The 144,179-nt window shown below is 33.6% G+C and overlaps 3 protein-coding genes across 11 annotated transcripts; 2 read left to right on the top strand and 1 right to left on the bottom strand.

The window, feature by feature from the left end:
- Positions 1–35,983: 35,983 nt before the first annotated feature.
- Positions 35,984–42,421, top strand: LOC143257029 (sodium-dependent glucose transporter 1A-like). Of its 3 annotated transcripts, none has more exons than XM_076515106.1 (5): positions 35,984–36,140; positions 36,855–36,955; positions 37,441–37,567; positions 38,586–38,744; positions 40,668–42,421. In XM_076515106.1, exons 2-5 carry the CDS (start codon positions 36,893–36,895, stop codon positions 41,798–41,800), a joined length of 1,482 nt encoding a protein of 493 aa, XP_076371221.1. In that variant the 5' UTR covers positions 35,984–36,140; positions 36,855–36,892; the 3' UTR covers positions 41,801–42,421. The 3 variants fall into 3 exon arrangements, with proteins under 3 accessions (XP_076371221.1, XP_076371222.1, XP_076371220.1); XM_076515107.1 differs by lacking the exon at positions 35,984–36,140 and adding an exon at positions 36,219–36,513; XM_076515105.1 differs by lacking the exon at positions 35,984–36,140 and adding an exon at positions 36,594–36,618.
- A 10,568-nt stretch (positions 42,422–52,989) lies between these two features.
- Positions 52,990–119,887, bottom strand: LOC143257025 (uncharacterized). Of its 7 annotated transcripts, none has more exons than XM_076515094.1 (14): positions 119,471–119,887; positions 116,969–117,075; positions 93,864–93,958; positions 82,380–82,494; positions 80,884–80,979; positions 79,942–79,996; positions 77,034–77,212; positions 73,244–74,045; positions 72,863–72,958; positions 71,587–71,852; positions 66,958–67,501; positions 62,440–63,345; positions 59,634–59,853; positions 52,990–57,403 (listed from the first exon to the last, which is right to left on the bottom strand). In XM_076515094.1, the coding sequence occupies exons 1-14, from the start codon at positions 119,493–119,495 to the stop codon at positions 54,934–54,936; spliced, it is 5,976 nt and encodes a 1,991-aa protein (XP_076371209.1). In that variant the 5' UTR covers positions 119,496–119,887; the 3' UTR covers positions 52,990–54,933. The 7 variants fall into 7 exon arrangements, with proteins under 7 accessions (XP_076371209.1, XP_076371211.1, XP_076371210.1 ...); XM_076515096.1 differs by having other exon boundaries at positions 71,587–71,834; XM_076515095.1 differs by lacking the exon at positions 119,471–119,887 and adding an exon at positions 117,668–117,703.
- A 301-nt stretch (positions 119,888–120,188) lies between these two features.
- LOC143257028 (microtubule-associated protein 1 light chain 3 alpha-like) lies at positions 120,189–140,962 on the top strand. Its single transcript, XM_076515104.1, has 4 exons — positions 120,189–120,413; positions 133,573–133,628; positions 137,700–137,806; positions 139,059–140,962. Exons 1-4 carry the CDS (start codon positions 120,374–120,376, stop codon positions 139,234–139,236), a joined length of 381 nt encoding a protein of 126 aa, XP_076371219.1. The 5' UTR covers positions 120,189–120,373; the 3' UTR covers positions 139,237–140,962.
- Positions 140,963–144,179: the final 3,217 nt, after the last annotated feature.

Below are 144,179 nucleotides of genomic sequence, written 5' to 3'. Positions count from 1 at the left end.
AACCTAATTTACTATAAAGTACAGCATTCCGCCCTATCTCTGTGGCTGTAATTTATACTATACTACAAATGAGTTGATTTCACTGGTATATATAGTTTACACGATTCAATAGAAAATATTAAATTTCATTACGAATTTCAAGCTTCTTACTTTATCTTTAGTTATAATAATATTATTTTAGATCATTATGAATCTAAACCTGTGCTACCATATTCTAGTAGCACCCACTATTTCTGTTTTTATAAATATTTGTAGTTATTTTTTATGCATTTATTTTAATTTGTACATGATCCAGTTTAGGAGACATTAAATGGGTCACCTGTGAAAGATCCGATGTATAAGTTTGCACAGTGTTAAAACTTCATCGTGTATCTGTCCTGTCAATCGCAGAGATCTTAGTGCTTCAAGCTCAAAACTTTTACTGCTAAACCACGGGGGCGTTGTGTGGTATGATACATTTGTTGTCGATACAGTTATATTTGCCAATTAGTCGTAAGAGTTCATTCACACATAAATTGAATAGTAGGTGAACAGTTAATTAGATATTTTTTTCTTTCCGGAACCAAAGAACATAAATGTATGTGGTGGAAAATATTACATATTCCAATATATATGTGTTAATTTTCCTTTCCAGCTTTATAATATATTACAAAATTGAAAAGTGTTTCAAGTATAATAACCACAGAATATCTACTTTCTGGTAAATCTTCTCATTACACTAGCAAATTATCTTCGGTTATTTAGGTAATGGCAGCAACGCGTGGTTCGGGTACTCCTTGGTCTCCTTGTGGCACAACGACATATTTGAGTACTTGTAACGCTCGAAACCGTGTTTCGATTCTCGTGGTGGGCAGAGCACAGATAGCCCATTATGCAGCTTTGTGCTTACCTTTTTTTTGTTTTTTATGTAAAATAATGATGTTTATATAGTTGTAGCGCAACTGCGTATGACATTTAAGTTTTTTATATAGTCTACATTCTTTTGATGAAGTATTAGCATGTTTTTTGGCTTGACGTAGTCGAATTTAATTATTTCTGTTGACACTTTGCAACTGGAATTTCTAAGCCGTATTGCTACTGTAGGCTTGAATTTTTACAGTAGATGTGTGTGATTTGCTGGCGATAAATTTCAACAATAAACAAACGGTAATACAGCCCACTTGTTTTAAAATAATATATGATAACAAATAATTGATATAGTTAATTTTTTATTGTTGTACAGAATTATCTAAATTATTAACGTAATTTAACAATTAATGACTACTATATGTGTAGATAGTGCAGTACTTTACTATAATAAAACATATATATTTACACTGATTTAAATCTAGCTCTACATGCAATGTTACAATAGAATGATAATTTGTTGACATTTCTTTGGCTGTTTGTGGATTTTGTGTGAACAGTGTCATGTATTATAATTTATTCTGGACGAGTCTCTGATTTATTACGTTATGTATTGCGATTTCATATCGCCGGAAATTTTAATTTACAAGTTAACTGAATGTCGATATGTATCAAATTTATTATATTTGCCAACAATATTGATACACACATTTTTCTTTCTTAAAACAAACATATTTTAATATATAAACAACAACACAATTTATCATAACGGTTATTACAAATAATTTATACACAAAAATTTTACAAACTTGCAATCAATACCGAGTCTTGTATTTGATATGGAACTGAATATTTAATCAAAGGTTTACGAAGAGCAAATTACTTTGAATACACTTAACGGGTAACGAGCTATCCCTTCACACGTGAGTTTTTTTTTAATGAAAATATCCAATGTTTTGAAGAAATACTAACGTTCCACGTAAATTCACTTAAGTAAATGGTTTGTAGTGTTCATAAGCTATAAACGTTCCTGATCAGATGTCTGTAGTTTTCCGATTAATAAGTATTTATTGTAGTTATAGCTTTCGAGGTTTATTGTATAATAATTGTAGGAAACCAACAATTTAAACTGTCTCTCCACGTTGTGCTAGTTATCTTTTATAAACTTCAAGGCGAGGCTCTCGAAAATTCAGTTGGCGACAATGTAAAACATATTTTGTTGATTCTTACACTAAAAACTCTTTTACAAATTTAGAGAATAGGCGGGACTTTTACAATACTTATTTAACACTATAAACACTTTAAACTAAAATTATTAATAAATAAACTTAGAAAAGGGAAAATATATTAAAGCCAGGCTTTAGCACTCATGTACTTTCTGTTAAACTCACTTAAAGTTATTGCCTCCACAACATCCCAAGGCAAGCCATTCGATAGGCTAACCTTAGCTGAAGATGACTTACCCTGCCCAAATTTATATTTATCTCCTTGGCTTGTTGTTATTAATGTTTACAGATTTTTGAGGGGTATGCCCCAGATCCCTGTAATATTAACATGCTTTGTATGTTTATCGTGCTTTGTACAATATGTATTGCCTTTTGATTTCGCAAATTATAACCCCCTTTTTAGTAATATACATTATCCAACGTTAAAGGATAAATACTCTAATATCTTTTTTTACGTCACAGTTTGACATTAATTAGACGATACAGCCAACCAATGATGTAAAGGAATAAAGATCAGAAGGTGATGCAGTCGACTAATCTTTGTTTGGCTAAGAGGCCTGGAAGGATTCGACACACGCTGAACCTTTACCAACTGGTCAAAGGAATCGAGTTTATTTGTTGGATTCAAGTGCGTTTTCTTAGTTCGCCTATACTTGATTTTCATCGTGACTAGTTAGGCAGAATTTAATTTTGAGGAAACAGTTTTTTCCTTTTGCAATACTTCAGTTTGTTACATGCAGATTGGTTTTCACTCCGTACAATTAACATTTTCAAAATTGTTAAAAATATCAAGTTGTGGCTAAAATATTTTGTAAAATAAAATGTTATTTGTATTTAACAAAAAAGAAAGTCAAGATAAGTATTTACCATTATGAACAGTTCATTCAAACAATACGAATTATTAACAACAAACACTGATTGTTACCTAAATAGCAGCAACTAACCATGGTGTCCCACGCTAGTACAGCAGTAAGTCTCCGGATTTACAACGCTAAAATCATCGGTTCGATTCCCCTCCGTGGGCTCAGCAGATAGCCCGATGTGGCTTTGCTATAAGAAAAACACACACTAACCATGGTAGCTAATGTAATTACATCGTACTTTATACAAGCTAACTCGTTAACAAAGCAGACGAACATAACTACTCAATTCTAAGTAACGTTACTGTTGCTTTCTTATTTTCAAACTAGGACAACAAATAATTATTGGGAAGTTAAGTATTTATAGCTTTCTTTCCTACCGATTACAAATCATTAATTTTATATAAATATAGAAAATTTAAACTACTAAGATTTTCTTCAGTATTAGAGTAAATCACAGTAAAAAATAATTCCAATACATGGTATTCTCTGGAAAAAAAGTGTATTCAAGAAATTGTAGCGAACACACAAAAAAGTTCTGAAACATCTGTTAGTAACAATCTTAGTTTCTGACTAGCAACGTTTTATCTTAAATAGAATGTGATTTGTAGCTAACATGTAACATCTATCATTGCAGTATATGGTATGATGTTAGTAAGTTGAATATTACTCTAAAATTTGTAGGCAGTTGCTGCTAGTGTTGCATAAACAAACACAATGTGTGATTTATGATCCACTGTTGGCCAGTCATGTATTTATCCAAATTCATGGTCTTTAAGGCCTATTGCAAATTAATTAAATTTTAACCTACAAGTGTAATATTAATTGATTTATTAAACTAGATAACAAACCGATTTACTTACTAGTGAAAAGTCAGATGATCTAGTACAATCTGATGGTGCCTATTTCAAAAATGTTGTCACAATTTGTCCATCATCTCTAGATTTTGAGTCATTGTAATATCTCTTTTTATCAAGATCATGCGACATTCGAAATAAAATAAGTATAATAATTTTAGGCTGTGAAAGTAAGTCTACTTGGACAGAGTAATTGGTAAAAAGCATACATTTTTGGTGACTTCAAATGTTAACTGTATTGTGGTGGTGTAAAATTTCAAATATTTTTTTTATATGCTATTTGTTCTCCATATAGTTGCTACAAAATTCATCACTTTTGCTTCATTACCACGCTGTCCTGCTCCATTAGGAAATCACGAAACTCTCACGTGTTCAGTTTGCTGGAACATTTTAGAAGCCCCTCAGCTGAATATAAAAAGGGCAAGGTCAATCGTCTGTACATCTCAGTTGCCTCTCTCTAACTCATTTGGTCACTTTGTGCATAATCAACACAAAAATCTTATATTTTTCCTCTCATCATACCCATCATATGGGCCATTTTCAACAAAATGTGACACTTAAGACTAAATGATGTCTATGCTTTTTTCTGTCTTCACTGGGAGAAAACTTAATATTTTAGTAGACATATTAAAAAAACTGATTTATTTCCTCAAGGAGAAAAATTGTTTAAAGTTCTTTGGTCATATCAAAGAGAACACTGGATTTAAATGTGGCACAAATGCCCATACCGTTGCCTGGAAAAAGTGGAGACTACAATAAAAATGTTGTACAATCTCATAAATGACATAAATGGTGGAAGTGTATTTTATATGACTATTAGAAAAATTATTTCAGGTTCTGAAAAAGGATTAATAATTCTAATTTAGCTTATATTAGATAATTTATCCAAGAAAGCTATATGGCCCAAATTTCTGAAATGAGTGTGTCTCTACCGTTACCATGAAAAATGTTGCCCAAAGAATGTTCACCAACATCCACAGAGATGGCAGAACTTTAGCTCATATGAAAGACTAGGACGTAGGGATCAGCCATATTTACTCTAAAATCAAACATGACTTAGAAGTGGACAATAATCTGTCAGTAAGTTGCTAAATTAAAGTTGTCTCATAAATACAATGTCTTTACTGTTACTGCAAAAAAATACCTGTAAACATATAGAATCATTGTAACATATATATATATAAAACGAGAATTTGTTAGTACCTCAATCAGAAGAAAAATGTAGGTGCCTTATGACAAAAGGTTATTTAAATATATCTTTAATGGTGTCTTTACCGTTACTTTTGTGAGGTAATGGTAAAGATGAGATGGTAACGGTATAGACATGTTAAGGTTTGAAGTTAAATATTAAATTAATTCTCCCAAACTTAAATGTTTATGATTCTTATGAATATCATATCAATTTCAATAATGGGTAACCTTGATTTATTATTCTTAATTATAGTTAATATTGCATGGACAGGCCTGTCTTTGTATTCCTAAATAGAGGTTTCTAAATCAGGTATCAGGATGTTACTCCGTCATCTTAGTTTCCTCAACAGCTATTGACATGTCTTTTGGTCGGGTGGGGGAAATGTTTGAGTCTGGTGGGAAAAAATCCCAACAGCTCCCTTTATCCTTTCTTCCATTTCTCTAAATCCATTTAAAGTTTTGTAAGCTTCATAAATAGCTTGTCTCTTTTCATCTACTGAAAAATACTTCAATCCACTCATAAGCTGAGGTGAAATAGGTCTTTAATTCATTATTCACCAACAAATAATGTGTACATGGTGAACAAAGTGAAAATTCTGCTGTGTTTTCTATTCCAGTGATGCAAGATACCTAAATCAAAAGCAGAAATGATGAGAGCTGTGCGGGCTAGAAGGAAGGAAGATAGTGGAGCACATGCTGCTTATCTAGCAAAAGAGAGAGAGAGAGGTAAATTAAAATTGTTGATTAGTCCTTTGTATGGTTTCACTGAAATTGAAAAATCATAACGCTTCTTTGCCTGATTATACAATATGATCACATAGTAAGTTTGATTTAAACTGTTTTGAAACAAATCTGTTAGCCAAGATTGCTCAATACCCTATCATTAAAACTGGTACCATCAACCATTGTATAGTGGGACCTCATTAATTCACACTAGGAGGGGTCCACACACCATTTTAGGTGAAGCATATTTTACAGTTTTATGCCCTACAAATTGTTTAAAAAGATGTAGTGTAATTAGTCAAAACATGTCAAATTTTATTCCTCGTGTGAGTGTGGCATCTTTGTTTGCGCACTGATATCCGGATGTAGATTTCTTGTATGAGTGAATACTCGTATATAAAACACACTAAGTTAACAAATTTCAAGCATATATAAGCCATTTTATGTGTATTTGATTGCTTACAAACTTTATTTTTGCTTGAATATTTCAATCATACAAGTAGTCGACAATCAGGGGCTGCATGCTGGCAAAGATAGTGGCTTTCATGGAACAATTTACTTGTAAAGTTTTGACATCAGAAGCAAAAACCATAAGAAGAAATCCCATAAATTATTTAAGCGTAAATTAATGAGGTCTCTCTGTACTTGTGTTCGTTATAGCCATAAGGCTTGGATTGAGTCGGCAAGTTTGATATAGTGTACATGTATAATCGTTATTTTGTCATCAGTGTTAAAGGCATTTCAAACATTATATTTCAGGTATCAGCAATGGAAGGCTCAAGGGAAAATAAAAACTATACATAGTCTCAATAAAAGAGAACAGCGGGCTCAAAGGCATATATGGAAACTGGAGAAAAGAAGAGAATGGGCAGCTGTGCAAGTAGAACCAGAGCCTCAACCAGATTTTCAAATCTCTGATCTAACACCTCCTAAAAGTCCTCAAAGTCATGAGCGTCTTCCATCTCATCAAAAAGTAGTGGGAAGAAAGAAGCTATGAAGAGAAGCAAAGCGTGCTTACAGAAAAATCAGGAGCCAGGAAGAAACAATTAAGAATTTGAGGAAAGAATTAAAAAAATGAAAAGAAGAAACAAGAAATTATTACAACAGCAAACAAATATACCTGAGGGTAACACAGGTCTGAACACCAGTGGCACAATCCACCATCAGCAATAAAATCATGATTAATGGTCAGATCTGGCAGCATGAAGGATATTCAAAAGCAGCTGACATTTGGCTTTGCACTCTCAGATGAAATAAACCTCAAGGACAATGCAATGGCTAGAAAAAAAAGAAGAGGTCATTTCGAGATGTGGTTAAAGGACAGTTTCTAAAGAAATATAGATTGATGAGGAAAGCTGAAACAGACCTGGCTATCTCAAGGAGACAAATAAAGAATAAACAGAATGAGATCAACAGAACACTGAGAATGGATGAGGATGGAATGCTCAACAAGATTCCAACAGCAGTGTCAAAACTAGTGAATGACTTTTATCACAGGGACGATGTTAGCAGACCTGCTTCTGGGAAGAAAGAAACTATAACTCCGATAAAAAGAGAAGAGACTGAAAAATACCTATGTGACACATCAAAGAACTTGATGAAATTTCTGGCTGAAAATCCGCAGGTTTCTATTTCTTATACTTCCTTTACAAGACTTCGTCCCTTTTATGTTGTTTCTCCAAATGTAAATAATAGGGACACTACAGGATGCAAACTGGATACAAATTGTGAATTGCTTGCTTCAAAGCTTAATCGGCTTGGGGTTATAAAGAGCAGAAATGTCAGTGATATTATCAACTCTGTTGTTTGTTTAAGAACAAATATGTCTTGTATGTATTTAACGTGTAACAAATACAGTGGTAGTATGAGTAACATATACGTCACTGGTACAGATATTGAATCATTCAGAGAGCCCATCGAATACTACCAGTGGCAAAGTAAATCTGAAACATGCACTAGTACCAAAGGTGAGGTCATTTCAGTAAACATAAACACTAAAAATTGTTAAAAGATTCAGTTAAGAATGTTTGTAACCTGTTTGAATCTCAATTACGAGAGCTGTTGCTACACCACTACAGGATATATCATCAGAAGCATGAGATTAGAAAGTTTTAAAATGGATTAGGAAGTGATTAATGTGTATTAAAGATTGACTTTAGCCAAAATTATGAATGTTTGTTTGTTTTGAGTATCGCGCAAAGCTACTCGAGGGCTGTCTGCACCAGCCGTCCCTAATTTAGCAGTGTAAGACTAGGGGATGGCAGCTATTCATCACCTCCCACTGCCAACTCTTGGGCTGTTCTTTTACCAACGAATAGTGGGATTTACCGTTACATTATAACGCACCCACAGCTGAAAGAGCGAGCATGTTTGGCGTGACGGTATTTTAACCCGCGACCCTTGGATTACGAGTCGAGTGCCTTAACCACCTGGTCATGCCGGGCCAATTATATAATTATGAATGTAAGCTGGATACCGAAATTATTTTGGAGCATCAAAGCTTTAGTTAGCATTACACACATGCCATGCAACTTTCCGCAGTTCAGTTGTGGGTATATTTATAAAGTGTTACTGTACTCACGTGAAAGTGGCCATGGTAAAGGGCCAGCTGACGGTATTGGAGCGGCCCTTAAAAATTCAGCTGACCAGATGGTTGCACATGGAGGAGATATCAGGACTATTGATGACTTGTTTGAAAAATTACAGGGGTATATCAATGTAACAATGGATAAGATATCAGATGTAGCACTGGCAGACATTGAGCCACATTTGAATATGGTGCCATCAAAATGTATAAAGGTACCATGAAAGTACATCAAATTTTAGGCAGTTGGCCAGGTTCTCTGCATCATCATCGAATATTGTCATGTTATTGCAAGGGATCAGGTCATAAATGTGATTGTCATTCCCCAAATACAGAATCCATGCCCACAATGATAATCTGACGGTGCAGCAAATAAATATTTTTGAAAGAAGATTAGCTGAAAGCTATGATGTAGAAATTCTTGATCTTGAGGCCTTCTCACCCGGTGAAAAAAAGGAGTACCTTCTATGGAAGGTTTGGAAAACACAGGCTAGCCTCAAACCAGTTCTTGAGACACACAAATATTATGTTGTGTTATTCACCAGGGGTGTGAAAAAATCATTTTACATTGGTCGCTTAATCGATTTAGAAAGCATGAAATTTAAATTCCTTGAACAGATTGGTGTTCGTTCCCAGTCCATCTTCTGTTGTTTTTTTTGTTTAAATTTTTGTTTTAACTTGTATTATGCAGGTCATTCTGTTGTTGCTGGGACGATTTTCTTTTCCGTATGGTTGCTTAAGACCTGCTATTCATGGACCAGTATTAATTCTTGTTTACAATTAGATATTGTTCACAAGTTGATTTAATAAAATTGTTGTTTTAATTTGTATAATGCCAACCATTCTAATTTTTTTGTCTTACATTTTCTGATATTTTCTAATGTTTTTAACATTGCTTGTTGGTTTCTTCTTCACCATACTTGATTTCTGTTTAAGTAAAAAGTATTCATAATATTTCTGATGCTTTCAGTTGTATTTCTTCGATACTTGGATAATATGGACTTGATACAAACTTTTTAAAACTCATCTACCCCGGTATCTACCTACAAACTTGATATCAGTTCATCAATTCTAACGTGTATTCTGTTCCAGATTACATCATAATGTATAAATGCATTCGTAGACATACATTATGCAAACACTTTCCTTCATTTCCTACTAACGGTAGAGACATGTCTTTCCTGTTACCACAGTAATGGTAATGACAGATATGTAAACCCTAATTTTCAATTATTGTAAAAAATTAGGATTTTCTAGTGTTGCATCTTCACAGCATTTAACAAATTATAGAATATAGTAAGATAAACCTATTATTGGCAAAAATTAAAAGGAAAATAATCATTATATCTTTACCTTTAGTGGCTTGTTTTGTTGAAAAATGTTATATATAACCTTATTCTGAAAACTTTATTTTAAAATCCTTTAACCTCTAGTTGTTGTTATTTTTTAGTTTGTTTTGAATTTCGCGCAAAGCTACACGAGAGCTATCTGCACTAGCCGTCTCTAATTTAGCAATGCAAGACTAGAGGGAAGGCAGTTAGTCATCACCATCCACTGCCAACTCTTTCACCAACGAATAGTGGGATTGACCGTAACATTATAATGTCCCCACGGTTGAAAGGGCGAGCATTTTGGTGCGACCAGGATTCAAACCCTCGACCCTCAGATTATGAGTCGAACGCCTTAACCCACCTGGCCATGCCGGGCCGTAAAGAGCAAAAGCATGCAAATTGTATAATGTTAAATGCAATTTCCAGTAAATAAATAATGTTATTAAAAATAAAGATATATAATGTTTTTAACAAATCTACCATAACTAAAAATAACAAGAAATGATAAGTAATTTTCAACACTTTTAGAACCAGCATCGTCAAATTAATCAGTAGCAGATAATTTTTTATTGTTGCCTAGTATTATTGGTGAATTATATTTTAACCTACAAAATATTTTAGCTACATTACTATAGGAAGGTATGGGAATCCCAACGTTTCAAATGCGTTTTCACTTAAATGAAAATACACTGCTGGCCAAAATCTTAAGGCTAGTGAATATAAAGAAAAAATATGCATTTTGCGTTGTTAGACTCAGCTACTTATTTGAGTAGAGCTTCGAAAGATGAAAATAAGAAAAGGGAAAATAAAAATAAAAACATTTTTGCATTTAATAGGGAAAATGTGAACACTATGAAATTAGACTCAATACTAGCTGGTTAAAAGTTTAAGATCATACTGAAACGAAGCGTTAATCGGTAAACACGTAACAAAATTTAGTCATTTGTGTTCAAGCATCAGCGTTGTCAACATCTCCCACTGACATCTCCTGTGTTACATTGGGTAAAAACATGTCAAAGGCTAAAGGTTGACAGAGTTTGAACGTGGCAGAATTGTCGAGCTGCAAAAGCAAGGTCTCTCTCAACGTGCTATCACTGGTGAGATTAGGCGTTGTAAAACTGCTGTGTAAAATTTCTTAAAAGACCCTGAGGGATACGGAACGAGAATTTCAAGTGGTCGGCCTATGAAAATTTTGCCAGTGTTGAAAAGGAGGATTCGACGGGTTGTCCAGCAAGACACCAATCGATTGTCGAACCAGGTTAAGGCCCTTACGGATGCAGAATGCAGCTCAAGAACAATAAGACGGCATCTATGAGAGAAAGGCTTTAAAATCCGTAAATGTCTTCAAAGACCACACCACGAAACAACTCAGTTAAACTTTACTGAGAAGTACCAAACATGGGATATAGAAAAGTGGACAAAGGCTTAGTTCTCTGATGAGAAAAAATTGAACCTGGATGGTCCAGATGGCTTCCAACGATACTGGCACGATAAGGATGTCCCACCAGAGACATTTTCTACATGACACAGTGGAGAAGGTTCCATCATGATCTAGGGTGCTTTCTCCTTCCATGGAACAATAGAGCTTCAGTTTATACAGGGGCATCAAACAAAAGCTGACTACACTGGCATGTTGGAGAGAGCATTCTTATTGACTGAAGGTCCTCGCTTGTGTGAAAATGACTGGATCTTTCAGCAGGACAACGCTGCAATCCACAATGCCCGCAGGACAAAGACCTTTTTATGGCGAATAACGTGATTATTTTGGACTATCCAGCGTGTTCGCACTAACTGAACCCCATTGAAAATGTTTGAGGATAGATAACAAGGAAAGTTATAGAAATGGACGTCAATTCCAAACAGTGCATGATATTCGTGAAGCCATCTTCATCACTTATTCGCAATGACGGCTGTGCAACTCATTACTGAGACCTCTTGTTTACCATTTTCTACTCTATTTAGGACTTCTTTTTGGTATGGTCTTAAACGTCTGACCAGCTGCTATTTAAGCTAATTTCATAGTGTGCACATTTTCCCTATTAAATGCTAAAAAGGTTTTAATTTTATTTTCCCTTTTCTTATTTTCATTTTTCGACGCTCTACTCACATAAGTGGTTGAGTCTAACAATGAAAAATGCATATTTTTTTCTTTATGTTCATTGGCCTTAAGAGTTTGGCCAGCAGTGTTTTATTGACTCATCAGTATACCTGTCATTTTAATATGTCAAATGCATATATCTGTATGTAGAGATACATTTTTATCGTATTAGCCTTTCTGACGCATAAGTTTTAAGTAATAAATGTGAATATATTTTTTAAACTTTTGACCAATAAAAAACACTAGTGTAAAATTTTAAAAGTTCCAAAACGGAAAATTTTTAATTTTATTAGATTTTTTTTAATATCAGAGAAATAAGTTAATAGTAACAAAATTGGCCTGGCATAGCCAATTAGTTAAGGCACTTGACTCATAATCCGAGGGTCACGAGTTTGAATCCCCGCCACACCAAACATGGCCTTTCAGTCTTGTGGGCGTTATAATGTAGCGATCCATCTCACTATTTAAAATAGTAGCCCAAGAGTTGGCAGTGGGTGGATATGACTAGCTGCCTTCCCTCTTATCTTACACTGCCAAATTAGGGATAGCTAGCGCAGATAGCCCTCGGGTAACTTTGCGCGAAATTCAAACCAAACCATTAACAGAATTATCCAATATTGAAAACAGTGGTGATTACCCCTACGAGATGGAGAAAGTAAAGACATTACTGCTTATGCAGTGTGGATTTGGTGTATCTGGACATTCCAAAAGCATTTGACATAAAGTACCTCATCAAAACGTCTGTTAATCAATGGTTTCTGTAGGCGTGGAGGGATAGATTAATTCATTGGGTATAAAAGTGGCTTCACTGAAAAACGCAGATGATTGTTACAAAGAAATATACAAAGATTCAGTCAACTTGGAATCATCTCTAGGCTCAGTGTTAGGACCTTTAGCGATCCTCTTCTGGTGTGACAACTCTTCCCACCTACGTTACTTTCGACTAGCTCGATTGTTGATATATAACACAAACGGAAATTCACCTAATCTGGAAAAGGGATTTTAAGGTAGTACTGCTCGCTTTCAGCTGCCTCCACTTGCTAGCCTACAGGTGGAAAGGGGAATGAATTGTGTAAGTCTCCCTCTGCCAGTACAGAGTCTTTCCTGTACCAGGACTCTTGTAGTGCCTCTCGGTGGCAACACACAGTAACTGGATACCTCATGGCCCCAGGCTTTGCAAGGGATATGGAGCATCTTGAGCCACAGAGGTGCGATGTGCATGGCCCATTGGTGTGTGGACACACTCTGACATCCACCATTCAAGACCCAACAATGGGTTAAATAGTTCTGCTGCCTTGTGGATTAGGATTTTTATCTAAAGACTAAAAAGACTGGCCCTGACAGAAAGAAGGAGGAATGTCTGTCTTCCAGGCAGATGAAAAGTCTTCTAGACAACCAACTGCTCAACATGAGTCCTGGAGAGGACACTCCAGCTGCTGATGCTGCTACCAGCAGACACAACACGGTAGATGGCAGTCATTATTTTTAAGGGCGTCCATATCGGCGTAAGGATACCCGCCAGGGGTCGTTTACGACGGTGGATGTGCTATCTAACACCATTTGTCAGTCGCCGCCCGCCTAACTTAGGCAGGCCCTGGACAACAGGCACTGACCCGTCGCTGTCTACCTGCCTCATTGGGCATATGGGATTTAGAGGCAGTGCCCCAACAAGTGGACAGTAACTTGTCGTCTACAGATACAATAAACTCGACAATTAGTACCCATGCGTGTGCTGGCTAGCGCTACGGTGTGCATGTGCCTGGACAGATGGCCCAAATAGTCAACAGGAAAAGAGTGGATAGGAGTAAGAGGAGGAAAAGAGGTCCTAGGAAGAAGAGGTCTTGGAAACGAGCTGGAAAGAGACGACTCATTGAAAAGAGTGAAAGATTGAGAAGGAAGCATCTCATGGTTGCATACTGCAACATCAGAGAAATAAAAGGAAGCAAACTTATCTTGGAGAAGGTAATTGGGGCATTAGACTTAATACTTTTGCAGGAGACCAAGCTTCAAGACAATGCTGAATTCGATTTGGAAGGATGGACTTTGGGTAAACTATTAGGTAATAGTGGACTAGCCATTACTAGCAGGATAGATAGCACTATCAGAGTGGAACATCTGGATGACCAACAACACAACACCCACAACAATAAGATCCAGTTAGTGAGAGTTTCCGACCCAACGCTACCCAGCCCACTCATTATGGCCAACCTTTATATAGCCTGTGACAGTGCACCCAGTACTAAAGAGTTGGAATTCCTTCAGGACCTGAGTTTCAATTATAGCCCATTTCTTATTCTGGGAGACTTCACGCCAAACCAGCTAGGATTCCACGGATTGCAACAGGATGGCCTAGGACTGTTTGAGGCTCTTGCTGAGTTAAATCTTTGCATCCTCAACACTGGAAAACCTACAAGGCTTGTAAAAAGATATAGGGATTCTGACACAGTGATTGACCTGGCTCTGATAAATGAAGATGCCAGGGATTTGGCCGTTTGGAGAAGAATCTACCGAGTTGGGAGTGATCACTTCCTGTGTAAAGTACGCTTCTTTTACCAGCTCCATCATGTCACTCCTTCAAGGAAGAAGGCCTTTTACATTCAGAGAGACAAAACCAGGGTTTGGGCTACTATCAAGTACAGGATCAAGAGAATGAAACCTCCAAGGACCATAATCACACACAAAAATGCTCTAAACTGGTGGAATGCTGACGCGGATGCAGCCTGGAAAGAAAAGAACAGAAAGGAAAGATTGTCTGAGCATTAAAGGGGCACTACTAACTCGGAAGTCTTCACCAAGCTACCTCAGTGTTCAAGAGAACTACAGCTATAACCATCAGAGCACAATGAGATAGGTTAAGTGATAAGTTCAACCTCAACACCAGGGAGTATTGGAAGTTCCATAACAAGCTGAAAGCTCAGAGGCCTTTTGGAAGAACTACTTTGTACAGCGACTTTGTACAAGTACTACTCACCGATGAGGACCAAAGAAAAGCCTTTCTTGCTATATTTTTCAATCAAAGTAGTCACAATGACCAGGATCATATGACAGTGGTCACGAATCAAATTGAAGAGATGGTTACGGTGAGTGAGCCCATGCAGTACCTCAACATAGAAAGTGTGATGGATGCCATTAGGACCAGCAAGGAAAGAGCATCCAGACCAGATGGCATCACTATCAAGAATGTTAAAGACCTGCCAAGAGAGATGATCCAGAGCTTAGCAAAGTTTTATGAACGGAGCTCGAAGTCAGGAGTCATCCCAGAAGTCTATACAGATGCTTTCATAAGTGCTGTGCCAAAGCCAGAAAAAGACCTAAAAAACCTCAAGGGATATATTACTGTGATATAGAACTTTATTGGAAAGACCCTTGAGAGAGTTGTTGTTTGCTACATCATCAAAAAGGCTGAGCACCTGCTTCCTGATGCTCTTGGAGGATACAGACCTCAACCTTAAACTTGGATCAATGCTGCCAGCTTCACAGCAGAAACGTGATTTGGTTTTGAACAGAAGGAGAATACTCAAACAGTTGCCCTTCATCTTGAAGATGCATACAATAGGGCGCGACTTCCTTTCCTCGCTGACAAGATGTTGCACGTGGGTCTCCCAACCTTGTGAATCAGATGGATTATGTCAGCTCTCAGCCAGCGCCATGTGATCACAAAACATGGTGAATGGACGTCAGACTGGTAAACCATAAGCATTGGCCTCCCACAGATTTCACCTCTCTCACCTGTCCGTTTTAATATTTACACCGTTGATCTAGCAATGCCAGACAGACCTGATATCAGAATCAAAACCTTTGCTGATGACATTTTGGTTCGTACCAGTGAGACATCTATAGAAATGATCACAAGTAGAATTCAGCCCAGGCTGGACCACATAAGAGACTGGTGTAAAGATAATGGCATGCTGATTAATCCAGAGAAGACCAAAGCACTGTTATTTACTCTCAGTAACCGTGCTGACACATCAGATATTACCATTCCAACCTTCAAAGGCACAGAAATTACACAGGAGGGCTCATTGTACTATTGGGGCATTGTATTTGACAGGCAACTGAACTTCTCCAAGCATGTGGATGAGCTCATTGTCAGGGCCACAAAAGGAATGGATACCCTTTGCGCTGCACCAGGCAGACATTCTGAGGAATGTCACTTGAACATACTGTACAGAAGCCTTGTGCTTTCAGTGGTTGATTATGCACTGTCCCTGGCACAACTCAGCGACAACCGACTTGGAAGGCTGAAAAGGCTACAGAAAGCATGTCTCAGGATCATCACAGGTTTCACCAAATCAACTCCAGTCTCAGTACTCCATCATCTCACTGGATTCCCAAATATCAAGGACAGGCAAACATCACAAAGAGCCATACTGTTTGCCAAGACTTGGAAAGATCCAAGGCATGGACTTCACATCCTTACAAAGAAATACTCTTTTACTGCTGAACCATCCAACTAACAAAGACATTATCTACGCCACACATGACTTAAAGTAGCACCTAGGCCTCATCTAAGGAGGAAGTTGTAGCTTAAAGTAGCTGCACTGGCTTGCAAGAATATCTGCAATTCATATTCCCTTTCCAACCAACCTCCATGGCTTTGGTCTGCAGAAAAAGAATGACCGTGCTAACCTGCAGTGATTGTCATGTTCAACAGCGATTGTAGAGAGTGGCTTCAAGGTACAGCAGAAGCGCCACGCCAGGAGATGTTCCAGGAACTTGGCCAGAAGGGAAATCTCATCACTGCAACAGACGGCTCGTTCACACCAGAGATCATGAGAGCAGGTTGGGGATTTGCTGTGTTTCTGGATGGCACACCCATAATTGAGAAGTCTGGAGCATGTACCCTGTACACAAGTAGCACCAGGATGAAACTTGAGGCTGTCAAGCAAGCTCTTGAATGGCTTGTTCAAGAATCCCCTGATGTCACTACAGTTGTGTTTGCTACCGACTCCATGCCAGTGTTGCAGAGAATCCAGAGTAGCTGGCTACCTGGTGGGTGGAGAGAGGCTGCACCTTATCTCTGTAATAAATCTCCCACCTTTGTGTATGTCTCAGGCCACGCTGGTGTCACGTACAATGAATAGACTGACAAACTTGCAGCAGTAGTAGAACCAACAGACCAGATGTCACTCTTTCCTCAAAACATAACAGTCTTGTGCCAGCAATCAGCACGTCAGAGCATCGGAGAGTCTCTCACACACTCAGAAGAGGGAGATAGAATTCGTAGCCTCAGACCCCTTTTGGCATCTCTCGTGACAGCCACAACAAAGGCCCGGACAGATGTCACAGAAATCAGTTGATCACCGGCAACATTAGCAGAAATACACTCGGCCTTCTGTTGACTAGAAGGGTCAAGGCAGAAAGAATTTGTGACCCACTGGACACCCCCTCTGGGATAACCACTGGCCAACACAAATAACCCAACCTTCGTCTAATTCGGCTGTTAAATATTTATAAACCACATTTCATAAATGTCACCTGTTTATAATATTTTACATAATTCTGACACAAAGCAATGAACAATAAACACCTTGTACATTCGATATCGTATGCCTATGGTGTTGTATTGCTTGTACAGTTTATATGTCCAGGGCAGTGGTGTTTGAAGCATCTTTTCTAACAAGTTTTATATTTTCAGGATAATAACGAAAATTCCAGCACCAGTAGATAACTTGTGTACACAATAAAGGTCATGAACTATCATGTTGGTGTCAGCCGTTGCCAAATGACTAATTTCACTGTTTCTTTAGTATTTATCAAAAAACATTAGCTTGTGATAACAGCGATAAACAGCAAGTCTTGAAACATGCTTATGGAGTTAAACACAAAGGATTAACTAAGGTGAAGCTTAATTCTAATTACGAAAATCTGTCCTACAGAACAGAGTGAAAACAAATCCAGCAGTAGTGCACTTTCTGTCAGTTCTTGGTCATCTAGTTCAGTTTGCTTCCTCTTCTTTGTCGGTATTTGGGTGTAAAGACCCGGGAGGACCAGGTTCTTTTGACTTCTTCCTTTGTGTTGATATATGGCTTCTCATAACTGTATTTATAAATACAACATAAGGGCCAGAGTAACCCACACTTACTCCAGCCCCTCTCAGGGTAATGTCCATGTATTATCTACGTATAAACTTGTGTAAAGATACTACTTCTCAAAGTTCCATAATCCTTTACACTTTCAACAGTTATAGGCTCAAATCAAGAACATTTACATAAATACCCTACAATGTTTTTTAATTGAGTCTAAAAATAATGTGGGTTTTAGTTTAGTAATTTGGTGGCCTGTTTTTATTTCTTATATATATACATATATTTACTAGGGAAATGTGCTTAGAACTATCTTCATCATGTATATGGCTCGGCATGGCCAAGCGTCTTAAGACGTGCGACTCGTAATCTGAGGGTCGCGGGTTCGCATTCCCGTCGCGCCAAACATGCTCGCCCTATCAGCCGTGTGGGCGTTATAAGTGACGGTCAATCCCACTATTCGTTGGTAAAAGAGTAGCCCAAGAGTTGGCGGTGGGTGGTGATGACTAGCTACCTTCCCTCTAGTCTTACACTGCTAAATTAGGGACGGCTAGCACAGATAGCTCTCGAGTAGCTTTGTGCGAAATTCAAAAAACAACAACAACAATCGTCATGTATGCCGTATTTGTCTGGTTTATATAATAAATCATTTTCTCTCCAATTTTTATCGAAATAATTTAGTGTACTATGTAGCAGTCTATCTGCTACCATTTCTATGTTTCAGTATTTGTGTATAAAATCAGAGGACGTAGTTCTAGGAATTCCATGCGCTGTTGTGAATAATGTGTTTTGTATTGTTTGTGATTTGGTTTGTACTAGTTTTTTGTTACGTTTATCCATGCTGGGGCTGTATAGTCAATTTCAGGCTGGATATATGTTTTGTAAATGTTTAATATGCTGTCGGCTGTTGCTCCACTGTTTTTACCAGATAGACTCCTTGCTTAGTTTATTCTTCACTATATTATTTAAGTGGTTTATCCATGTTAATTTTGAGTAAAATGTTAATTTTAGAAATTTGACGGGTGTAACAGTCTGAACAAGTGTTCCGTTCATATATAACTCAAGTTGTTCTTTTTTGTATTTGGTTAATTTTGTGAAAACCATTAGTTGGATTTTTATTATGTTTATTTTAATTCTATATGTTTGGCAGTATTCGCTTATTCTATTTAATTACGATTGTGTATTTGTAGCTGCTATTGATGGTGTGGGGACACTTTTCCGGACTGTAACATCATTAACGAACTATGACGAGTATCCATGAGTTGGATCGTTCAGAGGCATATTGTTAACAGACATGATGAAGAGGATAGGGCTAATTTCTCCTCCCTGAGGGACACCTGTCTCTGGAGTAAATAACTCTGAGAAGGCTCCCTCAACATTTATTCTGGATTTTCTATTTTCTAAAAAGTTTGAGAGCCAGAGGTAGCCCCATTTTTGTCATTCGGAACCGGAGACCGTTGTGCCGTACAGTATCGAAAGCTTTCTCAATATCAAGAAAGCATATGACAGCGCATTCTTTATTATTAAAGCTATCTACTACTGATTTAGTTAGTCTTTTTAAGTGAACCGTTGTTTGTCTGAATTTTCGGACTTCATTCTGTACTTCAAGTAATTTTGATGTTATCTCCAGGAATGAATTTTGCCTATGCAGCTGATTAGACGGTAGCTATTTGGTTTATTGGCTGACTTTCATTTTTTATAGAACATTAATATGTTTGCATGCTTCCAAGAAATTGGGATACATCCAGATATTAGTGATAGGTTGAATCTTTCATACCACTGTGAAAGCGCTAGTTCTCGTCTAGTTCAGTGATTATTGTTTGTTTGTTTTTTAATTTCGCGCAAAGCTACACGAAGGATATCTACGCTAGCCGTCATTAATTTAGCAGCGTACGACTAGAGGGAAGGCATCTAGTCATCGCCACACACCGCCAATTCTTAGGTTACTCTTTTACAAATGAATACTAAGATTGACTGTAACATTGTAACGCCCCCACGGCTGAAAGGGCGAGCACGTTTGGTGTAGTGGAGATTCGAGCCCGCGACTCTCAGGTTGTGAATCGAGCACTCTAACCACTTGGCGATGCTGGACCTGTATGGTCAAGAAAATCATTAGGTAGTTATTTTATTTCAAGTTACTTTTGTTATTTTGCAAGTAGGTAATAAGTAACTCTCAAAGGTTTGTTGGAATCCCATGTCTGAAGTTAAGAATGAAAAGTAGTTTAGATACCACAATCATAATGGGTGTCTTGTAATTTTTTCTCCCTCCCATTTGGGTCAATGGTAGGTTTATAAACGTAAAAAAAAAATTCTGGATTTGATTGCCTTCAGGATTTTGTTAAAGCACGAAGCTATGCAATGGGCTACCTGTGCTGTGTCAACTGCGGATATCGAAACCCAATTCTTAGAGCAATAAAACTTCAATTTTACTTCTGAGCCACTGAAGGACGAAAATCTTTACTCGGCTAATTAATACTTTTGCAACAGTAACAATAATGATAGAGATGTCACCTACAGTAACAAATGGCTGTACTTGATAGGAGGGGATTATATCAAAAGTTCATAATGATAAGTAGTTGTGAAGGCCACAGATCCTGTCTGTGTAAACTTATCGCTCAAATTACAATTTCTTGTATGAAAGATAATCAATAAATACTTAATTCGCTCAGTTAATTAAAAATATTTATTTCAAATATGTTCCTTAATTTCTGAATTATTGCACACTTGGCAACTGATTCTTCATGGAGGGATCAAATAACTCTAAAATAAAGTAAAATAAAAAAGGAAAAATAAATGAATTTCGTTAAAAGTTACTCGAGTGCTATTTATACTAACTATTTTTAATTTGAAAGTGATGGAGAAGAGGAAAGATAACTAGCTAAAACCACCCAACCCTAAAGCTTGAGCTACTTTACTCCAACAGTTGGATTGACTGTAACATTATAACTCCCACATAGCTGCCCCCGCTAGTACAGCGGTATGTCTCCGGATTTACAACGCTAAAATCAGGGGTTCGATTCCCTCGGTGGGCTGAGCAGATAGCCCTATGTGGCTTTGCTATGAGAAAAACACACAAACCCACATAGCTGAAAGGGCGAGTATCTTCGGTAGTGAAATTCGAAGCCATGACCTACTTATTGCAAGATGAGCAAGCACCCTAATCACCAAGCCATGTGAGGCTAATCTTGGAGCACATATTATTTAGTTATATCCTCTTTCTCCTTTTTTCGTGTAATTCTACAAATTATAGATGTTACAACAAATTAAAACTTTATTAGTCAATCTAGGCATAATACAAGATCCTTTAACATAGATATTTAAACAGGGCAAAATTAGAATAGAAAAATATATATATATAAAAACAAAACTTAAATTACATTAAAGAAAAATGTACATATTCTAGTGGCAAATGTGATAGATTTACTATTATATATTTATTTTAATATCGATGTTCGTTTCAGTTAAATATATATTTAACTAAATGCATGTAACTTATACTATCAAATCTGTATTGTCAAATTCCCGCCTGTTTACTGAAGTTTAGAAAATTCTCGAGTGTAAGAACCAACAATGTACCATTTGTGTATGTAAATACCAGTATTGTTGTCCAAGCTAAAATTTCTAGAATCTCACCTAACGATTATAAAACATAACAAACAGAACAAGCCAACAGACAATATATATTATTGGTTTGCCACAGTAGGTATGTTATAATTCTCGAAAGCTGTAACTGCGATTAGCGCTTATTAATCAAGAACTTTGGATACTTGACCAGGAACGTTTATAGATTTTGAACATTGCAAACCAGATTAACATCGGACTTTAAAATTTTTACGAAGACATTATATACCTTCAGTTGTGCGAAACTTACGTGTAATCAGCGAAGAGCTAGTTAGCTCTCTTTTGAGTAAATTGTATCAATATCAACTCGAAATTAATTCACTCATCGTGAATCTTCGCTAGGATATCAAGGAAGTTCCAGATCAGATAGAAGACTCAATATTGTTTGTAAAACTTTTGTATATAGACCATTATTTGTAATAACCATTGTTAGAAGTTGTATTACTTTCCAGTGAGGTGGTTATTTCACCTACTCATTAATATTTCAATTTTATGCTATTTAAATATTTTGTACTACTATTACTTAAAAAAAAGTTAAAACTGTTTACTCACAGATATAGTGTGAGCCTCTCCACTACTTTTACTTAACCTTGTATGAAAAATTCAATAATTTCAAACAGTTAACATCCTATAAATAAGTTTTAATATTCTCATCAAATCCGTAATTTTTATGTATATGTGACTTGATAATTGTGTTCTTTGTGCAATTGATACGTTTGTGTTATTCAACCCTGATAAAAACATGAATATTCTACATGTTTATGGGGCAATAAACTGTGGGCTAGTAACGTGCTGCCATCTATGGGCCTTTACACTAATATAAGCTTTCTTATGAAGTATCACAAAATAAGCAATCACTGACAGAATTCAGTTACAAGTCTACTGAGTCATAATTAACATTTGTGCTGTTACTACAGTATATCTTAATACACACTCAAATATAACACAATTCCCTCACTGTATGTGGATTACTTAATGTCCTTCAGATGTACTAGGGACGCCTAGTGGCAAGTGCCATGCAGTATTCTTCAGCTCCTTAGCTCTAAAAGCAAGAATTGCAAAACTTTCATCAGTTTTCAATCTCCTGGACGCCATCTTCAATTATACAAACTATTAATATACTAGTTGTAGTATTTACTAACATCAACCATTCTAATTATATTAATGAATCTCCTATTGTCTGATATCTCTTACAGTGGCTTTCTGCTGAATAGCTTGGGAAGTAACAGTTGCAAAACCCTTTCTCTCACGTTATTTTTATGTCAACAATCTGTTCTCGCTACAGATAACCACGTGGCGATCATATAATGTATTTTGCATTTCCATCTGATAATTCAGAAAGCAGGTGTTAGGTTTCTTTTCCAACTATGTTTTAAAACTCCTCTCTGTCATTTTCAGTAGATAAACTGTTGTACGGGACATTACATGTACTAACTTCAGCTATCCTAGTTTTATGTGAATCACATAATGTATTGCATACTTTGTATGAAGAACATCACTTGAGAGTATGGAAAACAACAATCCCATCAATGATCCTTGACTGGTGTAATGGATCAAGTTGTGTTGAAGCACAATATTAATTCCTGCCCAGCTAGAGTCATGAGATTTTCATACTATTGACACATAGCAAAGTCATACCCAATCTTCACTTTTGCTCTATTTGTATCTTAATGAAGTACCTCTTCAATCACATGGCAGCTTTTTCGAGTTGCTAGTGTATAAACTTGTGCATATCAAATACTGGACACCTGCACCTTTCTTGAGGACACTGTGGGATATCAATTCTAGAAGGTCATACATCACATCTACAGAAAGCAAGATTTCTCTGCTGGGCATTACCATATTCAACAAATCTTCCGTTGATTTCCATTCAGTTGCATCCATGTATGTATGATTAGTGTTTGTCCCAGTCAGTTTGTTCAAAATTAATAAACTTAGCAACCATATGTTTGGTAGCCTGTAGGACTCTTTCTACTATACATTAAGATCGGGAGTTATAAGGTGAAATGTACATTTTCAGCACATCCAAAACTTGGTTGTTAACGTTTGCCCCATACAACATATGAATCACTGTAGTTGCTCCAAACTGGACTATTCAGTGCTCTGCCAATGTATCAGCCATGAGATGTGCGGACGTATCGACCAATGAATAAGGTTCATCCCACTTCGTGGAGTGCTTGATGACTGTGAGTATACAAAGATGACCTAAACATGTTACAAAAGTTGACAACTTATATCTATCTAATTTAATGGAAACTATTGCAATATTTTACACATTTACGAATATTAAAGTGTAGCAGGCCAATTAATTATTTTTGGGTACTACTAAATACCGTCATGAATCGTCAAGGAATGACAATAAAAAGCAAATAACCCAATAGTCCGACATCCTTGTTGCTGTTATTATATAAAAATTATAAATTATATATTCCTATCTGCTGTAATTCCAATAGTTTGTGATTCTCTTCAAAATCAGAAGATCCACACTGATACACAAAATTGATATAAAGCCAATAAGTAAAAAAGTGTATTTTAAACACAAAATCAATTAAATAACAAAGGTTTAATAATTATACTCATTTTTTATGGCTAGTAAGTGTAGCTACATTTCTTGGACAACATGGAAGATCATCATATTTGACACTGTGGTCTTCCCATTAAGGACTTAGACTCAGAACGTTGGATTCGTGATGATACGTTCATCTACAGACTCCTTGGAGAAGAAGACATATGCGCCACCCCCACCATGCACAGAAGTAAAAGAAGTTGACAGGAATAACTGTCGACACCAAAATATAATTATAGACGTGTTGAATAAACACAGCACAGAGTACATAACACCATAAAATATTCACTGACAAGTCCATTAAGGACCTACAAGTCGAACAAACGTGGCACAACACGAGTCAGAAATGCCATCTGGTTTACACAGATGCACTCAGCTGAATGCAAGAGCGGCTTCAAAATGTATAAAAAACACTCGAATATATTTACTTATACTCGAGAGTAATTATGACAGAGAGAAATACGATTATATTAAATATCACATTTCCCTGTTACATTATTAATAAAATTTTTTGTTTTATTTCTACTTTGTATAACTGACGTAGACAACTCTTAGCTTTATTTGACTCAGAGAAAAACATCATGATATGCACCAAATTATACACAATATTTAATGAAATATTATATTCAACTAAATACAGTTTCAAATCGACTGTCTTAGCTCAAAGTAACGTTTGAGAACATGCTAAACACTTTACACCTGTTAATGCTATTCATACACCCTTAGTCTTAGCATTACTATTTAACAAAGGAATATTAGCTATCATTCCTACACAACACACCTTACATAATGATTTAGTCGCTCTAGGTTTATCCCTCAGTAACACTGCCTTTAAATACTACCCAACGTTTACATTTATTATTATGGAATTTCTTAATGTCATGATGCACACGATTTAAATCAACTGTTCCTTCACCTCAAATTGTCACATTTCTTTACAGTTTTACTTTAGTGCAAAAAGCAGAACAATTCTGTTATAGCTTGTGGTTTAAAGGAAGACGCAAACAACCCACTATAATTAACTGGTTAAATGGTTGGTAAGTAAGACATATACAAGATTCCCAATTCCCATTATTTAGAATCAGAAGGGGTGAACCATAAAACGTATATTGAGTGACTTCAAAAGAATTACAAGCAGTTACATTATTGTTGTTTAATTTTTATGCTATAGTAAAGTGGAAGGAACAGACATTAGTCAAAATTGTAAAAGACTTGCTCACTTACCTTATCGATATGGATTCGTTGTTGTATCAACGATTCATAAATACCATAATGGATGAAGATGTGTCAGTTATGCTAAAGTAATATGGGGGGGATACATATTTAAAGGAATTTGCCCAGTTGACGATGGAACTTGAATCAATTACAGTTCCAGATAGACAATTCACCATCTAGGAATTATGAAAGTATCAGATCAAATAGCATAGAAACATCAACTCCCTGTGATAAAGATCCGGAGTAACAGAAACAATTAATTAGCTCAAGGCATTACTTGGCACTGGCACATGTGCCTGTGCTACTGTTCTCTTGAACATTGTCTCGAATTCCCAGTTGGCATCTTGAAAAATCACACACACAAAAATTGCTATCATACAGAAACACTAAAATTCTCGAGCATTTGAAATTTGTATGTTTCAGACTTGGTGACATTTACCACTTATTAGCGCTTAAATATAAGGTTAAAATGCGGGAAACTTTCGTTTTGATGAAATTGTGCACACGGGCTTTAACTGAATTTCGTTATTGTTTTCTTTTTTCAAAATAATTTCCAATTACTTTTTAAATGTTTAAGTCGGTCACTCTAAAGAATCTTATAAAACTCGCGCTTCGCACTCAGAAATATTGACATGATTATAAAACTGGAACGTATTCATTTGTTGGTTTGTGAAATCGAACGTCGAAATGTCTGTTTGTTTTCCGAATGAATTTGTTTTTATTTTTCACTTACTTTTGTAATCTTAAATTTATATTGATTTTATGATAAAACAGTGAACCAGTTGTGGATCATTCATAAACTGTGAAAAAAATGGGGGGGGGGGTACAAAAATTTAATCATGTGGTTCAAAAATCATTTTGTAATAATAGAATATATGAAACTTTAAGTTTTGTTTTCTGTGTCACAAAAATATGGTATAGATCCACTGTAAATGGACAACATAGAGAAAGATAAATTAGTTCCATCAACTCCAAATAAATTAAACAGGCTAGAGATGTCGTTTTCAAGAAAAGTGGTCAACAAGAGACAAATACGAGCCGTGGATTATTAAAACTGACCCAACTACAGCTAAATGCAAATTTTTATGTCACATTCACTGTCAATACGACCCGAAATGGCCAGGTGATTAGAGCGCAATCCAAAGGTCACGGTTTGAATCCCCGTCACACCAAACATGCTCGCTCTTTTAACTGTGGAGGCGTTATATTGTCAGTCAATTCCACTCTTCGTTGGCAAAAGTGTAAAACAAGAATTGGTGGTGAGTAATGATGACTAGCTAGCTGCCTTTCCTTTAGTTTTACATTGCTAAATAAGGAAAGGCTAACGCAGATAGTACTCGCGTAGCTTTGAACGAAATTCAAATCAAACCATTAGTTTTTAAAACTAATTGAATATTTGCATAAATAGCCTAAATAAAGCTGTCAAAGCAGAAGTGTTTGTATGTTGGCATATTTGTGCATGAAAATGAGGAAGTGGATCTCGATACTCTGTATGCTGTAGTTAATACTGAATTTTGTACTACTTGTAATTTGCTTATTTGATGTGGAGCTACATTTACCTATGCCGGACACTCATGTTGTGTTACTGAACGAATGTATATTTTGTATATCTTAATTACGTTCTTGGGTGAGGTTTCGTTATTATTACCTTGCAAAATCCGTACGTATTTCGAGCGTTGCCAGACTTTAGCTTGAATATTAATTATTTGATTAGCCCAAATTAATTTAGGATCGTAGGTTAGTCCTAAGAATTTGGCTGATGTTGTGGTCTGGAGTATTCTTCCATTCATATACAGTTTTGGTGGATCTGTTTTTAAATATTATTAATTTTGCAAAGGTTACTAACTAATTTTTGGGACATTAATTTTGATACGATATTTTTGAAAATATTCTTCAATACTGTTTAATGGCGGTTTCATATTGGTAGCTGCATTTTTCCAAATCGCAGCGACATCTGCAAATTGTAATGAATCTCCATGATTTGGATCGTTTAAGGGCATATTGCTGATATAAATTATGAATTGGATAGAGCTAACTATTCCTTCTTTGGAGAAAAAGACTCCGAGAAAGTATTAAATGCCTTCTCGACATCGAGAAAGCATGCGACAGTGTATTCTTTCTTATTTAAAACTGTTATTGATTCTGTGAGCCTAACTAAATGATCTGTTATTTATCTGAACTTACGGAATCCATTTTGGATTTCGGGTAATACAACTGGTCTGGCTTCTTCTCCACAGTGGCTGTTCGCTTTATTGGCTGGCTTCCTTTTTTTGTTAAACATTAAGATGATGGTTTGCTTCCAAGAAACGGGGTTGTATCCAGATTCTAAAGACAAATTAAATGGTACGGTTAGATGTTCGAATAGTCTCTGAGAGCTCCGCTTGAGGAAATTAGATGAATACTATTTTCTCATTGAGTTTCATGTTTTATTATTGCAGTAGCTTGCGTAACTTTTAATATTATTTTTTTTTAATCTGATTTGTTTGACTATTGTTTGTAAAGCCACTTGTTGGTTTAGTATTCAGGTTAACTGGAAATTGTGATGTATAAATACTGATATTTTCTGTTATGTAATTATTAAAGGTGTGACAATACGACATGATACTCATATTGTATGGTGAAATCGCAATATGATTGTATAGATTCATCATCTAATATCATTTATACGTATCTACATGATATATGGCAGACTTTCAGTAAACATTATAACTCCTCTGAACAGAAAAACACAGAATTTCTAATAAACTAGTTTTGTTAAAACTTGATTCAATAAAGGAAAAAGAGTATTGAGTACTACACGTTGTCTTCATTTCTTTTATCAAAAACATGTAAACTAATATAACATATTAACAAAACAGACATATATTAACTTTATTTATTTTACTACACTTGTCAGCTACCATTTAGTTGATCAAACCTGTTAATTTGAAAAATCACTGTAAAGTGTGAAGTACTTATAAATCACAATGTTAGTAATGTAGATAATAAATTACAAACAAAACTGTTACACTTGAAACAAATCGTCAATAAACTTGTATATCTAGATGCGTATCATATCGACTACTATGATGAGATACAAACCCCTAATATTTATCAATTATGTTATGAAAATGGGTGTTTATATTAGGTTCATGATGTGTATGAAAGATATTTTAGGTTGTTTTTGTTGGGTTTTTTTTAATATTTCACCTTTGTCTTTGTTAGTATATGCTATAGTGCTATGTGTTTCTAGTGACGGCTATATGCGTGCAGAGTTATCCGCATTTGTAAATCTTTTTTACAAATATATCCAGAATTATTTTGAGCCTATTTTTTTCATTTAGTTTTAAGCAGTATTGGTCCCAGTTTTGTTGCTTAAGTTATTTTACCGCTTTTCTGACTTTTGTTTCTAAATATGTTTATTTGGGTTTTAATCGTTGGGTCCGTGTTGAACAGTATTCGTAGGTTTCGTCTTTCTTTTTTATATCTTATAAGTTCTGACTTTAGATGTCATGTGTTAGCGGAAAATAAATGTTTTTGTTTTGGTATAGAATATTGTGCGTCTTTGGTACAGCAGGCAATCAGTGATTTTTTGACAGTATTCATTAATTTTTTAAACACTCGCGGCATAGTGGTTTATTTCATTTAGGAATGATATGTATTCAGTTCCAGTTTGCTTTATTATAATTTGATTTTGCGGTTTGTTTTGATTTATTAATGGAAGACCGAGATTGAAGACTCAGCAAATAGGAGGATGATAACTGTCCAAGTCGTTACCAACTTTAAAGATAATTAATTTTTTTATCCATTTTATAGGAATATAAAGGCCTGATATATCACAGGCGTTATGAGCATATGATATGAATATTTAATAATACATGTTTCCTGGTAGGGCAGTTAGGTTACGGACTTACAACGCTACGCTCCGGGGTTTGATTCCCCGCGGTGGACACAGGAAGTAGTAGAATGTAGTTTTGCTCGCAAATAAATAAACACAGTCCTATTCAGCTGATTACAGACATGTTCTAAAAACATGGTGTACCGAAAAATAAAAACGCATGTTAACAAGCACCCCCCAGTGGCACAGGGCTAGAAACCAGGTTCGATACCTGTGGTGGACAGAACACAGATAGTCCATTGTGAAGCTTTGTGACTAACTTCAAATAGAAAACAACACATAATTATTACATGCGTTTGTTTGTTTACATTTGAAAAAAATTGTAGTTTCTATTGAAATCACCAATGAAAATAGAATTAATCTTATGCGAGTAAAGAACGTTTAGTAGTTTAATATCAAGTACTTCTGATGGTGAGTAGTAGATACCAGCTACGGTTACATACGTGCTATTATCTATAACAGTAGTGCTACATTCATTTGTGCTACTGATTTCTGTTTCTTTTCTGACAGTGATGATTTCATAAAATTAATATGCCCCTGTTAGGGTCATATTCATTTAACTTAATTTAGCAGTGTAAGACTAGAAGGAAGGCAGCTAGGCATTACCCCACAATCTCAAACTCTTGGAGTAGACTTTTACCAACGAACAGTGGGATTGACTCTACTGAAAGTACTATCATGTTCGGTGTGACTGTGATTCAAAACCGTCACCTTCAGATTACGAGTCGAGCGCCTAACCACCTGGCTGTGCCAGGTCCACTAACGAAATCAATGAATATATTTCTGAAAACATTTATTAATATGTCTCGTGATTCTTTCGTTTCTGCATTTGTGGTTGGTTCTTTGTTTTCCTGTGTATGTATTTTGAACTTGTTTATATATCGGAATGCTTGCTGACTGCTGTTAGGTTTTGTTAGATTGTCCGTGATTGATTTTTTTCTACCATTGGGTTTTGTTATCTTGCCCATGATTGTTTTCTACTATTGAATCTTAAGGTATTTTCACCTGCACTTGTGCTGTTTGTGAAGGTAGTTACGGTGGTTCTATTAGTGTAGATAGTATTGGTGGTTTTCTTTGTTGTTGTGTTGTGGTCATGTAATTTTCTTTCGGTGCCGTTTGATTTTTGAATTCATAAATACGTGATTTGATGTTATATTTATCACAGCCTTCATAATTGGCTGGTTGGTTAAGGCTACAGTACAGCATTTTGAGTTAGGATTTCATCTAGTGCACTGTGTAATGTGATGGTCATCTCTACATCCCACACATCTTGGGGTTGCTTGACAGGGACCGAGATGTGGCCGAATCTCTGGCGCTAGTAAAACTGTGATAATATTATAGCTGATATTTTTGTTGGTTCAACTTGAAATCATCATTATCACACTACAATACCGTTGTTGATTAAAACTGTTGGGTCATGTGTGGTGATTATGCCTAAGGCTAATTGGTTTGTTTGTTATTTTAGAAATGTATCTCTTATGTTATGTTAGGACTTCTTGTATTTGTATTTGTGTAAGGGTTTTGTTGTTTTCTTTTAATTTCGCGCAAAGCTACGCGAGGGCTATCTGCTAATATAGCAATGTAAGACTAGAGGGAAGGCAGCTAGTCATCATCACCCACCGCCAACTCTTGGGCTACTCTTTTACCAACGAATAATGGGATTGACCGTCACATTATAACGCCCCCACGGCTGAAAGGACGCGACGGGGATGCGAACCCGCGACCCTCAGATTACGAGTTGCACGTCTTATCCCACTTAGCCATGCCGGGCCCTTGTGTAACGAACTCCCTAAATCACAAATGATTTGGGTTGACGGTTGAAAGTTAATTTTTGCCTTTTTAAAAGCGTTTGATGGCCAGTCTTGGAGAAGTCTATTAAGATAAGCCAGGACTTGTTCTCAAATAAAGACTCCACCTCTGGGCAGACGTTTTCTATTCTTATAATATTCGCGTTTGATTAAAAGATATTCATTTCAACTGCTAGGTGTGGTTGGTTGAACGTACCAGGCACTACCTTTAATATCATTGAATGTTTTGGTGGTGTTAATTTTGATATAACCTGTAAATTTATGTTTGTTTGTGTTTTGATAGTGGTTCTTCTTTATTGGCATGACGAGTGTGAAATCGTCTGTATTTTGTTTTTCTTCTTCTCTGTGTGTTTCAACATGCAAGGTGTTTCTTGTTTGATTAACTCATCCTTTATCGAACTGACAGACATGTTTTACATATTGTCTGACACGCGATACGTCGGTATCACTGTCGACAAACATATGGTTTCAAATTTACTTTCGTTAGTTTCGATAGTAGGTTAATTTAATATCATACATGTTGTTTTGTAGTTTTCCTTAATTCTGGTTCTTGATTCGCCAAGGAAACAAGGACTTTTATAGGGTATTCATCACTCAATTCTAATTTTCTTACTGTTGTAGTTTCTAAATCGCTTGCCCTTAATTTGTTTTTTAGTAATTCAGTAGAGCGCTTCAATGCATCCGAACAACAGAACTATGAAAGACATCATAATTTTAAAAATTACAATTAAAAAGTTAGCACAGAAAATCATATTTAAAAGTTGTGATGGTTTCAAACGAGATTCAGAACTCGTGCACTTTCGAATAGTTCACTATTGTTCATCAGAAAAAAATTAACTTTTATCTAAAGAGGCAGAAAGGATACAGACATGCTTCCGTATGCTGCATATTTCTAAGTATTATATTTCAAAATATATTTCAGAAAAGATAGAACATATTACTACGGTGTAGACATTTCTTAAATACAAGTGATACAATCTTAAAATATTTATAATTGTACATATGTTGTCACTTAAAAACAAATTGTACATGAAAGTGAGCTACAATAAATAACAGACACGTGTATTCCAATATATTCTCAACATGTGCAGTAAAAGTATAGATAACGTGTGAACTATGTATCGTTGCTTGTTTGTTTGTTTTTTGGAATTTCGCACAAAGCTACTCGAGGGCTATCTGTGCTAGCCGTCCCTAATTTAGCAGTGTAAGACTAGAGGGAAGGCAGCTAGTCATCATCACCCACCGCCAACTCTTGGGCTACTCTTTTACCAACGAATAGTGGGATTGACCGTCACATTATACGCCCCCACGGCTGGGAGGGCGAGCATGTTTAGCGCGACTCGGGCGCGAACCCGCGCCCCTCGGATTACGAGTCGCACGCCTTACGCGCTTGGCCAATGTATCGTTGCAAACTTATTGTTACATCTCTTGTGGTCGATGTAGTTTTACTGTTTAATACATATATTCCTGGTGTTGCTTTCCATAATTCGGCTAATTCGTTGAAAAGTAAACAACAACAAAAAAAAGTGGTTGGAAGAAAAAACAACTTCTCAATAAATGGAGATTTGGTGAACTGCGGTATCAGGTTTTGTAATGGATTACAGTTAGCACTAAAATATATTTACTTAAACAGTGCTTATTAAACCTTAAAATGCATTATTGTAATGAGAACTTTAAACAGCGAGAAAGAGAGCAAGCACCCTATCCAATAATCAAACAAATTATAGTGTATGTAATAATACTAAACTCAAGATTATTTACACTAGTCTTTAACTAAAACACATTCAATAAATGTATTCAGGTAAAACATAGTAACTGCTTAATTCTGCTTAAATAATAACAATTTCAATTCGAGAAAGAAAAGATTTAAGTCTATATGTATAATTCGTGTTCAAAATATACATTAATGATATATTATATTTTGAACAAAACATACATTATTGATATATTATATGGACACTTAATTTGATACTCTTTTCAAAAAAGAATAACTTATCAATTACACGGGCTATGGATTTGAACCTCATAAAAGTTTATTTGGTTTTAATAACAGATTTCTCGTAATTGAGCTACGTAGGTGTTGATAATAATATTTTTTTATCACGTAAGGAGTTTTTACAAATCGAGAAGAAGAAAAAGTGTGAGATCAAATTCAACGCAAATATAACAGAATATGTTTTTCATTGACGTAATCTCTTGTTGCCATAACGATGAATGAATAATACTGTATGTTTTCTTATAGCCAAGCCACATCGGCCTATCTGCTGAGCCCACCGAGGAGAACCGAACCCCTGATTGTAGGGTTGTAAATCCGAAGACATACCGTTGTACTAGTAAGGGGCGAATAATATTGAAATGAAAAATAATGTCAAAGTACATGCACAAACAAATACTATCTAGAAATAACACATTATATGGCCTGTTAACCGTATATATATTAATGGTGTTTCTCGTGAATTTTAGAATGATGAGATTCCCACGTCATGATTGGTTTAGAGAAGTCTACAGCCAGGTTTTATTAACATGTTAAGCATAACAAAATGTGATCTGATTTCAATAAAAATTATTTATGTACAAGCGTTTGCTTGTTAGGTTGGAATTAAGCACAAAGCTATGCAATAGATTATCGGTGCTCTGCCCACCGCAGGTATTGAAACCCCGTTTCTAGAGGTGTTAGTCCGTAGACATATCTTTGTGTCGCTGGGGGGATGTAAAACTGGAAAATGTTTACGTAAAGGGGAAAAAATGGATATCATTTTCGGATTCAGTGTACAAAAATTACCGTAAAGGTTTCATAAGTTATAATTCCTGCTATTACTTGTATTTTATTCACTTAAATAAACTTATAATTTTGAAAAGTTGATTAAAAGTAATTCTGCTTAACATTTCCAAGAGTTACTGAATGTATCATTTTGATATTGGTGTTAATAATATGTATAAGTGTATTTACTAGTGATAACGTTAAATCTAAAGTAAACCATGACACAACTGTTCAGTTATGAAATAAGGGGAAGTGAGATAAGACGGTCTCCTTCGACAAAACGACCATGTGAGCTTATGTTGACAGGTGTGATCGAAGCGCGACTTCAAATTTTTTATTTCCAGTGGGCTATCTTCAATCTGTCAATCGCAGGGAATCGAATCTGGGATTCTTGCATTGTAAGTTCGTAAAGTTACCACTGACCCACCCGGTGAAAAACTAACAATGAGGACAGCCGAACATGCTATAAAATTTCAAGTTCACTGATTGTTTTATAATATGCGATTGTTTTACGACGATTAGCTTAGAATAATACGGTCCCTCGTCTTACATCTCGCTAATAACGCATATTTCCACCATAAATTTTGGCCACAACGTACATTATTATACTAATTAGTACTGACGTTTAGTCGTACCATTGTCTTAGAAAATGCGCACAGCGTAGGTCCTTCTCGATCTGTACTGTAGTATCTCATCATTATTTAAAAGATTTAAGTACAATTGCAATATACCACATCCAGGGCCGGATTAAGGGCTTTATTGGCCCTAGGCTTTTCAACTTATAGAGGTCCCCTCGAGACAGAACCTCTACGTGCAATACATTTATAGTCATAGTTTGAGACTCCCTAATTAGTGTGAGGTTCTGGGTTTCAGCTTGGTAAACCCAAGCCTTAATCCGGGGTTGACCGCATCTACCGTATTTTTCTTTGTATAAGTCGCTGTTTGTATGTTTTTCCAAACACATTTTATATGTGACGTTTTTTAAAGGTACGATTTATTTATGATTTTGTCTATGTTGCAGTGATTGTCCATATTAATTTCTTGAGTCATCACCATTTTCATAACAGAAATAAAGTACAAAATAACATTCGCTGTTTATTACAATAAAAATTATATTTAAACAGGTAAGAGACAAAACAACCATATTTTAAAATGTTTAGCTTTTTCAACTTTCAAATTAATTTGCGAATATCGCATTCAAATATAAGGTAAAGCTGATAATCAAATTATATCTTCACCTACAAGTGGGGGCCTGGCATGGCCTAGCGCCTTAAGGCGTGCGCTTCGTAATCTAAGGGTCGCGGGTTCGCGCCCGAGTCGCGCTAAACATGCTCGCCCTCCCAGCCGTGGGGGCGTTATAATGTGACGGTCAATCCCACTATTCGTTGGTAAAAGAGTAGCCCAAGAGTTGGCGGTGGGTGGTGATGACTAGCTGCCTTCCCTCTAGTCTTACACTGCTAAATTAGGGACGGCTAGCACAGATAGCCCTCGATTAGCTTTGTGCGAAATTCCAAAACAAACCTACAAGTGATGAAATGAAGACGTCGAAAAAAAGTCAAAATTTTACAATGATATAACATTTTCAAAATGTATGAACATAATAGACAATGCTACTCTAAGTTTCATGTAAATTATTTTATAGTACTTTTTACTATTTTTTTAAGAAACATCATCCAAGTTTGCTTCAACTCGAAAAACTAATGATTTTTGTATCGAATAAGTAACAAAGTTCATGACTCACATAAGTAATAAACAAATTCAGAAATGTAAATTTGTAGAACTTTTAATGACGCAGTTGAATAAAGGAACCATTTTTCTTTTTTCATGTTAAGAATTAATTAAACGAAATGTCATACATTATTCACGGGTACTTAATTTAGGTTATTGTGAAGTGAAATAAGAAGGACTCGAAACCTTATAGAAATTATATACACTTTACCATTATAAGAGGCCTGACTGATAAACCTTGAGCAAGATGAAACTGCAGTACACAGTAGACTCAGTAGAGAGTACAGCCGATCAAAGAGTGAATTGAGTCTCTACATCTCAGATTCTCCTTTCAGTTTCACCTTTGCTGAAAAATAAAAGAAATATATATACATGTTTCTTTCTCTTTTCGTTTACAAATGATGATTTTTTGTTGATATATAACTACATATTCTCTACATTTCAAAAATTATCCAAATATTATAAACAAAATATCTGTGTTTGCTAGTCATACAGCGTTTAAACCTCATTCTTGTTCTGGCATTGAAAGTAACTACAGTAATTTATTTTTGAAATTAAATGTCCCAGGGTAAAACACCACTGCTTAATACCATATTATAACGATTACAAATATAAACAGTGTTAAATGATCAATCTTGTGTAAAATGACATTATTAAAACATAATTTATTGTGCGCATGTCTTATTTGGTGCATATAACGCACTTATAAAATTAAATAAGTGAATCGACGAATGTCACTGTGGCGATTTTTGATTAAATCATTTAAAAATACATCTATTTTGAAACATAATTTTAGATAGAAAACACACCTGAGCTCGTTATGTAAGTATATATTGTTAAAGCATAAATATTTAATTTAAAATATTTGGTGTTTTTAAAATGGAAGAACTACTACTAACGAGGATGGCGCCTAGAAGTAGAACTAGCAGTACATGATGTTCGAGACCTAGATTGAGAGTGATAACATTAAACAATGTGGAACGCTCTTAGTGATAGAAGCTAAGAGAATGACCGCTGATATGCTCTTTCAGAAAGGCTTTTTTTCGCGAAATTGTTTATCAAGTTATTGATAGACATGACGTTCCTACTTTATTTAACACTAGACTGTACTAGTGGAGTTATAGTTGTCTCCACTTTACTTTCATCAGACGTATACTTACAACTTTTAAAGTTCTTAGACATTCTCTTCCAATATGTAGGGGATACACATACTTATTCCACGTTTTTTTTAAAAAAAGTTGCCTAATTTCTAATCTTCCTCTATCTTATGACGTGTAGGCACAGCCATATATGGAAGACGGTTGTGCTTTTAATTTTAGGGTTTTATATAGCCCATATGTATAAATTTAATTTTAAGCCTTCCTATCTATACATTTATACTTTGTGACTAGTAATACATTTACTTGATGACTGATTTCATTAGTTCAAAGATTTATATCTTGACATATACAAGCATATATATGGAAGATTTGAACTGTTAAGTTTGTAGTACTATATCCTTGTAAGTGTTATATATGTTTTTATTTATTGTTGTAGATAATAATATTGAACACCAGTTGAAGTCAGAAACAACCATGAGGGCTTCAAAACTCAAAATATTTAAAACTGCAAACCTTTACTTTGCATTTGTGACCTTGGTAAGCTTGTGTTTCTTACTTATAGAATTGTTTTTTCCTTTAATATACCCTTTTTGTTTTATAAGTTAAATGTAGGTGAAATATCTGTTGCCATTATGTGATTTATATTAAAAAACCTAAAAATCTTGCAAACTTTTAATGTTACTATGAATGGAATTTTGTATAATCTTTCTACAAAATAAGAAAGTACAGGTTTTAAAGAGTTCAAGATTTAGGTAGAAATATACAAATATGAAAATATTTTATCAGTGAAATTGGGTATATTGCTATTAAATAAAATGTGATTTGTTTATAAACTTTTATAGTTCTTATACCAGTGTGTTTTCTTTAAAGAGTTATATTTTTTATGGGTGTGTTCATTACAGGCAGTTGCTAAGAGGTTGGAACAAGTTTCTATACTGTCATACATTTAATAATAATAATATGCAAAGAAAAGAAAAATTTAGAAAAGTAATTATCCCATTTCTTTGGTCTATTTCTCTAAGGGTATGGCTGTAGCTATAACAGGCCCAACCCTTCTAGACTTAGAACGGGCCGTGAATACGGATACAGAACACATTTCATACATCATTGTAGGACGGGGCATTGGCTACTTGATTGGATCCATTGTAGGTAAGTTTCTAATGCACAAACTGAAATTATATGTAATTCTTAAATTCCCCAATTCTCATGTTCATTGAGCTTTCTTTTTCGTATTTTGCTGAAGTACATTAGCTGTGAAAAAACTACAAAAAAAAAAACAGTGATAACTAAATCCATGAATTTTCTTTGCAATAGTGTTGAGGACAAATAGCAAAACCCATTCTAGAAGCTAAAAAAAGTCCTTAAAGGTTATGGAAATCTTTGTTTTTATTAAGTTTAAAATAAATGAAATTTATTAAAGCAACCCATGTTTTAGTTAAAGAATTATATATAATGCTCACAAAAGCTTACCTGATGAAAAATATGTTATTTAGTTCAGATGTCTATTAGTTAAAACAAAATGTTGACATTTTACTGTGTTGTATATGTAATATAAGGTTGATTTTTTGTACATTTTTAAACTGATCACTTCTTGCATTCCTTTAAATACTTCATATTTTTATCTTAATAGAAGTGAGTGTAAAAAAAAAAGTAGAGTATTAGGCCAGATATAAAATTAAATACACAACAGTGCAAAATTATAGCCTAAATGAGGGAACTAGTTTCTGATGTGTATGTATACAATATCTATAGCAAAAATTGTATAATCTATCAGGTGAATTTGCTTAAACAACTACCCATTGTCTTGACATGTTTCATGAAATTGCAGAGAAAGATGGAATGCTTTACTTACACACCATGAAAAATTGAACTTTTTAGCTAATTTATTTTGTTTCACAAAATTGTAACAACCAAAAAATCTTTCATCCTAATTACTAAAGGTTGAGTTGGAAACAAATTTCAACAAACTCCACTTTCTATAACTTGATCATCTTAATTTTGTTACTCCACCAGATGTTGTGGATAAATACAAAATTTATAATAATGAATCATGTTAAACCATGAGATCTTTTACCTGAAACTGTTATTTGCCTGTTTCAGCTGACAGTATTGATCCCAGTTGTGTAACTATTTTGTTACAGCATTTTCAGCTTGTGTCTATTTACAGGAGGAATACTTTTTGATCATTTCAACAGACAACTGCTGTTCCTCATTAACATTCTGATCTTGGGTATTACAACGACAGCTGCTCCCTGGTGTAGAGATTTGGGTTCACTTATTGTGACAATGACTGTTGGAGGACTAACCTTAGGGGCTATAGACACTGGTACGTGTTGTTGATGGTTCTTCATGTAAAGTTTAGAGACTGAGTTTTAATTTTCTATAATGATTAGCACTATATGGAATGAGTTCTTCAATTAACAATTGCTCCAGGTCTTTGTGATGTTTATCGTTTCACCAGTGAAGTATAAACACCATTTCAACTCATTATATAATTACTGTAGTCCATATTGATTTATATAAGGCATATTAATACTAAAAATAAATGACCTTATAACACCAACATATTTAATTAAACATTCAACATTTCACTTTACAGTTTGTTTGTTTTTTAGAAGCATTCCCTAACACACAAGCCAGAACTGAGGGTACAGTTTGAAGCTATGTACTGTCAGTTTTGTGTTTTACTGAATACTTCTGAAAAAGCATTAAAGCAAAACATTGAATGTCTAATTGAATAAAGACACCATTTTAGCTACTAAAAGGAAATCCAATGGGAGAAAACAGAAATTGGTAACAATGAACCAACACTAAAAGTAAGGTATAAAAGAAGCAGTATATGTAAAAACACTCTTGAGGAAAGTGCAGTTTGAATTTTGACCACAGTAGGATACACATCAGTTCATATTTGAGGAAAAAAAGGGCTCTGTTTTAGAATTGTGTCTTAGTTCTACATGTATTTATTGTGCTATATGGATTTAGTTATCTCCAACTTACGAAAGATATCTTTTTATTTCTCCATTTTAACTAAAAATACTCTTTCCGAGCATGTTCAACTTTTGTTTTCTATAGGTCCTTGTTAGAGTTAAGTTTCCTGTAACTTATGAAGTATTTTCTATAATTATGTGTATATGTAAGTAACGTAGGATTTTCTGTCCGTATATTCTTCATTTTATCACTTGTGTACATAATTATTCAGTTTTTTGTGCTATACTGTACCATCTGGTAAATTTTTTTTTGTTTCTGACATAGTTCATTGCTACATGTTATGTAGTGCTTTATGTTGTGTTAAAGGTAACATTTGTAATCATAATGTATCTTCTAATAAAATCTTCATAACCTAGGATTAACTATTGTGTTTAGTATACATACATTGTGGAGTTAGCTCCCGTGTGTTTAGTATACGTACGTTGTGGAGTTAGCTCCCGTGTGTTTAGTATATGTACGTTGTGGAGTTAGCTCCCGTGTGTTTAGTATACTTATGTTGTGGAGTTAGCCCTAAGTTTTGTTTCTTATTTCTTCTCACAGTTACAACATGACAATCAGAATTTAATAGAATATGATGTTAGTCCTTTTCACCAGTGAAGCCTGGACACTGGTGTGTAATGTTAAGTAATTATCTTTTTGCTGTATTATAATGGCTACAGGTATGAAGATATACAAACAAAAGTTTTTGTAACACAGATATCCCCTCTCCAAACTTTTTATATCATCTGTGACTGAGTACCTCCTGTTTTGTTTTCAAATAATATCTAATTTCTATGTACTATTTTGTATGTATTGCAAATTAATTGGAGTTGATAAAAATAGTAGTTTACAAACAGACTGAACAAGCTGTAATTTACATGCCATTTTAAATTTCAGTCGGTGAGCACAAAGGTGGAACGGTAATGTTATTTACACAAAATGTAGCTGCTGAGAGAATAATATTTTTTAAAGAAGGAATAAAACTACTTAGAAAATTTGTAATGAGTGTCAATCAGTATTAGATTTGTGGCTATCTTGAAATTGAGCCAATGAGATCAAGGTCCAGGGGGGGAAAGTATATAATTACCATTTCCTAGTTTAAACTGACCACACTACACTAATAATAATGTGTAGTAGTTAGTGCTGTGGGGAGGAGTGCCTGAAATTCTTTCAGACTTATAGACCTCCATATTTTTAAAATGGCTGTGATTGTATTGATAATGATATAATGTACTTTGATAATGACATTTAAGGTATTTACTTTTAATATTTTTTTTCCTAGGAGGAAATTGTTGGTGTCTTCATCTTTGGGGCAAAGAAAGTGGACCATACTTTCAGGCTCTTCATTTTACATTTGGTGTTGGGACCCTTATAGCTCCAATACTAGCAGAACCATTTCTCATGCCAGCAAATGAAACTAATGGAACTTCAGAAGCTATAAACCTAACTGACCCTTCACTGTTTTGGAAGCTTCAAACAAATTTAACAGAAAAAAATAACACAGAATTAGAACAAAACACATATTTTGAAGGCCACAATGGATTTCAGATTTTTGGCATTGAATATGCCTTTGCTATAATTGGAGCTTTCACCTTTGTAGTTTTTATTTTATTTTTTATTGCCTTTGTGATCAAGAAGTCAGATGTAACTGACCAGATGGAGAAAGAGGAAGGTTCCCAATCTGTGGGATTACAATTTACTCTAATGGTACTTGCTGTTTCAGTTGTTTTCATGATTTGTTATGCTGGGTTGGAAGTCACATATGGACAGATGATTGCTACTTTTGCTGTTGTTGGACCACTGAAATTATCCAAGTCGAAAGGCTCTTTTTTAACTTCTGTGTATTGGGGAAGTTATACTTTTGCACGTGGTATGGCAGTTTTTGTATCTATGAAGCTCAGTAGTTTAGTTATGTTGGTCATAGATATTTGTATTACCCTTGGAGCCACATCTCTTCTTGTGATATTTTCAGCCTCTTCTGAAGAAGTTCTTTGGCTTGGTTCAGGGCTTCTTGGAATTGGCTTGGCATCGATGTACCCCAGTATGATCTCATGGGTTGAGAGATATATTGTTATGACTAATAAAGTAACATCTACTTTCATTGTAACCACCTCGCTCGGCGAGATGATTGCACCTCTGGTAGTTGGTCACTACATTGAACATACACCCATGTTTCTCATGCACATGATGCTTGGTGGCATAATCTGTGCTTTTCTAGCATGTTTTATTATCTGGCAGTTTATGAACCAACAGAAAAGTAAGTATGATACTGAAAAAAGAAATACTGAGACAGAAGAAAGTAGTTACTTAGAAGCTTTTCCAACAGGGTCAGATGAAGTAACGATTCCAGATGATGACGATAAATCTGAAGAATATAAACTAGCAGAAGACAATAAGAATCAGCTATTTGTTTAAACAAATATTTTTGAACGAGTTTCATATTTGTGTATAGTTTCTGGAAAACTATTTTTCCCCAGAATCTTAATCAGTGAAAATATTGGTATTTAAAGTGAGAGGTAAAATAAGTTACTTTTTCCTTTTATTTATAAGTTTCTGTGTCATTATCTTAGAAAATATTAATTTTGTTTCTGGAGTACTTTGGTAGGTCCAGGTTTAACATCTTTCTTCTGATTATAAGTTATTTAAAATGGTTTTTTCAAACATGAAAATAAAATGAAAATGTTAGAGTGAGTGGTTTAATAAATAGTCAAGTTTCTCTGAGAATGCAAGATTGACAAAATACTTCTGTTACCTAAAGAATGTGTGGTTTAACAGAGGTTTGTTTTCCAATGAGAATATTTCTTCAAGATTTAAAATAGTTGTTGATTTTGGGAATGTTTGTGTAATAATGAATAATAAGCAGATTTTTCACTGTAATTTAATGCTGATTTGATGTTATTGAACTAAATAGATGAAATTATGTTACTTATTCCTATTGTGGTAATTAATGCACAAGACATAATTGTTGTGCTGTTTTCATCATCTAATATGTGAAATATTTTAAAAAATAGTACAATAAAAAATGTCTGACACTTATGCCAGCATTTGGTTCTTTTATTTAAAAACTACAGAAGTGTTTTAGTTATACATCAAAAACTAAATATTTGAGAAAGCAAGCAAATATTTTTCACAGTAATATCGTAATTGGCTCAGAATCATATTCCCTGGTGATCAGTCTACTGATGTCTAATACTGATGACTTTCTGTCCATGTATAAAGAGGAGGCTATTAATAAAACTGAAAGAGAGGAAATATAAGTAAAATGTCTTTTCAGGAATCAGGGTTGTGGTTTAAACTTTGACTGAGTGGTTTGTATCATTGTAGGTGCTGAAAAATGAAGAGTTTCTTTAAAATTATCATACGTGTACAAGGCATGTTATAAGGGTTTTGCTTGAATGAATATACTGATCAAATTTAGGGTCTGAAATAACTGACATTGCAAGAAGCTAGCAGACGGTACTGGTATACGCTAGAAGAAATCAATTTAATAGCACTCCATAAATCAACCTTGATATAAACAGTGTTTAACACATTATATTAAGATTTGTTGTCATGCCACAGCCCAAAAAACGGAATTGTCAGTAGAGCAGAGAGTTTACATAAAAGCTTTACGTCATGCTGGTTGGACTTTCTGACAAATTGCTGCAGACTTGAAATGCCTCTCAAAGTAACAGAAAGGTGTCCAGGTTTATAGTATCAAGAAGACTGAATGCTGAAGTATTTAGTTGTGTAATAATCAAAAAACCTGTACTTTGATCTCCATGTATTGTCAAGAGACTTAAATTTGCTAAAAAGTACAAAAGCTGAATTGTTGATGATTGGATAGATGAGTCAAAGTTTGAAACATTTAACTTAAAGCATAAATTGTACATCAGAAAAAAATGTGAAAGATACCTCGATGCATAGTACCTATCATGAAGCACAAGGGAGGCAGTGTGATGGTTTAGGGGTGGAATAATGGACCAGTCTAAGTACCATCAGATACTGATCTATCATGGTATACCTGGTGCTTTGCATATTGTTGGTAAAGAATCACTATTTAAAAGATTATGACCCCAAACATTTGTTTAAAGTTATTGGGATACTTTAGAAAGTTTAACTATGCTGAAGTTTTCACACCAGTGACTGACCCTCCCAAGAAAGGCCAAGCCAAGAAGGTGAAGTTAGAACAACCACAGCATATGACATTCCAAATGTTTTAGAGCATGTGGGAAAGCTCACAAATCTTTAGAATACCAGACTTGAACAAACTGTTCATTGTGTCCATCAGGAGTTGAATCTTTACTTCTGCAAGAACATGTAGATGAATTGTCTCCCATAATACACATCAGTAGAAAGCTGCTGAGTAAAGAGAACTATTCTATGACAGAACAAGAGTGTCTTGTCATAATATTTACCATCTAAAAATTTTAGGACTATCTTAGTGGGAAGTTCATTATTCAGGTGGATCATTAACCTCTTTCATACATCCTGAGATGTAAAATCGACAGTGCGAGGATTATGAGATGGCATTATATCTTCAGATCTACCAGTTCTGCGTTGAAACTATCAAGGGGACTGTAAGAGTGGATGCAGATTGTGTAAGGAGACTTTATGCATGACTGAAAACAGTTTTTGTATATAGTATAAAAAACATTTTTCATGAACAATACTCTGTTAGATATACACAACTATTTCCATTTACGTTAAATGCGAGAGTTATGGTTTAGAAAATTGTATAGTACGAGTGCTGAATATAGTTATTTTTAGAAGCGATAATTTACCGTAAGTTTTCCGAATTATGTAGTTCACTAGTTATGAACTGGTGATTGTTAGGTAGTAACATGGTACAATAATATAAAAACTGTGAGTGTGTTTTCTTATGGCAAAGCCACATCAGGATATCTGCTGAGTCCACCGAGGGGAATCGAGACCCTGATTTTAGCGTTGTAAATCCGTAGACTTATCGCTGTACCAGAGGGAGACTACCAAACAACCGACACCCTTATATTAGTAACAGCACACTGCTTGAGTGTATGACCGATTAGAACACTAAGATCCTTTTCTTTGATGTCACTGCCTAGGATAATTTTACTTTTTGTTAATCAGAATTCGCTAGCTGGGTTGGTCAGGAAGGAGATAAAAACTATATATCCAAAATTGCGCGTTATATGCAGAGCAAAATACACGGTTTTAAATTTTGAAACTGACAAATGCAACCAACAAGCCTAATTTTTGCGATAAGACCACATACACATAGGTACATAAAATTATTATTTTTATTGATTAGTCCATTATGAACTTCAAATAAAAGGTGTTTAAACATACATATTTTCAAAATTATTCCTATTAATGAATTCATCCTTTACGGATTTCATGTTAAAACTGTGTCAAAAAACATTGGCTTACATATATATAAATATTACTAGTACTAAAATAAAAGGACGAAAAACAATTGTTAAATTATTTATGAAAATTATATAATTTAACAAAAACTAATTTGTCTCTACGTCCAAAATGCATCTGACTTAACTTACTTCACCAGTCTGGAAGTAACTTTTTAATCACTACATTACTAGTAAAAAGTACGCAGAAAAATTAAAGCTATCGAGAACAAAAACACGAGTACATTGTATAAGAGCTTTTTCACTGTCAGGAAGTAGAAAACAGTGCAGTCTTTCTGACACAAATTTTCAACTCTTTTGATTGTATAAAGCAGTGGTGCACAAAGTCCGGCCCGCGGACCAAATCCGGCCTGCGACGAGTAGCCCGCGATGTCCAACGGGAAAGTCATACATAGAGAGTTCGCGCCTGCGCGAAGATTAAGCGCTATAGAATAATATACATTACATTAGATACTGGATGGTTCCATATTTGTGTCGAGCAATAACGAAAATTAATAAGCAAATCTCGTTAATTCCTAAGCATTTAATCATTGGCGCAATGACGTAATATTTCCGTAATTATTAAATCTCACACATTCCAATTGTTCTTCGAGATTTACATACGAGCCCTATTTTGATATTATTTCCTAACAAAAATGGCAGCTAATCGTAAAAGAAAAGTTGACGACCAAAACCGGCAGTTTTATGATGATTGGACTGCGCAATACTGATTTGTTCAACAACAGAAGAACGTGATTTATCTGCTGTGTCATTCGACAATAGCAGTGACGAAGGTATCCAATATAAAGCGTCATTATGAGTCGAAGCATAAAGATTTCCACAACGCTGTCGGTGATGAACGAACAGCTCGAATTGAATCTCTGCGGCGGTCGCTGAATCACCAGCAGAACGTTTTCTCAAAGCAGGCAGCAGATTTAGGTGCAGCATGTGAGGTGAGTTACGATATTTTGTTGATGATAGCGAAATCTGGCCGACTGTTCACTGATGGTGATTTTGTCCAGAAATGTATGATTACTGCATCAGAAAAGTTGTGTCCAGAAGCAGTTTGCAAGCTACAGACGGTGGCTTTGAATCGTATGACAGTTCAATGAAGAATTTCACACCTCTCAGCAGACGTGACAAGACAGCTTACAAATAAAGCAACCATCTTTATCTACTTCTCTTTAGCAGCAGGCGAGTCGACTGACATCAGTTCAACAGCACAGCTATTAGATTTTGTTTGTGGTGTGTCGTCATCATTTGATATCACAGAGGAACTAATTGGCATGGGTTCCATGAAGGGTCAGACAACTGGGTCTGCTCTATTCGAGGAGACAGTACAACTGTGTAGTAGTGTTTCATTGGATTTCACGAAACTGGTAAGTGTGACAACTGATGGAGCACCAGCCATGACCGGAGAAAGAAGCGGGCTGGTAGCACTGTTGATGAAGCATCGAAAAAATCAGAACAGACAGTTGGTGAAGTTGCACTGTATTATTCACCAACAAAACCTGTGCAGTAAAGAACATGGTTTTCAAGCACTAATGGCATTAGTAACGAAAACCATTAATTTCATCAAATCAGGAGAGCTCAATCACCGTTAGTTTCGAAGTCTTCTCGAAGAAATTGATTCAGACTACAGTGACCTTGTGTATCACTGTGAAGTACGCTGGCTGAGTCGAGGGAAGATGCTCAAAAGATTCTGGGAGTTGATTGATGAGGTGATAGAATTCCACAGAAGCAAGAACAAAGACACAGAAGTGATCTCCATGACTGATCCAGCATGGCAAGCTGATTTGACCTTTCTGGTCGATATGACACATCACTTGAATGATCTGAATTTGAAATTGCAAGGCAAAAATCAGCTTGTCTGTCAGCTTGCAAATCACGTCTCAGCTTTCAGGACAAAGTTGTAGTTGTTCCGACAGTAAGCAGCATCAGGCAATTTCGTGCACTTTCCCACTTTTCAGTCACAACTACAGAAGAATCAGGACATTGACACACAAGTTTATGTTGGGAAGCTAGATACCTTGATTCAATCCTTCAACTCACGGTTTCATGACTTTGACCAATGCAGATTGTTCATGAAACTTTTTGCTAATCCGTTCAGTGTGTCAGTGGATGACTTCTCAGCAGAATATCAGCTCGAACTTACTGATCTCCAGGCATCTGATGAACTGAATGCTATTTACCGAGAAAACAGTTTGCTTGACTTCTACAAAACGTTGTCTGATACATTTGCTAATCTGAAAGAGAATGCACTTGTCTACACCAGATTGTTTGGCAGCACGTACTGCTGCGAACAGGCTTTCTCGCATATAAAACTGAAGAAAAACAACACTCGCAATCAGCCGACTGATGATCTTCTGGAAGCAGTCTTGCGTCTTTCAAAGTCAAACATCAAGCCGGACATTTCTAAGCTCGTAAATGACATGCAGCACCATCCATCGCAACGACGTATCATAACACTTTTTAGAATAATGTGCAAATTCTTTGATGTAATCATTATTTATGTGTTGTTAAATGTGATGTCCATCTTTTGTGAAACAACTGTGGGACGATTTTAATCTTCACTTTTTGTGGCCCCCAACGGTTACGAGAAGTCTGTTTGTGGCCCCTGACTCAAAAAGTTTGTGCAACACTGGTATAAAGGAAAAATATATTTGATAATGATAAACGTTTATTCTCTATACGTTTTAATATAAAAAAAACTAAGATGTTTGACCCGGCGGTTCGGGATGCTCGACTCGTAATCTGAAGTTCACGGGTTCGAATCACCGTCATACCAAAAAATGGTCGCCTTTCAGGCATGGGAGAGTTGTTTAAAGAGATAACCCAATATCTGATGGTGGGAGATTATGACTAGCTGCTTTCCCCATAGTCTTACGCTGCTAAATTATGGACGGCTAGCGCAGATAACCCTCCCCTTTGCGCGAAATTCAACAAAAGAAAAGATGTGTTCAAATATCAAGATAATATTTATTAATTAAAACTTATTCAACACTTAAAACTTTTAAACATTAACTCTATAAATGTAGTAACAGTAGGGCTATTTTTAGTGTAAGTTAAGCATTAGGCGTAATACATAAACGTAGTGTAAGTTTCAGCTGAAACAGGATTAGGCAAATTTTATTTTGCTTTTAGCTAAAAATCACTGCCATAAAACTTTTGAATTAAACTATGTTGTTGTTATATCACCGAAGTTATCAAAATATAAAGAACAAAAACTTTCTAACAAATCAACATGAATTATGAGCATTCAACATAAACACTACAGTTGACTTAAGATCAATCAGGTGATAGTTTTGTTACCATGCGACTCTGTACATTGTTGAGCTTTGCCAACAAATTGGCGTAAAAGCGATTCTCGACAGTGACAAAGTTAATAAGCATGGTTAGTGATTATTACGAGGGCTGTTCAAAAAATACGCGAACTGACGTCATAAAACAAAATGTACTTTATTTAGAAGTTACAGGTCTGGGACCCCTTCAAAGTACTCTCCTCCCCAACGCACACACTTATCCCAACGGTGTTTCCACTTGTTGAAACAGTCTTGGTACGCTTCTTTTGTAATGTTCTCCAGCTCCTTCGTCGCATTTGCCTTAATCTCGGGAATCGTCTCAAATCTTCTTCCTTTCAAGAGTCTTTTGAGTTTGGAGAACAAGAAAAAAATTGCAAAGAGCAAGGTCAGGTAAGTAGAGGGGGGGGGAAGAACAGTGATCGAGTGTTTGGCCAAAAACTCACGAGTTCTGAGGCACAAATTTCGCAGCAACGCGGTGCATCTTCAATTTTTCGGTCAAAATCTCGTAATAAGATCCAAATGATATCCCACACTCTTCAGCAAGCTCCCTGACAGTCAGACGTCGATTTGCCCGCACCAGGGTGTTGATTTTGTCAACGTGTGGGTCGTCAGTTGACGTGGAAGGACGTCCAGGACGCTCAACACCTTCAATGGACTGTCGACCATCCTTAAAACGTTCATGCCACTTGAAACATGCCGTACGCTTCATAGCAACATCACCGTAAGCCGTGTTAAGCAGAGCAAAAGTTTCAGTCGCAGATTTTCCAAGTTTAACACAAAATTTCACAGCAAGTCGTTGCTCCTTTAGGGCATTCATTCTGAAATCCGCCAAACGAAAAAGTCGCACTTCACTTAAAACCGCGTAGCTTATACACAAATGAAGATATCTGCAATCGGGAAATGGTGATTTCCCAATTCTGCGATCTGTGCGAACCTAGCAACACCAAGCGGATTCCCTTGAAACCAACTGGAGCCGCGCAACTCAAACAGTCCGCGTATTTTTTTAACAGACCTCGTATAAAGCCTACTGGATTAACTAATTCGCTGACTTGTAGTGTTTAAAATTGACTATTTCAATAATAAATTGACAAAATACAATTTATAAGCATGATGAAAATTATTTTATGTAGAGAATGCTGAAGAACACAGACCATGTTCTCTGCCAGAAATATGTCATTGTAATTATAAATCGTTTCCTGCCAGTTTACTAATGTACAAACACTAAACATTAGATATTTTGTGATCCTTTATATATCTCGTGGTTTGTTTTTCTCATAATTTTTATATGCTGATAACATATTGTGATGAGAGAAGAAAGACGGATTGTCATTTTATCACTTAACAATTACGAGAAAACGTTTAGGCATATGTAAATAATTCTGTAAACTTTGTAGGCGAAACCAAAACATTTTTTTTTTTTTTTTTTGCAGTCGACGTTAACCATGTATTATATCCAATGAACAAAGTATTTTACAGATGTTTTTGGTGTTTTGAACTAGGCACAAAGCTAAACAATGGGCTATCTGTGCTCTAGCCATCACGGGTATCGAAACCCGGTTTTTAGCATTGTAAATCCGCAGACATACCGCTGAGCCATTGGGGGCATTTTTTCTTAGTTTTTTTTTTTGCAGTTAAACACAAACCTTAACAATCAATTACTTATGCTGTGCCCACTACAGATAGCAAAACCCATTTTGTCAGCGTTCTAAGTCTTCAGACTTATCGCAGAGCCTAGGGGTCTGTTTCCTCTACTCATAAAACATAAGCATTATGGTTTTAGTGTGTGTGTTGTTACAGCAAAACTATATTGGATTATTTGCTGTGTTCATCGAGGGGAATCTAAACACTTGATTTTAGTATTGTAAATCCACAAACTTACTTCTCTCCCAGTGTTTTAGTACTTATCAACTTTATAAAAATGTGCTAAATATCTTATTCTCCCAAAATATGTACTTCTTATATACAAAGTTTATAAAATTTTCTAAGTTCCAATTTTTGAGTACACTAACTCTGTTGAGATCATGTGCAAAATTCAGTCTGATGGATTACTGCTGTTTTGTAGCTTGATTGGTCACGGAAAATATTTGCTGTGCCATTTCATTAAAACAAAATAAAGGCATTTTTACATCTGCTGACAACGCAAATTTAATCTTAAATCACCCCTCAGTAACACAACGACATATGTGTGTGTTTTCGTATAGCAAAGCCACATGAGGCTATCTGCTGAGTCCACCGAGGGTAATCGAACCCATGATTTTAGCGTTGTAAATCTGCAGGCTTACAACTTTAGAAACTTTGTGCTTAACTAAAGGCAAAAGAAATCATTCATCTTAATTTTTAATTTAAAGTGTATCAGTTATATATTAATTTTGATTTTACAACCTGGGAGATGTGTAATACAATTTTACGTGGAGTATGGAACAGACAACACTTCGCGGTTTTCGACAAATGTTTAATTATTTACTTCGCTAGTTCTCACAATAAGCATTCCATCCAGCCAAATCTACAAATCTTTTGTAATGAGGCGGTAGTTTACGTAGGTGTTGTTCGTCTAAACGAGGAATACAATTAAAACAAAAAAAGGTTCCTAGAAAACGCGGTTTACGATTAGACAGTCTAGTCTAAGAACAACATATTATGGAGATAATAATGCATGAGATTCCAGACAGGCAATAAATATAATTCTTATTTTATCACAAGTTACAGCTCTTCAGAACGACATTTGTATTACTTGTGCAATCTTTCTGAAGTATAGAAGTTTAACGGTAATGGATGTTTTAGTATTTGACTCAACATTGGGTCTTCTATCTTAATACTTACACTAAAGTAAGTAACCTAAAAATAATATATAGTCTTTGTTAGTAGTTTTATACTACAAATACATATGAAAAGTTCATATAAATACAAAAACTGGTCTTTATTAGCAAATGAGATTTCAGTGCCATTACGTATTTCCACCTTACTGTTTATATGAAGTATTTACTGTTTTACATTATCTACATTGGTCGCATAAGAAACCAATACGTTCTGGATCGTTTGTTTGTTTTTGAATCTCGCGCAAAGCTACCCGTGGACTATCTGCGATAGCCATACCTAATTTAGCAGTATAGGACTAGATGGAAGGCAGCTAGTCATCATCACCCATCGCCAACTCTTTTACCAACGAATAGTGGGATTGACCGTCACATTATAACGCATCCACGACTGAAAGAGCGATCATGTTTCGTGGGACGAGGATTAGAACCCGCGACCCTCGAATTACGAATCGAGTGCCTTAACTACCTGGCCATGCTGGGTTCCGTTCTGGACCGCAAAAAATAAATTATATTCAAAGTTTGCTGTACTATATTTTAGATTTTATATATTAATACCTCAGATTTTTCGTACATTACATGATTGTAACTTAAATTGATCACTCTTTATCCATGCTATTATGGATACTTTTCGAGCCACAATGGACGAATGTGTGACAAGAAACATAAGTAATTTTTACCCACTGGTTTTTCAATATTTCGTCGGCTTCCGTGTCGGCTTCTCTCGATCATCGGATTGAGGTTGAGCGCCCTAAGATTGACGATGGATGGTATTGACCAGTTGCCTTCCTTCTAGTTTGTCGGTGTTAATTAGGGACGTCTCGCGAATATAATCCTGATGAAGATTTGTGCTGCCTTTAAAACAAATCAAACTCTCAGTCTTCCAACAGAACGAGTTTTCGTACTAAGATAATGTGAAGAAAATCCATAGTTAACCTGCTTTTTTAACAACTTAGGCCTATTGATTTTTCCAATATATTACTGGTTTTCGACGTTCATACCATAATTTAACACATTGTTTTGTCTTCTCATCTTATGATTATATAAATCACTAAGGGTAACACCACCAATACTAATTCTAAAAACTGGGTTTCTCCTAAAAACAAACTACTTTTATCGAGTTCCTGAGATTTTCTTTTTCAATTAAAATATTTTGAACAAATAACTTGAATGACTGTTTGTGTAAAACTTGGTAGAAGAGAAAAGATGGCATTTTAAAATTAATGTCGGAATCAAGTTTCAATTTAACAGTAGCCCAAGAGTTGGCGGTGGGTGGTGATGACTAGCTGCCTTCCCTCTAGTCTTACACTGCTAAATTAGGGACGGCTAGCACAGATAGCCCTGGAGTAGCTTTGTGCGAAATTCCCAAACAAACAAAAATTCAATTTAACGTATTTCTTTATTGTAGAAAGTATACTTTTTTTTTTAAAAAAATTACTTTTACAGACAATTAACATGCTAACCTTAGAGATAAGAGGCTGATGGAGCATATGCATGTATGTTTTATCTTATAGCAAAGCCACATTGGGATATCTGCCGAGTCCACCGAGGAGAATCGAACCCTGATTTTAGCATTGTACTTCCGTAGACTTACCGCTGTACCAGCGGGAGTCTATGCATGTATCTGTTCACAAACTTTGGAACAGTTATAGAAGAACGAAGATTTCTATTCTGTTATTTTAACTTAAATAATCAGTAGAGATTTGATATTCACCTGTGTTTTCACACCAAACATTAATAAAATTATTTCAATTCATTGGCGCTTAGTGGTATCTGGATTTATTTTTTTTGTGAGAGAAATGTTAAACGTTTGGTTAATGAATTTTGTTTACTGGAAATTGCTAATATTAATATATCTAAAGTCTAAATTTCTATGGTTTTATTTACTTTACTTCTTCATTAACCTCTCTCTTCCGTAGTTATTACACTTGATGTACGAACACTGATACATGCTATGTCATCAACAGTTCACACATTTTCTAGAAATTATAATCAACTTGGTTCCAATTCTAAAGATTTTACTTAAATAGCACCATTGTTTCAATTAAATTATTCGTCCTGTTTGTGTCAGGTTATTCTACCTCAAAGAGTTTCATTAAAACTTAATAAACCAGTTAACCCGAATAAAATTCTATGCAACAGTTTTATTGAATTTCATAACAACAAAAGAACCAATATAGCATCATAACGTACAATAGTGCACGAAAACGGTGACAAACGTTTTACAAGAAAACATACTGACAAAAATTATATACTTTTGGCTTTGCATTGTCATGTCAAGTAACCAAATTTCTTTTTAAAAGCAATTGTCCTACAAAATACTGTTTACACTGCTGAGATGTTTCGATTAAAATTAAGTACTCAAAATTGAATAAAAAAGTTACAAAGTGGAAACATTTTTAAAATGTAGTCTTCATGCACCTGATTTTTTATCCAGAAAAATTACGTTGATAACATCTTAGTGAAAGACACTAAATTAGATTTTACTGAGAAAAATCAATGACACTGTGTTTTAGTTCTTTCAACTTCCTACCTGCAAGTTTGTTTTATACTTTTTTTCCCCCTTACTAATTATATAAAATATTTAAGTAATATTATAGCTTTAAAGACACACTTTGTTTCTCAACCAGTCATTTACACAGTGTATGGAGTGTATAGGTTACAAACAATATATACAATGCTAATGCTTCTAAATAGAAAGAAGAATTTATAAGAAAAAGGCAAGCCTTATGAATGTGTTTTGAGCTAGGTCTTAATATAAAATCCAGTGCAATTTAATATTTATCACTTAAAAGGAAGATCTCACACAAAAATTTTTAAAGTCTATTTTCACTTATCATTGCTCTACCAAATCCCTAATTAATAGATTTTCCTCCATTATTACTTTGTATTTTTTTTTTTTGAAAATTTCAGATCTGATAATAATATAAAAATGCAGAAATATTTGTAGGGACTGAAAAACAAGTTAAGATTTAAAATATATTTAAGTTCAAGTTTCGTTGTTCTTTTATTTTTTAAGGTTTGGCCAGCTCTATCACAAATTCTGCCACACTAAAACCTTTTTTTCTTGTAGTTAAAGTTATCTATGAAAAATTTTACATAGGCAGTAGAACAAGATTGCCTATGGATTAAAATATACACTTTCTACAAGAATTACATTTCTCCTGAGACTCCGGAAAATCAGCATAGGCAATTTCATTAAAAACAGTTGAGCGTTTATCCTGAGCAGCACCATGAAGAAAACTGACTCCCTGGTGGCAACCAAAAGAACATAAATATACCAGGTCGGTTTTTTTTAAGATCACAAAAAAAAAGAGATATGTGATAAAATACTGACATAAATTTGAATAAAAAACTCAACTAGTTGGCACCAACAAATTATTCAGGCAGCTGTAACCTGAACTTCATGTGTGTAAAATACAAATATAACAAGCCTTTAATAACAGACAAAGCTATACTTCATTAATGAATAAAATAATAACAAGATAAAAAAAGATACCACAAATGGTACTATGAGCAGTTTAACTGCCAAAATATAGATTAATTCACAATTTAATATCTTTTGAAATATCCACAAAGATATAATAATAAAATGGAGATACGTTTTCTCAGTTCTTTGTTTTTTTTTCCTGTTTTTCTATGATGAGTGTTTTTTTTTTTTTTTACTTTTACTAACACCATTTGAGCAATGAAACCACAACGATTTCACTAGGTATTTAAGAAACTTAAAAAACACTAACAGAGTATCTCATAAATGCATTCTATGGTACTCGAGTATCAGTTAATTCAGGTAAAGAACTACTGAAGTTCACAAAACTGGTCACTCAATTTCATGCTTTGGCTTGCTTAAACCATTAGGTGAAGCTCCTTTTTATTCCTGTTTAACACACACCATTTATTATAATCATTGATGCTTTTTACTGCAGTACTGAACCATTGTGTTCACTTAACTGCAATATAGTCAGCTTTTTTAACTTAGAAATATCTTCACCTTATTATTTCTGACCTACAATGACATCTCTAGTTGGTAATAACTTTGGTTCAAAAGATATTTATACAACTTATATTAATCACTTAGGCCCAAGAAAGCTTGGTGTGGGCAGCACATTGTTGTGGGTGTTCATCTGACAGCCAAAGGTTTCAGCTGCATAAGACTGCTGCTGGAAGTTGTGGAACTGCACTGTATAACCTGGATCAGCAGTTGTTCGACTGTAATTTATGGAGGGTGGGAGAGGTTGACAGGTGTTGGAACCTAGTCCTGCATGAGAAACTGAATATGGCTTGTCAGGAAACCCTCCTTCTACTGTCATTCCAGGTATTGCTCTTCCACCAGGATATCGTGTAAGCTGTGGATGACAGTGGATAGCATGAGGAACCATCTGTCCCTGATACAATTGTGCCTCTACATAAGGCATATGGTCAGAAGCTGACCTCTGTAACATTGGACCATTGGCCATTCCCACATGTTGGATACTATGCATACCAGTCACTGGACCCATATCTGGTCTTATGTGTGGGCCTGGTTGTGTAGGGTCATTCACTGGAACCATCCCAGGGAAATATTGAAGGTTCTGGGTAGGAACCTTACTCTCTAAATTAGTCAAAGGTGTTGCTAATCTGTGAAGAAACTCCATACTTGGTGGACATTCTGACCCACGAGTTGAAGGAATTTGTGGTCTTGTTGGAAGATACTGAATTGTATTGGGTGCAGTGGCTTTAACCTGAACATTGGCACCATTGACAGATTGTACTGGCATTTCTGGGAGGTAGGGAATTATTCCAGGTCTGATATGCAGGCCTGAGGAATTTATTGTTTGGTGACATGTCACTCGTTGTCCTGTAGAAGGATGTAGCATGTGAGGGCTAGGTCCTGATGATCCCATAAACATTGAAGGTGCTGGAGAAGCTGAGCTGTGTACAATTGGGGGACCTGTTGTGATGGATGAACTAAATGTTTGCTGTCCAGGCATCACTGATGGATTGGGTTGCATTGATGCAGTTGTTATATTCTGAATGTTTACCTGCTGTATGGCCATTGTAGCATTCACATATGTATTATTTATAGTCTGAGGACATACTCCCATACTGTGGGCCATTTGAGGGCTCTGTAGATGTTGTTGAGATCCTGTGTGCTGGTCCACAGTTTGGTGGAGACCTTGCATGGATGTGTTGAAGTTTACTTTTTGGCCCTGGTTGGCATTCCCTGATAAGGAACTGGTTTTCATACTGGATGTATTCATATTTGCCAGCATCTGAGAGTCCACAGATCTTGTAGAATCACAATGATTGGAGGGTGAAGGTTCAAAATGAGTTAGTCTATGTGAGGCCAAAGGTTGAGAGGCAGGTTGTATAGGAAGATCATTATTTCTTCCTGGTGCATTTGATGCAGATACTAAGCTTGGTTTGCTGGTTGGAGGACTATCAAAAGGAAGTGTCATTTTCTGTAAGGACTGGAGGTGTGTTGAACCTGCAGGAATAGACATGTCTGGATGGTTGTAAAGTTGAGAATCTAAAAGTTGAATTGGAGATTCAGCAGGAAAGTTTGGTAGTGTCTGTACTCCTTCACCAAACCTTGGTTCAGGATCAACAGTCTGAAGCTCTAGTTTCCCTTTAGTATCAGTAAATATAGCTTCAAATCTGGTCCCAGACCGAGCACCAGTGTTACCACAAGTACGCATCCCAAACCTAACTCCAGTATCAATAGTAGGAGTTCCAAGGGGGGCAGTAGGAACTCCAAACCTAGCAGCAGGACTGACAGTAGGAACACCAAATCTAGCTTCAGGGTTAGAAGTAGGAGCTGTAAACCTAATTTCTGGATTAGCAGTAGGGGCTCCAAACCTAATTTCTGGATTAGCAGTAGGGGCTCCAAACCTAGCTTCTGGATTAGCAGTAGGGGCTCCAAATCTAGCTTCTGGATTAACAGTAGGAGCTCCAAATCTAGCTTCTGGATTAACAGTACGAGCTCCAAATCTAGCTTCTGAATTAACAGTAGGAGCTCCAAATCTAGCTTCTGGATTAACAGTAGGAGCTCCAAATCTAGCTTCTGGATTAACAGTAGGAGCTCCAAATCTAGCTTCTGGATTAACAGTAGGAGCTCCAAATCTAGCTTCTGGATTAACAGTAGGAGCTCCAAATCTAGCTTCTGGATTAACAGTAGGAGCTCCAAATCTAGCTTCTGAATTACCACTAGGCACACTAAACCTATTCTTTGTTCCAGCTGTTGGAAACTTTTGCAAAACACTCATATTATTAACTGACGTGGTCATCCCTAGAGGTGGAGCTACTTGTCCCACAAACTTATCTGCTGATGCAATCCCTGCTAGACGAGCCATTTGCTCCAAACTGGACTCCTGAGGCCCTGAGAATCTTGGCAAGTTTTGTGGTATCAGCCTACTGTCATGGAATCCACCATTGTTGGATAATCCTCCATTTTGTGAGGAATGTGTGTGAGGTCCACTACAAGCAGTAGAAGTGCAACCTGAACCAACAGGAGGACCTATGCTTGGCATATAACTCACATCTGTATTACCAGGTGGTAGTCTAAAATTAATAAAACATCTTACTTCAAACTGAGCCTTAAGAAAACAAAACAAAGAGCAATAAACATTAATTGTTCAAATGAATTTTCAAATCTAGGATTTCTTAAAAAATATTTCTGCATATATATTTTAGAGAATATTAATACTGATACAGTGAAGTAAAGTGAAACAAATTCAAGAGGTAGGACTACATTAAAAACAGAAAATTAAAACTTCTAATTAATTACATTAGTTTGTTATAACCAAAAACAAGACAAAGCAAAAATAAAAACCACACTAATTTGAAAGATCCCATGGTACAAGCTTTTATGTGGGATATAAAATGTACCCTAGGTTTTGAAGGTGACAGCATAAATAGGACACGCATTGCAGTGGGGATACACTGTTTATCAGTCTTCTCTATTTGTCAGTCTCACATAAAGAAATACAATAAAAAAAACTAAAATGGGTATAGAAATTAGGAGAGTGAGTGCTCAAGCCCAAAACATCTCACATCTATATCACTCTTCACTACCTACAGACAGTTGTGAGAAGATGACTGCTCTCCAAAGTAAAGAAAAATTAATTGAAGAATAAAAATAAAGTACTGCCATTTGGGGGTGAGTAAGTTAAATAATCTTATCTCTTGAAGTTAACATTTCAGCCCCCGTAATGGTGGAAAAGCACTAATTGATTTATACTAGCATAAAGGGGCTCATCCAGTTATATAAATTAACTAGTATAACTCCCAACTGTCACCCATTTAGTCTACTGTAACTATTATGCTCTAAAGAAGCATTTATATGCAGTAAGATGTACATCTGCATAAAGTAGTGCCAAGTTGTTAAATGACCTTACTCACAACTGAAAATAGTTATTAGAAATTTTTAATAAAATTTCTTTATTAAATCCATAAGCTATTAATTTTTGTACCAGTATTTCAACATTACTGATAACATATTACAATTATTACAAATTTTACAATATCTGAATAATTGCAAATAATTTACACACACACTAGGTTTATTACAAACAGTTATTACACCCAAAGGAAGACATCCTCATACATTTCTTTAAATAACTCTTACTTTCTTCCACCATAATCTTCCTACCTTTTTTTTTTTCCTATGCTGTAACAACACCTTGATTATAGATGTGGTCAAGTAAGATAGTTTAAATTTACAAATGTTAAGCAACATCTATAAGTAATACCACAACTGTCATTTTAAACAATAATTTTAAAATAACTTCACAATTACAAACCTAGAATTAAATATTACCTGTCATATTAACAGTGACCAACAAAATTTGTGAAAAAAGAATAACTAAGATTTATAGTAGAATATTAACATTGTTCATCAACTACACTGCTGAATATCATACAGTTTTATGCTTGAAGATGTTAAATAAATCCTTAAATTGTTGAACTGATCATTGTGAACATGAGAAAGTACAGGTAAAATACTCCATAAGCAATACTGAAAGTAAAGTAACTACTGATTTACCCTCTTTTACAGAACAGTTTTGTTTTCTCATTGCTTTATCCTGCAAAACATGACACTATTTAGGACACCTTAAAAGAAATTTGCAACAATTGTACCCTAAAGTAAGTATGGACTGGAAAGTACAAGTTTATAAATCCTATACTTTCTTGACTAGTGTTCCCTCTAATCTGCGTGGACACACAACAACCAATCAAGTGATACTCCCTTCATTGTTCCAGCCACGCAAATCATCAGAAATGGAGAAGAGTCTCAGCATGTTGACTGCCCAAAGCCCAAATAACTAACTGGTAGCACTGTAAAGTTGTCTAATGATCCTCAATAGGCCTAAAGCCCAAGTAACTAACTGGCAGCATTGCAAAACAGCATAATGATTCTCAATATGCCTAAAGTCCAAGTAACTAAATAGTAATACCCTCCTTAAAAGAAACTCATTGCACATCTGCTCATTGCCTTGGTATTGGTGCATATTTTATACTATACATGCATTGAAAACATTAGAGGAAACATTGCTTTTGACTTTTTTGACTTAACATTTAGTAAAACAGTTGTTTTCATTCTAATTTATTCAAATGGACAACTGCAGATGTACAACCAACAAACTACTAGAATAAATTATGTATCTTGTTTCTTTTCTTTTTCATATAGTCACTTTAATCATATGGTCTAAATACATGGGAATACTGAAATAAAAACAGCTTTTGCACACTTATACAATTTGAGCATTACAGTTGCTACAAGTCTACTCACCCTGAAGGAGATACTGTGCTCGGATCTCCAAGATTAATATTAGGTTGTTTCTGGATAGTTAATTCTTGTCCTTCAAAAGCTATTTGTTGTGGGGAGGGAACAGGCATTAGGTTTGGCTCCTTGACCAGCATATTGGAGAGAGATGAAGCCATCTTACAATGGTTTGATGTGATTGGAGGTGTGTGGGTTAGGGGTCCACTGGGACTTGGAAAAGTTCCACCTTCATAGTAAAAATAAAACAAATTATCTTGTCTTATTTGTTAAAACTATCCTTAAGGAAACTTGGCATAAGATACAGTCGTTTAATTTTATTTATTTAGGCTATCAGTATGGTGATTCAGCATGAAATGCAATGACTCATCTGTATCCATTTTATACATTGAAACTTAATTTTGAGTTAGTTTGATCAGATTTTTAAAAATATGTTTTGATTAACAGTTAAGTACACAGATCATAATTGAAATATATAATACAATTAACACTCCTACGAAAAGTGGGGCCTAATAGGCCCCAGAGCAACTTGAAAGGTTATTAATATTAGGCTAATAATTTTGTATTTAAATGAAATTGCCATTTAAATCCATTAATGAATGGATTAACGAGATTCCCACTGTCCCTATCTACTATCTAGCGAAACCACAGCCAGGGGAAATGGCTTGGAGAAATCAGGACTAGAAACGTCTTTTCGTAGGAGTGTTAATAAACTGAACACAAGTAAATAATGCCATTAATGAAGTCACAAAAACTGAAACCTATAAAGATTATAATGTAATGTAAAGAATCATTAAGTTGAGTATACCCTAACTAATAAACATTCTGGCATAAACTCAGTAATACTTTATAAGCTTAGTTATTTTAGCAGAAAATTTAGCTTTGTCCAAAATTCATAAACTAAACTAAAATATTCATAAGTATAATACTACCAATAAACAATAATAATAATTAAATAAAACTATTTTACATATTATAATAAATACTATTGACAACATAAAGTTTTGAAAAAAACTAAAGTATGTTATTACATAAAAGAAATGCTGGTTTTGTACAATCTAGTTGTATATACTAGAAGTGTTGTCAAAAGTTTGTAGCCTGATCTAAACAACCTGAAATGTATGATTTTTTCTCTCATAAATCCTATGTTTGAATCTTTTTTAATGAGTAAACAACACATAATATAATGAGCTTATTTTATGTGTTGTAGATTCTTGAAAGAAAGAAGTGAGCAGCATTAAACATCACAGACAATATTGAATATTATGCTGATCAATTATTTTGTTAAAAAGAAAATGCCACTGCAAGAAACTCACCAGGACATGGAAGTAACATAAAGAATGGATACTCCAGAAAATTCAACAATATAAAAGTGGTGTGCAGGTCTTGAGATTGGTAACAATCATGTGAAGGTAATCTGAGGTCAGGTTAGCTTTTGACACTGACTACAATAGAAATTACACACGAAGTTCCTGATTTGGTTACACACAATAGAGGAATTACCATTAGAAAGTTAGCAGAGGAAGTGGGAAGTATTTTTGAGTGACAATTTGGGCATGAGTAAGATTAGTACCACAAGTTCCAAAAGTATTGTAACCTGAGTACAAACTGATCTGAGTTTTTAAAGCCAACACCTACTCCACAGATCAACAGCTTCGTAGCAATGGATGAAATAATGGTTCACTACTTTGAACTGAAGACAACAAAAATGGAAAATCTGCAATCAAAACAGCCAAGTTCATTCATCCCAAAGAGTTTTAAGTCACAACCCTATGTTGGGGATGTCACGGCATCAATTGTTTGGAATGCCAAGAGCATTTTACAAATTGATTAATTGGAAGGAGGTTATTATGCATCTTAACCAACAATTTAAACCAAGAAATCAAAGAAATAAGAAAATTACCTTTTCATCAGGACACAAATCACATGTTGCTTTGAATGATATCCATAATTCTGGCTTTGAATTACTCAGTAAACCTTGTATTCACCAAATTTAGAGCCAAATAACTTTTTTCTCTCCTTTAACCTTAACATCTCTCTCTGAAAGATCAAGAAATTCCAAGTGATGATTATCTTACACATACTGTCCAGTCATGGATTCAGGACCAATCAGGGACTTTCTGTTGTTCTTTCAGAAAGTCCCTAGAGCAATGTTGGTACAAACATTTAGACTCAGAAGCAGATTATGTTGAAAACTGATGCATAGTAGAATCAGTGTCCCTTTTCTTTATACATGTTGTTTGTATACGGTTGCTGGTTTACATATCTTGCTATTAGTATGCTACAATACACTTAAGTTGCATGACACTTTTTTTTTAATTCTTAAAATAAGCTACATATGATCTGGTTTTCATTCCATCACTGTTAAGACTGTCTAGTTTTTGGTAAAGTCCAATGAATTTTCAAGTAATTTAATGCAGTTTTGCTGAAAATATAAGCTCAATGATGGGCTTTAGTGGTTTTATATATATATATATATATAAAAATAAATAAATAGATTTCTCTGTTAAATGCTCATTAACTGTTAATAGGTGATTGAATCAGCACTATAAAACAACGACATGAATATTGCAGACAAACTAGACCATAACAGTAATGCGATACATATAGAAAAATATTTTAGTTAATTTTACACTGATAATATTTGAGTAGAATGTTTGACCTATTCCTTTTTAGTTTAAAACAATGTTATTTCTTGCTAATTACCTAAAACTTCAAAATTTCAGATTTCTAAAAACCATTTGAAGTTGATAACTTTTGTAATGTTCCAACATTATAAGGTTATAATTCAAAATTTCAGAACCCAAACACTTACCTGAACCACTGTTCAGAGACATGGTTTTTGATGGTGGAGAGATCAAAGTGTCATTAGTAAGTGTTCTGGTGGTAGTGGTGTCTTGAAGAAGTTGCTGAGTTTGTTTTCCAGTAGAAGACATCCTTCTTTTCCCAGAACTTCCCAAACCTGGGGCATTTATAGTGTTAGGAATGGATATGGTACTGGATGGTATGCTTGTGGGATTACAGTTTAGATTAATGAGATTAGACATAGCTGCTAGGCTACCATTCGGTGGGGTGACAGAGGAAGAAGTAGTAGTAGTAGTAATAGAGTTCAATAATGTGCCACATCTTGGGCTAGGATGGGAAAAGTTCGGGCCTGGCATAGTGGAATAAGTATGTTGGCAAGAAGGGTCAACAGGAGAGGTAAATCTTGTTGATGAAGAGCTAGGAGGCAAAGATCCTCTAGAGCCTTGAAGATGAGAAAGATTCATATGTTGATCTGAATTTGAATTAGTCACTCCTTGTTGAAGGACAAAGTGACCACCTTGCTGTGGTTTCTTCTGATCTTCGCAGGGATAATGGTGAGGATGAAAATCTGCCTGGGCAGTTTGAGGTCCAAAAGGCACATTCTGGTGAGAAAGAAATGAGGGTCTCACACTAGAAGACAGAGAAACCATAGCCCTATCAGAAGTCGGATGAGTACAAGGATGATCTCTCATTCCACACCCTCGAGGTAGACATGGTGCGTCCGTTGATGATGACAGCCTTTCAGGCAAACGGAATCCATTCTGTCCAACTGACATTGTGCCCCCTGGAGGAGCCAAAGACTGATACTGAGTTTGGTCAGGGAACAAAAGTTGCTGCATCTTCCTAATGGTAGCAAGCTGTTCTTCTCGATGCTGACGTTGTTGAGGAGTAAGATTCTCATTTGGAATCTTAACACCTTTACAGAAACAAGTCAATTTAAAAAATTACATTCAAATTCATGTGTCCTTAACAAGTAAAGTATTCAGTTAAATACAGATATAATAATACCTCCAGCCACATATACTTAGCTGTTTACATAACATTACAAAACTAAAGTTCAGAATATTTGTGTAAAAAATTAAAAAACATTAAAATAAAAATTGAAGCATACAATTTAAAATCTTCATTCTGTAATCATCAGAATAGTTTTTAAATAGTCTACAGTAAATTTTTGCTACACAGAAACTTGCTATGCAGAAATCCATGATAATGAAACTTAAAAATTAAGTTAAAAGTCACTTTTCACAAAATTCTATATGTCAAGCTTATAAATTTTAAATATTACTAACCAATAAATGTATGCAATCCATGGTGAGAAGTTTTTGTTTTGCTATAAAATTTTAATTTTATCCTTGCTTTATCCAATTAGTTTTTTAATCTTATTACCTCACTTCCATGGTTACTGCTGTAAATAGTCAATAATACTGTCCGTATAGTGTAATGTTGTACTTTCTATGTAAATTATAATATTGTTTTGATGTAGTATTTTATGTTACGCCTAATTATTATTATGGCAAATGTACAATTTAGAACTTAAATCTTTTGATGAATAGAAACATGTTTGTTTTTATCCAAAATACCATGAGGCTTAAGAACACTTAATAAGTGAGTCTATCTTGAAAGTATGTATAAGTAATGATAGGAAGTCCCATCGGTACAACTAGTAGCCATCCCTAATGATTGGTGTATAGTTGACTACAACTGGAGTTACAATACCTATGCATTTTAGCAGAAAAATAACTTATTCTTGAGATCTCACATTTTCCTTGTTGATTAAATCATATTTGACAAATCTAAATGCAAAAGTGCAAGGAGTTAAGAAACAAACAATCACAAACTTCTGTCATATCATAACAGGATAGCCAAACATCAAATTCTGCATGATGTTCCATTCAGCATGCCACATGGTCTGTTGTTTGTCTTTTTATGTATTTCATAGAACTTCATTCTGCTTTACTTTGGTCCAGAATGCAGGATTCTTTTATGGGTGCCAACATAACATGCTGTGTAGATCTCGCTTGTGACTACTTCACTCTTATTCAACATTGGAACTACAGTAACAGTATGTTGAGATGACTGAAAAAACATTAAGTATTAGTGATAATAGGTGTGTAGAAAGAGACTATAAATCAGTTACCTTATATATATTAAAGTGATTTAAGTCAGGTGAAAACTTGGCCAAACTGAAATCATCAAGACTTCCTACATCTAAAGTGGGAACAGTTCCCAAGTTGCTACACCTTTAAGTGCAAGTAGTTTGCATTGGCATTTAAAGAGTGAACAAAGTGTGAGCTCTGAAATTTCACTTTTAGTGGTAGTAAAAAGTGGTTTGCAAGACTCAAAAGGTATTGTGGTTTGATAAATACTAAAATGAGTGGTGAAACTGCCAGTACTGACAGAGGGACAGTTAAAAATTATCCTAAAATGGTAGATGAAATAAACAAAGAGGGTGAGTAATTACTGTAATAAGTGTTTAATGTTGATGAGACAAGATTTTATTGAAAGTCAATGCCAAACAGAACAGTTATTTCTATGGAATAAAAGTTATTGCCAGGTTCTAAGGCTGCCAAATGTTGATAAAGGCTTATTTTAGGAGATAACACAGAGCAATTTCAAGCCCTTATTGTCTGTCATTTCAAAAAAAAAAAATTCCATGCTATGAAGCCCAACCTATCTGTTAGTTGGCATTCAAACAAGAAGACTTGGGTGACTACAAAATTTTCACGAGGAATGTTAACTGTTTCTTCCTGTTGTGGAACAGTACTGCACTAAAAAGGTGTTGCTTATCTCAGACAATGCCTCAGGCTACCCAGCAATCTGTTTGATAATGTGAGGGTAGAGTACCTCCCTAAAAATATTCCAGAATTGCCCCAGCCCATGAAACAAGGTGTGATAAACATCTTTAGAGCATATTATCCAAGATAAATGTTTTGCCAATACATAAAAAAACTGGTGGAGATAAGAAGCCACAGTTTCAGGAAGACCATAACATCAAGGAGAACATTTCCAAGTCACGGTAGAAAGTACAAGCATCAACAATGAACAGTGTGTAAAGGAATCTATGGTCCAAGTGCTTCAACAATTTAGCTGGTTTTGCCTCGCATGCAAATGATGTTCACTTCGAGAATATCCTAGAAAAGGATGTATCATAGTTAGAGTTTCATGGAGAAAACTTCAGGAATGAGAAACTGATGCACCTGGAAAAAAAAGAGATGTGGAAGAAGAGAAGGAGGAATTTCCACCTACCCAACATCAGTTGAATAAAAATCAAGTGTCTGAAACATTTTTTACATTTTGAAGCAGGTTTGATATTTACTGCTATAAAGAGCTGTATAAAGAGAGAGAAATTCAAGTTATCTCTGGTTGCATTTCTTAGACAAAGTCCAACCAGTAGCAAAAACAAAAAAGACAAAAGAGTTCTGTCACTGATAACATTGCTTTCAGCTGAATCTACTGCCCTTTACTCTCCCTCCCAGTAACTCCTCCCTCCACACACATACACATCTCCCTGTAAAACTACCCCATGCAGCAATAAGCAGTCACTGGTAACTGTTGAAAATATTATGTAACATTATATTTCTTTGACTTATTTTTAGTAACATTAATATTTCATCACAATATTATAAAATTTATATTAAAAATGTGTTTAAAACAGGTTTTCTATATTCGTTAGTATTTTTGCTGTTTGTTGGGGCCTACATTTTTTTTTTGTAAAAAAACAACTCCAATTATACAATGTGAGTCTATGAAAAAATGAATTTCTCTATGGACAGCTTTCAAGAACACATCTATCCTACATATTGAAGGATGGATATAATTAAAAATGTTGACTGTCCAAGCATTTTAATTAACTGTTTTCATACACAACACAAACCCTCTGAACTCAAGTGATATAAACACATATTTTGATACATTTAACAAAAATTGCCATCAGAGAAAAATACAACACATCTCTTTTGATATATTTGATGCAAACCTCCAGATATATGATATAACATATATAATAAATTTGATAACATACATCTAATTATCTGATGATACAGCACAAAAAACTGATCCAGGTTGGAAAAAAACACAAAAGTAGTAATATGTTAATATATGGTGCTAATGTATAATATAGCATAAATCTGTTGTCATATTATGATAATTTGTCACTCCATACAAAAATCTGTAGTTATCTAATGACTTGTGTATCCAAAGATTGGTGTGACAGTAAAAATCTAGTATCCTTTAGTGGACTAATTTTTAAATTGGTGAGAGAAACAAAGAAAAATGTACACATTTCTAATGCTACAATTTATATGACCAATCACCTGTACACCTGCAGTGTTTTATTGTTGACATCCTTTACTGACAAGTGATATAAATCAAATAGATATACTTGGGTTGATGAGTAGAATAACTGTTAGTAATACACCAGTTGTGTGGGTTCCTCTGAAATACAAAATTTTAATCTCGGGTCAAGTCGAAACACTGAGATGCTACACATAGAGTGAACGAAAAGAATAGACAACAATGTGATACTAACCAACTAATGAAGGTTCGTCACTGTTCATGGCTATACTACTTGGATTTATAGTGTGTTGGTGAGGCATGCAGCAGCCGGGATGTGATCCTCCTGTCTTATAGCATGGAATTCCTGGTCTCATCAATGGATTCTGAAATTGTTGGGTGGGTAAATCACAATCACACTGGGATCGCCCCCATTGTGTTCCTTGCCAAACATCTGTAGATCGACACTGACTTCCCCATACAGATTCCCTGCTAGATCCTAAACAGGTACCTGATCCATGAACATCACATGGTCCATTCCTAGGACAACTTCCAGGTTGTAAGCAAGAATTATTACCTTGGGGTGTACATGAACTAGAGCATAAATTATGATTGTGGGAAAGGCATGATCCAGAACATGGCACAGACTCAGAGGAAAAGTGGGAAACAAATGAAGAGGTTCTAACTATCTTATCTGTGTATCCAATCTTATTCTGCCTGCTTTGTTTCATCTGGGCTAGAGTGTTCAACCATGTTGCTGGATTTTGTCTATAAAACTGTTGAGTTTTCACTGGATGCATCTGGACATTAAAGAAAACTAATGTCTTAAAACTGAAATGTTTTTACAAGCTAAAGGATTAATTTTATATATTTTACAATTATTTAATTTTATATAGTCTTGTTACCCTAGTTACAATATATTCATCAGAAAATTGGAATGCATTGGTATGACAATAATTTATGATCAAAACACTAAAAACAATCACAGTGCATTATGACAGCAATATAAATTGTGCTAAAATTCAGATAAATACACTGATAAAATATTGGATAATGTGCCTTGCTGTGATAAATAAATAAATAACTCACCTTTCTTTATTTTTCTATGTTTTTGATACACATGACTATCAAATTTTTTATATTACTTAGCTCATTTCTAGTTTATGTTAGTTACTATTCCTTAATACAACTAATCTGTGAAAACATCTGTCATACAACTGCAAGTATTTTTAAACCTTCTTTTAACCTTCTTGCTTTACATAGATCAAAGTATGCAATTCATGACCTTTAAGAGTTACCTTCAATTTTTAACTACTTTATTATTATATGTGAATAAACTTGGCGTAATAATGTAGTTAATAAATCAACTTTTAATACAAGTTTTTAAGTTCTTAATTTCATTAGAAAATGTTCCAAAAACATCTTCTATTTCCTGTGGTATGTGAATTGTGACAGCTGTTCTCTAAGTCTTCTCCATTCTGTAAATTATTTATTACCCTTCTCTGAAATATGGAATATAATATAGATATTACAAAGGGAAATTCTAATTTTCACAATATTTAATCTTATTTATTTATACAGTCGCACTAGAAAATCAGACCCACTTGCCATATACTCTCTTGCACAAATTGCTAATAGTTCTCTCTGATGTTTTATATTATATTACTTATAACCAACGTTGGTTATAATACTTATAAAGTATTAATCTATTAAATGACATATGTTTTCAGCAAAGACGATTATCTATTTCGTCTTTAGTGAAACAGAATGTTTTCTCATGGTGTTTAGACTGAGAAGCTTGGGGAATTACCCATTTCTCGGCATCAAAAACGTTATTTTTTTTCCATAAAATAATTCTCATATTACCCTGTGTTTTCCAGGCCAAAGACTATGTTGCTCATAGGCCTGAACCTAAACCTAAAGGAAATACTAGACAGTAATCAAAACCCCTCTATACGACCAAGAATGAAATGTAAAAGTTACTTAGTATTAAATAACAAATAAATAAACAAGGTAATCATAACTAATCACAAAATTTATTGGCATTTCTGCAGTAGGCTAAGGTAAACCAGTCAATGTTCTAATTTTCCAGTTTTCCATCAAATAATGACATTTTACACACTTCAAATTATCTTCATATTTGAGGCAACTGACATTTTTTATATATTTAGGCAACATTATAAAAACATGTGAAAAGTAAAATTGCAGAACACCACCCAGTAATGGCAGCCATTTGCAAAATATTGCAAGTTTCTTTTGGTTCCATTCAGGCTATTCTGTTCAAGTGTTGTGTAATGATTTAAAACACAGATCTGTTCTCGATAGGAGTTCTCTGTAACAGTTCCGTTGAATCAAATTTTTTTTAATACAGCCGATATTATGACTTCTACAAAAAAAAAAAAAAAGGCACTCTTTGAATAGTCTTAGAATAATGTTATTACTGGTAATAATAGATATTCCAGTGGTAATATAAGGTATACACTTTCAAAGATAGATATAGTGAGCACAAAAAAGATGTGGGCAAGAGGATTTATGTACCATAAGTCACTAAATAATCCACAAAATATCTTGTTAAGATTGGAGGAAGCACTATGACCTTATTCTTATGTTTATCTCTTTTTTCAAAACTTAGCTAATCAAAATAGAGTTGCATCTTTGACACGTGTGCCTTCAACCCTAGGAAATATGGTATTTTAAGCCTCTTACGAAATATACTCTTGAAAACAAGAAACACAAAAGGGATACTTTTGTTATTTTAAAGAGAAATATATGTAATAACGTTACAAGCTCAGAGTATGTGACATTACATGTGCTAAGGCACTGATTGTCAGACCAAAATGACAATAAAAGTTGTATACTTTGAAAACGGAGGAAAACATCGGATTTTTCGCCAAAACGCATGCGTGTCCAATAAATTTGTTTGAGAGATCTGCATGTTCTGCAAGTGCAACATGTGCAAAATCCCTATAAAAGTGACGGGTTCTCGGTTTCCATAGCTCAGTGTTAAGCCACTTACAGCGCTATACAGTTATGCCAAGACTGACTGAAGCACAACGCAACAATGCCATTGGTCACTTGGAAGCAGGCGAATCTTGATCAGATGTTGCCAGAGCTGTGAATGTCCACCCAAGCACCAACACAAGGCTATGGAATCGTCACCAACAACATGGATCAACTCGTGACAGTCCACGATCTGGCAGACCTCGTGTGACCACGCCCGCACAAGATTGCAACATCCGGTTACATCACCTTCGGGATAAGACCACCACTGCGACGTCTACTGCTTCAACCATACCAGGGCTGCGTAGGATTTCCGATCAGACCGTACTCAACAGTTTACGATATTCTTAGGCCCCATGTGCAACCCATCATGGTGAGCGTCAACGACGTTTTTCAACATGACAACGCCCGTCCTCACACAGCCCGACTCACCACTGTCTTCTTGAGACACCACAACATCAATGTTCTTCCCTGGCCATCCAGATCACCAGATTTAAATCCTATCGAACATCTTTGGGACGAGTTGGACAGACATCTGCGACAACGACAACCTCAACTGCAGACTCTACCTCAGTTTGCAGCAGCTTTGCAGGCTGAGTGGACAGCCATTCCACAGGATGTGATTCGTCTTCTCATCGCTTCCATGGGCAGAAGATGCCAAGCAGTTATTGATGCTCACGGGGGGCATACTCGTTATTGATGTTGAGTGATGTTAAACTTCACCTAGTGAGCGTGGACTTCGCCTTTGCAGACTTTGGATGTTCAGCAGTGACTGTGCAAAGTTTCACACATGTCATACAGAACTACCCGGAATAAACTTAACAATTTGTCTCATATTTTGCCTTTTGAGTTTCTTTTTTTGAAGAGTACAGTTGAAAAGCCAGTAAAATTATCATAGTTACAAGACATTGATTTTTTTGTACATGCTATTTTTCTGTGTCATTCCAGTCATTATTTATGCAAATTAAAACTATTTCAAAAAAAAAAAAAAAAGGTTTAAATTTCATGGGCAGAAGGCAGCCAAAAAAAATCCAAAAAAACAAAAGGTCAAAAGTATTACATTTATTGTTTATGTATATTCTTTATTTATTATTACAAAAGCAGCTAAAACATAAGAATTAGAGACTTATTAAGTTAAGTAAGATAATGAAAAAATTGTAAAAATAAAAATTAATCATAAGCTACTCTCGAGCAGCTGGTCTGTTATGACATTCAGTACTGTAACATGAGCTAAGTGTTTACTTAATGATGTACAATTTGTCAGAGTCCAAAGGATATTAAACAATAAAATTAAGTATAAGCAGGTGAAAACTGTTAGAAGCTTTAAACTATTTAGGATAAACAATTGTCAAAGCAGCCAAGTCCATGTAGAATTATAGTAGAGAAAATAACAGATAAAATATAAAGTTTTAATGATAAAAAATTTGATATTCATTTAGGAGATTTTAGAGATACACAAATGGAATTTGAAAATTCCAGAATTCAGATGAAGTATTCCTGCTATTAATATGAATATAACATTGCATTTGGAATAGTGAACACACTGACACCATATGTTTATGGACAGATATTTCACAAAAATATTTAATTACAAAATCTGACTTTTTGTGTGGAAAAAGACTTTTAATGTTTACTGAAAAATTGTCAAATTTTGTGATGACACAAAAAAGACATTAAAGTTATAGTATGGAAATTGTAATGGTTATTTTTTAGTTATAAGGTCAGTGACATTTACCAATCCAGTAAGAAAAAGTTAATGTGATCAAAATGACAAGTAAACAAAATTAAATAATTATAATGGAAAGACATAACAAAATGGCTGGATAGCCAAATGAGTAAGTACTGGCACATTTTATCTTTTATTAGATCAAATGCATTCATCTACCTCTAAGAAACGTTTTGTTCCTGGTTGACTACAGTGAAATGCTATCATGGATGGAAATTGACCAGACAGAACAGCATCAGCAGCTTTATTAGCTCGGTTTGTAGAAAAAACGAAGATATGACTCTGTTGCTGCAGGTATTGTGTTTCCAAACCATCCGAGGACTTGCTGAGCATGTTGTTTGACAACGATTGGATGGATGTTGATGATTGTGGAGCACTGATTGTTAAATCAACCATACTTGATGTTCCTGAAACATGGGAGACATCTGAAAAATATCCAAGAGTAGAAAACTATATATTTTATTTTAACCTACTAATAAAAATAAAAGCTATAAAATAGTAATACCATGTGAAGAATATACAAAGGAAGAACTTAGACAATGTTAAATGGTCTTAATTATACTTGCACTGAAAACATTTTTGGCCAATATTTGTATTTTGCATACTTTAAAATAAAACAGGAAAATACACATAGTTCTAGTTTAAAAGAAGTTATAAGGTTATTTACAGTAGAATGTACAAGGCATTCCTTCAAAATGTTGAACATATCTATAATTAGTTTGAATAAAAAACTGCACATATACAAGGCACAGACCAGCTCATGAAATACATTGCTAAGATGTTAAAACTTTTTTTTCTCTTTACAAAACTAACCTACCTCTAGGTGTTTCTCACATGAAGATAAAAGCACATTCTCTTTTTAACTTACAACTTCAAAATAATATCTAAATATGAAATATGAGGGATGCTCAGAAGCAAAGAGAATATTATTTCCAATACAGTAACCATATCAGATTACTACCAACAAACATACACTAATGATATTGTGAATATGAGTGACCAGTCACCTTTCAACAGTCTTTGTAAAGAATAATAATAATTAGAGGTGTGACACTACAAATCCATTTGCAAAGAGATGCTTTCACTAACTCTGGATGTACTGGTGCTGTAACCATCTTAATGTGCTGACCACATAACTGTCTGGATGTATGTACTATGCAAGTGTCTGGCAATACTGATGATGTGACAGTCTGGATGTAAAGATCATGCATGACTCTCCTTTATAGGACCAAACAGACATACTAACACCAGTGTCACTCACTCAATGTCAGTGGTTTTGCTGTGTTACATGATACTAGTTACAGAAAAAAATATGATGCTGCTGCTAACAGCACACTGATATGGAACTAAAACATTCACTGACTGTAATTTATTCAGTGTATGGGAAAGAGAGAGCCCCATTCCTACTGAATATCCCTCAGTAAAGAACACATGCCTTGTAAACTATTGCCAGATGGAGCTGGTGGTGCATTTTCTTTGTTACTGCTGCCTGATACATCACTTCGATTGTCTGGTATTGCAGGAAGATTTGCTAAAGTATCAGGAAATATCAAAACATAAATAACTTGAAGTAACTTAGATAAATCTAGATTCAACAACAAAAGTGAAAATAAACAAAACAAAATTATACATTACATAGCTGAAAAAATATTTAAAACAGAAGTCAGTACAAATTTAAAAAAATTCTCTTAATAGAAAAAAAAAGTTTAAAAAGCTAATACAAGAAAATATTAAAGGATTAAACACACTATAAAGGTAAAACATGTGACATCACTACTCTGCATGTCATCAAAGTCCATTAAGTATTAAAACTCACAATCTTGAGAATTCTCATGGCTCGGAGTTGTGCTTCCAGGATTACTGCAGCTCGGAACAATGCTTTCTGGTTTGGAAGCTGAGGTTTCACGGACTGTGTCAGAACAGCTGTCGGATACAGTACTAGGACAAAGAGTAGTATCTGTGGCACCACTAACAGTGTCACATCCACTTTTATTGTTACACAAAATACTAGTGGATGAACTAGTCATGTTAGTAGACTGAAAATCTAAAGTTGTAGTAGCACTAATTAGTGAATTACTGTCACAGTCATTTAATTTCAAGTCACTTTCTATTTTATGCACGTTTGTTTCTGGCAGAAAGTCTTCAAAATCACTCTTGATACCATTTTGTAATGATTTTACAATACCATTCACATCCTTATGACATTCTAACCCATCCACTATTGCTAAAGCACTGCTGTCACTATGACAACCAACATTCTTTTCCAACATATTTCCCACGTCTTTTGTCTCGCACTTTAATATCTCCTGGTGATTAAGTTCTGTTTTCTTTATAGATTTTAAATCTTTTTCTGCATTTTCCAAGACCTTTTGATATCCTGTTATGGTCTTTGTTTCTGAGGTTAATAAATCTTCAGGAACTTTCTCTAAATCTCCTTGTAGGTTCTCCTGATATTCTATGTATTTCTTGGCTTCTGCTGCTGCTTCTATTTCTAAGACCTCCTGTCCTGCTTTTCTAGTCTTCTCCCAAACTTTTAAGTCTTTCTTAATCTCTGCTAATTCTCTCTCTAAAATATCTTGATACTGTGCTTCTGTTATTTTTTCTTTGGCTTGTAAGTCCTAAAAAGTACAAAGAAATAGTACAAGTTTAATTGAAGTAGATTAACAAGGGAGAAATGATGAATGTTTACACTTAAAGCAGTTACAGAATCAAATAATTTGGGTACACTGACTTTTTTTTTAATAACATTACAATGTAAATTACTTTATCATTATTTTAATATCATAGATTTCAGTTGTATTTTGGGTGAAACTTTGTAATTTTCTTCAGCTAATTTGCCTTATTTTAAATAAAAATTAGTTAGTAAAAGGGTTATAAAAAACCTAAAAAAACTGAGTAGATTATCCACTATCTTTATATAATTTAAAAATCACCAATAGCATCTGATTAACTTAGTAAATACTGTTGCTTATTTTATAAACCACTAAGACTATACAATGTCTTAAAACAAAAACTTATGATGCAATGACTGATCAACTGACTACTCCACTGTTAGTGATATCTTTAGCTACAACCATATCGCCACTTCTAGTTTAGTATCAGTCTGAGATCAGATTACCTGAAGATAAATATATTTATAGTGATTACATTACAAACAATACAACCTTTGTATACAGTAAAATGACACTACATAGCTTTTCTTTCATATCTATCCAACATATATAAAGGCAAGCGTGTGTCACGTCACACTTGATTTTGAGGGTGCAAAGGGGCTGTTAGGGAGACTGGGTGCTATAAAATCTTGAAAGTTTAGTAAATGTTGGCATGATAAACCTAAAGTAAAGTGGGATCACCTAGCCTACAGTCAAGTACATAAAATTTATCATGTAATTAGGTTGGTTGGTTGTTTAATGTTTATTGCCACAAAGAAACTAGGCTATCTGTGCCAAACAACTGGTAAAATAGTAAAACTGTTAAAATACGTAAAAAAGAAATCATGTTAAAACTAAGTCCATTTTCAAATTGAAAAGGTCATAGGCCCTTAAAAATTTAAAAATACAACTGAGGGGTACAGTGTCATCATTGCCAATGACACTGTCCAATGTCTAGGTTGAACCCATGGTGAAATGTTGTCTAAAATGGTGCTGTTGCTCGCAGTCATAATGACAGCATGACAGTAAAATGTGGGCTACTGTGACTTGAGTTTCACACAGACCACACATTGGTGCATCAGTCCCAGATAAAAGAAAATGATGAGTTAAAAAAATGATAACCAATGCATAGCCTCGCCAGGACAACTTCCTCCTTCAACCCTTACATAAACAAGATGGTCAAAGAGCAATAGAAGGTTTGATCTGGAATACAGACATAGCTGTGATAGCACCAGAGCAGACAGATTCAGCTGTGATGTCAGCATGCTTGTTCCCATGAATACCTATGTGGCCTGGTATCCAGAAAAATTGAATAGAAATAGATGACAGAAAGAAATGGGCCAGTTGATTTTGAATATCGATGAGAAAAGGGTGAGAACTGACACGAAGCAATTCCAGGGCCAGCAGAGAGCTAAGCAAGTTGGTATAAATAGTACAGTTCGTGTACTGTATAGGTCCTATATGATCCAGGGCAAGAGAAATTGCATACAATTCAGCAGTGAAAACTGAAACTGTAAAAATTCTGTGTGCAACCACCAAACCACAAAAAACTATGGCAGATTCCAGAGTTCCTGATTTCAAATCATCCATAAAAATGGGAATGGAAGAATGGTTCAAAAGATGTTTGGCTAATACAAAGTGGTACTTCCAATCGGGAGTATCTGTCTTCTTCAGATGACTCAAAGAAAGGTCGCATTTTGGAGTAGTAATAAGCCATGGTGGAATGGGCTGACCAGTGGATACAGCAATGCAAGGGCAGACCCAATTCATCCAACTGCAGCTGAATACAAAGGCCAAAAGGAATAATTGCAGGCCATCTATTCTGAAAAAGCATGGCTCAATGAAGAAGGAAAATATAACTCCGGGTGGGATGTTATGGTAAGGATTGAAGTTTTGAAGCATACAGTAAAGACAGCTGCAAATGGCAAAGGTACAAAGGAGATTCATGAGACTTAGTGTACAAACTCTGTACTGGAGAAGTGCAGAAGGTTCCAGTGTAAAGCCAAAGCCCCTGATGATGAACAGGGTCCAACATCTTCAAAGGTCAAGGTCCTTACAGAGCCATAGATCAGAGACCCATAGTCCAGTTTCAATTGAATGAGAGCACGATAAATGTTTACCATAGAACATCGATCCACTCCCCAAGAAGTGGAAGAGAGGTCAGAAGATGTTTAGTGCCCTTGTACACTTGACATGTAATTGCTTGATGTGTGGAATAAAGATCAACCCCAAGAACTTTACCTCAGAGATCATGGGAAACACAACTTCTCTTAGACAAAGCTCAGGATCGGGATGAATACCCTGTTGGCAGCAGAAGTGGATGCAAACAGTTTAAGAGTGAGAAAAGGTAAAACTATTTGTTGTGGTCCACTTCATTAAATGATTGAGGGCAGTCTGTAGCTGCCACTCAATAAACCTTATGTTTGATGACTAACACGAGATGCGAAAGTTATCAATAAAGAGCCCGTTGGCAAGAAATCAACAAATATTTTTCCAGCTTTGCTGTCTACACATTTTATTTTATACTTTCAGTACACACACTGACATAAACATCAGGTTATACTTTTGTTGTTAAGCAACATGACGTAAAAGTAATTATTGGAATGTAATGTTACCTAAAAGCACTGGCATTTTTACATGTTAATTGTTAATTTAATTGGTTTCTACCAATAATTGTTCTATGAATTAGCCACAAGGTCATTTAATAAATGATCTCAAATTTGACTGGCTCACACAGGAGTTTATAATAATTTTGCACAATTTATTTATTTAATTTAGCTGTGAAATACAAGATTACAGTACACTATGAGGAGGGAGTGGGAGTACTTGCCCCATCATTTTTGACAGGCAATGCACAGGTAGATAACACAACTCTCAGCAACTCAAAGAATATTAATTTTGTTTTATGGCCTGATTCTTAAATTAAATAAGGTAGTGACAGACAATTATTTCTACATTTATTTCAGTCCTGATGAGTGGAAATAGTTGGTAGTGAAGGTAAATGTAAAGGTCTCGCTCCTGTGGATTTGTAGTTTTCCGAAACTGTCTCAGGAAAGTCTGCCACTCAGCCAAAGTCACACAAACACACTCCCACTCTTTACGGCTTGTCTTCTTTTCCCGGTATAAACGTAAATCTATAGAAATAAGTAATAATGACAGCTTTATAGTACCATGCATATAAGATATAACATCTTCTTAAAGATAATTTGCAAAGATGAAAGTTGCTAAAAATTCTAAAACAAATAAGTCAAATTTTGCTTACAAGTTACATCAAAGAGTAATCAAAGAAATTAAACTGTTCTTTAGGAACTAAAAATGTTTTTTAACCTACTAGACCACCTAAATAGAAAGGAGAAATTGTTTATATCTTTCAGAAAACTCAAAAATTAATTAAGCTCACACAACATAATTTTATACATATATACACTGCTGGCCAAAATTTTAAGGCCAATGAACATAAAGAAAAAATATGCATTTTACATTGTTAGACTCAACCACTTATTTAAGTAGAGCTTTGAGAGATGAAAATAAGAAAAGGAAAAATAAAAATAAGAAAACTTTTTTAGCATTTAATAGGGAAAATGTGAACACCATAAAATTAGCCTAAATACTAGCTGGTCAAAAGTTTAAGACCATACTGAAACGTTAATCAGTAATCATGTAACAAAATTTAATCATTTGTGTTCAAGCATTAGCATTGTCAACATCTCCCAATGACTTTTCCTGTGTTAAACATTGAGTAAAAACATGGCAAAGGCTAAAAAGTTGAGAGTTTGAATGTGGCAGAACTATCAAGCTGCAAAAGCAAGGTCTCTCTCAACATGCCATCGCTGGTGAGATTGGGCATAGTAAAACTGCTGTTGCAAATTTCTTAAAAGACCCTGAGGGATACAGAACGAGAATTTCAAGTGGTTGGCCCATGAAAATTTCGCCAGCGTTGAGCAGGAGGATTTGATGGGTTGACCAACAAGACACCAGCCAATCGACGAACCAAATTAAGGCCTTTATGGATGCAGAATGCAGCTCAAGAACAATAAGACGGCACCTACGAGAGAAATGCTTTAAAAACCATAAACATCTTCAAAGGCCACACCTCCTTCCACACCACGAAACAGCTCGGTTAAACTTTGCTGAAAAGCACCAAACATGGGACTAGAAAAGTGGACAAAAATTTTGTTCTCTGATGAGAAAAAATTTAACCTGGACGTTCTAGATGGCTTCCAACGTTACTGGCACGATAAGAATATCCCACCAGAGACATTTTCTACACGACACAGTGGAGTAGGTTCCATCATGATCTGGGGTGTTTACTCCTTCCATGGAACAATGGAGCTTAAGGTTATACAGGGGCATCAAACAGAAGCTGGCTACATTGACATGTTGGAGACAGCATCTTTATTGACTGTAGGCCTTCGCTTGTGTGGAAATGACTGGATCTTTCAGCAGGACAACACTGCAATCCACAATGCCTGCAGGACAAAGGACTTTTTCATGGCAAATAACGTGATTCTTTTAGTCAATTTCAAACAGTGCATGATCTTTGTGAAGCCATCTTCACTACTTGGAATAACATTCCAGCCAGCCTTCTGCAAACGCATATATCGACCATGCCAAAGCAAATGTTTGAAGTTATTTGCAATGACGGCTGTGCAACTCACTACTGAGACCTCTTGTTGGGCATTTCCTACCCTGTTTAGGACTTCTTTTTGGTATGGTCTTAAACTTTTGACCAGCTGGTATTTAGGCTAATTTCATAGTGCTCACATTTTCCCTATTAAATGCTAAAAAAAGGTTTTATTTTTAATTTTTATTTTCATCTTTCAAAGCTCTACTCAAATAATTGGTTGAGACTAACAATGCAAAATGCATATTTTTCTTTATGTTCATTGGCCTCAAGATTTTGGCCAGCAGTGTATATCACATTATGAAACAAGTTATGAGAAAGAAGAATGTAAGCTTATTCTCTAGTCTTTTTTCCTTAATACCAATTAAAGTATTTACAAAACAAATTCTTATAATGCTGAATGCAATTTAAAAACAAATCTTTTTTTCTTATAACAAGAAATTCTGATAATTATTTTCATCAAATTAGTTACCTTCATTTCAAAAGTTATATCTTAGTTTGGACTGTGATTTAAAAAAACACTTCTATTCAAATTACCTTGTATTTATTTTGTTTATATTGCAAGAAATACTTTTTATATTTGAATGTGAAAAATTATTATTTAGAGATCAGCAATATCAATTAATTTGAGAATGTTTAATTTTGATAATTATTAAACTGATTCCAATTTCATGAAAATACAAACTTAACATTATTATTAAATATTGTGAATCTATTCTGTAAAACATTATTAATTATGTTAGTCTTTTGTAAGTCATAAACCATACAGTAGTAATTTGATAATAATGATAATTTCAATGAACTAATTGACTGTTAATGTGGTTTGTGTCTATTATGAGTTTTATTATCATAAACACTGCCATCTTCAGATTTAAATATGAACTTACAAATCCTATAATTTAATCTTTTAAGTGTGATTTTCTTTAATTGAACAATTATTAAACAGACCTTCTCAAATTATATATGTATAAAACAGTGAGTTTTCTGAATTTCACAGAAACTTTCTCAAACACTGTAAATTTTAATGACAGATATCATGGAAAAGTAAAATTGTGGAGGATGTTGGTGGTGTTTAAGTTAAAATACAAATTCAAAAAAAGAATGATAGTGCATTTTTTGTTTGTTTAGGTTTGTATTATTTCACAACAAACAATTTTTTTTTCTATTTTTTCAAACTTTGGGTTCTATGTAAACCTGTTACTTATTTTTAAGTTTTCTCTCTTTGGAAGAAGCACTTACCTCCTAGGTACCAGTAAGAATTGTTGAAAGCATCATGGCCAGCACAAATTCCTCTCTGAAACAAAAAAATTATTTTAAAAAAATGTTCTGAGAATGAATTCAGAAAAAATAAAGTTTTCTAGAAAATTTAGAGGTGCAATATTTTATTTAACTGTTTCCAAGAATGCACAACCATTATTATAGCATATTATAAAAGTTCTTTTCTTAATGACTGTATCTACATAATAACTACTTTGTTTTAGGCTTATTTTAAGTTAACTGACGTTTAAGTCATCAAAATGTTAAACTCATCAACTTGTTCTCCTACAGCATAAGAAATGCTGATGAAAAGTTCTGTTCTGATAAAAGCTTAAAGTTAATTTAATCTATGTCTTAATGAAATTACATGTGATTATAGTCAAATTCATAGTCAAGTCTGTTTAGGGTATAAATCATAGCCTAACACACCAGATTATAACTTAAGCTCAAATTATGTCCATCTTTACACCCTGAAGTCAGTAAAACAATATTAGAATAAAAGTGCTCTTAAGCCCAAAATCACATTGAGACACAAAGCACTGGCTATTAAAATCAGCCATCACACTCAGATTAAGCCACATAAGTTATTTCTAACTGAGTGCATTATTATAATCATATGTATGAACTAATACTTAGTAAACACATTAATTACAAATGTAAAAAAATTATATTCAACCAGCCAGCAAGATGTTCAACAACAAAGCACTGCTTTCTATGTGTTGAGATCAAGAATATGTTCAACATAATTAGAAAGTATACCTTATTTTCAGTTTAATGAAAGAAGTAATATATATCCACATCTATTAGATTACTGTTATTCACCTTACCATACAGTGTTCTTGATCTAAATGCTGTAAAAATGAGATACCCATGGAATACTTAACATAATACATCAATAAACAAATAATAATCTTCAAGTCTTACCAGTTCATCAGCATCATAGTTGTCTTGTAAGTATTCTGCAAGCTCTTCATTCTTTTCTTGGTACACATGGTCAACCAGCCACATCAAAATTGTTAGCTAGAGCATAGCAAAATACATATAACAAATAAAGTTAGTGAGTATAATAATCCACCTTTCACCTAATTTGTACATTACATAATACAAAATGTAAATCTTAAGAAATGTATGTATTTTCATACAACAGAAAACAATAGCAAACAACTGTTAGTCCAGCTAAAGTGTAACTATTCTTAATAGTCCAACATTGTTTAATTGTCTGCTTTCATAAAAAACAGTCATCACAGTGACAATTTTTTTGGGGAGGGAGCTTCTGGAAGATAAAAAAACAACAATTTAAATTTTGTAACTATTTCCCAACAAAACATTATGGTATAATGTAGAATTTAATTGTTTTAAGAAGTTCAGATGGGCAAGGTGGTGAACAGGAGTTATTTATGCTTTATCATACACAAAGAGATAACTACCTTATTTGCCCATAAGACTAAAAACAGAAAAATTTATTCACACACAAACACTTTAATAACAACTGAAAAAATATACTCAAACAACCGTTACTAAACATCTTTTAGATATGCGTTTTTAAAATAAACAATAATTAAATTTGATTAGAACACCAGTAGAGGTGGATGATAAGGATAGCAATAACTTTTATGTAAAATAAATAAAGTTTTGGCCTCCTTAGATCATCATCTGGTTGACAGTAACTTTTGAAAAAGGTACTGTTATTGATTAAGTGTCACGGGGAAGACAGAAATAGTTTGTATAAGAATATAAGTTAAAGAATGTGTTTTTCTTTATACGTTATACTAAGGTCATATTCATTAGACTATTTGTAAATTTGAAATGTGTTACTCATCAAAATGAAAGAATTTAAATTTGAGATGATGTGTTCTATTTTAAAACATTTCAGTTTACCCCTAACTGATATTTTCTTTTGGAACCTTTTCTTTGTTGTTCCAATAATTAAAGTTGATATTAGAAGCCAGTAAACAAATATTTTTAAACATTATCACCAGCCTTATTGTAATCTTAATATCACACAAAATATTAGTTAATAGCTCATACCTTGCTGTATTAAATATCAAGATAATTTGTATATTTTATCTAAAAAATAATAAAACTTAGACATAAAAAACAATGCATCTTCTACAGATAAAAAAACAAGCAATAAATATTTAAACTAAAAATAACTATCCATTAAATAAAATTATACATTAAAATACCTACTCTCTTTTAACCCTTAAATAGCAGCCATCATCAACTCATATTGCTACCTACAACACCCCTGCTACTTAATGGTTAAAGAAGTAAAAATAAAATTATTATAACTGCAATATTTGGGACGTTAAACAATGCATCCACAATAGAGCAGGAAATATACTGCCTTTAATAAGAGGTAAAAATATACTGTCTTTAATAAGACAATCTACAAAAAACTTTATTCAAACATTAAATACCCTCTCTTCTGCAGACAACTTCAGCCAGCTTCCTGTATCACTATTCCTAAATTGTACTGGGCCCACTTTGCTCTGACAGAGTAAGTTTCTAAGAGAGTCTTCAAAATTCTTGATTCTGTTAGAAAATAAAAAGGAATTGAAAATTTCTAATACTACTGTAGTTTTAACAAGATAATAAGCTATTTACAAAATCACCTCATAATTTATATTTTAGTCATACAAGTGATATAATAGTTACACTCATTTATGTTGTTTGGTTATTACCAAATCCAGTGAATTTTTATTAAAACAAAATGTATTGCTGTTATACTGTTAGACCAAATTTGTATTGTTGATTTATTTCATTAAAAACATTGTTGTTGTTTTTTCATTGCAAAGAATATAGTCCTGTATTTAAAATAGGATACTGTTCTAGTTATATTAAACATTTCAATATACAAGTAAAATTTCATTTCATTCTAGACTTATAGCAAGCAGTATTAATTCAATATCATAGAATAAAAAATATTAGTTCATTTAAACATGTTACTTTAGTAATGAGAATGATATTTTTTATAATAGAGGTTCAAATGTATTTGTAGCTAAAACTAACGGATTATTCACTGACTTAAAAGTATCATTTGTCTAGCTATACAGAAGATATTATTCACTGTAGAATGTATATTAAATTAAATTGTAAAGATGTGTTATTCACTTGGTTACCCAAATGCTAATGTTTGGAAATACAGAATTCAATGTTGGTTTATTTACACAGAGTACATGTAGTTGTTCTAGTAACACAAGATGTTAAATGTATTAACTACAAATGATATCATACTCTCATTAATTACCAATATAAACATCAACTAAACATGATTAAAGATTTATAGATTAGCTATGCAAGGCATTCAAAACTCAAGGGATCATGAAGTCCAAAAAGAAAGGTGGAGAGACCATGAGAGTATGAATAGGAAATATCAAGTTAATGAGATATTGAGCAGGCAGAATTGAAACTTGGATTCATGAACATTCCATCCTTGAAAGGCAATCTTGGAGATCAACAGAGTGTGAGGTAACCACTACACAAGAATTCTCTAATCATCCATGTTGTGATAGTTATCAATATTCAGTGTGTGTAGATGACCAGCTAAAGATGTGTCTTTCTGTGTGCAGAAAGAGTACCACCTCCAGATCAAAGAGGGTACAAACTAATAAATCATTCCACTATCTGAAGAATGAAGATGGATAAATAAAGACTTGTGTAAACATCATTTACAATTCCCACAAATGTAATTTACAATTACAAGTCATTCATTAACTTTGACAAAGGAACTTTCATAAAATTCTTAAGGGTTCCACACAGAAAGGAGGAATATCCACGTGACAAAAGAGTAAGCCTGCTACCTGAATAAAATACTGAATCAGCAGATTGGATTAGTGCTGATGTACCCAAGACTAGCTAATATCAGGAACTGATTTTGACAATCTGCATTTGTGCATTCCACAAGTATAAATGTCTATAAGGTCGTGGCATGCATCAAGTTTCAAAACTTGTTTTTGAGTAAACCATGCATTTACCATGCTACAAAAAGGAAGCAGGAAGGATGATCACCAATATTTCTTTTCACTTCTTTATGACTAACCTTATTTCAGGGTAAATTGCACTCTCTCCATCATGAAGGTGCTGAATGTTCTGAATATTTTCAGAAATAAACAAACTCACTGATCCAATCTTATTGAAAATTAGACTGGAAGAACATTGGGGTATTCTTTAGATCAGATAAGTATTGACATTTGGTACAGAGATCAGTCCCATGCTTACAAAAGAAACAGTAAAGATCTAAGGTCTGTCTCCAACCTCCTATTGGCTGTGTCACCACAATCAGAAAAAGAGCAAAATCTGTGAGATAACATGAAATATACACTTGATATCCATTTCTCATGAAATAAGTTTTGAAACTGACAAATATAAAATGGAAGAGTAAAATCTTGTTGATAAATAGTAGACTGGATTGAAGAATCTGAAAAGTCCAAAGAACATGAAGCAAAGTGTCTGTAAATGAACCCCAAAAGTCTGTATGGAGGAGCTATCCAGAACAGAGCCAACGAGTGAGTCATAAAAACACACCTGCCTTATGTCAATGCTAGGCTATATTAAACCATGAGTAGATCTAGTGAGCACCAACAAATACTACATGCAGGACTTTAGAAGGGAATGATGAACAGGAAAAAAAAGATAAAACCCTACAAACATTTGATAGCAAGTTCACCTAAACATATAAAAGTGATAAAGTGAAATATTTACAAAAATGAAAAGAAGGTACATTTCCTGTTTTAAGCATTTATGTATACATGCATATATAATCTATTTAAAACACTAGTAACATGCCACATAACTTGATAGGGAAGACATCAAAGGAACATAAGTTACATGGTAACAACAACAATGGCAGTGAAGCTTGTAGGTGATACTGATGTGAAAAATAACATAACACTGAATAAAAGAATGAAGAAAATGAGAACAACTAATAACAATGTAGACACAAACATAAAAGAAAGAAAGGATGATTCACAATGTACAGAGTAGAAAACTGATGATGGTACGAAAATTCTGATAATAATGACTATCAGTAAGAAGCATGTGCAATAAAGATGTCAAAAGTAGTTATGTAATCCTGAGTAAAATCAAGTGAGCAAGAATATCCCCACTAATGATATAAAAAAGGATGTCTTGGAATAAGTCGACTTAAGAAAATTGATGGTGATACAAAAGTTGTAGTAATAGAAATAGCTGAATCAAAAAGAACATCACTGCATAGTTAATAGCATAACCAACATGAAAATCTTATGGTGGGAAGCATATCTCACATAAGATCCCCTGACACATGCAATATGACAAGCAGGAGATGGAAGGGTGAAGAATTATTGGAAAGTAATGTGTTCTGCAATAAGTAAAGGACATCTAGAAATTTTGAGTCAGGTTTTGTTGATGGCCGGAGTTAAAATTCAATAACAAAATACATTCATTATATCAGATGGGAGTCTGCTTAATTTGAAAACAAGTTCACAAATGGAATACAGAACACTTACCTGCATAACTATTTATACACTGTCTATTCAGTAATTAGTTCAAAGGTGGAAAATCATAAGTATCTACACATCTATGCTCAATAATCAGAAAACAGGTGAAGTATGAACCAGACAAGTTCTTATACATTTGTCTGTTTAGTAATTAATCTACATATTAAGTTCAGTACTCATTCCACAATCTAGTTTAAAATGTTTTTTTTTTTTAATTAGAAAAACTACTGTTTGTAGATGAATGCAACATGTCACTGCCCCACAATCCCAACCTGGCCAATTTTGACACTGACAAATTCATGAAACCACAGAAAAATTGAAAACTGTCCACACCACTGCTTGGGACTGCCAGGAGGTATCTTTGTATCAGATCCCACTCTATTTTTTTTGCTCACAATATTATTGTGCTTATGGATAAATAACAGTATTTCTACAACAATTTTCAGATTCTAACATTAATATCATTACCCAAACTGATATATTTAAATCGCATTAACAGTATTTCATAATTATTACTATCTTACAACACACTAATCAACACAATAATAACAATAAAATGCTCAGTACAATTGTTCTAATTATCACATTTCTTTGAAAAATAAAAACAGAATGCAACATGTTAGTTCTCATCTTGATAATATTCTGTTAAATAACCATGTGATACACACAACCTCTCATCTTAATATTCTCTTCAATACCAACGTGATACACACTAGTTCTCATTTTAATATTCTGTTGAATAACCAACCACATGATACACACCACTTCTCATGCTAAAATATGAAATAAAGATCTGCAAAACATTAGTTTTTATGTTACAATATTCTGTTGCATGGTTAAAAATATCTGTTGCAATCTGTAGTACCCTATTTCTTCTCTTAATGTCCTTTAAATAATAAACACATGCGGTACCTAAATTCTCCTCTTACTACTATTCTCCTAAACAATAAAACATATTAGTCATGATTTTTCTCACTAAATGTAAATTTAGTGAATTAAAGAAAGAACATAAAATATATAGTATTTTAGAATACTGGTAACAAGTAATGGATTTTATATGAAACCCTGAAAGTAAAAAAATCTTTAACACATGATTTCAATATTAATATTATTACATTGATGCTTGCATCATAGTAGACCTTAAATAACATTATGCTATCTGATGAACAGAGACACTTGCACCAAACTACCTCTTACCACAATTTGATTAAAAGTAAATATTAAGTCAGATATTAAAAAATGTTAAACTAAACCATGAGATGCAGTGATACAAGTTCTATAGGTCTGATGGAGTCTGTGAATAGCAAAGATATTTAAAATATAACATGGTAGCAAGATCACCAAATGCATTTCTTTCAAAAACAATGCAAATTACACACATGATGAGAAGTTAAACTCGGGCTGAGAGGTCCACATAATACATTTTATGTTTTGAAGATTCAAGACATTAGCATTTCTGAGCTAATGATTGGATGGCAAAGTATCATAACATTGAGCTTCCCCACTTTAAAAATTCTAATTCAATATATGCACACTATGTTATATGTATATATCAGGCTTTAAGTATTTTCAGATCTAGGAGTCAGGCATGTTACAGAAAAGTTATGGGATATATTCTCAGTCAATTGTGTGGTTATTATTAAAATAGTAAACTAAATAAGTTAAATAAACTTAGGTGGATTATCACACTGAATGAAAGTAAAATAAAAATTATTGCTTGAATATCGATAGACCAAACAGGCTGTTTCAGGTTAGGTCTAATCTACTCATCAGTACAACACTGTAGAATGATAAAAAAAAGGCATTTTGGTGTGCCTAACTTAACTTCACTCCTGTTTGTACTAGGAAATGTAAGCTATATTTATTTACTTTCACAGTAACAAGTGCCTGCTGACAATCACTTGATATCAACAACCACTTGACAGTACTGCCTGAACTAACTGCCTTTGATCCTATCTGAGTCTAAACACATGCACTAATTGGTTGAATTAAAAGAAAGAGGAAAAACAAAAGGGCACAAAATTAGGAACATATTGTGGAACCTCAGTGTTCCATTCCTGAAAAATCAAAGTGCTGAGCCCATCATTAAAATCCCAGAAACAATGTTCAGCTTAGGACTCAAAGAATCAGAAAATTGTTCTGGACATTCAAAAATCCAGAATTGATCTAAATTTGTGTTCCATTTAGCCCAAATACATGAATGAAATGGGAGAAAATACCAGATGTCAGACGAAATTTTAGTCACCATAGCAATCCAGCACTTGGGATTTGTTGAGGCCAAATACACACATACACCTCTTTAGGAAGTAATCAGTTTGCCTTTAAGACATTTTCAGCCATCCTAATGTACAAGCTTGTATATGATAGGAAACTATCATTCTGTGACAATTAAATAATCTTTAAAATACTCATCCGATTTTTGTTATTAACCTAAGCTTCTTTTCTGCCCTTTTTTGGAATCACATCATGTCTAAACAATTACTAATGAATCAAGGCTTTGAAAATAGCTATAGGCAACATTTAAATACAATTTGGTGGATAGGGCAAAGTATAAGCTATTTACATTAGTGCAGAGTAAATACAGCAGTTTGAGCTCTAAATTATCATTTTTTTACACAAACATTATCTGCAACAAAAATTGTATGTGTTAAATCACATTTTTGTCTTAAAGACACAGAAGTTTTATTCTACTAGAAGATATCAAGTAAATTTAATTAAATAATCAGCATAACCAACTAATTATAGTGAAATAAAGAAACTGTATGCTAAATGTAGAGACATTCTACACCAAAATACATTTTATTTCTTGCATGGTAAATGCAGATCTTATCCCCAAGTGCAACAACAAGAAATATGTACAAGAACTGAATAGTCATACTATTATAATAACCAAACGACAATAAAGTGCAACAACTTCAAAATCTCAACTGAAGTAGAAAAATAAACAATATAAAAAAAATGTAATGTAATAACTTTTCACAAATATCCTTCAACTGATATTTTCAAAGTGGGACTGAGAATTATGGCCTGGAGTTGTTTTTTTGTACTAAACCTTCAATCAGATTAAAAACAGATGAATTCTTTGAAAAACTAAGCTTGCTACCACACTTTGTGCTGGGTCATTCTATGTCAACTCATCCAGGGGGCTGCAGGTGACTCCCTCAGAATGCCTTGAAAACATTCCCATGTGCTCATCTACCCATATAATGAACAGTTGCCAAAGATTAGATCAATATCTCTAATAGTTTGATTTATTGCACTGTAAAATTTAATTATTTTTTGTTATTTTTGGCAAATTCATTTTTGGGCAACTTTGGCTGCTTAAAGCTGCAATAGTAATGGCGGTAGAAGGCTGAAATTTCCTACACTGACTGAATTAATCTCACAGAATTCAAAAATGGTCTCAAACCAAGTTTATCTTTCTTAGGATTTGCATAGTGAGGCAATAAAATCACTTGAAAACCCAAAATCGTAAAAAACATTGGTTTATTTAATAAGCCATAGCTCTAAGACTTAATATGATACAAAGCTGAATTTTGTTAACAAATTTCCTATAACATATCAATTGATAAATCAGCAATTGTTGTAATTAAAGTTCTGTTAGATTTCCTGTAAAAAATATAGCTGCATGCAACTTATGATTTTAGCTAAAAATAGCCCTACTTCAGGCCACAGTTTGACCATGTCACCAGTTATTCAGCCTTTTCAGATTTTTACCATATATTCTTATATCTCTGAATATGATCTACAAAAAAAAATCAGGATGTTATTCAACCTACGTCGTAAGTTATAATTTTTTAAGTATCCTCCGACCATACGTTGTTTACTTGAAACAAAAACTTCAATTCAGGTGTGTTACTGGTTGCAAATATATTCATACAATTTTGAAATAATTTATGATCCCACTGAAATATTCTAATCAGCTTTTACCACATATTCTTACATTTCTGAACACGATCTTCAAACAAATCAAGGTTGTGAAAAATAATAAATTATCAAATTTTAAGTGTCTCTGATATGTGCCATTGGGCAAAGTACCACATTCAGGGCATTCAGTTCTGAAAAGGCTGAATAACTGGTGACATGGTCAAACTGTGGCCTGAAGTAGGACTATTTTTAGCTAAATCATATAAAGTTGCATGCAACTAAATTTTTTTACAGGAGATCTAACAGACTTTTCATTATAACACTTGCTGATTTATCAACTGATATGTTATAAGAAATTTGTTAACAAAATTCAGCTTTGTATCATATTAAGTCTTAGAGCTATGGCTTATTAAATAAACCAATGTTTTTTACGATTTTGGGTTTTCAGGTGATTTTACAGCCTCACTATGAAAATCTTACGAGATTAACTTGGTTTGAGACCATTTTTGAATTTTGTGAGATTAATTCAGTCAGTATAGCAAATTTCAGCCTTCTACCACCATTACATTTGCAGCTTTAAGCAGCCAAGGTTCCCAAAAATGAATTTGTAAAAAATAAAAAAAAATGAACTAAATTTTACAGGGCTGTAAATCAGAACCTATTCGAGATATTGATCTAATCTTTGGCAATTTTTCATTATATGGGTAGATGAGCACATGTGAATTTTTTCAAGGTATTCTGAGGAGGTCACCTGGAAATTTTTCCAAAATCTGGATGATTTGACATAGAATGACCCTGGTGTGTAACCTATAATGTATACGGTTCACAAATTAAATAAAACTACCTTATGTAATATTGCTCATTTATAATCCAACTTTTATTATATTTATTGTCAGTCTTAATAAAATATAGATCTATAAGCCAACAAAGTTACTTTGAACTGTAACCAATTCACAACAAAAGAATATTTAAGAGCACTGTAATTTTCCATTTATCACTCAATTTATAATGGGGAATTGAGGATCCAATTTAAATAGTTTAAGATATTCATAATTTTTTCAGTATCCTAATCTATTTCTGGGTGCCTTAAAAGGCAATTAAGTTTGATAAACCTTTAGTATAAAGTAATTTTTATATCAAACTTTTTCTCAGTTTACAAGTTATACAAGTAAACCAAAAAAACATGCGATTTTGATATACTGGATATTTACTTGAACTTTCTGTATATTATCCTGGAACATGCTGAACAGTAGCACATTTTACAAATATTTTATTCTCTTTAGAAGAGTTTGTTTCTTGCCTTAATATCAACTGATACTTTATATGTCAGAAGTAAGAAATAAGTTGGGATTTTGCCAATCTAATAAGATAATATTTTAACACTTTCACAACTTCTTTTCAGCTATGTTACTCAGAGTATAGCAAGTTACTGTGTTCAACTTCTTGTGTTATGATGAGTGTGACAACAGCTGCCAACTTACTTGTGAAAGAAGTTCACATGCTGAAGGGCATAATACTCTGACAATAGTTGCCAATTAAAATGTAAGATATCTGACAATTAAAATTGTGACAACAGCTGTCTACTAACTTAATAAAAAAACAACAACAAAAAAAACCAACAAAGAGCTCCTGTGGAAGAGCACATGATTGTAACAACAGCAACTAAACAACTTTTGGAAGAAGAATTCCAGTTGAAGATCAGAGGCTATGATAACCAGTACCACCCCTATTTGGTAATGAGGATTCTTTATTGGTGAACAGATTATTGTTACAGCCAACACACTTGTGGAAGGAGAATTTGATTTGAAAATAAATAATCTGAAGCAAGTCACTAAAAGGTTGTATTAACAACTGCATACTTTGAGAAAGAAGAGTCCTTATCAGTGAGCACAAGATTCCAACAACAGTTGCTAACCAACATGAAAAAGACCCACTTGAAGTGCATGAAATTTCAAGAGACTACATTTTAAAAATACGTAGACATAGTTGTAAAAACATATTAGCTTATTGCCCGACTAAAATATAGACTTTTGATACATATCTGTATTTGAGCATGTTAATTTATCACCAAACCGGCCCTGCACTTCCACCACACGCATACGTGACTGTAGCTCTACATACAGTTTATTTCTTCCTATGCCTATACATGTACGTCAAGCAAAACCTATTGTAGTTATCTTATTCGTTCATCATCATGACCACAATATTCACCAGTTTTGTATCAAGGCAAATAATGGTGTCATCGTACCGGTTAACATCCCTTTAACGGAAGAGCATAATTCAATCTCGTGATTTTCAAGTTAGATTCTCTGCATAAACTAGCTTATAAATCTGCACACCCTAACGAATTTATTTTTGCTAATAAAACAGAATGAGTGCATTCAGAACACACAGTAGTGTTAGACTTATGTCAATTATAGTGTTATGATACAAATACTAGCCAGTTAAACTAACAAAACAAATATATAGCTAAAAGTTATAAAAGTTTTATAGACTGCTTTTAAACGAGATGGCGCTATCTAAAACAAAGAGACAATAATACAACAAACTAAAATTAGGGCAAGTATGGAATATCAATATTTCAGATCAATTCAACGAGTACAAATAACCAGAGCTGATAGAAAGTGAACAGAAAAGGAGTGACATTGCACATACTAAACGGTAACTAGAAACATTCATACCTGGAGCTACATTTCGAAAACAATGTAACGAGCAAATGGGGTTCCCCTCACCAATCTTTCTAAGGTTAGGCGAGTGGTAAATAATAAAAGTTACACTAGGATGTTACTTAAACATTAGGAATGTGTGGAATTTATTTTGATGAGTTTGAAAGAGGGGAAGGGGGCTGGAGAATTTGAGCCATTAAACGCCAAGAGAGAAAACTACCTAATATAATCCCGGATGTGGGGTGAAGCAGACCAACAAAACCTGACCTGTTACACAGGTAGTGCACTCTAGCGGTCGAAGACTTAGAAACCTAAAGGCAACAATTTGCGATGAATGATCATGTTCCACAGTTAATGTCGATAAGAAAGTGAATTTCAGCTAACTGAAGTGTTTGTTAGTTAAACATGTTGAATTTCCTTTTAAGTCAAACTTGGCTACATGTTTCTTACAAATGTAACAATACCAAACAAATGAATTGACATAAGCACTGTAATTATATATATACACCAAACCGTGCCATTTCTAGGTGAATACAAAACTAATCATGGTTTGATACACTTAAAGATGATTACATCCACAAAAATGCGGTCTTATCACGCACAGTGAACTTCTATAAGGAAAGAAGTAATGTGTAAAATCGTAACTTCCTCATGATACCACCCCCGTCTTTCTTGAGTTATAAACACGTGAAACAGGCGAGCAAATGAGACGAAACCTTGAACTGTGTACTAAACAGCTGAGCCGACGCACGATCTTCAGTTTAACCCCAGTAGGGGGCAACTAGGTGGTAACACGATAAGTTGAGCTTTAGCTTCTTGACTAGACCTAGAAAGTATTTCTAGAAATCTTAACATTCCCCTCCACACTTACATGTTGCAAAATGCACATGTAACTGTATGTGACAAAATACAGAAGATAAACGCAGAATAAGAGAAGTTGACAAGATGACCCCTATACGACACATCTCCCTCTGGTGATGAAGCTATTAAACGCTTCACAATGACTACTCTGTTCAAATGAATGGAGGATGTAATTCGTTTCTAGTACCTGTGGTCATTATGTGGGATTTGGTGAAGGATAAAGAAACAGAAAAAAGGCTATTACAATTTCAACGTTATGAAGATTTTATGTATCCATCACACATTATTATAACTGATATTTCAAATAAATTATAGTATTTATTGAGATTATTTAAAATGCTACATTATTTATTATTTTCACTCTCAGTGTGAAATATACTCATTTTAGTTTAAAACTATGAAAAAGGTCAATGTTTATAGAATTATGAAGACCTATGTTATATAAATAGTTGTAAAGTAAAATGAGTATATTTCATACAGAATGAAAATATACTAATTTTAGTTTACAACTATGGGAAAAAAAGGTCACAGCAAGTTTATGGAATTACGAAGACCTATATTATATATAAACAAAATCCTCAGAGCGCAGACCAATTCCATTTTAAACAGAATCCCCAGAGTGAAGAACTATTTATTTAAAACAAAAACATAATTGAACCAGGAAATAAGAAATACGTATAACCATGGTAAACACTTTCTTTTCTATCATTCTGTTATTTTTCAGGTTTAAACAATGTTAATGTAAGACAGGTTATGCAAAATATATCAACTAGCAAGCGTAAAAATATTATACACGATATAATCACACTACCTCCAACTCGTGTAGTCCCGAGTTTCATTGTATAATTAAAAATACCGATTTGTAAAATTTTGATTTAGAAACCATCGTCCAAAACACAATTACAATATTTTATTACTAAATACATTCTGTTAACATGGTGAATATACAATTAAAACTAGATACTTAGAGTAATAATGATAAGTAATTAATCAAAGACGCTAATTAACAATATAACAAGTACCCACTTACAAGATGTCCTTCCTCTCGGTAAGAAACCTCAACAGACGGGCACACACGTCACGAAGTACGATACTAGCGCCATCTACCAGCGCGGCCTCCAGATCCTGAGAAAACAAAAGAACTACGGTTGAATTAATGATATGCCGTTCTTCGCCTCATTTGCTAATACAAGCAACACCCATCATGCTATTTTACACCCGAAAGGTTTCTTTTAACTGCACATAAAAGACAGTTGCTCCTTCAACGCAACTGCATGACAGTATCACAGGTCTAAATCCCAGACTTTCGCTGTACTTTGAAGCTTTACGAAAACACTAACAAGCCACCAACGTTGATACATTTATGCCACCCGCGGGCAAAAACCTTTTAGTCTTCAGTTCCTATACAGGACAGGACGGGGTACTGACCTCATCTGACCACGCCCAGCTGCTATAAAACAATTCAGCCAGTGGCATGTGTTCTAGTTGCTGCAAGATGGATAAACTGTGGTAACTAATTTAATGTTAGCTGACTCATACTGTTTCAAGAGAAAATGTACCTTTCAGTTTCTAACTGCATGCCTCTTGTGATACAATTTGAACCCGTCGATGGTATTTCGCCTTCTGCGTTAGTGGCCGTTGTGTGGTATTCCCTAGCTCAGCGTTTCTAGCCCGCGAGGAGAGCCAGTTTACGTTCCTACGCGCGAGTCTCCACACAAGCGCCGAAAGATCATTTATCATCGAGCCCTGGCAATGTTAGGGTTAAAGCGGCGTCAAAAAATCGTGAGTTTTTATACAGTTAGGAGTGGCGACATCTGTGTGTAATACAAAGTACATGTGGATTTAAAAGATGAGGATGGTCAGTCGGTTTCCCCTTCTTGCTGTACTTCAAACTATTCGAACGAAAAAATAAAAGTAAAGAAGATAGATTTTGTAAATTTTGCTACCACGCGTTCTGCTTATTTTCGTGTTTAAAACACGGATGTTCCTTCGATTCTGAAATGTGTTTCAGACAGAAAGCAGTTTGTTATATTTGCATCATATATTTAACTTTGTATGTACAGTTACATTTTGGTTAACGTTTTGGTACCATAAAGGCTTGATATTTCTCTCGAGAGAGAGAGTGTACTGTCCCCATGTGACCATATCCAGCAGTTTTTTCGTGACCTGTCCACATACATCCCTAATTTGTCTTAAAGCAGCAGATATTTACGTTTTTAAAGAAACCTATACGTCACTCATTACCACTCTGCTGGTACAAAACCTATGTAGGACTAAAATTTCAAAGATTTATCTTCTCAACAACTAAAAAGAAAAGAAATGAGGTTTTCGAAAACTTTTAAAGTCTAATATTTAGAAAGACATATAACTGATACTTGAAACCATCGGTATTTGGTGAAACCCCAAAATTACGAAACTAAAAAAAACAAATGTTGCCTGTCGAAACCACAGTCGTTAATAAATGATGAACTTGTAAAATGTACAACTATCTTGCTTTTCTTCGATTCTGTGATAAGGATATTTCAGGGCCTGAATCGCGTCACAAAAATGCGGGCAAGTTCTTTAATTTACACGATGCTGATTGTCACGAAAATTTCACAATTTTATTTTCAGTGTGGTTGATATATATATAAAGAGAAAGAGAGACATATGCAATTTTAGAAGCTTTCTCGAATGTTAGACTCTATAAATACAGCTTTACATGTATATCTTTTTTTGAAAAAAACAACAACAAGCAACATCAATAGGTGTGGGGGACCGTGAAAAAAACGTTTAAATGAGTCTTCGAGTTAGTGTTTAAGAATCACTGATATAAACATCACCCAACGTACTGACTTGTGTACCTCCAGTTAGCAGTGGTCTCGCCTCACTTAATTTGCATGGTCATTCTACTATACTCTACTGGAGTGATTCGCAACCAGTGGCCCGCAGCGCATTGGTGTGCCGTAAGTTTGATTTGGTTTGTTTTGAATTTCGCGCAAAGCTACACGAGAGCTATCTGCGCTAGCCGTCCCCAATTTAATGGTGTAAGACTAGATGGAAGGCAGCTAGTCCTCACTACCTACCGCCAAATCTTGGGCTACTCTTTTACCAACGAATAGTGAGATTGACCATTACATTATAAAGCTCCCACAGTTGAAAGGGCGAGCATGTTTGGTATGACGGGGATTGGAACTCGCAACCCTCAGATTACGAGTCGAGTACCTTAACCACCTAGCCATGTCGGGCCGGGCCGTGAGACACGCACTTATAGACCGTCGCGGGCCAGGACAACTGAAAATGACCTTACCTACATACGTGGGCCTTTAACGATTGTGCCAAACAACCAAATGGGACCCAAGAAGCAAAATATTAAGAAATGCCGCTCTACTGCTTTAAGTTTTATGACGTCAGCAGTGGTACTGACAGTTAGTTACGTGAAAAAAAATATCACAAGATCAGGAACTTCGGAACTTTCACTAAGAATAACAACATAATATCGCCTTTGTGATTCAAATGCTTATGACATGTTGACCCACCAGACAATGCTGAAGCCCATTATGAGCAGTACAAAAAAAGTTACCGAAATTTATTCACTGTTTTAATCCACGTAAACTTCGAAACGTGGTTCAAGATTAACTCGCACATTTGGTATTAAGTCCACCACTCAATTTAAATCAGAGTTGATGATTACAGGCTAGCCCGTCCACCGTGCATGAGGGCCTCTGCGTTGATAAATCTCGTTAATGGACTGCAGCTAATAGTACAAGACATCATATTGATTTGCGTATCGAAACTGGAAAAGGAAATTCATCAAGAGAAGCATTGAGTCCAATTACTCGTTATTTACTTTGGTTGGTTGAGTATGGGTGGGTATGGTGACAGTTTGGAGAATGTCTTGAATCATCCAGTCTACCAACCATGAAAACTGGTGGGAAGGCATCATAATGTGGGCCTGTTTTTAGTTGGTATGGACAGCAGAGATAATTAAAGGAGCGTTTAATACCTTGACCTACTGTACCAAGAGTTTTGGATAATTCTAAACAGCAATGTTGGTAATTTGTGGTAAATGAATCACACCTGTCTGGACTTGATGTCATATCACACTTTGCGTCTCAAAGTGATTTGTGACAAATAACGTCCAGAATTTGCTTTGGCTTGTCCAGAGCTCTTACCTGATACAATTCAAATACCATTGGCCTTTTTCTGGAACGTTGCCCATCTCACAAAGGACTAATTTTCTTTGTACTGTAAGAGGTAACCAATTTCAGAAGATAGGTATTAACGGTTGGTGGTAAATGTTAGAAACGAAGTCCACACCGTAATTGGTCCCAAATATGACTACACTACATATTGAAGTGAGTTAATTATATTACACCTACTTGTATGCAAACATATACACCCTTGTGAAAATTCAGTGAAACAAGATGGAAAATTACGATTTTTTTTCAATTTTTTGCGTTTTATTTCTGAGAATCCAAAAATTACTCGCAAATTAATACATGATATGACCACCTTTATTTTTCAGAAGGTCATTAATCCGCTTTGGAATCGAGTCCACGAGTTGACTGCAATCTTTACTAATTTTTGGATCGCGGTACCACACCTCAATTATGGCCTCAATTAACTTATCTTTCGTAGTACAGTCTTTTTCCCGAAGTGTTTCTTTACAAATAACCCAAAGATTTTCAATAGGATTTAAGTCCAGAGAGTTTCCAAGTCAGTCCAGCACCTTTATTCGCGTTATAGTCATAAAATTCTTCATAAGTTTCGATGTGTGACACGGAGCCAGATCTTGCTAAAAATTGCCAGATCCATCTGGAAATCTTTTTTTCAATTCTGGAACGACTCTTCTCTGCAAAACTTCGATGTACTGTGGTCCTCGCATCATACCTTCTACGATATGTAAGCCTCCGACGCCATAGTAGTCGAAAAAGCCCCAAAACATCTTCTTCAAGGGATGTTTTACGAACTGATTGATGCGAGATTCTCGAAGTTTCTCACCTGGAGATCTGCGAACATGCAGACTTCTTTGACCCTGTACGAATAAATGAGTCACGTCAGTGAATAACACCTTCCTCCATTGTTCTTGCGTCCGGTTCTTGTATTTCAGACACCATTGATACAGTTTTTACTTCATTGAGTTGGTAAATAGGTCGGCCGTATTGCAAAACACAGTTAATGACGCCGTCTGTGTGTAAAAAATGATTATTAAAGGAAATCAGCGGGTCCAGCGAGCCTACACCGGCCGCCATACTGAAAATATTGTAAAATGACCATTTGTTTCAATTAATTTGCACAAGGGTGTATAACCAACATAGTGTAACCTTTCTCTCTTTCTCTTGTTTTTGAAAACTGGAATAAGTACAATCTATTTATTTAATATTCATATAAATTTAAAGCCGATGTCTACCGGAAATAATAAAAAAAGAATGATACGTTGACTTTTATTAATAGTTTCAAACGTTTTGACCTTATTTGTTTTTGTTGCTTTTTTTTTCGTTTCCATTTGTTTCCGATTTCTGTTTGTTCCAAATGAATTACACGAATATATTACAGATGAGGTTCTCAGATTTCTTGCACTTTTCAACAATCAATATATTAAGTTTTCTTTTATGTTGTTTTTACAAGACATTTAACAGATATAATCACATAACCAAACTGATAATTTAGTTTTTTACTCCATTTACAAATAAGCACATGATCAGAAGTGGTGAAATTGTGTTCTGATATCCAGAAGGAACTAAGCAGATTAACACCAATAAACTATCAGTATTCATGTAAAATAGTTTAACCTTTCCGTGTGATGTTAAAATCTGAAACTTGGGAGGGGAGAGATTTAATATCTGTTAAAGAAATGGAAAAAGTCTGAATATTCCGAATTTTACTCATATATCAAAATAACGTCTCGATATTTTTAAACATATTTTTGACTTAGGGCTTGGGTCCCCGATAGGACAGCGATAAATCTAGGGACTTAAAATGCTAAAATCCTGGGGTCAAATCCCTGTCGTGGACACAGTGTGGCTTTCCTACAAAATAAACAAGGAAACTTACGACTTAGGTATGGTGGAGATGAACTGGATCTAAAATGTAACAACCAGTTGAATGGTTCTTTCACGTCAACTCTTATAACACTTTCAACAAGTTCACTCAATTGTTGTGTGTACGGTTTCAAATTCCGTTTAATTAGAATGGGTAGATAGGCAAACTGATTTCTAAACGAGCTTGCACAGTAATCATGAGAGATGGTCTTCGTTTGATGAATTATTTGTCCGGTCAGGTTACATTTGTGAACACTTTACAATAGTGTGTTACAATATCTCAACCTACCTTCCTATCATTAATATTATTCGTATTTTTGTTTGATATATTTTTGTTTAATATTTGTGTCGATAGGGGTTGGTTAAATGGCGTCGTTACTAAGATGTGTTAGCCATAACATCATGAGTCAATCGTATGTACTAAATAAGCCATGTTTAATGGAAACTTTCAACAAATGAAAATCCGCAAGTTCGACTTCTTACATAGAACTAGGTATAACTTTACGATCAGACATCTTGTTTAAAAAAGGCGGTGAAACTCAAGATTTTTTTGATGTTGGGACAAAAATATTTCCAAAGCATTGCTACTTTTGTTGAGGGGATTAAAGGTTTACTGCGATAGGTATTCTATGAGCATTTTACAATGTGTTAATGATAACCAGGTCATTCCGCGCATTTTACAACAATCAAGAGTAAATATTCATCTACTTCTTATTCTGATGACGTTAATTGGTTGAAGTCTCATAAATTACATAAAAGTCTTTCACTTACAGAATGATATGGCTTGGGTGTTTGGGAGCTCGTCTAGTAATCTAAGGATCGCGGGTTCGAATCAATCCTACCACAGAACACGCTAGCCCCTTTCAGCAATGGAGGCGTTATAAAGTTATGGAAAATCCTACAATTAATGGTAAAAGAGCAGTCCAAGCTTTGGCGGAAGATGGTATTGACTAGCTGCCTTCTTTCTACTCTGTCACTTCTAAATTAGGGACGGCTGGCATAGATAGCCATCTAGAAGCTTTGCGTAAAATTAAAAAAAATAAACAAACACAAAATGATACAAGACAATGAAAATATTTCCAACAAAGCATCTCATTAGCCGAGGCTCATGAAATGGCACCGAATTTGTTTTTTTTTTTGTTTTTTTTCAAATATCGTTTAGTTCATAGCTTCATCTCCTGGTCGATTTGAAGCCTAATGACAGCCGCAGCCATTGAGAGTTCCTTCTTGTTTTTAATGGTCCTTCTAATACGCACTCTTCTTTTCTTTGGATTCAAATATCTTGGGACAACCTCTCGGATCGCTCTAACTTCAACATAGACTATTGCTACCTACCAGATCCATCAGCCCTTTCATACTTTCCAACTTTACTCTTTTGACTAAAATTACGGTAAGCATGATCCTTACTTCCCTTGTGTACACTATCAAGTTGGCATTTAAAACAGGTCTTTTATAAGTAAATTACTTTGCTGAAGGCAATGGATTTTCCCCAAAATCTTGACACAAACAGGGATAAGACACCATTTTCAAACGAATATTTTTCTGCAAGAAATGGAACGGTTGACATAAAAATTGTAAAAGCTGTAATACTGAATTGTCATTAGAAGACAGTTTTAGGAATGTGTATCATAGTAGAAGTGATGCTAAAAACAGTCGCCAATTTATACAACTAGGTCAAAGCAATCTTTGACAACTTGTATTTCAAAATGTATTTCTGGCAAATCTGCTATGGCTATTTTAAACTACTGACCACACTAAACGCGGCCAGTCGGCAGCATTCTACCACCCACTGTAAGGAACTGTCTGATACTCTTATAACGCATCCACAGTTTAAAAGTGCAAGAGAATATTCTGTGGACCGCACAGGCTCAAACTACTATTCAGCTCCGAAATCCGAAGCTCTACCACAGGGTCAACTCAAACCTATTTGTATGAATCTGGATTGAAAATTTACATTACAATACATTTTACCTTAAGTGATACAATAAGAATGATTACACCACGAAAAGCAAAAGTGGAAATATACTTAAAATTAAAGTTCATACGTTGAAGATAATGCCGGAAATAAATAAAAACAAGACATGAAAATTTGTACATACGACTCCTACCGGAAACCGGACGCAAACATAAAGAAAAATTTCTTTTACTCACGCTTTCGGGGACCAGACAAAAATAAAACAAAACTTTAAAAACAAGAACCGAGTAATTTCATCTTTACTAATTCGTAATGTTATCAACAGATGGTGCTATATACATTATTGATTGGCCATCCGATCTACTTTGTATTATTTTTATGTCTGAAACGGGTATCGTATATATTGTTACGCGAGGTAGTCAAGCAGCTATTGTCTCTCAACGCACTTAAGAAATGCAAGGGATCGGCCAGCATTTAAGTGTAGTATTGAAAGCAAATAAAAACAGGCATGTACTTACGTATAAAAGTAGAGCCTACGTCTTGACATTAGATCAGTAAGTTTATTTATTCACACAGAAGTTTGGGATGAATGTTTTATCTTGCTAACACTGTTGTGGGAGTTGGTACAATATATCAATACCAGAGTGAGTTAAAGCGTTAGCACTTAACATGCACTGACATTATTAACTTAACCGTACAGAAATATGCTGTATTAAAATACATTAGTTTCGTAACTTCAATGTACCACATCTTACACGTTTACCTTTTCCAATTTATATTATTTTTATATTTATATTATAAATCAAACTAACACTGAAAACATTTAACTTAATAAAAACTGTTTTCCTGGAAAGGTAATAACAGGTTTTCAAATCAATGTACGATTTACTCTTCACAGCAGCATAGGAAAATAGACCAGCTGTGAGTGAGTGTTACACATACACCAAAGCCCTCACCCAACTATGTCCCAGATACACGTGACTAAACAAAAAACAACAACGTGCCCACGTTGCTTGGCCTGAGACAAGAAATTTCGTCAAACTTTTGAAACTAGTAAAAAAAAATATGGAAAAAAAATGAACGCACAGGCGCCACATTGATAGGATTACAGCTAAATTAGTGTGTTCTTCGAACCGTGCACGCAGACAGACAGGAAAGAGGGGAGGGGTTGTAATGCATTTCCCTGCTTCTCGGTGACTATGGTAAATATTACCTGCTCCACCTGCGGGCAAACGTAGATTCCGATTTGATATCACTTTGAAAGACGAGGCACCAGCCGCTAACCTCGTTTAAATGTCAACAGTAATCAAAGACTTATAGTAACAGTTAACATTTCTTTTCATACACTGTGGTGTCAGTTAATTACACACAAATCAGAAATGATGTTTTTTGAGATCCACCCTTGGTAACACGAATAAACGATTTGAAGAAAAACAAATTTATTTACTGATATGCGTTATTGTAGTATAAAACTGTGCCCTCTTCTCTGTAAAAATTACTTTCGTATGTCATCTTAATCGATTCTTCAACCTGTAAAAATTGTCCTCGATTTTCTTCTGTAAATTTTACTGTCATACATCATGATCGGTTCTATACTTTGTAAAACCAGTCACATTGTTTTATTTTTCGGTAAAAGTTACTGTCATACGTTATGATCGATATTGTACCTTCTAAAATTAATGTCCTTGATTTTTTTTCTGTAAAAATTACTGTCATGCGTCATCATGATCGGTTCTATAATTTGTAAAATTAGTCCTTAATTTTGTCTGTAAAATTACTGTCATATGTCATCGTGATCGATTCTTCATCCTATAAATATTTTTCTTGATTTTTTATTTGTTAAAATCACTGTTGTAAGCTGTTAATGATACCTTCCTCGTCAAAATTAATACTAAAATATGTAACCATTACTGATCACCCTTTAAGAATTAGTCTCCCCTCCTCTTCTACAAGTATGGTTGTCGCCAGGATTTGTTTCAAGATGGAGGGTCGTTTTTGAAATCGATAACATATGTAGGCCCAAGTTAGTAACGAACCAGTATCACGGCCCATAGTAAAGTTCATGCCGATTTGAAGAAACGTGTTAGTAAGTGAACGAGGTTGTAAATATACAATTTCAATAACATGTTTTTTATAGCCATAGATTTTATTTTCCGTGACTATTAACATACAGTAGAGGTTTAAAATGTTCGCACTCCGCGACCCCCATATCCCTGATGTATATACGAGTTACAGATCTGCCATCATAATAAAAAAAACTTACTCATTTCACCACATTTGATAAGTGCTGTTTTTGCGATACCTCAAAATAAACCACCTCAACAAGTATCATTCTTTGATAGATTATTTTGGCAGAGTATTTATGATGAAACTTTGTAGAATGGACGGCAACTGCCTGTTGTGGAGACACAAGTGCAGAGAAGGACGTTTCGAAAGTCTTCCGCCTTTCGTCCTCTGCACGTTTCATACAATTATTGTCATGTCACCAATGTCGTTTCCTGTAACTAAAACGTACGTCACTGTGATTATCCCTTTCACCATGTAACAACTATTGTTTCATTTCAGCAAGGCTGTCTATCCTTGCATACCTAACTATTACTTTCGTGTGTCACCGTAAGCAATCCGTTATTCTGTACCATGCCACTTTGATTAACCCCCCCCTCCCCCAGAACTAGCACTCTCATGAGTCTTTGACTTAGTTCTTTCCCTTCTGTTTTCTTTATGGCCTAATAAACTAGCCGGAGCTTAAGTTTTTTTTTATTTCAATTAAGTGTATTACTAAAACACAAACTAGCCAAACGATATTTAAAAATACCCCCCCCCAAGAAAGGGATAACAAACTTTATGACATTGACGGCTTTGTCATTACATATGACAAACTAGAGAGGCCAAGATTCATAAGCCGATGTAACATGCACCTCCCCCTGACAACTCAACTTATTCGATAGCATATTCCAAGAAAGCAACCAAACTACAATATGTGTACTTTTAAAGAAATAAACACTTAACTTGAAACTTTGTGAAAAAAATGTATCGTAACTCTGTAATACAGAGGCCCGACATGGATAAGCGGTTAGGGCGCTTGACTCCTAATCTGAGAGCCACGAGTTCAAATACCCGTTATGTCAAACTTGCTCGCCCTTTCAGCCGAGAGGTCGTTATAAAGTTGTGGTCAATCCCATTATTCGTTGGAAAAAGTGGCCCAAACGTTGGTGGTGGGTGGTGGTAACGAACTACCTTCTCTCTGGTCTTACACTGCTAAATTAGGGACGGCTAGTGAAGACAACCCTCGTGTGGTTTTGTGTGAATTTTAAAAAAATAACGTTTATAATATAAAGGCAAGTTCGTTAATGCGTAAATAGATTTTTTTCTATCACAATGACAAAAACTTTATGGGTAAGTTATGAACTAATAAAGACCTATTTTTTGACTCTGTATTGTGTGAACGAACACTATCGATATCAAAACAACCCCTGACAGCATTTACGTATGCAGACAAGATAGCTGTTTAGAGCTCTCGGTTTTTCTCACAAATATTGCGACTTTCGTTTCATATTTGATCACTGTAAAACCAAAAAAACGAAAACAATTCCAAGTACGTCCAAATGCAAAGGAGTGGCAAAATAAAAAGCCCTAACTTTGCTAATTTATTTTACCTTTAACCGCTGTAACATTACAAGAAAGACATGTCTCACGTCTATATGCTTTAGTCTTAATAGTTTTCATAAGATATCTTGACAAAATCTTATTAGGAGTAGACGGAATATATAAAAAACTAGAAGAGCAAAAAGACTAAGTTTGCACGCACACACATATACTGCCTGATCACCCCGGTAAGATACAAAAAAGCACAAATAAAAAAAACATGACCTTGATTAAGTTAGTTTGTAGAGTTGTCGCAAGGAGTCTGTAATAGTTCTCACTTCGACTGATGAAAATAAGGGCATTTCATGACAAAATACGTTGTTTTTAAACCTCCCACTCCCTAAAATCGGAAGGGCGGCCTAAAAAAAAAAAAAGGATTCTGGGCGTACTGACCCCTGCAAATTGTAATACAATCGACCCAGAAATAAAGAAATATTGTACGATTGTAATCTGATCGAATTCATCTTTGGTGTGGAAAAAAGGGTCTGGCCAAAAAAAATGATTGAGTGTGTGGCTTAAACAAATGAAATCAAAATTGGTGGCTAAACTGGTAACTACAGCTTTAGTATTGGTACGATGTTTACAACAAATATTCATTCACAAGTTAGCCGGGCCACGTTTTCTGTTTAATATGGGGCATGATATTAGCTAAAGCAAGATAAAAAATTAACATGTATTAGCTTTAGGATAATCCTACAATTTAAAATAGACTTGTACTTTACACAACTAAACAGAATCTTTAAAGTACGTGGCAGTAATGTTTTCTCTATAAAACAGTGTTAATACCTTCCTTCATGGTAACGCTATGGAATCTAAATTAAGTTTCTTGTCATCTCTTCTACACAATTGGTACAACTGTATCAAGCACCTGTATTTCCGCGAATTGCTTAAACTAATATCACATGACGTTAAACCCATTTAATTAGGAGAATTTAATAAAACTTAGTAAAAATGAGCTTAGAATTTGACATTAAATAATCAATAACTGTCCACACATACGATTCTTCTGTGAACTTGAACTAGAAACTGCTAATCTAGTTTGCTTGACCTAACCAATATTTATTTATCTATACGTCCATTTACCTCATACCTTTGCTAATTTAAATCAACCGTCTTTGATACGAATCTCAAAAACTAAAAATGGTGCAATTTTGACTTTTAGGTGAAGCTTCAGTAAACATTTCAAACTGGTAGCTCGCGTTACTTTTGGCGTAGGCGTGGATAAAAATGTTGTTCAAATACGAGCAGTTTTTGTTGAATGACTTTGCATACGTGGTTTATATTTAGACTAAACTTGACACCTAATTTTAGGTGGTAAAGTTCTACAAGTACACCAAATTTGAAAAACAAACAAACAAAGAGACAAGTATGCATTTCTATCATACAACCGTTTTACACTTTTAATGCGAGAAAAAAAAAGAAAATTAAAATTGGAGATTTTATATCTCGTGTTTTTTAATGGATTGACTTGAAATTTGATGTGTAAAGTTTTGTTTGAATTTCGCGCAAAGCTACACGAGAGCTATCTATACTAATCGTTCCCAATTTAACAGTGTAAGACTAGAGGGAAGGCAGTAATCACCATCCATCGCCAACTCTTGGGCTACTCTTCTAACAACGAATAGTGGGATTGATATTATAACGCCCCACAACTGAAAAGGTGAGCATGTTTGGTGGATATATAAAGTAAGGTTGTAGTATAATACATACATTGAAAATATTTGATAATTTGGACTACCAATGTCCGAGCTACAGTAAATAGAAAATCGTTAAACTATCACTCCTGTTAATAACACTGTTCTGTAGGAAATTTTGGCCACACGACACACAACGCGTGTCTTGATTATTGGAAAGAAGGAAAGACAACACATAACAGAGGAAGTTAAGATGTTGTTAGATTTAACAGGTTATACGTGCACAATTTTAACATTGATTACTACACAGTTTACACAAGTAAATGTTACTGTTGCCACAATGCAACTTGCTCTAGTAAGAGTTCGTTCTAAGTACCATGTACTTCTACTGTTCGCATAATTTACAGAAGTATGAACGAACGCTTTAAACCCAGAGAATTGGAGGAGAATTCGACACCAACGGGCCTAAAATTGTGAAAACGTCGCGTTGAGTGGATATATATATATTCCACACTCCTCTTTTGGCAAGCGCGTTATTACATTCATACCTAAAAGTACACTGCAAAGGAAAGGCCTGGAGGTTTCGCAAATGAAAAATACATCTATAGTTAACGTGATTCTTATCATATCTATGGAGTTTTGAGTCCATTTCACTTCACCATACCTGTACGTGAGCGCAGGTGTACATCTGGCAAACCGGACAGCAGTTGAACGAACATTTTTTCACAGTAACTGTAGGTCTTTTTTAAGCTTCAACTTGCACTTCAAAAAGTGTTGCTACGTACAACATGACTTGCAGTAGTGTGTAGGAACCAATTAAACAATGTATAATAAAATACAAGTTTCCTGCACATGTACGTGCTTGTGCTTGCTTATATCTGTGGTAAATACAAGTGTCAGTGAGAACTGACTTTTTCAAAATTTTCGGGGAGCATAATCCTAACATGCTTTTCACACTATTCTGAGTTGCCTGACTTATCCAAACAAGCCACCTCTATTTCTACAATAATCTAAATTAATTTAGATATTTGAATAATGTTATGCTATTTCGTCGAATTCATTATTCAATAACTGTAACTGTTTACTGATTATGTATGTTAAAGATTTCTTATTATGTATCTTAAGTACAAATTACGTTATCTTTACGAAACAGCGCTTTTAATTGTTGATCGCATGGTATTCCACTTAAACTGCTAATAATGAAGTTAATATTTCGACCAATATGGTTTTCCTTAAATAACCCTGTCACGCCAAACGTGCTCGCCCTTTCAGCCGTGGGAGAGTTATAATGTCAGTCAATCCCACTATTCGTTGGTAAAAGAAAAGCCCAAGAGTTGGCGATGGGTGGTGATGACACGCTGCCTTCCCTTTAGTCTTACACTACTAAATTAGGGGCGGCTAGAGAAGATAGCCCTCGCGAAGCTTTGCGCGAAATTCAAAAACAAACAAACAAAACAACCTTTAAATAACACAATTATCAATTCACTGTCAGTATAAACAAATTAATCGCGTGACGAGTTTATTGCACAAAGTGACACAGAATGACGTTATTATTGTAACAAACACGCGTTTTGGATTTTTCATTCAACGTCAATAATATCAAAATATCCACGTCAATAATAACAAAATCTATTGTTATAACCACTGAATGTTACTTCATCACTTCTTTCGTTAGTAACAATACGTCTGCTGTTGTACCCAGTACATGTGTATTATTCAATTTACACTTATACAATTTTGTATCGCTGTACCAACATGTGTAATATTCAATTTGATCTACACCAATGTCAGTGAATTTATTGTTTATTATTACGTTTTAATTTATGATTTACCTCTAAAATGTATATGAATAATTTCAACCACATTTTACATAAAAGTAGCCAAAGGGAACTCAAGATTCCATGAATTGAAATGTTAATCACAGAAACAGCGTTACCTAAATGAGCCAGAAGTGGCGAAGCAATTATTCAGATGCTTTGGTCCCAACACGTCTCAAAACATATAGATGTGGAACGCTACAAATACACGTAACATACCACATCTAAACTTAGTAACAGAACCAGACACAATGATGCCTCGGTAAACAGTATTTCTTAGAAGAAAAAAATTCTACGTTGTCAATTTTAAAGTTTTTGATTTATTTCTCCAGTTTAACGAACTGCGTCACAAAGAAACATGGGTATAAAAAATAACCTGAATGAGGCAAGGTCATTTTTACAATAAAAAGTTATTTCGTATTTGGGTGTATGCGAATACATAAGTTATGTGTATAAAACTATTATAGAGAAAAACGTGGGTGTGGATGAATTTTGTTTCGAAAAAAACACAAAAAACTACAGTTTATAATCGGGAATGGCATTCACGTGCAGTTATGCTGACTGATTCATAATATACTATTCGAAGAACATTTTCAGCTGAAGTATTTAAAAGGCGGTACAAATAATGCTGCGCCACTTAACTAATTCTGGGTAAACATTAACGTATGTTTTGGAAACAATTTTCAGTGACGTCATCATTGAGACCACAGATACCAAAGTAGGAATATCGCAGAAATGCAGGTACAAAGTGATAAATTCTGAACCTTGAAGAATTATTATACGTAGGATGAAAAAAATGTGTGGTGTGCGTTGCGACGTATAATGTCACGTCCGAACGTAGATTGTTTTATACTTTAGCCAAAAAAAGGTGGATTGCATAGCAATGTTTATACATTTTCAAAACAAAATCAGTGGTTGTGTGAGCTCATAACAGCAACTTCCATTAAATTTTAAAATTTTAAAACGGAAAGTAATTAGGTTCCAACGTTAAAGCTTAATTAAAGAGCAAAAATCAGCGATACTTTATGTGCACAAACCTAAACCTAATCAGAGAACCCCTACGATTCAGATAATTTTTAATTGATTACCACAAGGAAGGAAATCAAGGCAGCACCTACCGCCCCAAGAATACTGTCCACCTCTCTAAGCCGAATAACGAAAAGAATGTCACATAAAAATGTCATACAAATATTTTTTTGGGGAATGAAAATGAAAAACGCGCAAACCTTTGATGAAACATGTTTGTGATTTATTAAATGTTCGCGTCTGAAATATGAGGATAGTGAATCTTAAGGCAAAGCGTCAGTTACTAATTTATTAAGAAAACTTGAAGTGAATAACGTGTAGCTTCGCACATATATATATTCTATTCATTATTTTCACCCAAAGCTAGATGTCTGGATACGTGTAATCTGAACAATGCATGCTATATACTAGTCAAATTTTTATTTTATGTTTGAATTGTACACACTTATTTGCACTAAATATTTGACATACTGTTGCTCATGTCAGTGTGTTCAACAATACTGTAACAATATATTATATTCACCCCTGATCACCTAACCTAAATATCTGTTTCACTATTTTCTGTATCAGTTTTTTTTTTACCTCTTCAATAATAATAATAAATCCTGTATGTAATCAATAAGTTATGTTCAACTCCGATAATGTAAGAAATATGCTGTATTGTTATCCGTGACAGTTGTCAATAACAATGTTAAACCTCGTTCTATATATAGTGCTACAGTTTTATACGACTTATTCAATAATAATAATACATCAGGTTAAAATACGTTCTATAGTGTTCGGTAACTGACATATTCTTTTTCAACATTCAAACATGTTAATTAACAATATTAATTTCCGACTAGAGCATGCTGACTACTTGAGCAAAATTTAAAAAATCACACTGATAATGTTTATAGCTAATTAACCCATTGACTCCCGATTCGTTATACAGTGTACGATCCGCTTACGGTTGTTGAACGCGAATGTACCGAAAATACGGTGTAAGATTTACAAAAATTACAAGAACGTTTAAAACGGCCACAATCAATGGGTTAAATACACTTGCATTATTTTAAATAAGAGGCTTCGTTCAGCACTTGCACACGTGGATAATGTCCCGATTGTATATGATAGTACCCTGAATCCCCAGTTGGTGTCTTGAAAATGTGAATAGAAAACTATGATCAATATCATATCAAAACGCCAAAAATTCTTGCGATTTCTGGAACTCGGTAGAAAATTGCCAAACTTGGCGGCTTTCGGCACAACAAGGTTGAACCTTACTCTTCTCACGAAAAAGATGAATCGCCATTGGTCAAGTCTACTGACTCAAGATCCGAATCTTTTAATTTAACCCGTTCATGACTGACTCGGTATAAAATACATGAGTTGGTATACTTATTTGCACACGTCAAGTATTTGAACTATAACTTTTAATGCTGTACGTGTATCATCATGAAATCTGATAATTTTTAGTAATGATTTCTAGTCTTTTGTACACAAAAAATTCAGACTTTTTATTTTTATTTATACTAGATTTGTTTGTGAAAACATCGAGTCTGTTTTGTTACTAGCCAGAGTGCGAGGTGATTTTAATGCCATGATTAAAAAACTATTCTTCGTCTCAAATATTATTTGTTTCATCTCTCTAATCTCCAAAATACATTTCAAACGTTCGTTTTCGACAAAACTTTATATTTTTTCGGTTATTTTCTCGGTCCAAACTATAGAGGTCTGCCAATTTGACCGACCTCGCAACTACCATAAAATAATAAATATAAATTATTCTATTTTCGTTCTAGAATTACTACAAATTATAACACGAAAACACAAATGCTTTGTCTAAGTAGCTTAACTCTCATAACATTACATATTTACATATACTTTTGTTATACCGACCTTCCAGTCGTACCCGAATAACAAAACAGAAGTTATAATCACGCGGTGCACGTGCACTAATTCTATCATATCCAATAATATAAAAGTGAACTTTATTTTTTATAAAATAACCTGTCTTGGCTGTGTTGTAGTGGATAAGTGTTTTATAAAATACAGTTACATGCAAAGTATTGTATATTATATATGTATATAAATAATTGCTATTTACAAACTTGTTCTTAAAGCTAATGTTTCTTAAAACACTGAACAGTAAACAAAGAAGTAAAGCAAACAATTATTATCTCTTCTAGTTACGATATTTGTGCTCGGTTGTTGCTTGTCGTTGCTTGTTGAGCCTTATGAAATTTTCTACGTGAAGGCTTTTATATATACATATGAATAACCATAAATTATTACATCTATACCACAGAATTCCATTATAATATACATAGTTAAGTAACTAAGCTTTATTTCTATTTTAAAAGATTTGAAATTTCGAGCAGACTAAAGACAAACGCAATCCCCTTGAAATCTCGTCTCGAAAGAGCGGGATGGCGTCCTAAGACATGAAAATAGTAGAGAAAGCTATAAAGAGGGCATTCTAAGCTTCAATTGGTTATTCACATGTCATATATACAAGTCATTGTATAAAAGGCTGTTTTCAAAAATGGAAATAGGTAAGCGGGAGAGGGGCACTGTGTTTGTTCAGTACGTGAGCAATATCTCAGAAAATAGAAAATATAGTAGGTTCTTATTTTATATTTTGTCTTGTTAATATTGGTAATCTGAATTTCTAATTCGTACGAAACTATAGACTATATACTTTGGCATCACAAACATATAATTCGAAACAGTACTACATTCAATCTACCACGTGACACAAAAATCAATGTTTGTGTGTGTTTTGTTTATTTACTTTTAAATTTAAAACTTAAATAATATATAATAATAACGTTTAAGTTATAATCTACAGTTTGATACCAAACGTATGGACGTAAATTCATAAAATAGTAGTTCGATAAAATTTTGAATGCACGTCAAGAATTTGTTTGTTTGGAATTTCGCGCAAAGCTACACTAGGGCTATCTGCGCTAGCCGTCCCTAATGTGGCAGTGTAAGACTAGCTAGTCATCACCACCCACCGCCAACTCCTGGGCTACTCTTTTACCAACGAATAGTGGGATTGACCGTACATTATAACGCCCCACTGCTGAAAGGGCGAGCGTGTTTTGGTGCGACGGGGATTCGAACCAAGAAACGCAAGGGCATGGCCTTCGACTTGGAGTGATAGGGTTAAGCATCTAGCGACGCCTTTGTTCCAAACTATGTTAATATTTAATATGTTATTTTACTCCCACTGATTTATCCAAAACGTTTACATTATTGGTTGTGTTGGTCAAGATCATAAAAGGCAACATCATTATTTACAACATAGAACAATTTATATGTATGTAAAATACTGCTTTGCTTGGTGCACAGAGATTTTATTTTGCATTTGACAACTATCTAACTGTACGAGAGATAAAATCTTTTGTCATTCTTACTTTATGAACGGACCAACTTCTATTCCCAATATGTTTAAGCAAGCCCCCCTTTTTTTTGTAAGCTCTTCTTACAAATGGAGAGGAGAGAAATTGGCTGAAGGATAATAAACTGGATTAGACAAGAACAACAATTAGGTTGAGTTTTTTTAATGTTCCACTCAGACCTAGGCCTCCTTTCCACTTTTACGTAAAGAATACAAACATACTTCTCTATAAAGGGCAACCACTGAAGTTTAAAAAAATGTAGGTCAACTAGCCTGTGTATCAGATTCTAGCTGTGATTGTTACTAATTTCATTTAGAGGGAGGGATTTACTGAATTAAAACTTGAAAAAAAAAAGACCTTAGTTATTCACAGGAAACAAAAAAATTAGTTTCTCAACTGAAAGTAACTGGTTCACAACATAAAATTTTGTTTCCTTTCAAGAATTTCTAGTTTTCATAAACATATTAAACACATACAGGATACATATTGGTATTTTCATATAAAGCCCCGATGGAGATCGATCAAACTATTTTATGAGTTTGATTTCTAAATCAATTTAAACCTTGTCAAAGAAAATTTTTCTTTCAATACAGTAAAGTATCAATCAATGAACCTCTTGTCATTTCTTAAATAATTTTTAGAAGCAATACTAAAAACAAATGCATTTGTGGTCTGAAATATCAGAAACAACTTAATACTGTGCAGGAAGTCTGAAACAAGATACAATGAAGTTTGATATGACTGCTTTTCTCCTTAAACAAGAGCTTAAACACAATAAGTATATCCATTTATCCTCCTTAACCAAGTACTTAACATAAACAACCTTAAAGTTTATTGAATGGCAGTTATTTAATATAAATGCTCACCAAACATACATACACGAACAAAATTAGTCTACTAAAAGGTGGCTACTTGATAGAAGCAATCATTTAACACTGAACTTATTGACTTTACTTAATAATATCATTTAATAGGAGCAACAATTCAACAGTTAATAAGAATCACTAAAACTAAAAAAAATCAATTTATTGAATAGTGGTTAGATACAAAGAGCAATCACTCAACAGCAAATTTTATCAGTCAATTGAATGATAATACAATGTACAGACAACAAAAACCTACTCTTCTTCTGACAAAAAAAAATGAAACTGTCTCAGTTGAAATCTAGCCAGTCTCTTTAAATCTTCAGATTGTGTGCTTTCATGTCATTGTCTCTACAAAACTACACACAAATAAAAAGCTTTTATCCTACCAACCCCTGGGGTAGTCTTGTGAACTTCAAAGAGATTACCTATTAACTATCTTCTTTCAAGAGTAAATAAGTTGAGATGTTAACCTAGTTGATAAATACAATTACTAAGCACCCAAAATAACAAGTCAGTTAGAATGATATATAATCACCATAATGACTAATAGACTATACAGTTATATACTTCTAATCATTAAACAGTTACTCCTCTTTTTCATTTATTTTTCATTACTCAATACTAATTACATATTTAGTATCCTACATTTAAGTTGGCAATCTGCTGTCACCTTATAGCAAGTCCTTAGAAGGACTTCATAGTAGAAAGGGTTGGGTGCAGTCCTGGAACTTCTTGTTAGAAAGATTGGTACATTATTCACTTGACTTGGGGAACCATAAACAGTTGTTCCTTGAAGGTGGAAGTAAGTGTGCAGCAGAAATGTAGAGTTTACATTAACAACTAGGTTTAAAATTGTTCCACTAGATGGCTCTGACATGCAACTGGATTATTCTAAATCTGTACTTTGCTATAGTGGCATTATGAACTTCATCTTCATTGGGCTTTACAACAAGAAAATGGTAAAATGTGAAAAATATGGGCTATCTCGGATGAGAGAAGAAACAAAAGAAATGAGGAAAATTAATAGGTGAAAAATGAAGTGCTAAATTGGTGGGATTAATTTTACTTCTTTTACATAGACAGAAGAATCAAAAAGCTTCGACATTTTAAACTGTGTATACTCATGTACTGCGTAACTTAAAGTTACTTTAAAAATGCCAAATTACATACTACACGCCAGACCTGAAGAGGGAGCGATCAACTTCTCAACTTTGACTGGAGACCAGATCCTATGAATTAACTGTTAGTAACAATAAACTTCTCAACTTTGGCTAGAGACCAGATCCTATGAATTAACTGTTAGTAATTTTGAATATTTAGTGAATCCAACCTCAGGTAAACATAAGCATAAGCTAACGATGAGGTTAACAACTGCAACAACAAAATACATATTTTCAGCTATGAAGTGTAGTCAAATGAATGAAAATGTGGCTGTAGAAAAATGTGAAAAAGTCACTGGAAAAACCAACAACAACATGATGTGAATCTATTGTATCTGTATTTGGTTGCCACACTTGACTAAATCATTGATGTCAACACTGTTGGAAGTAGTGTTCTCAGTGGGCAAAGCATGAAGATATTATACCATCTTGTCTAAGTCATCTTTGATTAGATGAGCATACCATTTTGCAGCTAGCTCACAACCATTGTTACTACTTTGAAGTTTAGGTTTTGTATAAAAAAAGAACAAGCTGCAATTTTTATGTCCACATAAGATATAAAACACTTTCCAATTGAAAGAAAAAGTGAATTTATTAAAAACATGAAACTTTTATGAAAACTACTTTAGATCTGCTGATCTAGGTAAATACTTTCACAAAACGTAGGAGTATAATTTTCATTAAATGACTTATTAAAGAAATACGCTTTTTTATAATATTTTATCAATGGTGAAAAAACTTATGATTTGCAAAGTTGTTCATTAACCATATTTTTATGCACATTTTTGATAAAATACATTGTCTGAAGTTACATAACATTTTGCATTCTTTTAGTATTTCAGGGACTAGTTCCAATTCACAATAATTCATTGGTGCAACCTGTCTCCACTCATGGAAGTACTTGAAATTTGATTCCCAAGTTTCTTTAGAAAACATTTTCACCAAGATTTATAAAGCCTGGTACACAATTTTTGATAATCACTAGTTATTAATTAAAACTAATACAGTATACTGATTACTTAATCTTCTTTAAAGTGTGGAATTCCTGTATATACTACAAGCAGTACGAAAGAAAACATGTTAACAGCAGACAGTTGACTTCCACCACCCTCAGTTGGATGACTGACATTTGACACCATCAACAATTGGTATTTAGTGATAAAAATAATTAAAAATCAGCAACTAGTAATTAGACTTAGGTGATAGTATAAGCAACTACTCATGACAATGACAGGTATTTGACAGCCTTACTCTAAGTACTCAGTGACAGTTTCTTAACAAAAACAATCACTCAATATCAACAATTAACAGTCCATTGAACAATAGTTTCTTAATAAAAGCAATCACTCAAAACTAACAATTAACAGTCCATTGAACAATTGTTTTTTGATAAAACAATCACTCAACACATAACCAGTCTACTGACTTTTAGTTAGTTAATAATAACAACCACTCAATATGAAAAGTCACAAATACACTTGAATGGTAGTTAGTTCATAACAAAGACTCAATACAAAAAATAACAAGTGCACTTGAATGGTGGTTAGTTAATAAGAAAAAACACTCAACACAAAGATAACTGGATGACTGAAAAGTGGTTACTTGATAAGAACAGTCACTAAATACCAAACACAACTAATTTGTATGATGACAGACTATTGCAAATGTTTCTTGATTGCTGTCATAGTCACTAACACAAAGAACTTCCTGTATCTAGGTACAATAACAAGCTGTTCAGATATAAGAGACAAGCATGTGGTTTACCTTGACAGAAAATAAGAAGGGGCCAATCTCATAGCTGCCATGACTACTGACAATTGTTTTTATATGGAATGAAAAGAAGGCAGCAAATCCTTACAGTTGTGAAATAACAAGATAAATTATTCTATAATAACAGTTAATTTTTTATGACTCTAAAAACTGTAAAAAGTTCACAAAACATAAGCTACATCTGTAAAAAATACTGAAACAAAGTCTTCAAAATGATATGAAATCTATAATGTTTTAGTTTTTTAAATAACCTTAATTTGTCATACTTTACCTTTATGCTGGATTATTGTTATTCTTATGCATTAAACTATTGTTTGCATTTTACACTATTTTAAATAGATAGTTTTCTTTCATCTGAAAGTTTCTTTGCTATGAGCAAGTTCAGAATTTCTGTCTATTTTGCATCATAAGAACTATATATCAATAAGACAATTGGAACACATTGGTTAGTATACATAACAATGTAAATTCTGAAAGTTACTTCCTGAACTGTATTAAGCAAAATCCATATATGAAAAAAAGACTACCATATGAATCAAATTAGGTAACAGAAATAAAAATGTTATATCTGAGCATAATCTCATGAGGAATGAATATAAGAAATCACTTGATTCCATTTGTATACTGTATCAAACACTAATAAGAAACATTATGAACTGTTTGTACACTATCTTAATCACTTCATAACAGTCATTACTATTCATTTTGATGGCAGATTACATTACATAATGAACTGTGTTTGGATTCTGTCTCTGAAACACTTGATAACATAATACATAAATATTTGAATGAATAAAATACTACACATTTATTTTGATCTAATTATATATATTTGCACAGGTCCTGAGACAGAACACTTTTCTTTAGAGTCTATAAATTATGAAACTTACCCAAGTTGTTATTTTTGTAAAACCAAACTTTCCTTGGAATAGACGAAGAAATTGTGACACATATGCACTTTCCCACAGTCCCCGTATGGCTTCATAAGGATTTTCATCTAAATAATAGAAATATGAAGAAACAAAACATAATTAAACATAGCTATTCTTCATACATTTCTACTATAACTTTATAGGCATAAATAAAAACAAATCAAGAAACCTCAGCTGATGAGGTATCCTATACAATATAACGTGGAAATACTTTTTTTTTTTTTACATCTCCTGTATCTGTTTGTATAAACAAGTTATTCTGAAAGTTGTTTCCAAGATTGTTTATTTACATACACTTAACACACACTTTTCACTACTTAACCATCTACATTAGTCGAGATGCCATAGTGATCAGAATCTGTGTGCAATATAAGTATCTATTTATATCTAAATATGAAATTAATGATAACTGATAAAAATAACTATCTAATTTGGCAGAGATACACATTTATAATATTTCTTAAATGTTTCCTCCAAGAGTTGTCCTATACAATTCTTCTCTGAGATATAAAAGAATCAGAAATCAATTTTATTCCTGAGAGGTAGAAACTTAAAACAATTAACAATATAAAAATACATTTTAATAATCTATTTCACATATAAAACTATATTACAGGAATCTATAACAACAAAAATTAAAATATTAAAACAGCCCACCAATTAACATCTGCTACATCTCAGTATCTCATCCTTTGTGTGTTGTTTCCTTGTTTGAGTTATTCAGATAAAGCTGTTAAAAATAAAAAGATCTTAAACATCTGTCAAAAACTATCCAGTTGGAAAAACTTTGTAATGTGGTGGCAGGTGACCTTTTAAATCACAAAATGTGCTGAAAATCTTATCATAGTAGTAATACTTGTTTTTTTCGCAGACCATCTGCTTCAGTACCAGTAGTCAAAATCCATGAATCATTCCATGACCTTGTTGATATAATGTATACTTTTGTAACTGTATAGAACAAATAAACTAGTTGTCTTCTAAAACAATCTCAGAAATTGTCATTATTTTGTTATCTTAAAAAAACTAACCCCTTTAATAAACTTGATAATTAAAAAGAATCACATTTTGTGTATCTCGAGCTATTAAAAATTAGTTATTGTACCTCATACTATTACAAGATTACGATCATTGTACCTCACACTATTAAAAAATTATAATTATTTTATTGTTAATTAGCATCATACAAAAACTAGTTATATAATAAAATTCATAAAATGCAAATATTACAGAAAATGTTCACCAAACACAATAAAATGTGAAGGCTATAAATATTCTGTTAAAAATTATTTCATAAAAAACACAAGTTCTAAACTCACTATCTCCTAACTTGTATATTTTTCCTTCTTTAAATAAAGATAAAAGTTTTGTACATTGTTTAACTTTCTTATATCATTCAACTATTTTCTATTTTCAAAGTTTATGTCTCATAAAAGCTCCTAAACTGTTTTAAATTACAATTTTGTACACAATGAACTTATGAATAATAACCAATTTTAGAAATGAAACAACTAAATATAAAACACAAAAATTAACTGTTATAATAATGTAATATCATTTTGTTGAGAGAGTTAGGAGAGTTAAAATTATAATTTAGGAAAATGTTAAAATATTCTTTTCACCTTTAAAGAATTCATTTAAAGTTAGCAATAACATCTACTTAAGTAGCAAACATTCTGTTGAACCATTTGACAGGTCTACTGTAAATTCTTTTGTTCTTTAGATTTAGTACAAATCTGGCTTGTAAAACTACGTATTCTACATTCTGCATATAACTTCTGTGCAGAAGATAGTTAATGTCACTTTCCTTACTGAAAGTTTATAAGTTATAACCTAATTACGCTTAGATGTTGTAACACACTAAACTACACTAGGTACAAGTTCACTGATAACGTTTATAATAACAGTGTATGACTAGTCAGTCCTTTGAAGCAATTTTTACATCTTACATGCCAACATGTGATAAAATGCACTACTATACATATTCACACGCAAAAGGTTACATAGTCAGATAAAAATACTTTAGAAAACACAAGATTAATTCTTTAACTTAAGAATATTCACTTCTTATATATAACTTAACATTTTACATACGTACCAAACTATACTTATTCATTTTGGTTACATTTGAAACAACTAACAGTACAAACCTTAAATTCTTGCCCTACCTTGGTCAACTGATTTTAAAATATTTACTACTAATAAACAAATTTTACTAAACCACGTTCTGGGGTACCTCTCACTTGCCTCTTGTCCATTATATGTTATTCAGAAATCAAATAGTAACAATAAAAGAAGTTTTTTCCTTGTTAAAACACCAAGCTTTATAGAGTACATGAACTAACAATTTCCTTATGACACATTTCATTAATAATAATGCTGTGTGACAAAAATATTTATATAAACAGGACCATCTGGTGCACAAAACTATAGAACTGATAAACTATACATAACGATATTCACCTTGTAATTTAAATTTTCTTGGCATTTTCTAAGATATTCGCCAACAGATGCCAAACATTTTTGATGACATTCTATTCTCATTTTCTATGCTAAATTGGTCATGTTGCACTCGTATGACCTATTGCAAGCTCCTCAATGAGGATAAGTTTCCTGAAGTTGAAAGTGATTAATGTTTTTGCAATGGCGGTGAGATCATAAGATGTTTTTGAATATTTTAGATATTATGCAGCTGCATATCAAACTTGCCCAATTATGGTTCACTTTTTCATAATCCTGGTAACACTTAACTGAATATCTTTGATAATCTCTCCACAGTCAAGTTGCACAGAAACGTATTAAAGATTCTAAATTTTTCATCTTCAATGCAGTGAAACATTTAAACCAACACAATACGAATCGCGTATAAGAAGTTCATATTCTGTGGTGCATCAATTTCACTCAAAGAGGACAGCAAGCGCCCTCTAGTGCCTGAAATTGAAAGAGCCAATGAACCAAAGCTAAAACTGTCCGGAAACGGAAATCTTGGTAAATACAGTTCGTGAGACTTCTCCCTAATTTTCATATTATTTCAGTAATTCTCTTATTTTCACTTTACAAAAACTATGATTAAATTTGTATATTTATTTTCTCCATTAAAAATATACTTAGAGGAATAGTTTCACTAAAGTTTGTGAATGCATTTTTGTAAAAATAAGTGTCAGAAGAATGTAAACATCTTACAAAAGACAACGCAGATTTGATGCGTCATGAAGTTACCAGCTGATACGTGTGGAACAAAGCAACAATAGTGTGGTTTTCAAATGTAAATGTATATTAAAAATCTTCATAGTGCATAACTTTTTGACAGTATTCTGTGAAGGTTATGTGAATTTTTTTGTTAATATTACCTAAACGTTTAAAGAAATGTCCCAGCAACGATCGTTTAAAGAAAGAAGGAGTTTTGGTATAGTAGTTTTGTTAATCCAATGACATTTTGTGGATGTAGTTTTATATTTAGGGTAGGCTTAACAGTAACAGTGGTTGTAATTTGACGTTTAAGGGATTTAAACTAGATGTAGAATAGAAGGAAACAGAATGTAAAACCGTTGTGTAAAATCAAACCAAGATCTTATTATGTATTATCCTACTTTTTCTAAGACTTTTCAGACTATTCTTAATGGCGCTGACATTGTCCAGGTAATTATAATTTATAACTTGGATTATTTCTGTGACATTAAAAGATTTGGAGAGAATAGATCAAAGATGCTTGATGCTTTACAAAGCCACTTAACGTAGGATACAGTTTTGTTGGACAGCCAGAATATGATTTACACATGGAAAATCATGTTGTTCAAACCTCCTGGAAAGATTTCCCTATAGACGTATTGTATTAAGAGATCCATACAAAGAAACAGTGAATTTCTGTATCTTATATTCATTCTTGATGTAGATACAACCCAAAATCATTCTGGCTTTCTCTGTGGCAACAACACTGTCTGGAAGGCTAAAAAGAGACTGATTGACCAAAACACTAATGTATCTTTTTCTTCCATAATGCACACTCAAGGTTATTCCCATCAAAATTGTACTTGTAATTGAAACTATAAGTCATGCATGTATTATAATTAAAATACCTGCCATTTATTTGCCATAATCACCAAATGATCAAAATCCATACTCCTCGCAACTACCAATACGAAGACCTTAATATCATTGGTAGATTGAAGAAATTTGCCGACAATTCCTTCCTCTGTGTCATTGATGAAAATTAGAAAAGAGCAAAGGGCCTAAGACTGAACCCTAAGATATCTCGTAGAACATTAATCCAGTATGACTGAACTGCATTTGTAACAACTCTCTGCTTTCTTCAGTCCAGTCACAGTCCTGTCCAGAGAGTTACCTTCACCTTCTCTCCCACGTGGAAAGAGATAATGTTTTTAACAAGTTTTTATATGGAAGCTTGTCAAGTGTGTTTTAAAAATTCAGATATGCCAAATACATTCCCTTTTCCTTATTTATGCATGTAAACATGCTTCATTGTATGAAAATTAATTTGTATTATATTTCATCACTTATGTGACACTAATTGATATTATTGATATCTATAAATAATCAAGTAGATTCATTAATTAGGTTAATCACTCAGCTCTAATGGTTGTTATTCATACAAGTTGGAAGACATCTTGCTTTGCTAATCCTTTGCACTAAACAACATTGCCCCACTCTGTAATTTTTATGAAACCAAAGGAAATTGTTCTGAACAGAAAAGAAAGTTTTTAATTGTTATATGTTAAAGATGAGCTTGTAAGATAGATGAGGTCAGTGAGAAATTGTATATCAAATAGGATTGTTACCAGTATGAATCCTTATGCAACAGTTATGGAAAGCTACCTGTTCAAGTATCTTTGGAGTCAACAAAGAACAATACCATTTTATATTTATTATTTATGACTAATGAGAATATGATTGCAAGAGTTGTACTAGAGGAACATTTATAAAAGAATGATCACTGCATAAATAGTTTTTATATTTTGCTTTGTTTTGAGGTAAAGAGAAGTGAAACTTTAGTTACCAGTTTTTGAAAAAATAATTTGGAAGCCATGAGACAAGATTTTTATCTTTATTAAATTGGAACTGTGAACTAAAATGTGATGTGGGAAATATTTGAGGAATTTTTAAAATTAAATTGGTTTTAATTAAATGTAAGCATGTTCCTTTAAAGAGAAAGATAACAAGGAAGATAAAACATAACTGTTTTACTAAGGACTTAAAAGAATAACAGATAAATGGCACAAGTTTAAGAAGTTTTAAGTTGACTGGTAGATCAGAAAACATAGATATGTAGAAAAGCTAGGGATTCAGTTAAAGCAGCTATTAAGATATCAGAAAGGGCTTGGGAAAAAAACCTTGGCAGTAATGTTAATTTACAAAATCTGTGCTGTTAGTTTTATGTTTAAGGTAAGTAAAATGTTTAAATAGCGACTTGCCTTTAAAGTATGCTGGTGTTGAAGATTGTGAGACAATTGTGTTGACAACATTCTTGACCCTGAGAATTATATGGGAAGTATTGGAATTGACCTTATCCATGCTAACAGTAATCCCTTGGTACAAAACAGATAAACAGATTGAAAGTAGATGAAGTAGCAAAACCAAAGTTCACACAGGATATTAAAGGGTGTCAAAGGTTAAATATAGGAGTTCTAATTTTTCATGAGTCAGTAGGCAGTGGGCTGGCACACTTGATGATTGAATAGTGAATAAAGGGAACAGTAATAACTGTCTCTGAAATTTCAGGCCAGTCACTATTACTCCTTTATTGGGAAATATTTCTAGAGAGTTTAATAAAATCTTTGTAGGTCATTTAATCAAATGGTGATATTGGTAAAGATACCCAACATGGATTACTAATGTGGTAATTCTTTTGAAATTGTTATCTATATGATGGAAGGCCTGGTGTATTTAACCTTTCAAGAAATTTCTGATAAGGTGTCACCCAGAAAATGTCTAACAAACTCACACAAGTAAGGTTTGGAGAGATGATTTAATTGGATTGTAAGGTGATTGGATAAGGACAAGAAAAGGTTATTTATGGAGTGTGATCAGATTTGCTGATGGCAGAAATTTTTTAATATTTGAAACTGTTGAGGTAGTAGAGAATGACTTAGATGAACTTGGAAGTTGGACTATTATTTGCAAATAACTTATAACAGTAAGTGTAAGGTAGAACATACTGTAATTTGAATTGCATGTTTAAAATATGTGTGAACATCTTCATTACCATAACTGAAGGAAAAAGTCGACACAGTGATGGATAAGTCATCTAAGCCATGGTAGGAATGATCTAGTGCTGGAGGTAAAGCTAATAGAATGTTGGGGTGTATTTGTAGATGTGATGTTCATAAATTTGGAAGCAGTAATTATTTTTCTATATAAATTAGGTCTCGCTTGGAATACTGTGTACAAGTTTCGTTTTCTTATCAAAGAAAAGATACTGACTTTCTGAAAATAGTTTAAATGCTGGCTAATAGGATTATTTATGGGATAAAAGGGTTATTGTATAGAGTTAGTGTAGAATCTAGAGATTTCTCTTGAGAAAAGAAATGTAAGAGGTAACCTTACTGAACATTTTGAAGACTGTCCTACAGATAGGATAAAGACTTCCATGTTCTTTGTGTTGTATTTTGAAATTCATAGCATGGATGGACACGAGTTCATGATTTGGAAAAGAAAAGTTGGGTCTTTTGCAAGTGCTTTAAGAAGGGAGTTGATGATTTAATAAAAAGTATCAATTTAATTTTTCAAGATTGAGTGTGCAGTGACAGCTTTGAAGGACCAGATTGTCCCTTACTTTCCACATGTTATTAAAGGTAAATGATCAATTTGATTAACAAAAGTACAGTATTAAACAAAAGCAAACAGTATGATGACAGGATAGAATTAATTTTGTCAAGATTAATTGTTGCAAGTATTGGCATTTTTAATTTTTTTTGTGCATTGCAAAATAAAAACATTGTATTTTGTAGTCTTGTCATTTCTGTTCCCTCACATTTACATCAAGATAATTCTACATTTACTGCATTGTTATTAGACATTCATTACACAAAATACAAGCTAAACCACAATTGAAAAGAAAATGGTTGATAAATATGAAATATTTACATTTAAATCCTCTAGGTGGAGTTATCTTTTAAATGAAAAGAGAACGAATGTTTTTCCATATCCACAATTAATTACACAACAGTCCTAGCTATTTAAGCAAGATTTGCACACATCATGAAAATTCAAGGAGCCAGAGAATTTTGTAAACAAGTTTTTCGGTACTAGAACTCATGGAAAATCAGCTGTTTATGTAAGTTGGTCCTGAAAAAGTCCTTGGACATATAAGAAGGTTAAAATTTTGTTCTTCACTTTATTGTAGTTAAAGTGTTAATACCCATACCTAGCTGTCTTGAGAAGCCATATGTTTGTTTCATTTTTTTTCTCTTAAAAATAATCTTTTAGAAAAGTGACTTGACAAATGTCTGTTGTCAGTAAAAGACTTTAAACTATGTAGCTTATTTAGTATTGTGTTTTGCTAGAATTAAACAAGGTGAGATTTTTTGGCAAAATCTATCAGTCATAAAATTTATGATGGGATAAAGAATGTTGATGTTTTAGAGTAGTGGTGGTAATAAAGACAATGTAAGAAATGACAATTTGAAAAAAGAAAAACAGAAAATTACACACAGGTAAAAAGTAAAACAAAAAATACATACAGATGCATAAAGAAAAAATTATAATAAAAAGGACAAACAGAACAGTAGAGTTTAATAGCAGATGTTGGAAAAACAATGGAAAACCATTGATTATAAAACTGTATCAATAGCAACGTAATTATTATTTCAGTTTATTTATATAGTTTCAATAATTGACTTAACTGTTTCCCAAAACCTTTTTTTATGATACTTTTTTGAATTGTCTTTTTAACCCTTTTCTTTATTATCTAATTTATTTACTTAACAGCACTTGTAGCTTAATTACATCATTACAACCTGAAATCCATCAGTAATAAGGATGAAAAAGAAATGCAAATCCAGATAGTAATAATGTAATACAAGTGTCTTAAACCTAACTCCTTGCGCAAAGTGGATGATTTGTCATATAAAACAGGTTGTAGTTTATAACTGTTTAGTTGCCTATTATTTAGATGGGACAGGATACTTTTAGTGACAATTTGAGAGTCCACAAAATATTTAGAGGATTATCTTGTGTTTTTAAGAGGCAGGTAAGACAGTAGATATGGCATTGTGAGACATGTTTTGAGCATTATTTTGGCTGTGTTATTATGAGACATTTCTTTCGGATATAAAATTAATAAAATTCTCATACTTCTGTTACATGAATGTTACTTGTAATTGTACTATGTGATGATATCAGTCATCACATGAGAATAGATTTGGAAGTTAACTTGCATAAATAATTACATATTGTGTCAATGACATCAAATAGTGTGGTGTAAAATAATCAATTATTTGAAGTTTTGATTAAATTAATTGTCATGAAAATAATAAATCTACTGTTTTCAGTTATTTAAACAACCATAGTATTGAAGTGTTTCTGTTATGATATCTCATTATTATTTGTGATTAACCCTATGTAAGTGGTATTGGGCCAACCCCATACCTGTTAATTAACCCACTGACTGCTGATTTGCAGTATAGGGTATGGTCTACCTCTGCAGTTCAATGGGAGTATCCTGTGTACGGTGTATAGTTTGCAAATATTTCATGTATTTTTAGAGCAAATGGAGTCAGTGTGTTAATCTGTACATAATAATGTTTACTATAATTATGAATTTAATACATGTATTTTCACAGAAATGTGGCAAGCTTTTAGTAAGCATTATAAGTTCATGTATGCAAAATTGTTTTTTTTTTTAAACTAATGTATTTTTATTAATATTTGTCTATGAGTTTCTAAACTCTACCGAGTTAATCTGAGTGCAGGGTGGTTTGCCCATTAGTGGCACTGTAGCATGGCTGTAAACTTGAAGTGCTGGATGGACACTTTGTTTTAATACTTGTTGCAGGTACAGCACAGACAGCCCATTGCATAACTTTGTGCTAAACGTAAAAAACAACAACAAAAAAGTAGGTGATTTTTATGCTAAGAGTAAAAATAAACAAAAAGATGTATATTCTCTATCCTAACACTAACTGTAACCAAGTACAGATATACAGTGAAAATTTAAACATCACATGACCAGTACACTTTTTCATTTTTGAATGGATCATTTTGCTATAGTAATGGTCTTGTATATTTATAGAGTTTTAAATGTTAATCTTTTTACATTGGTTTTGTTTAATTTCATGGTTTTATTGCTGTATTTCATATTCATACAAGAAAAGAAATAAAATCAATACCACAAGTTAATTGCATGACATACTTAACCTTTGTGTATGTAAGCTATATTTGTACTAAGCCTCACTTTTGTGTTAAAGTACTTTAAATAAAATTTTGAAGATATTTCATATTCATTTTAAAATACAAAAATATATCAAACACAAGAATAGAATGTTTCAAAACTACTTTAATTTTATTAGCTTTCTATCTAAATTATAAATAGGTTAGTAAAAATTCTGTTAAATATTGGATATGATTTATAAGTATCATATACAAGCCACAGGAAGCAAAATGGCTACAAATGCTCCCAAAAAGAAATAACCATAATGAGATTCTGTTACTTGAAAATTTGCTCTTTATTGGTTATAAAATGCCTGTTAGATAAGGGCTCGTGGTCTTGATAAATTTGTTCAAAGCAATGGTAACATTGGAAAGCCCCACTGGTGGATGGAACAAATATATTTATATCTAAGCAGTTAGAGGAGGTAGGAGATTCAGTCTTCATATTCTAGACTTTCAATCATGAACTATGAGAGTGTTTTTCCAGGAGTTTCACAAAAATTATAAAGGAACATATGGGAGAAAACCATCTTAAAAAGCAGACTTGTTCTTGAAACAACACTTAAGACCTATCTCAGTGGCTGAGACTGCTAAAATATTGATATTAACAAAGAAGTTGACTTTATAATTGTTAGACAAATTTCATCCATTTGATCTTCATATTATTCATTTTTTCATAAGCCTACATAAAAAAAATGGCTATGAATATTTTATTCAAATCTGGGCATACCTACTAAAAAGCTCCCATGTAAGTCATAGGACTATTTTGTATTGATTCCTGAAAGAGGAAGAAATATTTCTATCAGGTTTTTTACTGCTACTGGCTAAATTTCTCTTCTAAACCATTCAAGTACCAAAGCCTACAGTAAAAATGGCTGGGTATGGTATAGTGTGCCAGATTCTATGTACAGCTACCAAACAAATTACTGTAAAAGTTGTAGAACTAGTTCTAAGTTCGTTCTTGAAAGCTGAGATTTCCACTTTCTAAAAGTTCTTCCTCATTGGCAACATAAGCTCTTTAAAGCCATTTAAGCATCAGAAGTGCTTTGTTTTATTAGAATAAATGGCACGTGTGTTTGTAACAGTGTCTGGAAAATAAACTGTGTAACTTATTGTGCATTAATTGAAAACAGTTACATTGAGGATTCAGTATTTCTTAAGTTTGCTGTTCTTCACTTTTCTTGTTTGTTATTGTACTTTCTCTTTACATTTGTTTCTACAACTATTTAAGTGAGTTTTGTAATAGTAGATAATTATCACAGTAAATTTCTCTGTTCTTGGGTGTGATGATATATTCTTCTGATGCTCATACTTCACTTGTTAAATGTGTTTGTACAAAACCACCTGGTTCAATAAATAATAGTTGAGTGGTAAAAATTCAATGCATCAGTGAACTGTTGAAAATCATCTAACAGTCAGTGGAATGCATATGCACATATGTAGCTTAAAATTTATTCTCCCTAAATGAAATTAAAGCTCAATAAACAAGATATTTCAAACTGTTAATTTAAAAAGAGAAACAGAGATTATTATAAAAGTGCAGAAACAGTTTGAATAGAAATACAAAGATTATAAGTTCAAGCCTACAGCAAGGGACTCGAGAAACAAAAGTAAATAAACTTGGTTGGGAATAGTGTCTGCATTATGTTCTTAACCTATAAATGTTAATACAATGCCTATAGTACTTACCAGTTTTAGTGTAGTCAAAATAAGAATTTTTTAGCTTGAGAAAGTAATTCAGACATTATTTCTTACCTATTTTGTTTTATTTTCACAGGGTTTTAGTTGTTGGCTTGGAAATATATAATCTTTCCATTTTGGTTCCACACATTTCTTTACATTTTTGATTTACACATATTTCTATTTTAATTTTATTTGTGTCTATGATTTGTGTTTCTAATTGATTAAACTTTTTCTTATGAAATGCCAAAATTTGGAAAAGGAAAAATAATAGGGGGCAGTTGTTACATAGCACAAAGGTTGAACATTTAAATATTTCCTTTTGAAATCAGGGATTTAAAATTTAAGTAATATAAAAGTTTAAATTTTAAAACTGTGTTTTAATGGCAAATAGTTTAACATAAATTGATAATAAAGTTGTTTCACCTTTTAATGTTACCTGTAACAGGTCATGACATGTACACCAAATGAGCAGAGAGCATAGGATTTCTTTAATTCATCAATTTAAAATTAGTGTTCCCAACTATCTAAGTATAGTCTCATGAGAATAATTGATTAGTTGAACATGATTAATTGATGAATCTAATAATTAATTAACGAATTTTACTAATTATTTAGCTGTATATGACAACACTTTTGACAACAAATAAAATTATTCATAGAAATTATTGTTTTAAATATCACTCAAATGTGGGTATGTGTTATTGTATGACAAAACTTGCACCTTGTCAAAATATAAAGGTTTCATGGGCCCACTATGTTTCCAGTTCTTGAAAAAATTATTAGGTGAACTTATTACAGTAAACTGGAAAAACATAAATAATGGAATGTATTTATGTAAAAAACCTTATGGTGTATCACAATTATTAATACATGTAAAAATATGAGTGTGAGTCATTGCTTGGCTCACTTATTTGGCATGATGAAATGTTGTGATATATGTTCAGCATTCACTAAGTTACAAGTTGACTTGTTCTAATGACATTTGAGTTGAGGTAATAAGTTCAGTAAATATTTGGTTTTGGTTTCACTTCTGGACAGCACAGTGCCTCTAAGGTTTTATCACTTGTTATTACACTGAAGTTTGAAAAAGTTTTAAGTTTGCTGATTAGTACATTGTTAAGAAATGTGTGGTTATTTAGTATTTATTTTAACAGCTTGTTCCATATTTTTTTCTTGAACAGTAGTTTTGTCAGTAACTCAAGTGTTTCTGTTGCTGAAAAATCATTTGTACAGCTGCTACATGTTTTATAGAATGTAATTAGTTATCTAAGCTTGGTCAGTTTACATCCTGTTAAAATCAGTAAATTGTGTTCTTGAAAAAAATAACTGTTTGACTGTGGAATTTTTTACCATTAGTCTGTACAAACCATATGTATGCAAAAATAAATAATATTATTAACCCTTAAACAGCAGCTATCATCAATTGATGATACAGGCTAAAAACATTATTTGGAAACCCCTTAACACTGTAGTGACCATATCCAATCAAAGCATTGCATTTGAGTCATTTTCTCGGTGTAAGTCATGGAGCAGGGAAGGAAGGTTGTGTCAGCTAAGAGAATGAAGCAAAAACGTTTTTCATCAAAAGTTAAAATTGAAATATTAGCATGTGATAATTATTCCAAGGAAGAAGAAAACGCGTCAGATTTTTCGTCATCATCAAATTTTAATTTTTCAAGCTCTGAATGTGATTTAGATAGCAAATCAGAATCCATTGGTTCCCAATGGGTAAGATGTCACTATTTTGATAGCAGAAACATTTGACCCACTGATAAATTTAGGCATATGGATAAATCTAAAGAATATGATTTTTTTTTATGGCTGTGTTTGATCAAAGTATAATGAGTCATATTGTATGGGAAATGGAAAGATATTATGAGTTTTGTAAATCCTTACTTTCTGAAGAAAGTGAAAGTAATAATCCCTGTATTTCATGAAGTAAGAAATGGCAAAATGCAATTATTGGAGACATGTTCACTTTTTTTGCACTGGTGATGCTTATGCCACATGCAAAATAGCATGTGTTGGTTGATTATTTGAAAAATGATCCCCTTACAGAAACACCAATTTTTCCAAAATACAATACTTGATCACTTCAGGGAAATCCTTAGATATTTGCACTTTCCAAATAACAAAGAATTGGATGCAATCAATTGATTATGGAAAAGTTTATGAGGAGTGTTTAAAATAGTGAAGAATAAAGCTAAAGAATCTTTTTCCATTTCAAAATGTAGTTATCAGTTTTTGGTTCTTTTCAAGGGTCACATTATTTTCAAGCAATACTTTACAAGCAAGCACCATAGATTTGGAATAAAAATCTTTAGTATATGATTATCTATTCTACAAAGGATGTAGATGACCCCAAAGATCCCTGATTAGGATTTTCAGGATCAGTTGTCAAGTAATTGATGAAATACTACCTTGGAAAAGGTCATATATAATGATAATTATTATACAGGTCGTGAATGATGCAACTTTATCTTTGAAAATAAGAATGGCTTTCTGTGGAACAGTTAAAACTAATCAGAAGAACATTCCTGAAGTTGCACCTCTGAAGAAGAGAGATGTTGAGATCAAGAAGCAAGGAATATTTTAGAACTTCAATGGAAAAACAAATGTCCTGTTACTTTGCTTAGTACAGTATATAAAGGTGAAATGAAATACAGTGGAAAGGATGATTACAAAACTATACAACTGATAACCAAACCTGATATGGATTTTGATTATACTATTGACATGAGGCTAGTTGACAAAAGTGACATACAAATTAGACAAATTGATTGCCTTTGTAAATGTGTGAAATGGTACAAGAAACTTTTTTTTTTCTCATCTAATTTGTATCTCAGTTTTGAATTCTGATAATGTATCTTTTAAAAGCTGACAAGAAGCCGTCATTGAGGCAGTTTAGTTACAGTGTGATTTACCAGTTATTGGTAAGGTATGGAAGGGTGACAAAACCTTTTGCAGGAAGATATAGCCTTACTGTTCCTGATAGACTTGTTGGAAAAGAAGCATTTGCTCTGCACTTTTTAGAAAGCATTCCATCCTCAGAAGCTAAAAAAAGTGAACAAAGACAATGCCACATATGATGCATACAACAAGAAAAGAAAAGAAGTGAAATATGGTGACTATCTGGTGTAAAGAATGTAGAGTAGCACTGTGTACTAGAGAATGTTTTCATGATTTTCATACCCTAAAAACATTTGAACTTGTAATAAATAAGTCTTTATTATGCTTTTCTTTTAATTTTCTTTCATATTTTGTTTAAACATCATAAAAAAAGGCTAAATATTATGTTTAAGAAACTTTTTTTCCCAATTTTGTATGACTATGGTGAGCTGCTACCTACAAATTCCTGCTGTTTGAAGGTTAAACCTCTACTTAATGCAACTGCAACATAATTACTGAACTTCTTACTTTAATATGTACTAGCTATATTTACTTTTCATGTTATACTTTAGTTTTAGAAGCAAAGGTGATGGTGTTTGATTAACGGTTAATTCAAGGTGCATCTTGTACATCTTATTTATACATACAACTATATATTTCTAATATTTTTTGTTAGACAATGTGTAAATGTTTACAATTAATATAGAAATTAATACTCTTATTTAAAGCATATATATATATATGTGTGTGTTTATTTTAATCAATATAAAATTTGAACTTATTTTGACATTTATGTCACAGTTTTGTAATTATAATTAACAATTTTTGTTTTGAGGACTGTAAATGTATTAACTTGCGGTATAGGAATTTAGAAAAAGCTTACTAATTTGTGTAAAAAAGCACTAACATCAGAAAAATCACAAAAATTTAGATGTGACTGTCACTAAGATGTGAAGCCTTCTGATGATTGTATATCAATGGTAAAAAAATTGTATTGGGATTTTAAATCATATGTAGATGCATGGTTAAACAACAGTTGCATTTATGTGGCTAATGGCTGGTGACAGCAAACAAGACTGTAGGTACTGCCAACCCATTCCAGTTCTACTTACCTGTTCATGGTTCTGGCTGGCATACAGCTGTTCTTACCAAAACCCAGCTAATTGTCTTCATGAACTGTCATTAGAAAGATGGTAAGAAACTGACATAGAAAGCAAAGAACTGGTATTGATAGTAGTTGCATAATGTGAAGTATTAGAAATGTTGTTATTATGTGTGTTAAAAATATGAATATAAGGTCTACAAAGTGTTTCAATTGTTACCCTTGTACAGAATTTTGTGCATGATATACATACAGTTTTGTGTTAATGTGGCATCTGAAACAGATTCCTTAGTTGCATTTAAAGGAATCTTGAATTTAAAAAAGAAAAATTTTATTGTAATGTTTTACAAGTCTAATGATAAATTGTTTAGAGCACTGTATATAATTTATCTCATTACGGGAGGAAAGATATCAACATGTTAGTAAATGTGTAAAGAAGAGAGTTTTTGATTTTTTTTTCCTGAAGCACAGATGTGGAGTATGTGATGCAGCTCTATACATTTTTATGGAGGGTTTATAATGTTCCTGTAGATTCTGTCTTTCTACATGTCAGTGTGAAGAATCTAGAAATGTTCAAGTTACAAACCTGTGAAATGGTTTAGTTAGTTACATTGTTTGTTTAGAGAATTTGATTTCCTTGAAAATTTAATTGAATAGGTACAGTGATATGAAGTTAAATTATATATTTTTAATTTTTATGCATAGCTTTCTGTCTTTTTCCCTTGTATATTGTTATAAACACTTATTAGTATTATAACAAGATATCAAGGTCTTGATGAGAAATCCACTTGAAATAAAAATATTTGGAATGGCTGGTATGGGTATTAACATTTTTATTGATAAGCAAAGAACAATGTTTTGACCTTCATCTTCAAGTTAACAGGTTCTCTTTTTTAACCTAAGGATGACCTAGGAACGTTGAAACGTTGTTCTCTGCTTAATCAAATCAATAAAAGTGTTAATACCCATGATGCCAGCTGTTCTGAGATACAACATATTAAGGTGTTAAAAAATTTTCCCTGACCAGTGCTAGAACCCACTATTGTTGGGTCACACTGATCCTCTGAGACAATGATCTGATTTGTTGAGCTATCCAAATTTAAGGCTCAAGCAGTTACATCCCATCCTGATCATTACATATACAACTTTTGAGGTTATACAGTACATGTATATATGTGTGTGTGTGTATTTAATTAGTATAAACCCTAAACTTTTTAACTTAATAACCTTATACAGATATATCATACTAGCATCTACTTTCTGGACAAATCAATTACTTAAAAAGTAGAATAAGAAAGGGATCTATAAGCAAATAACATATCTTTATTTTAAAGATATTTCTTGACTTTTCTAATCCATTGTTTATAAACACACAATGCTTCAATTTCTTGAACTCATCTGTACAGAGAGTATAATTCTATATGCTTATGCATCTCTTTGTATATCTAAATGTTTTTTTGTTTTTTTTTGGTACATTAAAGATGTGAAAATATTTTTAATTTTTCAGCTCAAAGAAAACAAGATGTTGAAGAAATCCGCAAACAGCATCCAACCAAAGTTCCTGTAAGTGTATTGTTCGTGTGTCTTATGAGATATATTTATAATAAAAGTTTAGTATGGTTAAACAGTTAAGTTTTTCATATCTTGCACTAGATTTTTCCATGGGTTTCAAATAATGGCTGTCTCATTAGAAAACTTAGTTAAAATTCAGTTATTTGTTTACTTTACAATAGTTTCTTCATCTTCAAGCTATTAAATTAACTTCAGTCCAGTATGGCTAGGTGGTTAGGGCACTTGACTTGTAATCTGAGGGTTGCAGGTTTGTATCCCAGTCACACTAAACTTGCTCGCCTTTTCAGCTGTAGGGGCATTATAGTGTGGTGATAAATCCCACTATTCACTGGTAAACAAGTAGCCCAAGAGTTGGTGGTGGGTAGTGATAACAAGCTGCCTTCCTTCTAGTCTTACACAGCTAAATTAGGGACAACTAGTGCAGATAGCCCTGGTGTAGCTTTTCATAAAATTCTAAAAAACAAATTAACAGTTTCATTACAAGTTGGGTAGTATCCACCCAGTTTTTAACCAACAAGGTATCCACAAAAGAAATTGTACTATGATTTTTGATATTATATGCATATGTTTACAAAATTATGTATGTTATTGGTAAATGTTACAAAGTTTTCATGCACAAAATATCAGGTTTTTAAAATTAATATTAAGATATTTTAATTAAAGATTTTTTCAATTTTTTTATTTCAGAATGTTGACTAATCAATATGCATAATAATTTCCATTTTAAGATTAATAATACTTTTATGCTTGAGAAAATTTTAAAATTTTGCATGTGAAATCTCTGTAACATGCAGATAATTATTATCAAACATTTTAGAAGAAAAAAATTATTTATCTCTACGTGTACAATAGATTTGAATGTCCTCATAACTACCATAAAAAGTCATGAAAGAAATATAAACTATGATCTTTTCATTCTAAAATGCCTACATATTATAACTGTAAAACACAAATGTTTAATCTAAGTAGCTTAAATATCATAACATCTTTCATTACATGTATTTATTATTTTATTTTATTGACCTTTCAGCCATTGCTAGCTAAGATAGAAGTTAAAATGGTGAAGCACATGTGCAGTAATGTTACCATATCCAAGAATATAAAACTGACCTTTCGTCTTTACAAAGTGACTTGTCTTGGCCATGTTATAGTGGACTAGTATAATATAAAATATTATGGTGGGTAGTGATGACTAGCTGCCTTCCCTCTAGTCTTACACTGCTAAATTAGGGACAGCTAGTTCAGATAGCCTTCGAGTATCTTTGTGCGAAATTAAAAAAAACTATACAAATAAGATTTTAAACTTATTTTTCCTAAAATAAAGAACAGTAAATAAAAGAGTTAAGTAAACATTTCTCTCTTCTATTTATAACTGTTGCAGTTACTGCTTGTCTTAGGTTGCTAAGCCTTAAGAAATTTTACAGGTGGAAAATGTGACACAAAATAATTTGTTTTCAGGTTTTATGTATATACATTTGAATAATCAAAAAATAATAAATTGCAGTATTGCTACCATAGAAATCCATTATAATTTATTAAGTTCAGTAAAGGGGTTGTGTGTGGGTAAAAAAAATGAAATTTCAAACAAACTAAATACTCAACTTACTGGCACAAAGAAAGAAACAATGCATTTTATTTGAAAAAGTCTGGGAAATGATGTGTTGGGTATTCTGAGCCTTCAGTTGATTATTCACATGCCAAATATAGAATTAAGTGTATATAAGGGACTGTTTCCTAAAGTCAGAGGAGGAGAGGGGGGAACATGGTGTTTGATTCAGTAAATTAGTGATATCTAATCATATAGAAATGATAGGTTTTTATCTTATATTCTAGCTTTTAAATATTGGAAGTTTCAGTTCCTAATTTATACAAAACTATACTTTTTGTATTTTGACATAAACATCTAATTTCAACCAGTGCTGCATTCAGCACACCACGTGACACACAAAAATTGATGTTTAGGTGTGTTCCTTAAATATTTAATTTTAAATTAAAAATTATATAATTTTCTAATATGAAATTTTGAATTATAATCTACAATTTGGTACCAAACTTAATGACGTAACTTCATGATAGGGTTAAAGCAGGTATTCAGATGTGGCTTATTCATAACTAATGGGGCCCGACATGGCCAGGTGGTTGGGCACTTGACTTGTAATCTTAGGGTTGCAGGTTTTGAATCTCCATTGCACCAAACATGGTCACCCATTCAGCTGTGGGGGCATTATAATGTGATGGTCAATTCCACTATTCATTGGTAATAAAAGAGTAGCCTCAGAGTTGGTAGTGGATGGTGATGACTAACTGCCTTCCCTGAAGTTTTACACTGCTAAATTAGGAACGACTAGCGCAGATCACTTTTGTTTAGTTTTACACACGAAATTCAAAACCAAAAATTCATAACTAGTGAAAAATTATTCAATTACTGAGTAGTAACTGTAAATACTAAAGCAACAGCAATACAGCCAACTCAGTTTTCTGACATCGAACAAGTTTATTTTTATGTTGTTGTTTTTTTTTTATTCTAAGCGAAGGTCTGTATGTTAAAGCAAATTTATAATTGAGATTCTTTTGGTCAAAATTGTTTTAATTGTGAGCCAGCTATAATTAGTATATTTATTGAAAAAATTATGTTCTTTGTTTATGCTATTCGAGTATTTTATTATTAGTCTAAAGACCTTTAACTTTGTACTACTTGTATTGCAGTATTTAAATTTATTTATGTTTTCAACAATATTTTTTCTTTCTTTTTTTTCACTGTAAATGTTGTTTATCATAGACCCTTGAAAACACCATGTAAGCTTCATCGGGTTTTGTGAAGCATGTCTTCATGCACGAAATTGCTTGTTAGTTGATGATTTTGTTTGTTGCAGATGATGCATATATGTAAGCACAATATACCATAAATACATCTGGTATTCCCACTATTTACTACTGGGGATTATATATAGAAAATAGATGTTGAACAGTGAAAAGTAGAATTGTACTGTACAGGACATGTAAAGCTGAGTGATGAGAGGAATTAGAGATTAAATTTTAGGGTCATTAAAGTAATTTGTTATGTTTGTAAGACTTTGATAGTTGGAATAATTGAAAATGGTAATAATTAGAAACACTGATTTTCAATAGTTGATGCTTATGTTTAATTGATTACATCGAATTAGGTGCCCAGCTCTTAAGTGAAATGTGTGGACTATTCTTTTGGTAAAGTATAAAAGAAAGACAATAATTTAAGAATTATTTTATCCTACAAGTAATTATACTTGTTCCTGTAAAGGTGAAGTGAGTTTGGGTTGGTTATACAGAACAAGTTGGTAGTCATGTTGAAGCCATATTTTCATGTATACTGCAATGTCTGTTTTGTCTACTGTAAATTTAATTGTTTGATATTTTTATTCTTGTGTTTTTATTTTAAAATTTGGCATTTATAAAATAGTACAATATATTCAATAACTACTAATTTGTTAAGTCTTAGTTAACTATCCTGTTGATAAATTGAGTTCTCATTAATATTTAGATAAAGTATACAAATTATTTCATGAGAAACAAGAGGGAATCCTCAAATCAAGTAAGAGATTGAGCTATGAGGTAAAAGTTTGTACTTGGAAAAACAAACTCAATGCCAGTTATATATGTAACAACAACAGTTGTGGGAAGAGAAAGGTCGAAACATTGTTCGCTCCTCTACATAGTACTTTCTTTATCCATACCAGCCATTTTTACAAAAATAATTTTTTCTACAAGTAAGTTTTCTCGTCATCATGGATTAAACTCAAAGCCATTCTTTGAGCTGCTATGCTATGGCTAAAATAATGTCAGTAATCACAAGTTGCTTATCATGCTCTCACCAGGTAGGTGTATCTGAAGAGTAATTACTTTATACTAAATATTTGTTCAAAAATCTTATTCATGATTGGTAGAAATAATGTCAATCAAATTGAGAATTGTTTTTATTATCACATTTTTCCAGTGTGAAGTAAAAGATAATGCTAGAACTGCTTAGTACTATCCTTATTTTAATGAAAAATACAGAACTGAAACGTTTTATGTCAATTATACTAGGTGATTATTGAAAGATTCTATGGAGAAAAGCAGCTACCAGTGTTGGATAGAACCAAATTTTTGGTTCCAGACCATGTGACTGTAGGTGAACTGGTGAAAATAATAAGGTCAGTACTTTTAAAACTGTTCATATTTTTGGCATAAAGTGTTTACGTTTTGAATAGTTTTTATCTATTCATGAAATTGTTTAAGTATATTTTTAATTTAACATTTCAGTATTTTTAAGTGTAATAATGATTATTTTTTGAATCAAGTTACAGGAAATAAGATTTTTTTTAGAAGTTAAAATTGCAATATCACTCAGTTTTGGGCTTTGATACACAATAGCAGAGGAAGGATCTTGGGTAAAGCAAAGGCAAAACGTTATGTGGTGCTTAATAAGGTTGTAGCAGTTTTTGTTTTTCCCACAAGAACTAAAAGTAAAAAAAACAAAAATCAGACTGAAATGGTGCAAAAATTAACATAAGAAATACAGGAAAATATTTTTTGGTATTTTTGTAACAAAAAAATGCATTTTTTGGGCATAAAAACAAAAAAATTAAGCTTGTAGAACTTCTTATTTTTCTTGTCTGTAGTCTGTTATGAGAGAATTGCTCAGATAAGTTAACACTTTTGGTAAATAATTAAATTTGAGGGGTGGTTGCTGAAAATTTTTAATTATTCACCAAAAAATTAAATTAGGAACTTAATTTTTAATTCTTTTTCAGTATTTAAAGGAGATATATTTTCTTTACCTGGCACCACAATTTCCTGATGTACACAAAAACACCAAACAGAAAAAATGAGCAACAGATTTTAAACATGGACATATTAAATTCATTTTACCACCTCATTACAAATCCTCCAACTTGTATGATAGATACTATAATACTGAATATATATTTAAGGTATAATGTGTAACAGTAGAAATATATCAATAAAATTAACCTCAAATTGTGGAGCTACATCCACCAGTTGTGGTTTTACTCAAATGACAGCACCACAGAGATACCACGATTGTAAAAGATGCTAGAGTGTTCCTGCTTGTTACAGTGGAAGGAAAGGTTAAAAGAAATAGTTTAAAAATCTTAGTAGCTTACAAAGATAAGAAAAGTATGATATTAGATCAAAAGCTTCATTATCTCAGTGACAATCTTTTTTAGCCAAAGAAACAAAGTACTATGTAATCTAAAGTGTTTATTCCTGCTAATGAAACAGCACAGCCTTTCTAACAACTTCTTCTTAATGTTTATTTATTCTGGAGGTTCTTTACTTTACAAGAAAAACAAAAAGGCAAATTTCAAATGTACTTTAATCAATGTTTTTGTTAGTTTTGAACTAAATTCTCATGGCCACCATATCTTTTTGTTTCCACTACAGACGCCGGCTACAGCTTCATCCTAACCAAGCCTTTTTCCTGCTTGAGAACCAGCGCAGCATGGCTGCCGTGTCTGTGCTTATGGGAGAACTGTACGAGAAAGAAAAAGATGAAGATGGATTTTTGTACATGGTGTATGCATCACAGGAGGTGTTTGGGGATTGGCAAGACCAACATTGATTGACTTAAGTTTAAATTATCAACATTTTTAGTTCTGGACTAAGCATGTTAAACTTATCTTTTTATGTAAACTGGTACAGTCTTTTAAGACTGAAATTATTATGGTAAACTAAATTGCAGATAAATAGAATAAACTTGTATTTAAACAAGTGAGAGATGACAGCAAACATATTTCAAAAGGTTTTGTTAAAGAGAGGATTTGCTGAATTTAACAAAATTTAGTAAACTTATGTTATATTCATACAGCTGAATGATTTGTTAAATGTGGTAAAGAACAATATTCCTTTAAAAAAATTAATCTTTAAATGTTTATGGTTCAGCAGTGTTTGTTCTGTAGAAAATTAAATGGTGTTTATTCACATATTTTGAATATATTTGATTTAGCTATAGTGATAATTGAAATAAGTAACATGTACTTGTTCTTCAATAAATGTGACTTTTAACTATTTAATGTTCAATATTGTTAATTTTCATTTACTATTATTGTTATTAAAAATAATTAGTATTTACACAGTTTTCATGATTTGATATTCACTTGTATTATTGTGTTTCACCTGTGTAGTTAGTGACACAGACTTAGCAGAGAAAGAGGATATGGGGAATCCTTTCGTTTTGGTGGATACGTCACACTTTTAAGTATTAGTTACAAAGTAAGAGGATGTGGTTAATGTTTGAGACAACTTGCATCATAGGAACTTCACATTCTCTGAGTTCTAGTCACAGAGATAGAGGATATGGGAGTGTTTAGTAACAAAGTGTAATTGATGTTTAGTTGTATAGTTTTTAATAATAATGAATGTAAAGGGTGTTTGTAGATATAGTGACATGAATGTTAATGATTTAGGACTATGTAATTTAGTAGCAGGTTAACAGAGACATGAATTTAAAGGATGTTTGTAGATAAAGTGAGACCTGAATGTTAATGACCATATAGTTTAGTAGTAGTTGTACAGGGTCAGGAGTATGAAGGATGTTTGTAGATGTAGTGACATGAATGTTAATGATTGTGCAGATTAGTGACAGTTTTCTTTGTTAATTTTATAGGTAAATATCTTTTCTACAACAGAGATTTAAGGTTTGAAGTAAGGTGAACTCTTATATTAAGGTGAATATAATAGCCTCTGTATTTTTGTTTTGTAAAGCTAAATATACAGCATGAATAATTTGATACTTTATATGATCAGTTAACTTGCTTTTGTATTTTTTTGGATAGGTTTTGGAATGTATTAATAACGGATTAAAAGGGCTGAATGCTTTTATTTTAATTATAATAGTACAGTTAAAAGAGGTATAGTTATAATAGGTAAATATACAATCCTTTGTATAAGTACTCTAAAATAAGGTATAAATCTACTTTTATGGAACAACAACAAATCTATAAGGGTACAAGTTTTGACACAGACTGAAAAGGAAAAATGAGTGTGTCAAAACTTATATTCATATAGATTTGTTGGTGTCCCATAACAGTGGATCTAAACTTTATTTTAGTACAGTTGTAGCTCTAACCAACTAGAGTTCCTAAAACTTAATAGTTTTTACATTGGGTCTAATTTATGAACAAGAAAAATGTTCGCTGGTGTGTGGATGTTTTAAAACTAAGATGCAGGTTTCCAAAACATGTAAACCTACTGTAACTGTAGGTTAAATAAAGCAAAAATGTAAGTATGTTTGTGCTCTTGGATTTGTGTAATGTTGTATAAACCACTTTTATTTTTGCATATTTAAATAGTAGTTGTTACTTATTAAACAGATTTCAGTCATCACATCACAGATTACAAAGAATCTGTAGTAGTAAAGACTATTTTCATATTTTTCATGTGTGAGGCTTCAAATGATAAAAGATGTAGTATACTGAAGATAACAAATTAAGACTGGCAATCCTCTATTTCTTTGTTTTGGTTTACAGTCAGTTAGCCTTAACTTCAGTATGTTTATTCAGAAAGTCAAACCTTTACCGGCCATCAAAAGCAGATTATCCAAAAGCTTGTGTCCTAAAGGATTCCAGGAAAGAAGTCAAACTGTTCTTTTATTCACACTCTTTATTTTCATCTTCACCCAAAACTATTTCTGGTAGTTATACATTTTAACCAGGTTTGACAACAGTCAATCTGTAGATATTAAAAAATTATAAATAATATCATTCACAGCAGAAGCAACTATCTGTATATTCGAGGTGAAGATAGATTATTAACTTTTCCATCACCTTTGGCTCGCAAAATACCTGCCATGCACAACTGATTTGACACCTGGAATGTACCGTCACAGATTGTCTTTGAATTATCATATTCAAGTTAATTTTAAAATTCACTGTTTTACAGTGGTAACCAAATGATTCAATTCACCTTCTTACTACCTTTAAGCCTGATATTGTTTTGTTTGAAAGAACATTGAGAGTCAAAGCAACACTGAAGTCTTACTTGTGATCCAACTCTTCTTGATATTTTTCAAAGTTTTCTCAATGTTTTAATGAAGCTTTTACTCTTTAGTGCTTTTATACACTGCTGATTGTTATTAAGTTTTCTTGTTCCTCTCTAGGGCTTACTTTAATGCTTGATCATTTTAGGCCATTTCCTAGGTTGAGAATTACAACTTTCCTTGTTAAGCTCTTGATGTCATATTTCATACTACTACTTTTATTGATGCATGTATGAAGTTAAAACTCTAGTTCCATTCTTAATACCAAACAATACTTAGTTTTTCACATTTTTTCTGAGGATGGGGAGGCATTAATAATTACTTACGAGCAGTAAATATGTTTTATTGAAAAATAAAGGTTAAAACTTTTTGTTATTGGTTCTGAATTAGAAACAACTTGTTAAAATTTCTACTTGTGAATGTTAAGGTTCAACAGATAACATCATAATACTTCATCAGTCCTTGAATTACAATACAGACCTAAAAGTTTGGCTATTGGGGCTGTAGCCTAAGACTCGGGCTTAAATAAGGTTATTTTTTTTAGCCTGTAGATACTATCATAACAGGTCTAGTAATAAAAAAACACCTAGACCTATCTGACCTTTAATCCACTTCTGTTAAAGTATGGTCATTACTATGCAGAACACAAATGTTTGTAATAATTGAAAGTTGAAACACCAACTCACTAGATTGCAAAGAGTTGGTTATCAAAAACCTTTTATCCAGTTGGCACAAACTCTTAATGAAATGTTTTTATACTGTAGCCTACTCCCCCCCCCTTTTTTTTTTTCTTTTATCTATAACTTCATTCAAAACTGTCAAAAGTTTAGAGTTAATGCTGTAATGTAAATTTGGATCAGTCAAAGACATTATGATTATAGCCATAAACTAAACTTATATAACACACAGTTATGTTATAAAATCTGTTTCACAAAATTATGAAATTTAAAAAATAATTGCTATAAATGAAACGTTCTTTAAGGTATTGCAGTTGATAAGAAACAAAGGATGTATTCAGTCACTGTCTGTTGCAGTAATATAACTGATGCACAAACATTTCTCTGTCTAAAAAGCAAGTTGCAATTGCTAAATAGCTGCCTGTCTTAGCAGTGGTATTATACCAGTGCTAGCCTATAAGTGTGGACTTTCTTTCCACTTCCAGCCACAAAGTCATTGGCAAGGTATTGGAAGTGATCTAAACAGCAATGAATAGCCAGTGTCACAGTTTTTGTCTCATGTTCCAGAATGAATATACAGTTTCCTGAGTTGAGGATTGTGCTAACAGTCCTCAACTCAACACAGAACATGAAATCAATTAATTGTTCAAGAAGTTTCCTGATGTTCTTGTGAGTAGAAACTGGAGATGCTTGGCTAGACAAGCAGCTACCATGTTGTTAAAGGCAGCTCAGTTTAGCAGTCTGAATGCATGCTGCCACCCAGAAAATTAATATAATACATAATTTACAGTTGATATCAAGGCAAATATGTAAAAGTTGAGGTGCCACAGTGTCCTTTGTTCCAATACTTATGAACAGGTGATATGTTTGGTAAAACAACTACACATTGTTACTTAGAGCACCAGGGATGTTGTCAATGTTGACAGGTAGTATAATACAATCATTTGAGTGTTTGTCACTAGTGGCAATAAACAGATAAGTAGAAGGAATGCCTTTCCACTAAATAAATGTATGAATATATTAGAAGACACTGTTGGTTCATACACTAGATGCAGCTACTTGCAAATCTATTTAATGCAGATGTTACTTTTCAAAGGCTGGTGGAATTTACACTCAGGACTGTGGTGGGAGATATATCTCAATTTTATAGATTCATCAGTTTCTGGTTGGTGTCATCTGAGAACATGAGAATGGCATTCCAGTTCATTGAGAATGCAGACTTGAAACTAAAAAATGAAAAGTGCTTTAGTGAGCAATTATTGACCCAAGCCTGGGATCATGAGGAATTTTTAACTTCTTAAGTTTTTATGTTTAATCATGTTTGTGTTCAGTCTTCAAAGTAACCAATTTAAATTTTAATAAGGATGGTATGTGGCTTTCAAGGAAACAGGAGTGTTATGATCCTTCAAGCTTTGGTAAAAGCACTGGTGCTTGCTTATCCTTGTCAGGATTGGCTGTTCTCCTCGATATTTATGCCAGTGATAGTAGAATTATGGTTCACAAATACAAGATGGAATGGAAGTCACATGCTGTCAGCTTTTAAATGTCAACATTTATCAAAGTAGCTACTTGTAGAAGAAAGATGAGATGTACAAAGTTTTAGTTTGTTTTGTCACTTATTCTTGGTACTTGTGTAGTAGGTTTTCTTGCCCCTGGATATCAGAATTAATAAAAACAAAAATTGATTTAGGCTAAATGGTGATTTATGATGGCAAAGCAATTTTTCTGTCATTCCTTGCATGTCCATGCTTATTTGTTCAAATGCATGTATTTAGTAGTTGATAATTGGCAACTTTGGCACTAACATTTTTCTTAAGGTCTTCATTGTTATCAGCATTTTTATGATTTTCA

The sequence above is a fragment of the Tachypleus tridentatus genome, chromosome 7 (genome assembly GCF_004210375.1).
Source record: "Tachypleus tridentatus isolate NWPU-2018 chromosome 7, ASM421037v1, whole genome shotgun sequence".
In the NCBI taxonomy this organism is placed as follows: domain Eukaryota; kingdom Metazoa; phylum Arthropoda; class Merostomata; order Xiphosura; family Limulidae; genus Tachypleus; species Tachypleus tridentatus.
Note: the sequence above shows the minus strand (reverse complement) of the source record. Positions and strands in the feature narration are given on the sequence as shown.

Coding starts and splice junctions, on each gene's coding strand:
- LOC143257029 (XM_076515105.1), top strand. Junction 37,568..38,585: donor CTTGATTGGATCCATTGTAG/GTAAGTTTCTAA, acceptor GTCTATTTACAG/GAGGAATACTTTTTGATCAT. Junction 38,745..40,667: donor CTTAGGGGCTATAGACACTG/GTACGTGTTGTT, acceptor TTTTTTTCCTAG/GAGGAAATTGTTGGTGTCTT.
- LOC143257025 (XM_076515094.1), bottom strand. CDS start 119,495: ATGCCAAGAAAATTTAAATTACAAG. Junction 82,495..93,863: donor ACCGAGAGGAAGGACATCTT/GTAAGTGGGTAC, acceptor ATTTTCTAACAG/AATCAAGAATTTTGAAGACT. Junction 57,404..59,633: donor AGCACAGTATCTCCTTCAGG/GTGAGTAGACTT, acceptor TATTAATTTTAG/ACTACCACCTGGTAATACAG.
- LOC143257028 (XM_076515104.1), top strand. CDS start 120,374: ATGTCCCAGCAACGATCGTTTAAAGAAAGAAGGAGTTTTG. Junction 133,629..137,699: donor AGCATCCAACCAAAGTTCCT/GTAAGTGTATTG, acceptor CAATTATACTAG/GTGATTATTGAAAGATTCTA. Junction 137,807..139,058: donor GAACTGGTGAAAATAATAAG/GTCAGTACTTTT, acceptor TTTCCACTACAG/ACGCCGGCTACAGCTTCATC.